Genomic DNA, 144,179 nt, shown 5'->3' on the forward strand with positions numbered 1-144,179 from the left:
GGCCGAAGCTTTCCATCAACTCAGCCAAGGGGCGAACATCGATATTAAATAAGACTGGACTTAGGGGGGAGCCTTGGGGATCCCCTGAATTAAGGGGGGACGTGAGGAGGAGGCATTTGCTGAGGAGACCTGAAAAGATTGGTAGCTCAGGAATGATGCCATCCAAGATAGGGCTAAATCCTGTATACCCAGGCAGGCCCGTCACTCCAGTAGCGTGGCATGCAACATAGTATCGCAGGCAGTGCGGAGGTCATGTAAAATCAGCGCTGCAGCCTTGCCATCATCCAGGAACCGTCTGAGATGTGGCTAGTTCTGGAGCTTGACAGTGAGGTTTGGAGCAGTTTATGGATCTCCAAAAAAGTGGCAAGTTGCCTATTGACATGCTTTTCCTGGATTTTGGATATAATGGAAAGCATGGTGATTGGTCTATAATTGGACCAATTAGACAGATCAAAATTGGGTTTCTTCATGAGGGGGAGAACCATGGCATGTTTCCATGACTGAGGTATACACCCTGCCTGTAAAGAGCAATTGAGGAGCCCCACCACCAGCCTTAAAATGTTAGGATCCAGATTATTAAGCTTTGCAGGTGGAAAGGGATCTAAGAGGGAATCTGATCTTATGGAATGAACCAATAATTTGGTTAGTGGGAGGTCCATCGCATCCCAAGCGTTAAGCTTCTGAGAAGCTGAAGTATCAGACAAAGAATAAAAGTTTATGGCTGGGAGGATGGAAACCTCCGTAGTAGGGTGGGACACATTGATGCAGGGCAGAGGTACGGCCAACTCACCTTCATTTGATGGTGAATGTCCTGCACCTTTTTTTTTTATAAAGAAGTCGGCCAGTTCTTCGCACTGGTCCTGGGACACACTGGGAAGGGGTGCAGCAGTCTCAGGGTTGGCGAGTTCTTGCACTACCCTAAAATACATTTTGGGACAGTTTTGGCAGTAGTGATTTGATTAGAATGGAAGGTGTCTCTTGCGGGTCTACAGAGGCTGTGGTAGGTTTTCCGTGCCTGCTTATATTTAAATGTAGAAGCTTACTCACACAAAGCCCTCCAGGCTCTCTGGTTTTCTCAGCACAAACTACCTCCATAAACCAAGGACCAGGAGCATAAGTCCTGACGGAGCAGGTACGTTTCTGAGGCAGGATATGATCCCAGGAGACCTGCAGCTAGGTATCAACCCTAGGCTGATCAACCTCTGCCACTTGAGCTATGTTGGGCTTTGTATTGCTCAGTTGGTGGTTAGGAGCTGAGGTATCCAGCCTTGACCAGGCCCTGATCTTGCGTGGTGGTCTGCACTTCTCACTATATTGAACCGGGTAAGTCATTACTGAGAAGGGTATAACATGGTGATCTGACCACAATAAAGGCACCGTGGGATCAACAATAGTAAGAATTTGTAGAATTGAAAAGACTGTATTAAAAAGATAGCCTGCTTCATGAGTTGGATTTGAGTTAATAAGGTTCAGGTTCAGGGCTTTGAGGTCCTCAATCAAAGTCTGACCTATGGTTTAGTGACTAGCCTCTAAATGGATGTACAAGTCTCCTAAAAGAATGAAATTAGCAGACTTGAGAAAAATAGGGACTAGTACATCTGGAAATAAGGAACACCAGTATCCAGCATACCCCGGAGGATGATAAATTAGGGCACCAGAAATAGTGAGTTTAGGGGTAAGTTCTAGTGCAAATGAGAAGGCTTCGCAAGCTGATATGGATAATTCCTGAAGTTGACAATTATGGATGTTTATAAACATGATGGCAATTCCCCCCTCCCAGTTTATTAGTCCTGTCCCTCCTCAGTATAGAGTAATCTTGAGGCAGGGCCGCTAACACATCGGGCGAGGATGCCTCATGGAGCCAAGTCTCGGTAAGAAACAGGGCATCTGTGGCATGATATGTAACAAAATCAATAAAGTGTTGCTGATGCCTGGGTAGTGATTGGACGTTAAGGCTATAAATCCTAAACTAGTAACCCCGACCCCAACCTGGATCAGGGAGCCTCACTGCTCCTAGACCGGTCTACCACAGCATCTTTAGTAACAAACATCTGATTGTCTAGAGAATGAAGAGAGAAATTGCAAAGGGCGCATGTTTGGACACTTGTATAGGGATCTAGTGAGGCTCTACAAGATTCTGAACAAATTGCCCGGAGTTCCCTCGGGTATTCTAAAGAGAAGATCCTTAAGTCTAGCCCAGAATAGGGCATAACACAGGCCCCCGCAGCCCCCGTTATGTGGGGGGCCCGAAACTCCAGGGGGGCCCCTCAGCACTGAACTCATGCCACAGAGCTCCTGATTGAGCCTGGGTCCCCTCTTTGTACCGTGCAGGGAGCCCCCCCTCAATGTTATTTACGCCAGTGGCCCAGAAGGGGCAGGGTCCCTGACCCCTAGACCAGTTTAGGCGCAGACAGGCTTGCCTTTAGGACGCCAGCAGTACATTCAATTCGCGTCCGTGCTATGGCCATGATATTGCTACAATCTTAAACCAAAAAACAATTAAAATTGCCCAACTAAGGTGAGCTACTCCACCATAACCCCCAATGCATTGCACAAAGCTTCACACGTCATTGATTACACTACCTTTGACAACATTGATGACATCCCTGATAGCACAAATTGACGTCCTTTTACTCCTGTGGTTCCTGACAGTGCATGTACAGCTGTGTTACTGTAAGAATATACGGCCAGCCATATAAAGGTGCTATCAATAAAAAATTAACAAAAACTCAAAACAAACCGAGCTGCCAAAAACAGGTCCAATTGAGACATATGAGCGTAGCCACGTTTAGACATCCTGCTTTTCTCCAGCATCAAAGGTGCATTGATATATTGAGTGTCCCATGCAAATGGGAAAAAGATTCTCTGACTCTGAAGCCCAGGAGCAGGACACTACACTACCCAATCCTGGGGCTGCTTTCACAGCATGAAAGTAGTGCCAGGATTGGATAGAGCGGCCTCTCAACACTCCTAAAAGCAATGGAGGCATGCGCTTTCTATAACCCAGCTGTCTGAGACAGCTGGGGTAGACAACTTTAAAATGTGCATGTCTGGCTGGCCAACCCAAGACGGATTTTAAATTGCATAGCTCTCTGCTGCTGCCATTCAGCAGCGTTGGCCCGCCCCATCTTGACACCTAGTTCAGGACGGGTTGCTGAAAAATAAAACAGTAATAAATAAACCTTATTACCATTTTATTTTTGAGTTCTGGGGCTTTTGTGGCTACACTCTTCTACTCAAGTGGAGGAACAGCCCCTGATTCCAAGTTGCACAGTAGTGGGGCACGGTGAATTCACATGCAAATTTACAGTTACTGCTAGGTAAATCTGCCCCAGTACCAAGCAATTGCAAGTTAAACCCCATGAAATGGGGAATTACTGTGTTGGACAGTTTTTTTTCATTTGAGAAACAATTCGGAATTCTCAGTTCAGTCGGGCTTAACGCACACATTTACCACTTCCTTTGAGTGAGGCAGGGGGTAAAGGGAGGGCGTGAGGTGTAACAGAGAGGAAGGGAAGCATTTTCTGGTAGGGGGAACTATGAATGCTGCACTCCCCAGCCCCACCCCGCCCCCATCAGACAAAGGGGCATATCTACAAGGAAGTGCTGCAGCGTGGCACCGCAAGCCCTTTGGCTGCCCCACTGGTGCACTCCAGAAAGCACAGTGATGTGACATATTTACAAGAATATGTTGCATCTCTGTGCTTCCCCCTGTGCTGGCGCACAAACTGCAGCCATGCGCTGGCGCAGGCATCCTTGCACCATGGTTCAAGGATTCCTGCGTCGTGGGGAGATTGTTTTTGTGCAGGAAGGGGCACCTGCTGCACAATAAAATCACTACAGGCATTTTCCTCTTTCCTCTGTAGAATGCAGCATGCATTGAAAGAGGTAAAAAACGAGGAGAAATAAAAACATTTCTCCTTGTTGCGCCTCGCTATGCCACCTCTAGATTTACGATTTCTCGTAAATCTGGAGATGTGTCTTGTTCCATGGGTGTTGTGTAGGAACAGCCACAGTCATGGAACGCCCCTTCAATGCAAAGTGCTACGTGTGAAGGGGCTGTATTTACAAGGAGAGGAAAAGTCACGCTGGGTAGCTTTTCCTCTCCTTGTAAATCTAGAGAAACCCCCTGCGCTACCAGTGTGTCACGAAAAGTGACGTCCTGGTGGCTTGTAAATCTGCCCCAAAATGCGCAATGAGGCCTGGCTGCTGCTGAAACCAAAGTCTTATTCAATCTTACTGTGTAAAATTACAGCACCGAAAAATCGGTTCTGGTTCTCCCATACCCAGAGAAACAGTTTTGGGAAATGTCACTCTGCCTGACGTGTAATGTGGGTTTAGGTGGGTGTAAAGAATGGATAATGCATTATTTCATCTGTTGATAATGTCAGCATCATTTGTAGATGGTATGGGATGATGTACAGTACTGCGAGAATAGCAAACTGGAAATAAATCCATCTAAGTCAGAAGCTGTGGTCTTGAAGACAAAGCTGAAAGGACACCTAACCAAGTCACTTTTCATAGGGGTTAAACCAAATTAGAAAAATATATATACCTTCAAAATCTGCGAGTAACACCCGATGCAATTTTCAGCTGGAAGCTCCACTTTGAAGTGGTGTCTTTTATAATGCAGACGGCATGGTCAAGAGTATCTTCATGACAGAGCTGTGATGAGGAGTTCCACCCATAGCAACTTAAACCATATTTTACAGGTTAAAGTAGGAAGCAATATGCTACAGAGGTGAGATGTTGGGCCGAATGCACTAACACCGCTCCAACCAGAAGATTCAAACGCCTTTTCTGGAAGAATTTCTAAACCTCCAGCAATCTACCAATGCCTGGTCGAATCAGGATTTTTTTTGTATCACCCCTCCTGTTTCCACAGAAGGGAGAAAATATAGTGAGCCAACTCACCAGAATGTAACATGGAAATAGACATTGACTCTTTTAGAGAGATCTAGGTTTATGAAAAATCTAGAAAAAGAGCAGGAGAGCTTTAAAATAAAAATGGAACTTGGCAGGTCTTTTAATCACAGCACATGCATGGTTACAATGAAACCTCTTCTAAAAACTCCTAAACGAAAGACGCATCCAAATATCCTAGGAATGATCAGGAGTCAAGAAAAGGATAACTTGGCTAGAGATACAACTTGAAATAATAATTCCACACTATATATGGAGTTAGCATTGTATGCCAATGTCTTTCTCATGCATTCCGTAATAATTTATGGGGAACTGAGATCCTAAAGGACCATGCACAGTCAGCTCCACCTAACTGTCCTTGCTGCTGTTCCAGTAGCAAATCACTGAGTCAATGATGGGACACCTTTTTGGAAGCCATGATAGCTATAAGAACATATTGCTGCCTGGGGCGTAGCTTCGTCCTTCCATGCCAAAAGGATGAAATGGGTACAAGGGACCTAATCATACAGAGGTCAACCTCCAATTAGAAGATTCACAGGGTCAATATATTATGGGTAAACGACCAAAATATAGAATCCAAAATATACAATGGACATAATATTGACTTCAAAATATAGATAGGACATAATATCGATTTACCAAAATATAGTCAGTTAGGTTATCGAATTTGGGGTAGGAAATATCGATTTCCATAATATCAATTTTTTTTGTGTTATGTATAGTAGTATATATGTTAAAATTATGTATTAATTTTGTGATGTATGTTTACTTTTTTTTAAGTAATGAATGTTATGTAATTTAATTTTTGTGTAATTTAATTCCGTAGCAGGTTGTGGGTTTATAGGAGAATATGGTGGGAAGTAATTTAATTATAGTAATTTAAATATTAATTTTTATTTTATATGTATTAATAATTAATTGATTGATAATTAATTAATTATTAATTGGTAATTACTTTGTATTAATTGGTAATTAATTTGTATTAATTGGTAATTAATTTGTATTAATTGATTAATTGATACTTATGTCAATTGTATTATTTATTATTTGGAGCGGGTTGTGGGTTTATAGGGTAATAGGGTGGGAAGTAATTTAATTGTAATGAAGTTAATATTTATATGTATTGATAATTAATTGATAATTATTAGTTGGTCATTAATTTTTATTAGTTGGTAATTCATTTGATTAATTGGTAATTCATTTTTATTCATTGGTCATTATTTTAAATTAATTTTTTATTGGTATTGATAATTAATTTAATTTAATTTTAATAATAAATCATTACTTTACCTACTATTGCACTCTCTGGAGTGGGAATAGTAATTCTTACCCCTATGCTATCCAATGTTTTCCCTACTATTGCACTCTTTGGAGTGGGAATAGTCATTTTTACCCTACCGCTATCCAACGCTTTCCCTACTGTTGCACTCTCTGGAGTGGGAATAGTAATTTTTACCCCTACGCTATCCAACGCTTTTCCTACTGTTGCACTCACTGCAGTGGGAATAGTAATTTTTACCCTCCCGCTATCCAACGCTTTCCCTACTGTTGCACTCTCTGGAGTGGGAATGGTAATTTTTACCCCACCGCTATCCAATGCTTTCCCTACCGTTGCACTCTTTGGAGTGGGAATAGTAATTTTTACCCCTACGCTATCCAATGTTTTCCCTACTATTGCACTCACTGGAGTGGGAATAGTAATTTTTACCCCTACGCTATCCAAAGCTTACCCTGCTGTTGCACTCACTGGAGGGGGAATAGCAATTTTTACCCTCCCGCTACCCAACGCTTTCTCTACTGTTGCACTCTCTGGAGTGGGAATAATAATTTTTACCCCACTGCTATCCAACGCTTTCCCTACAGTTGCACTCTTTGGAGTGGGAATAGTAATTTTTACCCCTACGCTATCCAACGCTTTCCCTACTGTGTTACTCTCTGGAGTGGGAATAGTAATTTTTACAACCCGTTATCCAACGCTTTCCCTACTGTTGCACTCTTTGGAGTGGGATTAGAAATTACCTACCCTCCAAAACTCTGTGCTGTTATGCAGGGTACAGGCCTCCAGCAACCTGTCCCACAGCTCGACCTATTAAGACTTCTTCCTTTCACAACGGGCAGCACAATATGCAGCCCAAGCCCTCCTAATTTCCTCTCCATCCGGTTGTTGTCAGTGCAATGCAGCCATAAGGAGACTATGACATTTTGTTTATTGTATTAGTGAGTTCACTAGTCACTGACAGGATTGTAATCACAACACCAGTTTATGAAATGCTTCTGTTCTTTCCGTCAGGTTTTGGCGTAAGACCTCTCTTGTCTGTCAGTGTCCTTAATCAAATGGGAGTTCCGGCTGCCACCAATGGAGTTCTCTAAGAATTTCTCCTTTCACCCCTCATGAGAAACCAAATCAGCATTGGTAAGGAGAAAACAAATACAGACTCATTTAAAACCTGTGAGTGCCTTATGGTAGATACCTTTCAGACCATGAGAGTCCTGATAAGTGTCCCTCTCGAATCCCTCTTCAGCATGTCACCCTTTTAAGAATATCTGGTAAGTGTCCCTATCAAGCCCCTCTCAAATAAACCCCTTTTCATTGTGTAAATTCAGGCAAAGCATTGCTCATATAAGGTCTTTCTTAAACAGAACCATTGTGATAAACCTTTGCCCCTTCCTAACTATGTCCCTTTTCTCTGGCTCAAATCTAAGTCCTCTCAAATAAGTACATTCAGGTAGAGAAGTAGGGAAGTGCCGCTCTAGGGTGTGCACTTTATATGCCTCCCCTGTCATTTTCCATCTGCTGGGTCTTTGTTTGGGTCCGCGGCCTACCCTCTGCCCATGGGAGAAGGAGGTGGAGCCTGTTTCCATGCGGGAGTTCGGTGGCCTGGTCCTTTGCTTCTGTCTTCTGGCAGTTTCTGTTGAGCCATCTTCATTCTGCTGGATTTTCTTCTCCAGCAGCAACTTCTGTATTAGGCGTCTTCTACCCTAGCAGTGGCCTCTATCTCCTGCAGTACCATCTACAACCAGTGAGGGCTTTGTCCACCTTGCCTAGGCAGGTGGCCTTTTTCCTGGTGCTGTTAGATCCTACTTTTCTTTTGTGGCCAACATCATCTGCTGGAGTTCGCTATGGTGTCCACCTCATAGGCCACAGTGGCCGCTCTTTCCTTGGGTAGCCACCCTTTACTTCTGGTGGCTTTGGACAGGAGGTAAGCAGCACAGGGGATGAGGTCTGAAACACTCTTCATCTCTAGCCTTACACGTTTAACCATGTTTTCTCCTCCTCCCTTTCTTCTCATCTTTCTTAAGCTTCAAAGCCTCTGCTTTTAAATATGTGAATTATATGCAGAGAGTCCTAAGGCATGGGCAAAGTGGACTCTGGCCCAGGGCCTCAGCCTTTTATGGGGCTCCCTGATAGAGCCAGCTCGGTTCTGCAGAGTTTTGCCCTGATGACCTTGAATAATTCTTAAACCGATTGCTTTCAATACCGTTTTCCTTTAATTTATTTTTAATGTGGGTGATGTATGACAGTCTATTAGAGACATTTTGCAGATAAATGTTATATTTTGTTTCATGCACCATCCATAAAAAAGCATTTGCACTGCAATTGGTCTCGCCTTAGGGACCTTATATGTATTTAGCTATGCAGCACATTAGCCTGGGTGCTGAAACAGCTACTGTTCTTTAACATGGATGGAAAGTACGCACCAAACTGCGTGACGCGCCAGGTATGGGAACACATGGAGAGAAATATTGCCTTTCAGCAGGAAATGGTATCGTCCGAAGCTCTGTTTTTGATATGAAAGTAGGGCCTTTGGTGGTCATATCACTGAAAATTCAAGATTTGAAAAATATATTATTGTCTACGGGTGCTCATGGAAGACAATTTCAATGGACTGGAATCTAGACAATGCTAAAGTGATTCTGGTATTTTACTGACCTCTGCTGGTCGTTTTCTATCAAGAAAGTTAAATAGAGGCAGTTGCCAGAAAAAAATTAAAAAAGAAAGTACCTCAGCAGAAAGCAATTCTGGTATTTTACTGACCTCTGCTGGTCATGTTCTATAAATACAGTTAAGTAGAGGCAGTTAAACAGAAAAAAAAACTCCCTAAGCTGAAGCAGATAAGTCCTAGGACTGATCTCCAGAGCCCGCAAAGTACATACACATATAAGTATGTACTAAAGTATTTATACTAAAGTATATGCAAGAGGTCTTGAATGCTCAACCTAAAAAGGATCTTTTATATCAAAACAGGGCCCCAAATTTGAGAAATGGAAGGGTGTCACAGAGATTATTTGCAGTAATATTAGTGAGTTGCTGTTGTTACAATGTTGAAAAAACAGGTCACTATCGCTCAATATTAGATGTAAACACAATTTGAATTTGTACAAGTGTGCCTGTGCACCGTCAGTGACCTGGCCAAAGAAGGTATGAAAGAGCTGAGACTGGATCATGAATGTAAAGCTAATCCGAACGCGGGGGGTGGCTGTACTGGCGAGGGGAGGTCTGTGGTAGTGGAAAGACAGAAGGCAGATGCCCATGGCCGATGGGTCATGGTGGAATGCCAGGTGCAGGGATTTAATTTCACTCTTTGTTCGGTCTATGCCCCCACAGGGGATGACCCGGAGGTTATCGATCATATCAACGCACAAATGACCAACTGGCCTATGCCAATCATTGTGTGTGGGGATCTGAATATCAATGGCTTGAATGGCCTGTGGAAAAATGACCCAACAAGGTTCTCTGGACGAAAGAAGAAAAGCCATAGGGCACTGATACAACTGATGCAAGATAATGGGCTAATTGACATATGGGAACAGCAAAACATCAGCGGAGGGGGCAGCACTATTCTGCTCCACATAAAGCCTTAGCAAGATTAGATTACTTTTTGGTTTCATCCTTGATAATATCTATTGCTAAAGTTAAAAAGCTGCCACGGTGATGTCAGATCACAACCCTCTGACCTTAGACGTATCTATTCCAAACCATCAAAGACAGATAACAAACTGGACATTTGAGAGAGCTTTGCTACAGGATGCCAAATATGTAACCCAGATGGAAGGCTGGATCAAAGAATTCTTCGAGATAAATGGAGGGACTGCCTCCCCGGCGGTAGTTTCGGATGCTATGAAGGCTGGTATAAGAGGCGAGACAATCAGTTATTCTATTAAACGGAATAAGACAGAGAAGGAGGAGATAGAGGGGAAGGTAAGGACAGTTGCTTTCATCGAAGGAGAGCTTAGTGAAGCGATTAGGGCAAAGCAAGATGTCACAGGAATAACACATAATCTAGCCATAGCCAAGGCAGCTGTAGGTGAATCACTTGCGACTAAAGCAGCAGGGAAATATTTGGCTTGGAAGAAAGATCAGTATGAGTACAGTGAGCAGATCGGCCGTATATTAGCTATCCGAACACGTCAGGCTGCTACCAAAGGGGATATATCCAAGATTAGGTCGGAAACAGGGGCCGCAGCAACAACACCAGGGGAGATATGTTTAATATTTCAGGATTTTTATCAGAAATTATACAACCCTGATGAAAGCGTGGATAGTAGCGAAATAGAGAGGTATCTAGAGAGCGCTATACTAGAGAAGCTAACAATGGAGGACAAAGTGGCTTTGGAAACCAGTTTCACTTCGGAGGAAATGCAGAGAGCAATCAAGGATCTACCTGCTGGGAAAACAGTAGGTCCAGGCCTCATCCCATTGGAATTTTATAAAAAATGTCTCCCTTGCTTAGAAGAAGGTATCTATAAACTTATGATTAGTATACAAAGTGGAGTGGCGCCACCTGAGTCTTGGGGGGAGGCCACTATGGTGGTGTTTCTTAAAAAGAATAAGCCCCCAACTGACCCTGGGCCTTATAGACCAATAAGTCTAATGAATAGTGATGTAAAAAATGTCTCTAAGATTTTGGCTAACAGGCTAAGCGCGGTAATTGGTAAGATCATCTCTCCCCGACAACATGGGTTCATTCCTGGTAGGGGCACCGCAGAGTATATAAGAAGAGTGTTTACACTATTTGATGGAACGGCAGCCTCACGAGACCCTATGGTGTTAATATTGTTAGATGCTGAGAAAGCATTTGATAGGGTCTCGTGGGGTTTCCTTTGGGCAGCATTAAAGAAAGTAAATCTAGGGGATGGTTGCATAGGAGCCTTGAATGCATTATACTGTAACCCGAGGATAAGATTAAGAATTATGGGAGAGACGAGCGGGATAATAAACATCGGACGGGGAACCAGACAAGAGTGCCCCTGTTCCCCGCTACTCTTCGCTTTTTATATAGATTCATTTATAAGTAGGATAGAGTAAAATGGAAGTATCTTGCCAGTAACCTTGAATGGATACGAAACTAAAATTCTAGGGTATGCTGATGACCTGGCCATTACGTCTATAGACCCCGTCTCAGCTTTAGTGAAAATAGAAAAGGAAGCAGCAGTCTACGGAAACCTTTCGGGGTATAAATTAAATCAGAATAAAACACAAATTATAAATAATCAAAAGATTGCGATGGTGGACCAGAGAATAACGGAGTCAGCAGTTTATCTAGGGATAACAATAACATCTGATTTATCAAAGGTAGTGGCAAAGAATATGAACCCAGTAATCAAAAAGGCTAAAAAAGACTTAGATAGATTAAATCTACATTTAACAACAATAGGCCGGTGTAACATAATAAAAATGTTATTTTTGCCAAAGATGCTATATTTATTCCGGACTATCCCCTAAAATGCAATAATAACTGGTTTAGCGAGTTAGAGGGAGTCATGAACCGATTCGTATGGGCAAAAGGCAAACAACGACGGGGGCTAAAATATTTGTCTTTAACAAGAGAACGGGGTGGTCTAGCGGCGCCTGATTTCAAAGTCTACTATTGGACTACTGTCTTACAGTACATTAGAGGGCAGCTGGGCGGGAATATCAAGGATAGGTGGAGGGGTGAAGAGGGTGTCCGGGATGTATATGAGCTACTAGTTAAAGACTCTAATAAGCGGCTGCTCTCATTTAATGAAAGAAGTTACTACAAAAAAGTAAGGTTTAAGACCCTAGGGGCAGCGATGTCAGTTTGGTCAGCGATCAGGAAGAAAATTAAATTAGGGAGGGTGAATTATTATGCCCCCCTATTTAGAAACCTGTTGCTACCCGTAGTATTTCATGACCAAGTAATGAAGGGCTGGGATCTTTTAGGGGTTAAAACCATTGGGGATCTCATAGGCTCGACAGGTCTTATAACATTCGACCAGGCACAGCAGTTATATAACTTAGAGCTTAGAGATTTTTTTAAATATTTACAGGTCAGGTCAGTTTTATTAAAAAAGCAGGGGGGTGATATTAACTTTAAAAGAGAAGAAGTCATGGAATATTTGAGAGATGAGGCAGGGTGCTCTATATCGCAATTATATGGTGAAATTAGTCAGCACAAAGAGGATGATTGTGGGAGGATGTTCGAAAAATGGAAAACTAAGCTAAATCTATCAGGGAATGAGGCTGAAAAGTCGCTCAAATTGTCAAACTCAGTGTTAAGAGTAGCAAATCTCCAAACACAACAATATAAAACCATGTTTGAGCTCTATTATACACCGCATAGAATCGCACGATGGTGCGGACCGAGTGGGGTAACCTGCCCTAGATGCCAATCTACACAAGCATACATGTTTGCTTCATGCCCCGATCTAGATGTATTTAAACGATCATTAGAGCAATTTTTCGAGAAATCACTGGGGATTTCTATTTCTCTAACAGATGAAGTTATGATTTTAGGGGTAACAAGGGATGGTATTGAAGTTCCCTATCATGAATTCATATATCTAGCAATGACATTAAGTCGGCTATGCATCGCAACGCTTTGGAAAGATCCAAACCCACCGACATTGCAACAGTGGATCTCACGATTGTTGGCTATATATATATTAGAGAAAGCACTATATCAAACAAAGGGATGGAAGACAAAGCAAGCAGGGAGAAGGCTTTGGGCCTCAGTCATAGAATGGAAACAGAGGCTGGAAGAAAGGTAAAGAGGGCAGAACGGAAAGCGGCTATGTATGGCTTCAATAAGGAATCTCATAGTCTAGAATTTATTTTTAAGCTACTATGCATCATGTATTATGGTTGTTTGCATATTGGTTGTATACCATGGGTGAACTTTCTTATCTATGTTTTTTTTTTTCTGGATAACAATGACCTATTATTTATATTTTGTGTATTAATCCCACTCTGAAATGTGTAATGAATGGTTATTATTGATGATGATGAATAAAAAAAATAAAGTTTAAAAAAAAATAGTAAAGCTAATCTGACCAGGGGCCCCCGAAATAAGTTTGGCCAAGGGCCTCCCAAATCCTTAAGATGTCCCTGATTATATGGTGTCGTGAAAAGCCTCAAGGTCAAACGTGATAGTAAATTTTGAATTTGAATTAGCTGGTTTGCTTTATCATCAGAGATGGACCACATAGAAAATCTTCTTGTAGATAATTGTATTGTCCTTTCCTCTATGAATGTATATGAAGCTTGGCTCTTGACAAGGATAAGAATTATGTAGAACTGAATCGCGACAGTTGCATGACTAGTGCTTTATGGCTGGGACCCCTTTGGAAACGTTTCCTGATTCATCTCCAAGATGGACCAAGTCCAGCTCTTTCTTCATGAGCCACGCGCTGCTCGTCAAATTCATGGCTCGGTATAAGCAAATAGTTATAACAAGACCTCTTGTAATAGGAACTGTATCATTGCGTTGCCAATGATGACTGAATGCCAACCCTGGAAGAGAAGGAGAGTTCTTGACTGAATGTCCCCAGGCATACAGTACATACCAGCACAGATGAACAGCACTGCTCTTGGCTGCCTGTTGGGAAGGCATACAGAACATAGCAACACATATAGCCTCTGATTTTGGCTGAATGCTGAGAAGGCATACACATCATAGCAACACATATAAGATCCTCTGATGTTTGCTGAATGCTATGACGGCGTACACAACATAGCAACAAATATGAGAACCTCCGATGTTGGCTGAATGCTGAGAAGGGGTGCACAACATAGCAACAAATATGAGAACCTCCGATGTTGGCTGCCAGCCGTGAGGGCGTATAGTACAGACCCTGTGAGAGGAGGTGAACCTGGCTCAACACTACCAAGGCAACCCGTGCCCTGTTAATCCTGACTTGCACCAGTGCATGCAATATATTTACCTGTGTATTATGTCATGTTGAGAACAATACTTAGAACCCTAGTGGCATCCCATTGCAACGGAACTATTAAAGAAGCACCACACAACAGTAATGTTTGGATATGTTTACTTACAGGCATAATTAAACTGTGGACATGACAATTACTGTGTGTGCTGCCACTTGCAAAGAAACACACTTTACAACCATGGACGATAAAGCGGATCCAGACTGTACTGCTGTCTGTTTTATTGCAGTTTTATATAGCGCGAACCTGACCCGAAGGTATCAGAGCACTTTACATGAGCACCATTTGCATTACAAAGGGACACAGCTGGTAAAACCGGGTCCGATGTTCCTACACCCGGGAACCAGACCCCTTATAATTTAGAGGAGAAGAATTCCACACATGAATTCTCCTCTGCAGAGGTCATAATAGGGGGATCAGTGAGGTGGTATCAAATCTTAATTACTTTCATGAAACAAGATGGGCCGCTGCACTGCAGGGCGTTTAACCCCTTCCCTGCTTATGACGGAACCACGCCGTCATGAGCCACGGGCGGCGTGGTTCCGTCATGCTGCGGTCACTCCACCCACGCAGCACTGATTCCCCGCCTGTGCGGGCGAATTAGTGAGTGGGCGTAGTTGTGACGGAACCACGCCGTCATAAGCACAGCCCGCCCGTGGCTCATGCGGGCGTGGTTCCGTCATGAGCATGGCGGTGCCGCGCTACCCTCCCTCCCCCCAGTGCTACGGCAGAATTACCGCCGCAGCCAAAGGGTTAAGACACATTTTGGATTTCTTTTGCAGAGTGAGTTAAAGTAACTAACTATAATCGCCATTTGGATTAAGTTCACACAACAGTCTTTCTGTCTGCCCAGTGATGTGTAGAAGAAATGATTTATACATCCTGGGCCTGTATTACATAAAGAGCTCCAGTGCCACTTTCTGCACTCCCTGTGACACTTTGGTATTACAGAAGGGGCCACAACGAGTTACGTGGTAAAACAGACAGTGCCAGCGCATATGTAGCACCAGCGCTATCCAGAAGTGGCTTTCCCTCATTTGCATGGTGGCAAGACCTATGCAAATGAGGCACACAGTTTGACTCTGCACCAATGGTCATAATATGGCAGAGTAGCCGTCAGGAGGTGCACTCCCTGTGCTCCACAAAGAGGTGGCACATAGTGTGCCCACCGTGAGTGCCCTCTGAAACAGGACCATCATATCCCTGCAGGCGGAGGACTCCTCTCCAAACCAATATTAGTCTAGGACCCCATTCCCCCAGGCTTTTCCTTTTTAAAAGGGGAGATGGTGCACGGCCCCCCTCCCTGAGCGGCATTCAGGTCACGAGGGCCCCATCCCCAAGGGCCTTCTTTTTTTAATAAAGGGGAGGGGAGAACGCAGCCCTCCTTTCGAGCCAGTATTGGCCCCAAGGACCCCATCCCTTGGGCCTTCATTTTTAAAAAAGGAGAGGCATGCAGACTCCCTCCCCAAGTCTCTGGTGGTCCCAGGAACTCCATCTCCAAGGCCTGATCTATTATAAGATGGGCCCTGGTGCCTACCCGGAACACATAAAAACATAATATTGGACACCACAGATGGAGCTCCAGAGCCCTGCAGTCCTAGATAGTTTCCTTCACAGTTGCCCACATTGCTCTGCCTGGTGGGAGCAACTGTTTGTGCTTGCTCTTGCCAGGTTGCTAACAGAGACAGTGGTCCCTAGACAAGAGAATTTGCGAGCAAAATAAATATAGACTAGATAGTACTATATTCCAAATGTCCAGCCGGACAGTTTAATTTCATATAATATAAGGATAAAAATAGTGCATGGTGTAATACAAGTGGGACACCAGCCGATGTCCAACTCACACACTAGGGGGACACAAACACAAGGGTTGTTATAGGCAAAAAGGGGTCATCTGAGTATCATAAATCATATACAGACAATCCATGACAAACACCTATGCATACAGAAATTCACTGTGTAACTATGCATTTAGTGCGTTAGGTCGACGACGTTTCGAACCAAACATAATCTAAGGTTCATCCTCAGGACAGTAATAATTGCCTAGAGAAACAATATAATAACTTCAGCCCACACCGAAGTCTGGACGTAAACACTATAGCTCACAGCGGTGTGTGAGCTTGGAATACCAATTGTCAGCGGAGGCAGTGTCCCATCTGACAGAGTCAAAAAGGGCTTAAAGCACAGGTCCTCGATGGGGGTTCTTGTGCCGCGCGGCTGGTACTACACGATCCGCCAGGTTGGCGCTGTCAGAGTTCTCCTGCCTGCAAGAGCGCGGACTGGTAAACAATTGCCAGGTGGGACCAGGCAAGCCCCTGCCGGAGCTCCTGTGGGTAGTGATACTGCGTCCCGGTAGTAGGCTTCTCAGGACACAATTAGTGGAGCCGATACCAGGGAGATGGGGTTCTCAGGGCATCGGTTGGCTTGGGGAGGGTGGGCCACAAGCCCCCTACCCTTAATAAATGTATTAGTCCCTGGGGAATGAGGTCTGCAATGTGCTTGGGAGGGGCGTTGTATGCCTCCCTTTAATTAACCCCTTCCGTGCTCATGACGAGCTCAGCTCGTCATGAGGCACGGTGCTCGTGTGCTCATGACGAGCTGAGCTCGTCATGACCACACCCATTTACATTAGGGCCCAGCACAACAGGATAATCTCCCTAGCAGCCATGAGGTTAAGGTACCTGGTCAGGGGATGGGGCTCTGGGCATTTAGAGGCTTGTGGTGGGAGGCCTCCTCATGCTTCCCTCCCTAAATAATTCCTTCAACTTGCAGGCAGCCAATCAGAGCACTCACTCCCACAGGAGAGGGTGTCCAGGGCGATCAAATTGACCCAAGAGAAATAAAGACCCTGGTTCAATCGGAATACTCTATTTTTTATACTTGGGTTGGAGGGATTCTTGCTAGAGTCTTTCAAACCCAACCGTCCAGATATATAAGTATTTTTGAGACTTATTATCTCAAAAACTAATGAACAGATTTACACCAAAATACTAAAAGCATGCAGTCTGGACCGAGATCTAGCTTCCTGCTTAATTTGGTGTAATTCTGTACAGCAGTTTCCACAGTAGTGCTTCTTAAATCGTCAATGGAAATAAATAAGGATTTAGCATTTTTGGGACCCCCTTTTTCTTGGCCCCCCTCTTCACAGGTCATCCCAAAACATTCCATGCACAAATTAGGCAAAATAGAGCACTTGTTTGGAAAGTGTTGGTGAGTTTTGTCAAACAGTGTCAAAGGTATTAGCAAAACAAACAGGCATTTCCTGTGGATTCTATCATATATATTCAATAGATCCTATATATTTACTGAAAAAAATAGGTTAAAGTGATGTTATAGTTAGGTGAACCTGTCAGATAAGACAAGCCAATTTAAACATGAAAGACCACTGAAATTAACCAGTTATAGTGATCTCAAGTAAGTATAACTTGTACCCTAAGTTTACTATAACTCGCACACAAGCCAAGCAGTTTTGTCATCAATTATGTAATTGCAAATGTTGCAGTAATATTATCACTGATGTCATAGGACATCATGAGTGATGTTATATGTGAGATAATTAGCAGTGCATTGTGGGGGTGTGAGTTATAGTTACCTTAGGGAATGAGTTATAGTTACTTGAGATAACTATGGGCCAGATGTATCAAAAAAGCATTTTACGATTGTCAAATAGCAATTTTTACTGATTCGCTTTTTGGTAATCGCAAAATGCAGTGTATCAAAACATTTACTAAAAGATACAGATCTGGTAAAATTTGCATTTGCAAATACAGAGTCCCAATTTGCGATTCTCAAATAGCAAATTTGCAAATTAAAGAATAGCAAAATTGCGAATCTACTAATCCGATGCATCATGATGACCTCACAACCAGGTAGTGAGGTTTCCCATGCTGTTCCTGAGTGCATGAGGCTGTATAGGAGGCTGAGAGCAGGAGAACACCACTCAGGAGACCATCCAGAGTGCAGAGGCAGGCACAAATAGCCAGCATGGCATCACAGGAGAAGGCAAAGGAGGATGTAGGATGCAAGAGAAAAATAATATTCAGTGAAAAAGAATTGGAGGTCTTAATTGAGGAAATGGTCAAGACCCGTAAACAATTATTTAGCAAAAAACCCCTCACACATTCCGAAGTCAGAGAAAAGAAAAATGTGACTGGACATACAAGCAAAACTCAACGCTGTAGGGGTCACACAGCACTGAATTGAAGATTTACACAAGTGCTGGTACGACTTGCGGCCAAGGGCAAAGGAGATGGTGGCAAGCAGGCTTGCAGATGCCAAGAAGACCGGCGGAGGACCATCTACTCAGCCTGCGCCTACGCCCCTTGAGGGCTTGGTGGAGTCGATCCAACAGCCTGAGGCTATCAGTGGTGTTACGGACATAGACAGCTCTGCCGCCCTACCACCAGCCAAGGTAGGATGCATGCTAAAATACACTTGCCCTATAACTCACAAAATGCACTCTCAGTAAGTTGAGAAACATTTTTGTAAAATCCCACTCCAGTCCACTTCTTGGCTACTACCTAGCAATGCATGATGGGAGATATAGTCAGGTACACAAGATAGAAAAAAATTAATTTGTAGCAGAATAGGCGCAGTTGAGAACCCCTGCACATGACCAATGAACACACCATATTTTGGTAGATCAAATCAATTTTCATTTAAGTTAAAAATGTCATGTAGCTGTACACACATAATACTGAAGTAGTTCTGTTACATTCACAGATACCCATGTGCCATAGGGTGACAACACAGCAACAGATGAGCCAGAGGAGACCAAAGAACAGGCAGGGGAAGAAGAGAAAGTCACCGCAATACCAACAACACCGGCACCAAGAACATACATGTACACTGTGGCTCCACTACAGGAGTTTGAGGTAGAAGTTGAAGACACCCAGGAAGAGCTGCAGTTGAGGCCAGATGAGCAGGCACATGCCCAAAGTGACAAGTTCCACTAGCAGCATCACACCAATCGCAGGAGACACGGAGCAAGAGCACATGGTGCTGCTGAGGAAGGAGAGGGGTTCTCTGTCTTTGCTGGGCTAGAGGTTACCATGGTGAAGGTGCAGCACCTGCAATTGAAAAATATGCGGTTAATATAACCCCAGCTGGTGTGTCTAAAGAACAACATGGTGGACATTAAGGACAGCATCAGGAAGTTGACCAACATATTGGCGGAGGGCATAGGGCAAATGCTGAAAGTCTCAGAGACATGTTAGAAGCCATTAGAGACCTCTGTAACACCATGCAGATGGAGCATACCTCCAAACGCAGACAAAGACACCACCTATTTTGCCATTTGGATGGTTACACCAAGACAATAAACTGTCCAAGCAATGCCACAGCTGTCCTGTCCAGACTCAATGTCGCCATGTAGGTGGAAATGACCCACTGCAGTTCTGATGTAGCCAGAGGATTGGTGCAGGTCACCACTGCTGTAGAACAGTTATAGACAGCTACTATAGCTGGGACAAGTATACTGGGTGCAGGGGACAGTGAGGAGGCCTTCAGCCTCAGCAGCATCACTGCCCCGGTGACTTAGACCAGACGGTAGAGTGCAGGGCCAGGTACATCATCCAAGGCCTCATCAAGGGAGGCCAGTGTACACAATGACCGTTCCAGTGCTGTGCATGCCCGTAAAAAGTAGTTAGTGATGTGACCAAAGTATGCCAAGGGGTGCATGTGATGATCGGAGTAGTTTTTGTCCTGTAACTCCAGTTCTGTAGTAGGGGTATCTCTGTTATAGTCATAATCTAGTGAATAGTCCCGCCCATGTGCGTGGACCCCGGAGCAATCAAAAATAATCTCTTAAGGTGTCGAAAAATGCAGAACTGCACAGACACTTAAGAGAGAATTTAAAGACAGATAATGCAGCCTATATCCACAGGCTACACTGTCCAATACTTCAACTAGAAATTCCACCAAAAATCCACAAACAGCAAAGCCTGTCCATATTTCCCTTGCTTTAACAGCAAAACCCCTCTGGAATGATAGAGAGGAAGACATGGACAGACAAGCCCTATAGGCTGCCATTATTTGGCTCAAAACAGGATACTGTGCCTTTAAGAGAACTTTCCAGAACTTCACAGTATCCCAGAATGCACTGCAGGTCCCTTTTACTTTCAGTTCTTTTTGAAGGCGTAACACGCCAGACCTGTAGCATTCCTTACATGAATATCTCTCTCCACCGGGGAGGAGGGCGGGCGCTTATGACTATAACAGAGATACCCCTACTACAGAACTGGAGTTACAGGACAGAAACTACTCCTTCTGTAGTAGGGGATCTCTGTGTATAGTCATAATCTAGTGAATAGAATGGCAAGCCCATCCTCACACCATAGCGGTGGCGGAGAACAGAGAAATAATACCACAATGTGCGAACAAATTTCGCAGCGAAGCCTGCCCAACCTGAGCGTCTGTACTGGCATCAGTGTCCAGGCAGTAATGCTTAGCAAAGGTATGAACCGACTTCCAAGTGGCCGCCTTGGAGATTTCTGCAATCGGAACATTACGGAGCAAAGCAGTCGTGGCAGCTTTGCCTCTGGTGGAATGAGCCTTAGGCTTACCCCCTAAGGTCTTATTAGCTTTTTGGTAACACAATTGTATACAGGACACAATCCCCCTAGAGATGGACTGTTTAGAGGTAGCAAGACCCGTCCTGACTGATCCATAATTAGGCTGTCCGGAATTCGGTTTAACCCAATTGTAAACGAAAATACCCTACCGACTGAAAATCAGCTGCCTCGGATTAAACCGAGTATCACTGATTTTTTACATTTGTTGTACTGCTTGGCCACATGAGGGAGCCAAAGCAGTGCAAACATACTGAAACTGTACTGAAAACTGCAATTTAGAACTTAGACGCAATGTGAGTCACCCCCATTAAATTAGGGGAGACACATTGGTTTGGCAAGGTTGGTGGGCGGGTTAGGTCCTCTTTTAATTGCTTTCCGGACTTTAGCCCCACACCACTTGCCACACTGCAGAAGACGACGATCTCCAGTGCACCAAGACACAGCAGGCAAGTTCGGCAATGGAGATGAATTCTTACACTTTGTCATCACTCTCCCTCTGCCCGCAGATCTTTAGAGCAATGCGCAGACTGCCAGATAGTGAGCTAGTTCATTCGACTCTACTTTAAGGAGGGCCTAGCATGGTCAAACGCTGAATATTTTGTGTAGTTTTATATAGCGTAATCTCGTCCCAAAGGTATATGATTTACATGTCTGCCAATTACAAAACTTAAAATCAAATGTATTGTTTATATAAAACCTTGGTGGCGAGCAGTGAAATGAATGCTCCAGGAGAGAGCAGAAATTACGGAACTAGAATACAGAGGAGACAGTAATCAGACGCACGAAAGGTATATGTAGAGAGGACTACACCTTTTAAAAAAGATGGAACATTGAATGCATGTGGAGGCAGGTGCCCGAGTTAGATACGGTCAGAGGGGGGAATGTACAGACCTTTTTAAGATTAGCAGAGGGGTAAGGCAGGGCTGCATCTTGGCCCCCCTGCTATTTAATTTAATGGAGTGGGTTCTTGCCTAACACAGCAGTACTATGATTACCCTGTAATCAAGGGCAACCCACCCCCATTTTACTTTACGCTGATGATGCGGCCATCCTCTCACAGACCAAGGTAGGACTCCAGAAAGCCGTACACACCTTCACTAATTTTATGAACGTTAGAGGGTTATGTGTAAACGTCTCGAAGACGTTTACTATGTCGTGCAGTCCAAATAAACATAGACAACCATGCCCAATTGTTTTAAATAATAGGAAGGTAGAGCTAGCCGATATCTTTTGCTATCTGGGGGTCCACTTTGATAGACAAGGCACCTGGAAGCCGGCCGTGAAAGCACGGGCTGTGGCATTCAACAGAGCAGTTGGGTCTCTCATGAATTTTGCGAAAAAAATAGGAAACAGACCAGCAATGGAGCTCCTCCGAATATTCAAATCGAAATGTGTGGCTATTGGGACCTATGGGGCCGGTATCTGGGGCTGGCAGCAAATGGAGGAGATCCACTGAATTGAGAACAGGTTCCTCCGATTTATAACTGCTACACCAAGGAGCACCCCAATATATGTATTACATGCCGAAGTTGCCCTCATTTTTATTACGGATATTATAAAACTTGCCCCAGTTTTACTTTGGCACAATGTCTGGACCAACCCTGCCACAGAATTGAATAGATCCATTATAGAGGACTGCTTGAACTGTGATGGGCTGAAAAACATCAAATGGCTTATTTACATTAAGAACTTTGTCGGTGAGATTGGTCATCCTGAATATTTTACGGACCCAGCCTCATTGGAATCTCTCTCGCGATCTTCGTTGAAAAAGATCCTGCTGGAACATTTGGAATTACAAAGGTGGAAGGGCGAAAGGTCTAAAAAATCGGTCATGAGCCACGATGAAGTGACATCCCAGAGGGGTCTCCAGTTGTATCTCGCATTAGAACACCCCCTACATCACCGTAGGCTCCTGACTTACTTTCGCCTGGAAACCTTTTATAGACTCATATCATTCTCGACCTGCAATGATTGGGCGAGGGGAAAAAGGCTGTGTCCTTGTGATCACAAATCATTTCAATCAAACATACACTGCACTCTGTTCTGCACTTTATATAGCCATTCGCGATGACAAATTTTAAAGCCTCTACTGTTAACTTGGGGCCTAAGGAATTCAAGAGACGCTTATAATAAACTTAGGTCCTTAGATGATTGCCTCACTATTAGTACAGTGAGCCTTTTTCTGAATACAATTCTAAGAGAGAGAAAGTCTATCGTCATGGGATAATAAGAGTTAGTGAAATGTTTTTTAATTATAATCTATTTTAACTGTCTGTACTGTTTTTATTCTTTTTAACCTTTTTTTAAAAAGAAGTCAAACCTTAGCAATGTTTAAATCAGAATGAAAAATATGATATTTTAAACTGTGATTTTTTATCTGTATACTTTTATGAATTGTTATTTCAATTTGAATAAAGTCTTTTTGAACTTTGAATGCATGTATCTGTTAGATGTTCGGGGATTGAAGTAAGATGCAAAGAAAAAAGGAAAACCTTAGGACCTCTGGCGGAGCCGTGACCCTAGATCTTAAATGTGCTGATAGCTATTATAAAGAAAGGTCCATCAGGTGCGCAACGCCCACTTGTGTCGAAGGGCTTCAGCCCCCCTCCTACGTGTGTGTCAGCCCGGGCTCAGACTGCTGCCGGGCACACACACAGCCGCACCGTGCATTTCACAGGTCGTTAAAAGACCATTTTCATGTTAATGAGTCTGTGTTGTTGTTTCACCCCTTCTAAGACCCCCTGCAGCACAACTGTGCCTAATGCTTTAAGATTCAGCCCCTCCCGACCCTTAATTTTTTTCTTAGCTCCCCCCCCTGAAATTCGGCCTCTACTTGCGCCTCTGAGTACTATATTAGAATGAACAATGGGGCGCAGAGGCAAGGTTTTCTGTTGGGGGTGTTGGTTACCAATCTTGTTCAATGAAACCTGGATGCCAGGTGTATCTTGTTTATAACCTGTCCGCCCTTCTAGGTAGGGGGCTCTGTCAAAGCTAACAGGGTAGGTTCAATGATGCTGCGGCACTGAACACACAACTTAACCACACCAGTAAATGTCTACCTGTGGTCCCCAACTAAAAAAGGGTTGTTACTTGTTACTAAAAGCAAGAGGAAACAGTCCTCTCCATTTTTTTCTCTAAGAAAAGTGGCGTCACAGCGAGGCCTTAGCAGAGGCGCCCCCTTCCACTTCCCCACCACAAAAAGACACTGGGGCCGAGGTGACAATACCTGGCCCCCAGCGAGGCTCATGCATATTTCTTCCTCCTCACCCTGAATGTGGTGGCCTGCCAGGGAGGCATCAGGGGGAAAATACTGCTGATGGGTCGGTGCGACACATGGGGTCCAAGGTGTGAATGGCCCAAGGGCTAGAGCAACACCTGGCCCCCACAGCCTTGTTCAGGTGGGGGGTGGTGTGAAAGCACACTTCATCTGCCCCCTCCCGCCACCCCCTAGGGACACTGCTGAACTCTCCCTGCGCCCCCACCTCCTCAGTTTGACAGCACTGTGCACAATAAAAAAGGTGATTCCTTTTAATAGCCTTAGCAGGTGGATTAACAATGGATTCAAGTGTTTTAAGAGATCCTTTATTTATTCTGAAAATTTATTTTCCATCCTTTGTGCAGTGGGAGTCTCTTTTTGTCTTAAACCACTTTAGGTGGATGTCCTGAAGATCTGACTGTGATTTAGGCCTTCTCAATCGATGGTGGACACTCCTGTTTTAGCAGATGCTGACTGTCAATCATTTTTGCATCTGGAGCATTACTGAGTCTTTGCTTCCATATTTGGTACTGGGTTGGTATTGCTGCTCACAGTGGGTGACATTTTGACCCCAGTAACTGGCCGATTATCTGTAGAAACAGTTCTGCACCCACTCTAATTTCTAAACTGGATAGTTTGCCTAACTTTGTAGCCCCAGCATCTCTGTGACTATATATATATATATATATATATATATATATATATATATATATATATACATATACACACACCTTCCATGCAGGTATATATCTGTATATATATTTCTTTACTCCTAATTCAGCCTCAAATATACTACCCTATATCGCACCCTATTCCTCTCTGATAATATACTCTACCTCCACTCTCTGACTCATCCATACCTCATTCTAGCACATGCAACTATTCCTGTCTACTGCCTTTACATTAAACACATGGATAATTTACGTTGTTTGCTGTTCTCGGACAGCAGCATAGATGGGAGGAGGGCAGACATGAGGAATATGTAGATTGTGTAATTGTAGATCATCATATAAAGTCACATTCCGTTGTGGAAATTTTATTTGGCAATGAACTAAAACAAGCTTTGGTAAAATCACGAAGACCGTGAAACTCCAGAGATGTGTGGCGACCCAGCAGTGGCAGTGCTAATCGCATTGTGCGATGCAAAAAATTGATAGTTCCGACACACCATCATGGCAGATCTAGATGTAGTGGAAGCATGCAACAGAATGTCTCTTGGAATGCTGCTGCAATAAGTTCTTACCAAGTTCAAGAAATACTGGTGTGATATTGTTTGTTTTTGCAGGGATGCGGCTACATGTATGAAAACGTTGTGTGATGACCTGTCAAATATTGATACCTGAGCTGAAGTGCTTCTCTGTAAAAGATCCTTGCCACTTGCTAGATGGTATGCTGAAAGCATTGTTGCAATCTTCAGAGTTATTGAAGAATGCTATTGACTTTGTTGTCCATTCTGGTGCACTGCTTTGTCATGCGCGGGAACTAAAATGCATATATTAATCCTTTTGTGTTTTGTGTGGCATCAAAGAAAGAGTCATCCCAACTGTGTCATTTAGCCGGTGGTTCTCAGTCCTAAAGGCCGTGAATGCTATATTATCTATGTGGCAACCGTTTACAGAAATTTTGCTTAATGATGATGCCAAAGGCAAGAAATATGAAGATCTTCCATCACATATTGATAGTGATGTGAAAAAAGTGCATTCTTCTGCATTTCTTAGATTTTTATAGGAAAACATGACTGTTGCCTAACAAGTGTTCAGAGTAATTGGTGTAGATGTGAAACATCTCCTTGAGAGTAGGCTGGGCTACACTTTTTGTGACCTTGGCACTGCAACATGTTCCATGCTAGACTGCTTGCCACTTGGTAAACAAAGAAATGCTGAGGATCAATTCAGGAAGTTTTATTTTACAATGCATGAGAAATGGCTTGCAATGATGCATAGAAATGTCCCTTTACCAACCATGGCATTTGAAGTAGATGTATCCTCAATGTGGTAGCCTGCACAAGTTCTAGATCCCTTTCTTAACAATGGAATTTTCGGGGGGAGGAGCCAAGCTCGCGTCCGAGATGGCCGCGTTTTAGCTCGGCTCCGATCACTCTCCTGTCTGCAGCAAATATCCTGTACTTTATCCTGCCCCGGGAAGTATTCCACGATGTGCAGTGGAACGACGATAACTCACAGGCACTTACCGTTTGCTCCGGTGATTCCTGGGTATCACGGATCCTGAGTTACGCCCCTGTCTGCTTCGGGGGCCTCCGGAGCGGCCGGGCCTGGCACTCCTTGGCGGCGCCCGGGCTGGACGGGGCGCGGTGGCCGGCCCTTGGTGGTGATGTGGAGTCGGTCGGAGGGGCCGCTGTGCTAGTAGACCGATTGCGGCCTCCCGGGCCTGGTCCGGCGATCCTGCGGCCTGGTGTTGGGGAGCTGACTTCCATGGACGGGGTTAACCGTACATCTCGCTCGTCTCCCCTTTGTTCTCCGGCCCGGCCATTTTGAGTTCCTCCGCCCGGACTCGGAGAACAGTGCCGGCGGCGTGTGGGGTGCCGGCGCATCGCCTTCTTCTGGTGGCTCCCCTTCCTGCCCTGGTGGCACTTCTGCTGGTGGTTGCCGGTGTCCTGTTTTGCCCCGCTGATATCCGGGCGGGGGTCGGTGTTTGCAGCGGCCCCGCCGGGCTTCTAAGATGGCGGCCGGCCCCATGATTCTTGGCCTTGGGAGGACCGGCGGTGCGGGTCCGCCGCGCGGCACGTTTGCTGAATACTGTAAAGGTGAGCCTACGCTCCGCGACATCCTCGCCGCCCTGCGCTCCTGGGGGGCACCCATGGCCGCACCAACCGCTATCCTGGAGGGGGGTCCCTTTGTTGGGCCTGCCGGACCCCCCTCGGTTTGTGCGGCTTCATCTCTGTTGTGTGCTGCTGGAACCTTCCTGGGGGTCGTGGACCTGGAGGCTGCTGTTGGTGTGGATGTACGGGTGCCCGCTGCCCTTCTTCGTCCTGTGCCTCCTTCTGCTTCGGAGGTTCCCCGGCTGGATCCCGTCTGGACCGACCTCGATGGGTCTCCTTTTCCTCTTTTGCCTCACATGGCCGTACGAAGATCCTGTGACGATGCCGCTGGACCGGCTTTCTCCGTATTTTCATCGGAACTTTGCCTGCTTTGCCTGAAGTGGTTACTGTACTTTCTGGATCATCCGGGTCACGATCGCTACAACTTGAGTGTATTTTTGATTCGACTCCCTGTTATTCACCTCCTGTTTTATGTGATCTGGTTCCTGGTACGCTGGACGATTACAGTTTGCGAAAGACGAGGACAGGGTTGAGCTGATCTTGCCTCTGTGGACTGTTATTTTGTGGTATGGTTGGGTGATCCGTTCATGATTGTATGATTATGTTTGATACGTCTTTACGTTCCTGGAGCTTATCCGTGAGTTTATTATCTTCCCGTGGGCTCTGAGTATTTTCGGGCGGGGGGGTGGGAGCTGAAGGGGTTTTGATTATGTGGCTCCTCTCCCGCTGTTTTTCCATGTTTTCCCTCCCCCCCCCCTTTTTAATCTAAGTGATTCTTCCTTTCTTATATTTCTCTATATTTCGGGTTCTAATTAGGGCGACAGGCACGCTGCTGGGGGGTAGGCCATAGCCTTCTGCAGGGGTGCAGGGTGGGCTGTGCGGGGTGGTGGGGGGGTCTGTTTATTGTATCTTTCCTTGTTCCTCTTTTTGGTTCTATGGCTCTTATGTATCCCCTAATTTCGTGGCGCGGTGTCGGCACGTAGCCCCCCGGGGTGTTTGTGCTGGCGTGGCACTTTTGTTATGTCTGCTGTCACGGTTTACTACGCATTCATTTCTCCTGTTGCCACTAGTTCCATGTGCCGAATTAGTATTGGGTGCTTTGTTAGCCGTGGGGGGCGTGCACTGACGCTGCGCCCTCACTTTCCCCCTCCCCTTTTTTGATATCCTCTTCCTCCCCTTTTTTCCCTTTCCCCACCCCCTTTTCTTTTCCTCCCTTGGGTTGTTGTAACGGAGGGCTTTTAGTTTTGTAAGCGTACTTTTCGCTGTTTTATTATTATGTGCCCTGGTAGTGGTGGGTGGGTGCTGAGCAGCGATTGTGATTGTTCTTGATGTGGGACTCAAGTTCTGCCTTTGCCAAAATGTATTGTTCTGTTAGTCTTTTCCTGTATTCGAGACTTCGGCTTGCTCACGGCCCCCCACGGCCCTCTGGACCATACAGATTGACATTATCCTGTGACACCCCCCTTTTTTCTATTATAAAATTAACCTACTTTTATCCTGTCCGTGATGGCGACTCAAAGACTTGTTGTCTTCCCCTCTCATATGAGCTATTTAGAAATCCTGTTCTCTCTCCTGTATTGCCTTGTATGTCTCTTTATTGTGGTGGCCGGCCCGGTGGGTTGTAGGCCCGTATCTGTGAGCGCCTTTTGTACAATAAAGGTTTTAAAAATTTTTTTTAAAAAAAAATGGAATTTTCTCTGGACTTTGAAAAGTACTGCCTCATTTTTTACAGCGTCGTTAACTCTGAGGGCATATGTGCCCAGTACACCGCATATGTTGCAGAACCTGTCCCAGAGAATTACAATCTTCAGTTGCACCAGTATTGGAATGGAAAGCTGTGTCAGCGGCCAGTGTTAGCAAATCGTGTATTGGCTTGTTTTGGGTTGCCTGTCTAAGTACCAATGTTGAGAGGGCTATTTCACAGTTAAAAGTTTACATGGGAAGGAAAGAGTGGGCATGCATGACCAAAGACTCACTAAAGAAGTAGTGTGTGGTGTACTACAATAAGTTAGATTTTTTTAAATGTATTTGGACTGCATGTTCACTGTACATACACTATTTATATACCATGCACTGTCAGTGCAGAGAGCAAGTCATAATAAAATGAAAACATTCCATAAACACCGGAAAGACACTGTTTCTGTTGTTCCTAATGGAGCGAAAATATGTAACCACTGATAACCACTGTTTTCTTAAAGTATTGAAGTCACTGGAAAACACTGAAAAAACCTCACCAGAATTTGCCGAAAATAGAAACTGAAAACAGGAAAGCCTATCCATAATTGATAAACAATTGGTCTGACCTACGAATATCCTTGGTTTTATCCAGATAAAATTTCAACACCCTCCTGACATCCAGGGAATGCAGGGACCTTTCCGCTGGAGAGGAAGGATTCTGAAAAAACGTAGGCAAAGTTATGGTCTGGTTAACATGAAAGTCAGATATAACTTTAGGAAGAAATTTAGGGTGAGTACGCATAACAACCTTAGCAGCATGAAATACAGTATAAGGTTCTTGGCAACACAACGCCTGCATTTCACTCACCCTGCGGGCCGATGTAATGGCCACGAGGAACGCCACCTTCCAGGACAGGTGCTGCAATGAAGCCTTATGAATAGGTTCAAAAGGCTCCTTCATCAATCTGGACAGCACCACATTCAATTCCCATGAAGGCGAAGGAAGCCGGACAGGAGGGAACACTTTCTTCAAGCCTTCCAAAAAATCTTTGATCACTGGGATCTGAAAGAAGGAAGTCTGAGAAGGACATTTCCTGTAGGCAGTCAATGCAGCCAGATGAACCTTAATGGAATGGACATTAAGGCCAGACTGCGCCAGATGTAGAAGATATGGAAGGATGACATCTTCATTACATGTCGTCGGGTCATAGTTCTTGGACTTGCACCAGATGCAAAATCTCTTCCACTTGTAAGCATAAGAAGTCCTAGTGGAAGGTCGCTTAGCCTCCTTCAGTATGTCCATGCAATCTTCAGGTAGATTCAGATGGCCATATTGCACTATCTCAGGAGCCATGCCGCCAAACTCATAGACGAGAGGTTGGGGTGCAACATCTGCCCCCCAAACTTTGTGAGAAGGTCCAGCCTGCACGGCAAACGCATGTGAGGAAGGAGAGACCGGTGAAGCAGGTCCGTGAACCACCACTGTCTGGGCCATTCCGGGGCAATCAGGATCATTCGCGCCCTGGACTGGGACAGTTTGATGAGCACCGCAGGAATCAGGGGAATGGGTGGAAAAGCGTACAGAAAGCTGTTCGACCAGTTGATCCATAACGCATTCCCCAGCGTCCCTGGCTGGTAGTACCTGGAGGCGAAGTCTCGGCATTTGCTGTTTTCGGCGGTGGTGAACAGATCTACATCTGGAGTCCCCCACCTTGTGAAGACTTCTCCTAGGACCTCGTCGTTTATGACCCATTCGTGGTTTTCCTGAATCAGTCTGCTCAGTGCGTCTGCCTGAACATTCTCCACACCTGGTAGATGAGTGGCCGTTATCGTCAGACCTCTGGCCAGAAGCCAGTGCCAGATCGCCTGCGCCTCCTGCGACAGAGTGCGCGATCTCGACCCCCCTGCTTGTTGAGGTAATACATCGTGGTCGTATTGTCCGTCTGAACAAGCAAAGAGTTGGTCCGGAAGGACGGCTGAAAGGCCTTCAGTGCCAAGTGAACAGCTCTGAGTTCCAGGAAATTGATGTGGTACGTGGACTCCGTCGGGGACCACGTCCCTTGAATCTGTAAGTCTCCGGAGTGCGCCCCCCAGCCATGGAGCGACGCATCCGTCACGATAGTCTGCGTGGGAATGTCCTTGTGGAAGGGAACCCCTCTGAGGAGATTCTCCGCCGAACACCACCACTTCAGAGACTGAAGAGCATGCAGAGACAGTCGTATCTTGTCGTCCCAAGATCCTTTCCTCTGATCCCACTGATCCTCCAGGCACTCCTGCAATGGTCTCATGTGCAGCTGTGCATGTGGCGTGAGGAAGATATAAAGAGGCCATCGACCCCAGTAGAGAAGACACAATCCTCAATGTTGTAGATGGAGCGGTCCTAAGAGCCTCAGCCTTCCGAAGGAGTGATAACCGTCTCTCCTACGAAGGAGACGCGCTTGCCGACAGTGTATTGATGGAGGCTCCCAAGTACTGTATGCACTGGACCGGAGTCGGGACAGACTTGGACATGTTGATGTGCAACCCCAGCTTGTTCAAGAGAACGCACGTCTTCCGGAAGTGCGTTTGAGCTTCCGAGAAGGAGGAGGCCTTGATCAACCAATCGTCCAGGTACGGGTAGACAAACACCTTGTTCTTCCTTAGGTGTGCAGCTACCACTGCCATGCACTTTGAGAATGTTCTGGGCGCTGACTTGAGCCCGAATGGCAGTAATGTATACTGATAATGATTGGCGCCGACTTGGAATCGCAGGAACTTCCTGTGTTTGTGTGCAATGGGCAAATGGAAGTACGCATCGTGTAGGTCTATAGCACACAGCCAGTCTCCCTGTTGCAGCGGAGGATAAATCTGATGCAACGACAGCATGCAAAACTTCTCTCTGCGAATCCACTTGTTTGCTTGCCGCAAATCCAGAATGGGCCTGAACTCGTTCTTGTCCTTCTTGCGAACCAGAAAGAACCGGGAGCACAGACCTCTTCCTCTTTGAGACAGAGGTACGACTTCTATCGCCCTTTTCCTTAACAGGATATCTGCCTCCGACTGGAGCTCGCGCAGTTGAAACTGCGAGCTGACCGGTGGAATCGATGGAGGCGGGCTGGTGAACCGAAGACTGTATCCATTGCAAACAATATTCAGCATCCACTTGTCCCGAGTAATTTTTCTCCACTCTGCCAGAAAAAATTGAACGCTTCCCCCCACCGGAGCGGGTAACGGATGTAGGGGAAGTAACTGCTCAGGGTCGAGACCCGGCAGCGCCCTTGGTCGCTGTAGAGGACTGCTGACCTCCTGTACCCTTCTGGCGCTTCTGGAAAGGCCTCCGGAACTGCTGCTGTTGTTGCTGCTGTCCTGAAGCCTGTCCTTGCCCTCTGCCCTGTGCCCCGAACCGTCTCTGGAACAGGCGGTAGGCTTTCTTTTCTTTGGGCTTCTCCAAGCCCACAGCCGTCAGAGTCTCTGCCTCCCCTTTCATGCGTGCCATCTCATCGTCCGCATGCTTGCTGAACAGGGTTTCCCCCGAGAAGGGCAGATTGGCCACTCGCTGCTGGGCCACCGGCTTGAGTGATGTGAGCCTGAGCCAAGCGTGACGTCGCTGGTTGATCCCATGACAGTACCCGTGGCCCGCCAAAAGAGAGACATCAGCGGCCGTGCTGATGACCTGGTTCAAAACCAGCATCCCTTCCTTCTGGATCTCCAGGAAATCCTCCCTCTTATCCCTTGGCAGGAGTTCCGTGAACTGCTGGAGGGATTCCCACAGGGCACGATCATACCGCCCCAGCAAAGCCGCATCGCTAGAGGCCTTCATGGCCGTAGATGCCGTCCCACAAGCCTTCCTGCCAGCTGAGCCGATCCATCGGCTCTCCTTATCTGGAGGCACTGTAGACGACGGGGAGGTAGAGTGTTGTTTTCTAGCTGCCGTCACTATAACGGAGTCCGGAACAGGGTCAATCCTCAGAAAGGCCGGGTCGGAATCCGGGGCCCTGTACTTCTTAAGAAGACGGGATGGAGCGGCTTTCGTCACTGCAGGCATGAGAAACAGCTCCTCCGCCGGCTCTACCAATCCTGGCACGAGCGGGAGTGGAGGACAAGACAAATGCTTCTTGTGAAGTGTCTCAAAAATCACGGACGTCGTAGGTGTTGGAGCCGTCACCGTGATTCCCAATTTTGCTGCACCCCTCAGGAGGACATCCTGGAACGTGCTGATGTCATCCACGGGAGACACTCTCGTCCCCGGGGAGTCTGACAAGGTCGGGGAGTAGGACCTGGTTCTGGAAGAGTCCGTGCGAGACCGTGATCCGCACCACCTGTAGCGCCGTCTTGACCTCGTAGAGGATCTGTGACGACTTCGCGACCTCCCTCTCCGTCCGGAGCGGGATCGCGACTTCCTTGGCTTTGGTCACCCTGCCGGTTCCACCGGGACGGGTGACCTTGGCTTAGTCGGGGCCCTCGGCCGAGGGGTCTCCTTAGGAGGAGTTGGAAATCGTGGCAACGAACCTGTCCTCGGAGGAATCGGAAGAGGCTTGTCAGCTGGCCACTGAGGTTGAGGTTGAGGTTGAAGCCAAGGTTGATGAGGAGGTGGAGGAGGCGGAAGTGGAGGCGGGGTGGGAGCCTGCGGAGGAAGTCCTCTCGGTAACGGAGGAGGAGGAGGAGTAGGCGTAATGGTCTTCGGCCTAGCAGGGGTATGCACAACAGAGTACACCGAGCCTGTTGACCCGCCCTCCTTACTAGGCAGGGACTTTGGAGAGCCTCCCAAAGACACTGGACACCTCTCAGATTTACTCCTGGCGTCAGAACTCCTTCCACGCCTTCTCGGCGTCGAAGAACGTCAACCGGACGGCGAGCGTCGGCCTCTCGACGTCGAGCTTAGTCTCCTAGACGTCGAGCGCCTATCCCTCGACGGCGATTGCCTTCGCCTCAACGACGACCTTCTTTGCCTCGACGGCGACCTCCTATGCCTCGACGGCGACCTTCTACGCCTCGACGGCGACCTTCTACGCCGACCTTCTACGCCTCGACGGCGACCTTCGCCTCGACGGCGATCTTCTCTTCGATGTCAAGGATCCCCTTGACGACGACCTTCTCCTCTTCGCGAACGGCGGTGTCGCCTCGACGGCGAGCACCGACACCGGGCCTCTCGACGTCGAGTACTCGACGACGACGACAAAATAGTCACCGAAGACTTCGACGGCAGTCTGTTCAGTTCCCTCGACGCAGAGCGTCGACATCGCTTCGACCCAGAGCCCTGGGGAGACGGGGAACAGACTGCAGTCATCCCTCTAGACGTCGTGGTCGGTGCAATCGACGCAGACCGAGAATGGGGATGTTTGCTGGTCTTCCTGCCCCTGGGGAGCCCCCCAGAGGCCTCAGCATGGGCAGAGGAAGCCCCTCCAGACCCACCTTTCGTCTTCAGTCTTCTGGCCTCCAGGCCTTGAAGCCTGATCTTCATCCTATCCCTCAGGGTCCTGCTAGAGAAACCATGGCAGATGTCACACTCCTCTGGGACATGAGATGAAGGAAGGCAGATGATACACACATCGTGTGGATCGGACTTGGCCTTCTTCCTGGAGCACTCAGGGCATTTGTCGAATAATGCAGGCATATTGACCCTCAAAGAGTGCACCATACGACAAACAGGAAGAAAAACCACCAAAGTACTTCAGAAAAGCACTCAAATAACTTTGAAAAAGTGTAAATATCACCAATAAACCCTTGAAAGGGAGAGCTCAATGCTCCAGGGTCCTGCTTGCAGGAGCCGGAAAAAAGAACTGAAAGTAAAAGGGACCTGCAGTGCATTTTGGGATACTGTGAAGTTCTGGAAAGTATTCTTAAAGTCACAGTATCCTGTTTTGAGCCACATAATGGCAGCCTATGGGGCTTGTCTGTCCAAGTCTTCCTCTCTATCATTCCAGAGGGGTTTTGCTGTTAAAGCAAGGGAAATATGGACAGGCTTTGCTGTTTGTGGATTTTTGGTGGAATTTCTAGGTGAAGTACTGGACAGTGTAGCCTGTGGATATAGGCTGCATTATCTGTCTTTAAATTCTCTCTTAAGTGTCTGTGCAGTTCTGCATTTTTCGACACCATAAGAGATTATTTTTGATTGCTCTGGGGTCCACGCACATGGGCGGGACTATTCACTAGATTATGACTATACACAGAGATCCCCTACTACAGAAAGTGCAGAATCTTGTGCATGTTTATTTTAATTCCTATGTTTTCCTACAAATTTACACACATGTAAGATGATGATGGCTGTGTTCATACAGTTTACCTGAGATTAAGGTGAATAAAACACAGTAGAAAATAAGTCATGAAGTGCATTGTCTCATCATTACTCACTTAAAAAAAGTTCTGTGTTATTTCCCCACGTCTCTGTCTGCCATCTTCTGCCCTTGCACCATCTGCTACTCTGCGAGGTTGACATGGTTCATCCTCAGTCTGTCAGGTCCAAAGGAATGCCATTGGTTGTCGCAAGGTTGTGCAACATGGCGCAAGTGGCCACAGTTTTACAACATATCTCCGGCCTATACTGCAGTGCACCTCTACTTTTGTGTAGGCAGTGGAACCTACTCTTCAGTATGCCGAAGGTCCGCTATATCACATTGTGTGTCGACTTATGCGCAGCATATTTCTTTTCACTTTGAGTTGCTGGATTCAGGTATGTGGTGAGTATGGAGGAGCGCACAGCATATGCGCTCTCACCTGCAGGGTAAAAGGCAAAAGATTAGTCACTGAACTGTTTCACCATATCCAGAGAGTCTACCAGACTGTGTTACATGCATTTATCTAGCAGGTATCCTTCGCCAAATTCACCCCCAAGGAGACATCTTTATATACCACTGTGTCTGAAAATGAATGAATAGTGAGTACTGCTGGGGAATGTTGCTGCTATGTCAGCTATTATGTGTGAGGCATTACAAACCTGGCTGTTCATTGAATGAAAAGATTTCCTGTTCCTGAACACGTACTCATTACATGAGGGGGGCATATGGCTACATGTGTAACATCAATGCACCCAATTACATGGGGGAATTCGGCTATCTGGCAGAAATCTAATTTGGTCTGCTGTAATTCCTGTGGTGTAGAGGGGAATCTAATGTAATTGTGTATCCTCCGGACCATTGTGTCCATGAAGGCTTTGAAAAAGCGCGAAAGCGCACTTTGGGAGACCCCTCCTCCTGCCGCTATCACCCCCTGGTAGCTCCCTGAAGCTAGTAGGTGCAGTGAACATAGGACCTGCACATGTGTGGGGAAGGCATTGGCCCTGCAAGTCTGATGTTGCAGTAGTGGATGAAGGTCATCTATCAGGCCTAGTAATGTAGCAGAGTCTAATCTATATTTGTCATGGATTTCTTCCTCGGTCTACTGAAACTCTGAAAATGAGTTTTTGTCTCTTTCTCTTTCTCTGTACTGCTGCTTGAATCCTCATCCTCCTCGCTATGATGTACATCGCTGCCATTGTGAAACATTCTGAGGCACTCTGGGCCTGTTTAAATAGTTTCCACCTGGTTACCACCTGATTGGAATTGGTGGTAATTTGCACATGCAAAATTGCAAATTTTGGATCATTTGCAATTTGCGAATGGTTCATACATTGGTCCGCGATTACCAATTTGCGAGTTCGCAATTTGAGATCTGCAAAATTGGTATTCGCAAAATAAGGATTCGCATTTTTTGCGCTTACCAATTTTGCGAATGCGAACTCTTCCATACATTGAGAAAGGCCATTTTGCATTCACAAATGGCCAATTTTTGCAATTCGCACTGTTTGCGAACCCAAAATGTTTTCATACATCTGACCCTGTAACTGGTGATGTTTAGTGGGTTTGTACGTTTAAAATGGTATGGTTCAATTATAAAGTAATATTTTTTACCATGCGTGAATCCAACCCCCACCAGGCCAGGCCCTGCATCCAACACTCATCAGCAGCCAACTCCACGCCGCATACGGCCTTCGGCTGTGGACAGCGCAGGGTTGGCCATACCCTATTATGGGGTGTTCGATGCTGGAGCAGTGAATAATAAGTGAGCAGCTTCTGACACTCATGTATTATTCACTTTGGTGTCCCTGAGCCCACCAAGGACACTTTTTTTTTCAATGATTGGGGAGGGGGCAAACAGCCCCCTTTTTAGGAGCCTTGATGGCCTTGGGGACCCCATCCCCTGGGGACTTTCTTTCTAATTAAGGGGAGGTCGGAGTGCACCCCACTTCCATAGTCACCTTGAGCCCCAGGAACCCCCTCCCCCATAGCCTTTCTCTCTAAATAAGGGTAGAGGGGCATGCAGCGCTCCTCCCAAGCCTCCTTGGGCCTCGGTGACTCCAGTGGGTGCACCAGTGGCCACTCGCGGCACCCAAAAACCACAAGTTGAGAGCCACAGGGAAGTCCTAGACCCCACACTGCCCCGTCTGCCCCCATCCTCAGTTAATCGGGAGCCGACTTGCTCCCACCCGGAAGAAGCAACTATTTGTGCTTGCTCCCTCCGGGCGGGAGCAATGTGTGTTTCCCTGCCTGCAGCAGCACGGGCAAGGAAACAGAAGTCTGCCCCCACCCATCTGTAGCACTTTCAAAGCTTCTTCTGGGGGGGGGGAGAAGACTTCTGTTTTCCTGCCTGTGCTCTTGTGGACAGGGAAACCACGTTGTCCTGGCGGTACAGTCCCTGGCTCCTTAAAAGGCTCAGAGTGGAGGAGGTCATGTGGACATTTCCCCCTTTGTGAAACATTCTGCAAAAGGGGGGTGAGGTCACTGGGGCCTATTAAGGGTTGGGGAGGGGGGCTGCACGTCCCCTGCCCCTTATTTTGCAGAATGGTAAGGGGATCGGGTCCTCAAGGTCTGCTTGAGGCATGAGAAAGGGGGATACCACTCCTTCCCCAAAAAAGAGCATTTTGCTGCACTTCCAAGCCCTGGCACACACAAGAGAAGTTTCTTAACAACATAAATTTGCAGTAAAATGAAAAAAAACATGTTTGGCTCCTGGCGGGGTCACTCTGAGACCCCGCCACCAGGCCAAAGGGGCCAGGGTATCCCTACCCCATTGTCATGGTCACACAGAACAAGGCTCAGTTTTCCTCCTGTAAACACCGGTCACTCTACTAAAGTCAAGCCTGGACCCTGGTAATGCGTGCTGTGTAAGTTGTGGGACAGAGAGGCCAGTAGAGTGTGACACTTTAGGCAGGGTGAATGGAGAAGTGTGCTTGCAGCTTCAGAGGCACAAACATGCTTCATATTTTTCAGTGCACAGTAGTAGAAGGGAGCGCACCCAGTTGAGAATGAGAAAAGTGTACTGTGCATCCTGAACATTCCTTGAAGGTCTTACGAGATTTGCTAAATCTCGGTGGCCATTTTGATTGTGAAAGGTATAGAAACCCCACCCAAGTCACCACGACCTCTGCTAGGTAATCAATGCTGGTGGAAGGGTATCCTGATAGTGTTCCCTGAAATACTTAACCTTTTTTGCTCAGCAAAACTGCAACTCCGCGTCGACTCCGACCAGCATTACCACCAACGCCTCTTGGTTCATCTCAAGGGTCTTGGAGCCTGAATCCTGCTGCGATTCCCTGAAGAAATACAGGCAAAAGAATTTCAGTAAGTGGTAGTACCTCGCAGTAGCACTTGTGCGCACTAACCCGCAATACTACCAAAGCACTTAAAAGGCACAATACATTATGCTAAAAAAAGAGACTAACCCAAACGCTTAATCTGATAAATCACTTTCTTTAAACCACAACAACGCAATACTGCTAACAGCTCTTTATGAAAAAGATACAAGGCAAGCTAATTAGTGCATCTTGAGACTATGAAACAAGAGTCCAAAAACCCCTGACTCTTTAAGAACGTCGACCTCCAGGGTATATAGAGCAGGTGCGTCTTGCCCTAATGAGTTGTGAATATTGGCTTTATACAGATGTACTAAAAGTCCGTCGATAAAAGCTAAAGACCCCAAGAAAGTGCAATGCATTGAGGCTCTTAGCTCTGGTTGGTGAATTGCCTAAACCCCTCTTGCAACCTGGCTGAGAGAACCAGGTAAATCAAAGCTCAAACTTGTGAGCGGGTGAGAGAAACGGAATGCCAGTGAAAGGTGTGAATGAGCCGTTAATTAGTAGTGAACACTAATGCGTGTTGTTATTCCCACAACACACGTGAAACATGAAACACCCAAGAATAGTTCATCATCTCCACTGAGTGTCCCAAACCAGAGTGCTAGTGTGACAAGACGTGGTCAGCGGTTGGCCAATTTTCTAACTTTATCTCAATCCCCCATTCCCTTTGGTGCTCCTTGGGGTGACCTCGTTGTTGGGTGGACTCGGGGAAAGCTGAGGGGAGTGGTAGGACATGCCTCTTACATTGCTTCCATTGGGCCGGATCTTACAGGTTAAAGGCCTACACTGTGGGGATTTAGAAATTATTGTGTGCAATTAATCACACCTATTCTGAGTTTTTGGGTAATAAAATGCAGATTCTGATGTTCTGTTATGTTAAAAATATTTAGAAACTCACATACACCAACCAGTTTCTTGGCGCCAAGTAACAGGAACATAACCTACTGGTTACCATTTCACTCAGATGCTTGTGTGAAGAGCCATGTTTTCAGGTGTTATTTGAATCTAGAGTAGCAAGAAGTCACCCTGATGTTAAGTGGAAGGAGTTCCTTAAGCAGGGCACTAATACAGAACATCTAGATACACCCAGTCTCTTCTTTTAGAATGGGATAGTGACAAGATTAAGGAAAGCAGACCTGACGTAGTGGGTGGGTGTGTACTTTTGAATACAGGAAGAGATAAACTCTGGACTGTTACCTTAAAGAAATTTAAAAATGATGCACCCAGTCTTGAACGCCATTTGCTAATTTACTGGTAGCCAGTGTAGTTTCCACATCATGGGGGAGATGTGACACTTCTTTGGTTGTTGGTAGATTAATCTGACTGACTGATTTTGTGCCAGATGTAATCTCCGGGTGAGGATTTAGAGGACACCTAGGAAGGGTGAATTTGCCTAGCCCATTAGTGAGATGACTAATGTGAGAACCACCTGGATGAGCCCTTCAAGGGCGAAGTATTTACCAATTTTTCTAATTTTCCAAAGCTGTAAAAAACAGGAACAAGTTATTTCCCCAACTTGAGGCGTAGTGGACAAGTTTTTGCCAACGAAGTTTCCAAAACTCTTAACTGAGTTGTTAGGCTGCGGGGTACCCATTCCTGTTGGCCAGAATGTGGAGTTCCACAGGTCATGCGTGCTGCTAGTTAAAACAGTCTGCCTCTTATTGGAGTTTAATTTGATTACTATTCATCCAATCGTGGATAAGCAGCATCGTGTTTTGGAATGTTATTTTGTATTCTGGTGAGTTATCGATAGCAAAAGCAGTTGCATGTTGTCTGCATAGTTGTAAATTCTCACCTTAATTTTTTTTAGGGACTACATCAGAGAATTAATATACAGCTTAAAAAGGTGAGGGGACAAAGATAACCCCTTGGGCATACCACAGGTAAGTTTGACGGTGGAAGAGTTGAAAGGGATAAGCGGACCGACTGTGAACAGTCCTTCAAAATGGAGACAATCCAATCAAGACAAGTGGCCCGTAAACCTGCAGTTCTGACAGGGTCCATCAGAAGCGCATGATCTATGCCATTGAATGCCGCATAAAGGTCAAGGTCTGAACGGGGGTGGCGAAGTGAGCTAAAGAACGATGATGGATTCAACCCAGATCAGTGACTAGGGGTGAATGTCTGAAAAGTTGCAGCGCTCCGTCCATCATCCCCTTGTGTTTGCTTTGTTCGCCCTAAGTTGGCAGGGTATGCCCAGACGTGGGTCTCTTGCTCACTTTACCACTAGATTCAAGCCAGCCTGGCTGCTGAGGGCCGAAACCGGTCCCAGGATGGTTGTTTCTGGTCCAGGGAAGACATGGCTTGGCAGTTCGGGCTGGACTGTTCCCATGAGGCACAGGGTCAAGACTGATTTGCATATAGCTGTGTCTGAATTAGGGAGGCAAAGTGAGCTAAAGAACGAAGATGGATTCAACCCAGATCTGTGACTGGGGGTGAGTGTCTGAAAAGTTTCAGAGATCCGTCCATCATCTCCTTGTGTTTGCTTTCTTCGCCCTAAGTTGGCAGGGTACGCCCACTTGCTCACTTTGCCACTGGATTCAAGCCAGCCTTGCTGATGAGGACTGTTAGCCTGAAACCGGTCCCAGGATGCTTGTTTGCGGTCCAGGGAAGACATGGCTTGGCAGTTCGGGTTAGACTGTTCCCATGAGGCACAGGGTCAAGACTGATTTGCATATAGCTGTGTCTGAACTGGGGTGGCGAAGTGAGCTAAAGAACGATGATGGATTCAACCAAGATCCGTGACTGGGGGTGAGTGAGCATAAAGGTCAAGGAGCACCAGCGCCTGAGTGGTACCCCCATCAACATCTCCCCTCATGTCATCCTCAACTGAGAGGATCACAGCTTTGGTGGAATGGGCTGGCCAAAATCCCACTTGGTGGGGATAGAAATTGGGTTTTCTCGAGAAAAGAGCATAAACTACTACCAACATATGCTTCCAAAACTTTTGCTAAATAGGGAAGCAAAGAAACATAGCAGTAGTTCTTCATAGATCATAACCAGCCTTTTTTAATAACGAAACCACTATCGCCTCCCTAATAGAGCTAGGAACCAGGCCTTGGCTTAGAAAATCCTTAAGTAGGGCTAGCGCCGGGTCGGGAAGTACGAAAAAACTTCTTTTATCACTTTCAGTGGGCAGGTGTCAGAAGGGGTGCCCAATTTCACTGTAGGAGGAATTGTTGCAGTCACTCTGTCGGGATTTGAGAATTCAGACTCGATTCCAAAGATATCCTTTAAGTTATTTGTTGAATTTATGATTTTTCCAGGGAAAAAAGCAGATTAAACTTGTATAATAGATTTTTTATATTGTCTAATCTGGGAAAGGGAGACTTCCCTTTTACCAGCTGAATAACTCTTTCACTAGTTTTGTCCGGTTCGGCGAAGTTCAAGTTTAGCAAGTTTTAAATCTTTAGAAAACCATTTTGGTGCATCATGACACCTAGCCAACCTGACTTTGCAAAGAGGGGCATATGTATTACTGACTTCAGTTAGCCAGGCTTGATATTTTACTCTTATTGATTGATATTGACTTGTTTGTTAGGTAGGGTTGTTGCCAATGATTTACAAAAGGAGTCAATGCCAGCGTGGGTCCGGTTTCTAGCAGGTGTACCTGTGCTAAGCAGGCATTTGGGAAGAGCCAAATCAGCAAGAGTTATTCGAGTAAGAAGTGATTTGACCAGACTCAAGCCATAACCATAAGGTTAGCCACCGAATGATTGGCAGTCCATACCTGATCTAATGTATGGCCCTTAAGGGTAGGAGAGGTCAGGTGCTGTTCACACTTCAGGCGGCTTAACAAGTCAGTTAATTCCAAATATTCTTGCCCACCCGTTTCCTCATTAGCCCAGTAATTGAAATCCCCAATTAACGGGAGTTTTGCATGATCAGTTACTATGGGAGAGAAGTGTTCTGCCAGAGAATGTGGAAAATGAAGCATATGACCCGGAGGTCTATATATCAACACAGAATTTAAGGAAGTGGATATAGAATCAAGTTTAATGAAGAGATTGTCAACTGCTGTAATATTGAAAGCAGCCAGAGTGGTAAACTGCAAGTTCTTATAGATTATAGTTGCTATTTGTCCTATTTTGCCTGTAGATTGATTGCCATGAAGTAGGTAATCATTTTCTGGGAGTGCAGCTGAGATGTCAGGGGATGATTAAGACGATAACCAAGTTTCAGTTACCAGTTGAATGTCTGGCTTTTCAGAGTCTAGCAATTGGAATATTTCTATTTGGTGTTTAACCATTGGTTGGCGGGGCTATCTGTTCTCATAGGGGTACTGACCAGGGGGCTGATTGGCATACTTAGGACTACTAAATAAAAACAGCTCCACCATTCAACTAAGTTAGATAGACAAGAGATATTTAAGGTTTCAATTGATATCCTGCTGAGTATAATTGTTTAAGTTCGTAGGGAGTGTAAGTATTATTTTGGGCATAATAACCACCCCCTACCCCCAGCTGGCTGAGGACGGGCGTAGGCGAGCTTGCCTTTGGCGTGCTTTTGGCGCACCTGTTGTGGGCATTCGCGCCATTGCCAGCATTTAAATGGCCGCAAGCTCGAACAGGCTCCACCCCCTTGAATATGATTGGTTCTCCCAAAGAAGTCAGTTACCCAATAGGACGTGACTAGCATCCACGAGCAGCAAAGTACTTTGCAAATGGGCAGAAAGTGCAAGTTTGTTGAAAGCTAAAATTCCCCACACATTCAAAACATAAAAAGATTAAGTGCAAGAGCAGTTCCTTTGCTTACAATGCTTAATGCACCAAATGACGTTACCAGGAAATACTATACTATTTTCTCCTGCTAAATTCCGGCAGGTTTTATTTATCGTAATTAGCAACGGGTAAGAGATATTTAACGCTTGCGTTAACAGGGGTTTGCACAGACATCAGAAAACACTGACCAACTCAGAGTCATAGTGACTTAGAAAACTTTGATTTATATAATATCTATCAAAAACCAAATAAATATATTTCCACACTTTGGACCTAACTAAAATATGAGTTTGCACAGGGATAGTTATTCCATGTAATGCAATAAACACTGCACCTGCAGCATTTTGCTCAGGAAGAATCTGGAAAAATGTATCAGGTGAAAATGTATGATGTACTCCAATACAGTCAGAAATCGATTCTGCTTGTAAAACATAATTCTCCTTTAGAAAACTTGGAATTGGATATATTTACAACAACAAGTAAATACTGCACCCCAGAGTGTCAGTGTTCCCCAGGTGCAGTAACTCCCTCACTCTTCACCAGCCAATTAATGATCAGGACTTTTGGCAATCATATAATCAATAAAATACATGCATGAGTTAAAAATTTGCAACTATCTATTAGTATATCAGTCTTTTCAGAAATTTCGAGGTACTGTTGAGAGCACTCAGATGCTACTAAAAGCTTACAATACTACATTTCTCTTGATGCTTGTGGGATATGATAGCCTATCAATGACATGTTTACCTCTGGGTTGAGAGGTTTCTAGCTGGACAGTAAGAGAGTTTATTTTTGAAAAGTTGTATAAGTAAGTTCAATTTCTCACTTTGTAACTGCAGCTGTTGAACTAACCCATGCACATTCTAAGGGGGCCTTAGGGGAGACAACAGTGGGAGGTCTCCCCGTGGGTGGTTCGGCAAGGGACCGGAAAGATAAGGGATTGGCAGGGGGTTCTTTGGGGTGGGGTTAGAGGAGGTTTAAGGCAGTGTCGCAGTCCAAGGGCCCCTCTTGGACAGGGTGCATCTCCGGGAGCTGATGGTTGGCTTAGCTTGGTGTAGTTATCTAGCCAGCTAGCTGGGGTTTTTGATTGAATTAGTGGCGAGATTTGGAAAGTGTAATGGCTAAAGGCCAGCATGGACAGTGAGCGGGTGAAAGCGATGGTTTAGGCCCTATTGCTTCTGAAGGAGGGCGAGAGGGAAGACATACTGGTGCCCATCGTCCTGGAGCAGGCTTGGGTTCCAAAGAGAAGCCACCCTGCTAGGAGGTCTGCAGAAGGGGGCCTCTGCAGCAGTGCTGGTATGCTCCCCTCTAAAACCCAATGTATAGAAAATGGTGAAGGGAGCAGAGTGGAAGGAAATTGTTTGTTGAACAATGGTCAGTGTTATGTGGGACGAAAAACCACCCCGGGAAGCGAGATTCGCAGAGAGGAAGGAAGGGCAACATTGGGGAAAGTGGCACAATTAACTGATTTGCATGATGCAGAGGAAGCCACAGTAGAGAGTTCTATTGGTTCAGCTGAGGCCACAGCCGCTGGTGATGGTGGTGGTGGCTCTGCCCCATAAGGGAGTGCGCGTGCGGGCAACCTTTGCCTCTAAGGTTCATGGGGAAGCCATGGGCACCCTGGGTGTTGCTGTGCATTATTTCACCCTCTATCGTCCTGAGCGAAACACGCTAGTGGATCGGAACAACCATGACTTAAAGCAGTCCTTAACAGCTAGGGTATTAGTTTCAGGTTTTATCCATCTTCTGTATGGGGTCCACAGACCATTAAACAATCTGGCTAGTAAATCTTTGGGTGGTTGGACTCCCTATGAAGTCATCTTTGGGGTCCAGGTGTATGTTTTGTTTCAAATCTTGATGACCCTGGCACAGTAGCAGCAGATGTGCCCTTTGTCATCAATGTTTTGTTGTCTTACAGGAATTTGAAGACTTCCGAGATAAGCGCTCAAATTTAACTTCTAAAAGTTCTGCCACTGATGAGGTGAAGGAACAACCAGTAACTTCTGGGTGGATTCCTAAAGTGGGAGATCTAGTATAGGAGACTATTTGAGAGAAGAAAGAGTTTAGCTCATCCTATCGTGCGCCAGTGCCTGTCCTGTTGTCCAAGTTATTCGAACTGATTTTTACCAATGCTTGCTGGTTGTAAACAGAAACAACACGTTTCCATTGTTTTGGTCAAGTTACTTCATGTGGCCAATTCTCCACAGTAGGCCACAAGGGTATCTGGGTAGTTCCTTGTCTCCTCTCCATATCCTGTAAGAGATCCCTCCATATTTACTAAGTAGTCCTATTTTAACTTGTACCCGGCTGGGGACTTCTGACGCTGAACTTCCACTTGTGCCTGTTACTAATGCTATTAACAGGATTCGTCTCTGATGTGAGTTTACAGTTTTATACTGCTACTCTTGGCAACAAAGCTGGTTATTATCAACCTCCTTTGGATTTGACTATCTGCTCTCCTTTGCCTAATGAGGTCCCTGTTTTTACTCAGACTGCTTCTGGTTACTTACTCAACATTGATGATGATTTTTCCTCAAGTTCTTTGCATACCTCCTTGTATGGTGCATGTGCACTGTTCTTTTGGCTGAAACAGACTTACCTGATTCTTCCATGGTCCTACCTTTGGATTTTTTAAAAATAGTTTTTTCTATTCATTTGGATTGGATTTGTTAGAAAAACAATTCCTGCTGTTGGATGTACATTCTCTTCCAGATCGCTCTTCTCCAGAACTAGTAGCTGAGGTGCTTACATCCCATTCTTCTTCACATAAGGTGCGAAGAGACTTGTCGCTTGTGAACATTATTGCATTTCCTGTCCTTGATGTATTGTTTGGGATGAGGTCTTTATGACATTTATGGTCCTACAGAGACTTTGTAAATTCCATATGTCTTTAAAATTGTTATGAATGATGTTATCACACCAGGTTCTATTTCTGATGAATCAGGTGCTGTGACTGTATCTAATATGATATCTGAATTAGAGTCTTATACAGTATTTAAAATTAGGTTTTGTATTTGAATTCTGTAAATTATGATGAAACGTTTTGCTACCATCACTATGCACCACATTATTTACACAGAGATAGTACTCCACATGCTCTTATTACTATACACAGTGGGAACAGTGCTTGACACCACCTCTGGATAGTTCCACAATATATTTAGAGAAGTTCCCTTATTTTTCTTGTCATGTCCCTATAGACCTAATTTCATTAATTTTATTATAGACTTTACTATGTCTTCTCCACCTGAGAAAAATATGCTAACCAAATGAAATTGATTTATTGAGACTACTTTACTCCCCAGCTATCCCTAAAAGGTTATGAGTATTGGAAAACGAGCATTGATCTAAAATCAGTATGGGGTATGCAACACTAGTGGGTCCAGGGAATTGATGCTTTTTTAGGGCTTGTCTGATATCTAGACAAATAATCTTTTTAAACCAAAAAGTCCAACAGACTATGTGGCATATTATCAAGAAAGGCGATAAAATTATCGCCGCTTTAGCGGCAGAAAACTGCCGCTAAAATGGCGATAATGGGCTTGATAATATGCTCTATGGAATTCCAATTTAAGCCCATGTTAGATGTGAGGGACAGCTAACATGGGCTTCAATTTATACGTGTCTTGGTCTTGCTAATGTTAAAAATGTAAACAAGCCTAGTCTTCCCACTATTGCATAGATTGACAATTGACAATGGTACATTAACTTCACTGAAGAACAGATTAATGATATGCTACATAATGGTACATACAACTCTTAACTTTCTGGTTCGGATGGGTGGTTAGTGTGGACCGTAGACACAATCAATTTGATTCTCATTTTTTAAACTCTACTACTGCGTTTAAATAGTTCAGACCAGGCCCCCGATATATTCAATCTCAACACTCAGGTGTTGTTACTACCTATAGCGCAGGAAAGTTATGCCAGCATTGGTTAGAACATTCCACCTTGTCCACAGTAAAAGGACCCCTATCTCTCCTTTCGTATCAAATGGACTTACACAATTTCAGTAAGTACTTTATTCGGTTAAGATTATTAACCATAAAAGCATACAAAATACAAAATTCATTTACAATTTCTTGTTGGGTCCCAGATCTCTTTGTTCTAAATGCTTTATATATGCCACTTACAATGAATTAAAAAAAAATTCTCAACAGGAAGCTGCTGAATGGTTTAGCCAAACTGATAAGGAGCATTTTGAGAAAGCTTTGGTTGTTATCAATATTGGCATGACTACATTATCTACTTGTATTTATTCACTGAATAATATTTTTTCATCTGCATTCGATATACAAAATTACATGTCTATACTTCAACATGGTCAGAGTGAGTTAAAATCAATTTTGCAATTGAGTTGGACAATGCAGGTTTTAAAATCAAATAGAGTGCTATGGAAATATTAGAATGCCACTAAATTGTTTTTGTCTTATAATTTTTCACGCATACAAAAATTAATAGTGAAAGAAGATGTGACCTATACCATGCTTAATATAGAAAGATTAGAAAAACTGCCATTCTCTGTAGCTGAAACACCATCTACTGTTTGGCTCATTCATGGTTTCATTTCTTTACGAATTTCTTCATTTCATTTAACTTCATATCAGAAACATTTTTAAGTAGGAAGATACGAAAGGATGGGTGAATTTTGTTTACATGAGACTTGGTTTCTTTCCATCGATTACAGGTGTATGTGTGGAGGACAAAGAGGTTTTTATTTGTGGAAATGAATGTGGAATTTCACTTGACCATTCATTAGTCTGTAAAGAGATAGCACTTCATGGAGTTGGTAATGCATCCATGACTAAGTAGAGTGTAATTTGAAGGGAGGTGTCGTAACTTTGATTGAGTCAATATTTTTGTTACTTTCTAATGGAAGATACTTGATTTTAAATGATTACGGTTGAGTGGAATAAAGCCAGGTATCCCTTATGTATTTACAGTTTCCAAGGTCGTAATTTGCTGTATGAATGTCTTATATGCACCTGCACACACAGATGGGGAAGTTACCTTGTGGCCATCAGTCCCTATTTCTAAAATTAACTCTGAAAGCCTTTTTGTTTCAAAAAGATGTGACATTAACATCTGCCATGGAAACTTTTGACATCCAAGTTGCTTGATCTTCCTCAGAAGTGCTATCACTTTTTCACACTAACTTGCCACAGTGTATCGGTAAGCTTGTACACTGTATTTTTATTGCTACTAACACCGCTACAGTGGCACACTTTTTTAAAATGATTGGGTCTGGATTTTTTTCTATATTTCAAACTGTGCTTGGAGTGATCCTGTCTTTTACACATTCCTTAATTTCAAGCGTTTTTGGAGGCATTCCACTTGTGTTATTCCTGTTGATTGTTAGTTTGGTTCTATTTTTTGTTGCTCCGCAATGTATGTTCCACACGAGGCCTAGTAGTAATGGAATTACCACATGTCTTTCTGTGTCTGGAACACAGCATACAGTACTTTTCAAATGGCTTTGTTACTGGAACTAAACAAGAACTGTTTTTTGTCCTTCCGGCCCATGTGGTTTCAGAGTGTACAGCCTGTTTTTCACTGTTTATGGTGCTCTTTCGAGTGTGCACTAGGCTTATGCATTGCTATGCAATTGTCGCAGTCTATGGATTTGAATCTGCTTGTGCGTCCTTAGCAGGTGCACTAACAGTGTTGTCCTGTAATGCTCCCTTAGCTGCAAGATGCTTATTATGAGCCGCTGGCGTCTGGCTGCTCCCTGGAGGCTGCACTCCTGGCACTGATGGCTTCAGCTTCTGCTGAATGAGCTAGTATTGACCATGTTCATTCCTTGGATCTTGCTTCCAGGTCACTGTGGTTCTGTCATTTGCTGATGTGGGTACCTTCCTGGACCCTAATGACTATAGGGACCTAGTGAACATTTCAGGTATTCTGTACTGCAATTGGGGTGCCTCCTACACTCTTTCATTTGGCTTTTTGAGGTTTTAAATGTATTTTGGTTATTTTTTATTAGTTGCATAATTTGTAATTTGGCATTTTTTTATGGCTTTCATGGTCTGCTTAGGCTATTAACCTTTTCCATGCTCATGACGCCCCCCGGCCGTAATGAGTCACAGTGGGCATGTCCTCATGACGGCCGGGAGCTGTGATGACCACGCCCGCGATCGGAATGTCCAGCACTGCAGCTGAAATTGTGCCTCAGTGAAGAGGTTAAAGTGTTATTTGGTATATTGTTAGATGTTTTATATATTTTAATGCTACTTTTTTAATAAAGTAGTCTCCTTTCCAACCAAGAGGAGTGTGTTGTGAGGTCCATGCATTGTCTCCATTTTAGAATCCATTTTTAAATTGACCTCCATTTGCAATGGTTACTTTTTTACATATTTTGACTATGTTATGTTATGTTAAAAACACTTTTATAGCGCACAGCTGCCCCAGCCAAGGGGCGTCCCGGCGCCTAAAGCGAGAATGTGCTGCATATGCATTTATTCTTGGTAAACATTGTAGCTCTGTAGTCTGCACCTTTAGTTTCAGGGTCGTACAATCAGAAATTGATGCCTTTTTGTTTAATTTCTCTGCATGCTTGTAGGAGACAACTCTTTCTCTAAATACACCAACGAGCTGTTCTGCACGTCTGCCGCAGTGAGATAAAGACAGCATTTTATTATATAAACAATGTCCAAGCTAGGCTCGGCAAGAGGAGCACTTCATTCTGAGCTCATCATGGGACCATTGTGAACTAAAGCTGAGATGCAGCCCTGCTGACTCTACCTTCATCCTGCGAAGGACCGGACACTTAGACTGGCTTCCTGACACATAATATCCATGTGCGGGGGTTAGACCATCACAATAGATCTGGCAGGGGGTCCTCCCGCTTTGTTCTCTTTAGTGGATAGGTGCAGAAAGGAGTAAGGTAACATTAGTAACAATTAACATGATTAAAGTGTTTATATTTTTAACGATTCCAACAATGCTTATTATATTGATATGTCTCCTCTACACATTTTCTACAAAAGAATGTGATTATTTCAATAAATGTTTTTAAAATGTCTTTTCGTATCTTTCTTGTTTATATCTTGTAAAGTAAGGAACAAAAGAGTTCGATCTGTTGGGAATTAGTGTAAACAGATTTCATGTTTGAGGTTACCAGTAATCATCTATTAGCCTGGTCAGGTTAGGGGTTTAGATGTGGTACTATTAGCTAGCCAAGGCAAGCCATTCACTGATGATATAAGTAGACAAAGGGCCTTATTATGAGTATGGCGGTCCCGTGGACCACCGTGAGCTCGGTGAGCTCAGCGGTCCAACTGCTGCATTATGAGTTGGGTGGATTGGCCTGCAAAAACCACAGCTGGACCACCTAGACTGCCAGCATACTGCTGGATTTATGGTCTAGGAAAGGCATAAGGTGATGCAGGGATGCTGCACCGCTGTCCGTATTACGAGTTGCCTGATACACAAGTGGACCGCGGCGGTCTAACCGCCTGCTTCAAGGTGTTGGTGACAAAGGATTTGGGGTGCATTCTCACCCCTTTCTTCTTCTTCCAGGCAGATTCCGACATGGATCCCTTTTTCCAGGTCCCGCCTTCACAGCAGGATCCTCACCACGAGGATTACAACGCTGTGTGTGGCGACAAACAGTGGGGTCTTTTTTTGTGCCAAATTCCCATTGCCAGGACTACCCACATATGAGCTGACCCTGGTAATGGGTATATGGCATTTTCCCACATATATCATGCATATGTGTTCATCTGTCACATGTGCAGTCAAAATGCACACACAGACATCAATATATTTGAGAAAAATACTCACCACCACTGCAAGATCCCTACCTCCACATTGCTGGCCCTGTGGTCAACTCATAATATTGCGGTCTTTGGACTGCCAGCACCGTGGGCTGCTGGCGGGGGCAAATGCAGTCCTACAGTGTTGGATCGCCAAACTCGTAATAATGCCCTAAGGCTTTATATTGTGAAGTTCTTGTTGACATAATGCACAGTCTTACTAAACTCGTAGGAACCATACAACAAAACACAAGTCTAAATCTCACCATTGAACTCCAAAGTTGGAAAATGGGCTACTGTTTAAGGGGGGTGAAACCCTACTCAAGCAGCAACCACAATCTCTGTCAGAGTAAAACACAAGCAAACCTGAAATTAACCTGTGCTTAACCCTCTGGTAGCTTCGTACAAAAGCAGTCAGGCTTAACTTAGAGGCAATGTGTAAAGTATTGATACATTTTAAACAGTGATAACATGACAATACAACAAAAGAAAATTCCCACACCAATTTTGAAAATAGAATAAAATGTAAAAAAAATGTTGGCCAAAACTACAAAAACCCACTTACTAGACCTGGAGATATGCAATTTTAAAGATTTAGGTAAACAGGGAGCCTAAAAGCACATAGTGCTCTCTGTGGTTACTTAGTCACACCAGACTGAGGCAAAGTCACAAGTTCCGGCCGCCCATGATGAGGTAAGGATGGAATACAAGAACCACTGAACGGAGTACCTTTAATCCTGGTTGTAGAGCGATGCATCATACAGCAGCAGTGATGCAATGCCTTGCATCGGAGATGCTTTGTGTAGCGATGAGTCCAAAGAGCTGCAATGCGGGGTCCTCCAGGGAGATGTGTCACACAGCACCAGTTTCAAGGGGCTGCGGTCTGCATTGTGAGGTTCTGCATAATGCTGCAATGGTGACAATGAGCTGTGGGGCTGCGATGCAAAGTCCTGCATCTGAGACGCATTGCACAGCGGTTCCGATGCAAAGTCTTGTGAGGCGATTCGTCACACGGCGTTAGTTGTGCTGGGACCAGAGATGGACTGACAGAGCACCTTCAGACCATCTTCCAGGGGTCCAGGACTGAGGTGGCACTACTTGAGAAGGTAGCACTCACTCCAGGTCCAGGGTTTAAGGTGGTTGGAGCCTTTTCTGTCCCTGATGCTCTGATCAAGAGGCCTACCAATGAGCTCTTAGAGCCACTCGGGTGGTCCTGGGTAGAAGATGCAGGTACAGTCCTCCACTCAGGAAGCATGGCAGCAGACAGCAGGGCAGCAGGGCAACAGAATAGCAGTCCTTTTTGCAGCAGCACAGCAGTCCTTCTAAGTCTTCTACAGGTCCAGATGTGAAGACATGTAACTTCTGTGTTAGCATGAGCGGCAGCCATTTTGACTGTTGCATCCATTTAGTTTCTGTAGTATTCATTTTGTTCTCTGTTGTGCACCTTTTCACCCAGCCTGTGTCCTCAACCTTAGCTGACCTTTTTGACATGGTCAATCTGATGTACTTGCTGAGGGGCTGCAGCTGCCGGTGCACCTGGTCTCAGATGTTATCAAATGATTGTTTATTGCCTCCCTAAAAATTCTTGCTCCCCCTCCTCATCTGCTGACCACCTGGTCACCTATCTGCCCTTGTTTGCCTATAGCTATTTCCAAGCTTAAACTTGTTTCTTCCAGTTTTACTTCCCATGCGATTACAATGAAACAACAGTATATAAGGATAATGGTTTTTGTGTTCAAGGTACTTCCTCCCACAACACTCTAGGGTGTTGCTCAGACGCGTTCCCACTCATTAGTGATTAATAAACTTGGTTTGTTTTACTTCACTCCAGTGCCGATCTCTCCTTTGTTAGTCTTCGGACCCGTGGACGAGAGGGTGACCCTGCACCAGTGTTCCCTCATGGGGGTACATTTCCACACAGAGGTATACTGAAAAGTTGAGTCTGAGTGAACAATAAGTATATGTGGTCCCCATTTAGAAGTAGAAGAAGGTTGAAGAAAATTCCCTTTGAAGTCCCTTGAGGATTCCTGCCTCACATATCCTGGCTCCAGGCTGTCTACAGGAACTATGCAGTTTAAACAAGTCCTTTGTGTGAAGGCAGGGCACACCCTACTCAATTGCAATTGAAGCTGTGCCCAACTCTGTCCCCTCCATCATCCTGCCAGTTTATGGCCCATCTAGGCACACCTAATTCCTCTATTGTGTGGCTGTCTGGGAGGAATAAACAAAGTCCAACTGAGAACTACACCCAGTCATGTGACCCAGAAACAGGCTGCAGGCACCAAATGGTTATGGCAGGAAAAAAACAGCATTTTAAAAGTGCCTTTTTCAAAGTTTAAACTTAAAACCCGACTTGACCATTAAAGAGGATTTTTAATTACAATTCCTCAGACCCCATCATGAAAGGTTTTCCTGTTTCAAGTCAAAAGTTAACATTTATTAAATGTTACAAGTCACCCCAATGTTATCCTATGGGAGAGGTAGGCTTTCCAGTAATGAAAAATGAATTTAGGAGTTTTTCACTACTAAAAGTACAACTTCTTAAATAAACTGTACCATGCATTCTGGATTGTATAAGGCCAACCCTAGGGGTGAATTATATATTTTAAAAGGAAGGTTTAGGCCTGGCAAAAGGTTTGTTTTGCCAGGTCGAAATGGCAGTCTAAAACTGCACACACAGGCTGCACTGGCAGGCCTGAGACATGTTTAAAAGGGCTACTTAAGTAAGTGGCACAATAAATACTTAAGGCACTGTTGTAGCTTTTAATTTACAGTCCCTGGATACAGGTAGCACCACCTCACCAGGGACTAACAGGTAAATTAAATGTGGCCATTGGGTGTAAACCAATTTTACCATGTTTAGATGAGAGGGCACACACACTTTAGCACTATGTAGCAGTGATAAAGTGTGCAGAGTCTTAAGGCCAAAAAAAGCAAGATCAGCAAAAATGGAGGAGGAAGGTAAAAGGTTAGGGGAAGACCACCTTAAAGCTGACAGGTCAAACAAGATACAATTCTAATTTCATTGAGGGGTCACTTGTGTGGTTCTTTCAAGGTTCTCTCAAATTTAACTAAAAACATAATGAAAATGAGTAGGAAAAAATAGCATTGGAGACAAAGTTTTCATCTGTAATTGTTTTTCTCAAAAGGTGCTGTTTCACAAAATCAATATACAGGATTTCCGATAGACCTTTGGTGGTTGAGGGGTATACAGGGTTTGAGGTTCTCCAAAAACAATACCATGCCAACAACTGAGCAGCAGCTTATAATGATTTTTCATTATGTACCAACCATATAGCAATTTATATGGTAAAATATAATGAATGAAAAATGAGTGTGAAGTAGACCTGTGTATTTCTGAAATGAGCACATGATATTGAGTGCAGGAACAGTGGTTATTTGTACTCCTCTGAATTTGGAGTGACACACGCTATCATGTGATTCAGACAGCGTTTTGCAAAATGTTTTCTTTCTTGTACACTGGTTTATATTTGGAAGCCAAACATTTATTGAAATCAAATTAGCAATAACAAATGTTATACTATTCTGTGTTTCCACGCATCTCCTGATAAAAATGGTACCCAATTGTGTGGCTGGGTCTAGAGTCCACTACACACTCAAAACACGATCTGAAAACATTTCATTTCAACCAGCAAAATGAATGCTTTTATAAATGTGAGTAACTGCAGACTTTGGGCACCAGTTTCTCCACCACCCTGGAAGCCTACCAAATCCAGAAATGTAATAAAACTAGACACCCTGAGACGTCTAGGACAGTGTGACTCGTCTGGACATTCCTTACCTCGAAGGCCTTGCAAACCTCAAACCTTGGTTAAAACACCTATGTCCTCACATTTCTATGACTGAAAGTTACGGAAGCTGCAGAGATCCACAAATTCCATCCATTGAGAGCTCCAACACACCTCCTGATAAAATGATACCACACTTGTAGGCTTGAGCTTAGTGCCCATGACACTACAACTTTCCAAAATGCAATGTGGAGACATCAAAAAATTAGAGAGCAAAATGACCTGGTTTGGAGATATGGGTAACTGGGGATTTTGATCCCTGGCTCGCCCTACCAAACCTAGAAATTTCTGTAAACTAGACACCCTGGTGGTATGACTGTCTACAGTCAGGACATAAGAGACGGTACTTTAAGTCCCAGAATTCCACCCAAAGAAGATGAGTCAACATGGGTGGTCAGTGTAACCCTAGGGGGAGGTTATCCATAGAATGAGAGGATGCAACATGCCCTATTATCCCTTAATTGGAAGGTGGATCCAGAAGGTAAACGTGTGATCCAGGAAGGAAGTAGCCATCACTTTCAGGAGGTCACAGTGAATGAGTGCCTGCACCCTAGTCTATAGGATTTCTGTACAATGATGGTAGCACAGCTGGTTTATGCAGAACAGTATCTGGACAGGTCTAAAGGGTAACCCAGGTCCGCGGGCAGGACGTTTTGCACCCTTTTACCATGGTATCCTTAGACTGAAAGGGGTACTTGCCCAGAGGAGGGTCACTGCCAGTGCCCAGATGTCCATTGGCTACATTATTGGCAATGCGCTCCCAGAAGCAAGAACACTGCCCGGAGTTGTGGCTTCCCAGGGAATCTCAAATAAAGATTCCTGGTGTAGTGTTCCTATATGGAGGGTGTGATGGCCCAGACACTGGACAGGGTTAGTGGCTAGGGAAGATGGTGGCAGAGGGGTATCAGTAGGTTCAGACCGGTATAGAAAGAGACAAGTGCCACTGTAAAGGCACCAAATTGTCCACGTTCTAATGCCTGAGCAGGGATGCTCATCACAGCATTGATTTGTCAACACTAGCTCTTGGTTGGGGGTGGCCTACATAAGCAATCCACCTTTACTGTGTAGCTACCTCATATTTTTGCCTTTTGCTGGACCTACATTTTTGCTGGTGACCTCTGTGCACTTTCACTCTGCTACCCAGTGGTAAAGTGATTGTGTGTGGCTTTTAAGGTTGAATTGGTCTATTACTTATTGGTATATTTAATTTACATAAGTCCCCAGTTTATGGTACAAACTTTACAGATGTCCAGTAAGTTAAATGTCACTAGTGGTCTTCAGCACCTATTGTGCCATGCATTAGAGTATATTGCTCTCCAATATCACGTTCGATCCCTTCAGATGACCTTTACATTAGATTGTAGTGTAGGTTGTAGGTGGATAGGTTATTTGCTACCCAAGCACCAGTTGTGATATGAAAATTGTAGTCACTCACAGTGTAAGAGAATCAATGACTGTATGGGGCTAACCCATTGCCCCTGTTGTATGAGTGCTGGGAGAATCAAAATGTGATAGTGGAACAGACCAATTGCAGAAGAGGTCTGACCCAAAGCCTCTCAATGCATTCTTTATTGTTATTCATTAATTCTAGTCCAGACCTAGAAACAGCTTTAACTGCCTAGCAAGCCTAACAAATGTAAATACATATATAAATACTTACAGGGGCTATCAGTCAGCCCTCTTCAGCCATTGGGTCTGCCAATGTCTCATTCACATTTTGCTTGAGCCCACCACATCATACAACTGGTGCAAAGGATCAGTTCAGTTTAGCCACTGGCTCTCGTCACTTGAGTGACAGCATTCTGTTTTTGCAATCATCTGCATACCGCCTTTTGTCTGCAGTATTTTTTGCTTTTGATTACATTCCAACCTATACTGCATTTTGCATGATTGCAAATGCCGATTTTTATTTGTATTCCATGAGACTAACAAGCAATCCAAAGCGGTTTCTGGGTCAGAGCTAAAAACGAAGAAAGCATTGTCTCTGGTGGACTGTAGATTCTGTGATTAAAGGGTCTCTCCTAGAAATATGCATGTGTCAGGGTGCATCAAAGATCCGGGCCACAAAAGCAGCAGAATCCTTTCTTGACAAAATATAGCTCTTGCTGCTGCTCGCTTCCCACATTCGACTGTCGGATCAGCTGTGGGACAAACGTCCGGCGCCGAAGCCATGTTTTTCTATCTAACAATAACAGCGATTCTGCTTAAACATGCAAGAATTTGGTACAGGCTGGACGTAACCAGATCTGCGCTGGAAGCCTTCCATCCTACGGACATATGAGAATCCCCCACGCGCACCCGTTCATTTCAGGAAATCAATGGCATTCCTGGCGGCTGGAGATGGAACAATGTGTTCATCTCTGTCCACGACTCTCCTGGGAAGTCTCACGCGCCTAGTGCACTTACACACTCCGCCGAATCCATCACAAGAGTGTTGCTGAAGGATTATTTTATATGTCTCAGTTCTTTATCACGATTAGCTTTTCTGTTTCCTATCAAAAGTGTGAACATTGTAAATTAATTCATTGTCGTGTGTGCCACGGTCAGCCATTCCTGGCTTTTTATTCAACATGTTGCATTCTGTGACTTTTAGCCCTTGGGTTCTATCAGTAAAAGAAAATCTACAAGAGAATGGAATGTGCTTTTGGTGAAAAACTCAGTTCTGGATGAAGGTGTCCTATGTGGAATTAGAAAACTGGAATGTGAAGAACTTCACAGAAGGCAATAGAGTGGCTGAGGGCCAATAATGGCTGATGTAGACTTTCTGCACCAACCTTCAAATGTTTGTCTGTCTCCCTTCTTAATATAGAATATTCCACCCTCAATGGGTGGAACGCTCTAATAGCATTATAGACCTTTCTGGCTCGGACTATACAGTTGCTAAAGGCCTTATTTCTAATTATAGACCCTCACCTATGGCCCAGGCCTATAACTTGCCTTGTGGCCTTTAACAACTGATATTGACCCATGCAGCAGGCTATAATTCTATATTAAATCATTGACAGATGAGGATAGGATGGTTTGGGTTATCTAAAGGTTAGTAATCGAGGGGTGTAAGGCAGGAATGTGAGGCAAAATGACGGGCCCCCTTGTAAAATATTTTGTCTGTCCCCTGCCTTTCTCACCATGCGTGGTCCTGCAGGCTCCAATTAGGACCAAAAGAAAAGTCCACATACTGGCCCTTTCAAGTTTGCCCATTTGGCAATGCTAGAAAGTCAGAGTGCAAGACTGCCGAATAGGCCAGTCCAATACTTTGAGAAAATTGCTCAACAGAATTTGGCAACACTTCGAACCGGTATCAGAACATTGGAATGTTGAGAGCTCCATTGAGGACAATGGAGCAGCAGTGGCCTATATGCACTGGTATAGGCCTGCTGCTCTCAACCTTTTACTGTCGTAATGCAGAGCCTCTGCCTTTCTCTTTCCACTGCCTCTCGAAAATATATTAATTAGGCAGAGGAAAGAGAAAGGCAGAGGCCATGCAGGAGGATACACGCAACCTTCACTGTTCCCTCCTCCGGTTGCTTGGTGTCACTAGGGCTTCAGAAGGAGTGAGGGGTGAATGCTGCTCAGCTCCTGGGTCTCCCTGGCTTGGCGGAACAAAAAAAAATAGTTCAGCCAAGTCGGGAAAAATCAGGGGCTGACTTAAGCTCCCCTTCACAGCTTTTGCTGTGAATGTTCAAAATCTAACAGCTGTGACCCTGCGCGTGGCTGTTAACTGTTGAACTTTCACAGCAACAGCTGTGTGAACAAAGACAGCGGAGCAGAGGGGGATTTCAACCCCTCCGTCTCCGATCCCTTTGTTTTTCTAATTAGAACTTTCTGCCCTCATGGGGTGGAATATTCCAATAGCTGTATAGCCTGCCATAGCTGGGCTATACTGGCCATTAGAGGCCATCTCCCTTGTTAAAGATTGTTGCCTTTGACTCGAGCCTTTAACACTTGAGCAGACCTTTTTGCTTCTTGTTTAACATTTTTTATTAGAATTAAAGCACAGATTTATCAATACAATAGCATATTCAAGGGTGATTTACGTATATCATAGTGCCACTTTATACATTACTCACAATTATTCGAGAAGTTGGAGGTTCTACGGTCACAATGGTCACTCATTACCATACCTTTTGCGAGAAAGGTTTAGAACTTCCCACAGGTGCTATTCAATATTCATAAATGACATACAGTTAAAATAATTCTACAAATCTCTATTTCGAGTGTTCCTCATCGCCATGTCTTCTGATGGAGAGGTACGGATTTCCCCTCTGTAAGTGTTCCACCTACCCCATTCCCTATCCCACTTTTTGGAGCAGCCCCCTCTGTTTGTGGACCTCTTTTTCTGCAATCATGCAACACCCCATTTCTGCCACCCACCCCACCGTTAGTGGCTGTGTGATGGATCCCCCAGTTCATTGGGATAGCTCGCTTCACCAGTAGGTATCTCAGTGCCACCCATTGTTGCTCTAGATCTGTCAGTTCAGTGGCCTCCCATATATTCAGAATCCCCATTTGTGGCGACAGCTGAAGAGGTTTACTCAGAGTGTCTCATTTTATTAGGGGCGTATGATGGGACAGTCCCAAAGGATGTGATAAAAGGTACTGTCTTGGCCGCATCCTGTAAGGCATAGAGCATCTTTTCGGTTTCCTATTTTGGCCAGGAGTACCCCGGAAAGATAGGATCTGTGAAGTATTTTCAATTGTACAAGGCAAAAGTGATGATTTATTGCAGTTTCCCTTGGGGACATTAATGCAGTTTGCCACTCTTCGTCATCTAGGGGCCCTAAGTCTGATTGCCAGCGCTCTGAGAGCTTGGAAAGAGTCAGGCAAATTATTACAGAGTTTTCAATAGGTACAGGAAACAGCCCCCTTTAAGAGCGGTTCCGAGAGCAGGCAGTCCTCCAAGGGGGAGGATTCCAGCAAGGAAGACAGGTCCGGAACGCAAATGAGAAGGGCGTGTCTGATCTGCAGATATCGGAAGACCTCACCTGGCGCTAGGTCATATATAGTCTGTAGGTCTTTAAATGTGAGGAGCTTTCCCTCACTGATCAAGTCCCCTATGCTAGCTATGCCAATGGTGTCCCATTTATCAATCCCTGTATAAATACACAGCGATCCTAACCGTTGAGAAGACCATAGCGGCGTAGCTTTTGTGAACTTATTCACCCATCCCAGTCGCCTAGTACCCTTATGCCAAATGGCAACCGTTTGTGACATGCGTCCCAAATAGCGATCTCTTCGGATCGTACTGTATAAAGCACCCAAATTACCCTTCTGCCCTGTTTGGTATTGCAGGGTTCAACAGAGACCCATTAATCCAGTGGTTAACAGCCACTGGTTGCGAGGCCCAAAAGTAGAGGTGTAGGTTTGGTAGGGTAACCCCTCCGTCATACCACCCCTTTGTTAACTTCCAGAGGGCGATATGAAACGCTTTTCCGTCCCATCGTAATGTACGGAGTTCTCCTTCAATAGTGGTAAAATACGTATCAGCGATGGGAAATGGGCAGTTTTGAAGTATTTTCAAGAATCTGGGAAGTGCTAACATTGTAAATTAGGCTGCTCTGCCCAAAAGAGTAAGGGGCAACGACCTCCAGTGTTTAACATCGTCTTGCAAGCCTTTGAGGGGGCCTTGTAGATTATGATCGTAGAACTTTTTGGAATCTGGTGTAATATAAATGCCCAGGTACTTAAAACCATCGGTGGCCAATGCTATGGTATAGTCGCGAGGTAGTCGATGCGGGGGGGTCATGTAAAATATATAATACAGATTTGGACCAATTGATGGTATATCCTGCATATTTGCCAAAATTGGTAATAACGTTAAACTGTTAATCGAGGCTCGAGGAGAAGCTAAATATATCCCGATATCGTCAGTGTGTAACAATATTTTGTCCTCTTTATCATCGCTCCATCACAGTCCCCTTATTGAGACATCCTGCCTTATCCAGTGTGCCTGGGGCTCCAAGGTTAGTGCAAAGAGAAGGGGGGATAAGGGGCATCCCTGCCTGTTCCCCCCCTCTGTAAGGCAAATATACGTGATGTTTGATTGTTAACATGGACTTGGCCCAGTAGCTCGGTGTAGAGCAATGCCACCCATTGTTGGAATCGTGGACCGAAACGGAATCTTGTCAATACTTCAAACAGGTAAGACCATTCTGTTGAATCGAACTCATTGCGGCTTCTAATGATAGTATAACCGCGTATTCTTGTATGTATGGCTGTCTGCCCAGGACGTTGTGAACCCGTCGAATTCGTGGACTAGGGATGGATAGAATGGCTGACATAACCTGCTGCGGCAGGCTATAAAACTATATTGGAAATGCCAACAGGTCTGGCTTTAAAGGAATGCTGTATGGTAATGTGAAGCATTGCAAGTAGATAGCATGGTAAAATATATGCATTTGTGTGGAAGCAAAGAACTATAGAATAATATTGATGTAGGTTAAAAGGTCTGGGGACAGTTGCACTATAAAAGCCAAACCTAAAAATCGATGTAGGTTAATAACTGCCCTCCTCCCATCTGTATTGCTGCCAGAGCAAAACAACATAAATGATCTAGTTATCTAAGCTACTTTAATAGTGTTGCAATGTTGTGTGCTCCTGAAAGTTCAAGCTCGGACATCTGGATAAATAAACAAAACGATCACAGCTGTGTGGAAGGCAAGTACTTTTCTATCGCAGCACACTGTTCTGCCCAATCAAAATATGTAATTCTGGCTCCCAACAAGTGGCCGTAGTCAAAGAACGTCTCCTGGTGATTCTCACGTAATTGCTTGCCAAAAACTGAATGTCAAGCCATACCATAAAAAACACACATGTTTTATGATTTTGGTAGCAGCTTACTGCCAGTGTCTAGGGATTTCATGTTTTATTATGTGGGCTCTGGATCTGATTTGCAGTCACCTCTGGTGCCTGGGAGCGACTGCCATATATGGCCCCTGAAGGCGGAGGCCCTATTGCTCCCCAGGGGCTGTAAGGGAGAAAGTGATTTCCTGACCACAAGTCAAATCAACACATTCCAATGGATCAGCTCAGGTAAGCATTTGATGTGTGGAAGTGGACATTTACTGAACATTTGATTGAAGGGCAGATATTCATAATGGAATCCCAATGTTAAAGATACAGGCATATCCTCTAGAAATACACTGAAAACACCTGTGGCGAAGAGAAATAAGATGCTCGTCAAACTGTGTGAGAGGCTGGTAACAGTGGCAAATAAATATTAGAAGTGCCCAGTAAATACTTTGAACTTATTAAAAGACATGCCCCTTTTGATGAAGCTACCTCAAAATCATTGTTTTACATTCCTTAACCTGCAAATATCAACTTAAAAATAGAAATATACTTTTGGAGCTGAAAACATGAACGTGCTAATCCATTAAGCGAAAACCACTTGTTGACACTTCCTGCTAGATTCATGATACACAGTTACGTTTAAAGTCCTGGTTTTCTCATGCTAACATTTTTAACCAATCGCACACCCCTCAATATATAATTAAGGCTCCCTGTTTTCCGTATTTGCGGATTTTGACATATAAATACAGACAGAAAACAATGTATTTTCTGACTACATTTATCTTTAATAGTGGATAAATACATACATTTGTGCTGCTTTCATGCATTATAGCCCAACAGCTGAGCAAGGGAAATTTAAAAACAGGAGGAAATTTCTTATAATAATGGCATGTGTCAATATGTATTTGTGGTATAATGCTAGTATTTACAGTGGATGTATTGTTATGTGATATTTGGCACAGCTTAACTAGCTAAAACATGACAGACATCAAAGTAGGAGTGCGAGTCTGTCAGTTAAATGAATATGGAAAAGTATAGTTTTACACCTTCATTTATAGGCAAAACCCCAAATAAATATGGATAAATACAGATAAAATGGCCAAAAAATAAATATGGATGAATACAGACGGAAATGTTCCAAAAATAAATACCATAAAACCGGGAGCCCTATATATAACTGAATAAGTCCAATCAGCTGTTAGGGAGCAGGAGAAGTGGGTTGAAATAGAAGGACTAGGCCACCATTCCTAATCATCCTGCTGGAGCGTCACTGCTGTGGGGCTTATTACGATGTTGGTCGGAGTTGCCTCCGACCGACACTGTCTTGGATTCGGGACCGACCGACCTAAGGTCGTTGGTTCCGACTGCTCCATTACGATGAGACTGAACACTGTTCAGTCGAAACCCCACTGTTCTCTATGGGAGCTTGTGTTACGGCCGTAACCAGCCGTAATACAGGCTCCTATAGAGAACTGGGTGTGTGTGTAAAACCATGCACCCTGTGGCAGGCACACCCAATCCTGACGGAAACTCTGTCCATAGGGAATTGCGGTCCTGTATCGGCCAACAGGAGTATTCTGAGAGCCGGTCAGAAACTGAGTCTGAATGACCAGACGGTTTACATTCCGACCGCCGACATCGTAATTGGTCGGAAAGCCTCCGATGAGATCGAAAGAATCCTACTAGCGGTCTGAGGCTTTCTGACTGCCATCGTAATCAGCCAAAATGTGTATTACATTTTCTTTGCAATTGCAATGTGATAGATAATGTGAACATGGAGGTTGATATATGAAAAGTATGTATGGATTCGGTTTTTGAAGAGCTTGAATGATGAAGCATTTCATATGGCAGACCATGGTATGCCTCTAGTTATGCTCATTATGTAATGTTTATTTACAGCCATCTGGGGGCAGTATAGGACAAAAAAAGTGGAACGAGTTAACAACATGTTTAAGTGGAAAGAGCCAAGAGAGAGAGGCCTAGCCTTGGTATCTCTTTACCAAGATTGTATCCTCATGAGGAACAGAGATTGTACAGCCAGCCCCTGGATAAGGGGCAGATCTTCTGTTTGGCAGAGCGCCTCTTTTTATGTCCCTGCATTACGTAAATTCAATTAATTTAACTCAATATTTCTCAGAGTTCGAGCTTCATTTTCACAAAACTGAAAGTTTTTCTTTTTCCTTCTGGTATGTTCTGTTACAAATAATGCACTAACTTTGAGAAATATTGGGTTAAATGAATTAACTTTACGCACTGAAGGCACATAAAAATGTGCACTATGCTCTGTGATGAGCCAGTGAAGACCATAATAATGTGACCAATGGGGCTGATTCTGTAAAGTGGGTAAGGGTTGTGGCACATGACAAGGCTTAGTAGCTGGGGCACGTCTGACAACAAGCGCCACATATCATGCTCCGTCCAGAGTGATGACACTTGCTCCATCCAGTCCCCTCTATTCCCTCTCTTGTTGGCGTGTCCAGTCCTCAAGAGCCCTAAGAAGCTTTTTATCAAGCACACAAAAGGTGATGAGAGGATTACTTACAATAAGCCTAACCAATGGCAATCGATCAGGATAGTATTCCAATGCATCAGTCTTTTGCCCACCTTGTCACCTCAGTTTGAACGCAGCCATATTCAAATTTGACTTGACCCTGCTCCAGTAGGAACAGTCCAGCCGAACTCTCAGGCCAGGTTCTTCCATGAACTGGAACCCAGCCAAACCAAGACTTATTTCACCCTGATTGGGGATCTTCAGTTGGATGTAACTTGATTCCAGTGACATAGTAGGCAAGGGACCTATGCCTGGGCATTTCCTTGGCCACTTCGGGCATTACATCAAACACAAAGGTGATAGGAGGAATGCTTGCAAAAAGTCTAACCACTGTCAATCACTCAGGGTAGTATTCCAGCCCATTGTTTTGCCAACCATACCACCTCTGTTTGAACCTAGCCATATGCAAATCCTTCGTAATCCTGCTCCAATAGGATCAGTCCAGTCCGAACTGCCAAGCCAGGTCCTCCCAGAGCAGGAACCTGAGCAACAAAAGATCATTTTCACCCTGATTGGGGCTCTTCAGTCAGGTGTAGCTTGGTTCCAGTGGCACAGTGTACATGGGCTTACATCATTTGATCTAATGATGGGTGAGGCAACTCCTGCTAGTTCTGCCAAGACTAGCTGAAGATTTTGGATTGTATATCCAGGTAGGAGTGTCTGTTGCAGGGCAGCAACAGTACCTAACTAGCCCCTGCACTCTTTCTGAGGGGGCAGAAATAGATATTGTAGAAACCCGTCAAACTCACAGTTAAGTATATTTATTGACACAAGGGAAAACCAATGACAGAAAACAGACTTTAAGGAATACAACGATACAAGAGTTTGAGTAGAAAAGCACAATCATGATCTATCCAACTCATATGGCCTTCCCACACAAAAACAATCCTGCATGCAACACAGGGACCCTGGCACCACAGGGCAAGGGTGCTTAAGTTGGCGCTAGGCCGCCAAAACATCACCAGCGCAGGGACAAGGACAGGAATGCACTGCATTCTTTTAAATATGGTGCATTCCTGCCCTTTCCCTGTGATGCAGCACAGCAAGGTGACGATGCGCCGCGCCAGATCCTCATAAATATGCCCCGAAGCATCAATGACTTCAGGGAGAGACCAAAGACCCTTTTCTACACCCATTATCCACAAACAGAGTTGTGACATGTTACTTTAGAGCAGTGTTGTCTCACTGGATAGACACCCCAGCACCCCCTTTTTCACCCAAGGCACTAGTGGTGTACTGGCCTGCCCTATAGACATGGCTCCTACCTTATGAATAGGCACTTCCAAAGGATTCTGCCTCTTCCATCAAAGGGTGTTACACCAACATCTGGAGTATGATAAACCTAAACACATGCAAAGGGCGCCAAAGAATTATATGGAATCTAATTGTTTTGATATGAAAGCGATGAAGAAATAAATTGAGCGTCTGATGCTCTGAGGGGATTTATTGATGGCTGTGAGCCCGTTATCGGGGAATTGTTCCAAGGTTGGGCTACGGGCGGTCCTAAGTTTCACTGCCAGGGGCAGATCTCCTTATGGGCAGAATGGTAGTAGGCCACGGGACCGATCTGGAAAGGGGTCACAGTCTGGTTCAGGCTTGGCATTTGAGGGCGGTTATTCCAGCCAGAGAACGCTTCCTTGTTGCACACACGGGACAAGGCCTGGGATAATGAAACACGAGCCTCTGGCAGCTGTTCGTGGGGCACTGTGTGAGACGTCACTGGAGATGCAGTTCATGGCACGGGGCGGTGGTGGGGGGGGGCATTGAGTAGCCTGGGGTGTATCGCCCTGCAGTGGAGAAGGGACAGGTGGCTGCAATAGAAAACAAGCATTTGCAATGCAATGGTCTCGGCATCATTAAAGGTAGAGCTATTGGCATTGCTCATGACATTTCTTTTTTTTTCTTTAAATCATAAATAAATGGCATTGTCATTTACATTGCCAATACACAGCACTCTGCACTCAACAGCACACACCACTCTGCACCTGCACTCACTACTCTGCACTCACTACTCTGCACTCACTACTCTGCACTCACTACTCTGCACGCACTACTCTGCACGCACTACTCTGCATTCTGCACACTCACTCTGCGCGCACTACTCTGCATTCTGCACACTCACTCTGCGCGCACTACTCTGCATTCTGCACACTCACTCTGCACGCACTACTCTGCATTCTGCACACTCACTCTGCACGCACTACTCTGCATTCTGCACACTCACTCTGCACGCACTACTCTGCATTCTGCACGCACTACTCTGCATTCTGCACTCACTACTCTGCATTCTGCACTCACTACTCTGCATTCTGCACTCACTACTCTGCATTCTGCACTCACTACTCTGCACTCACTACTCTGCACTCACTACTCTGCATTCACTACTCTGCACTCACTACTCTGCACTCACTACTCTGCACTCACTACTCACTACTCTGCACTCACTACTCTGCACTCACTACTCACTACTCTGCACTCACTACTCTGCACTCACCACTCTGCACTCACCACTCTGCACTCTCACCACTCTGCACTCTCACCACTCTGCACTCTCACCACTCTGCACTCTCACCACTCTGCACTCTCACCACTCTGCACTCTCACCACTCTGCACTCTCACCACTCTGCACTCTCACCACTCTGCCCACTCACCACTCTGCACTCACCACTCTGCACTCACCACTCTGCACTCACTACTCTGCACTCACTACTCTGCACTCACTACTCACTACTCTGCACTCACTACTCACTACTCTGCACTCACTACTCACTACTCTGCATTCTGCACACTCACTCTGCACTCACTACTCTGCACTCACTACCCTGCACTCACTACTCTGCACTCACTACTCTGCACTCACTACTCTGCACTCTGCACTCACTACTCTGCACTCACTACTCACTACTCTGCACTCACTACTCACTACTCTGCACTCACTACTCACTACTCTGCACTCACTACTCACTACTCTGCATTCTGCACACTCACTCTGCACTCACTACTCTGCACTCACTACTCTGCACTCACTACTCTGCACTCACTACTCTGCACTCACTACTCTGCACTCACTACTCTGCACTCACTACTCTGCACTCACTACTCTGCACTCACTACTCTGCACTCACTACTCTGCACGCACTACTCTGCATCTAGCCGAGACCTAAAAACTCCACACATATTGCTTAACAAGATCCCTGCACTCCAGGCTTAACCCATTATTGATGGTACCTCCACTCAGTAAGGCTCCAACTCGGGGGAACTCCTTTCTGTCTAAGAAGCTAAAGTGTGGAATTCAATTCACTGCTCGAATAAGAAGATTGACAACCACCCCCAATTTCGAAAAGCACTTCGGACTTGCTTCTCCCCACCTCTGATAACACAAGCTACTGACCCGATACTCAAACAAACGGCAAGCGTAAATGCATGGCTGCATCTCCTCTCACACACACCGCAACCTTCCACATGTATGCGCCATGAGATAAGCCGAACCCTATTTGGAGCATGATTTCGAAACTCATGCACCTCAACCAATCTCTCCCACATAGGACTGTACCTAGGGTAGAACCAGATGTAAATGTATGTATAGGCATTTATATAGCGCACTACTTACCCGTAGGGTCCCAAGGCGCTTCGACCGCTGCGAAACCCTTCCTGGCTTCCCTGAGAGATGGTCCCTTATTGGGTATCTCCAGGGTGAGACCAGGCATCCCCGGCGGTCTGGTGGGGCCGTTAGTGAAGATGAGGCAAGCTAATGCCCAGAGTTGCCGAGTGTGATCGCTGATCAGAGTGGGCACCGAGGCGAGAGAATTATCGAGTCCGCTGACCCTGGTCCAGAAACCTGCCGCGCCGGGAATCGAACCCTGGTCCCGGGCCGTCCGAGCAGTGTACTTTGATATTCAATACACTGACTGACTCCGCTAGCCCCTCATATGTCAGGAGCCTGGTCCATAACTTTACCGATCTCACTGCACTAAATCCTTACTTAATGACGTTATTCATCCTCCAGTCCAGGCGATGAGCATTGTTCTGTAAATGAGCAGGTTCTCTGTTACATCTCAGATGTCCAATTTACATAATTCTAAAATCAGTCAGCCACCTCCTGTCAGTAGCAACAAGTACAACCACCACACACAGCGCTTCTGCACATTCTAAAGCATTTGGCGACCTTCAAATAGTGTATTTAAAGAAAATGATAAGTTCCTCTTTGGAGACTCACGGAGCTGCAGATAAAATTATTTGAGAATCCTGTTGCTGGCAATGCACCGTAAAACCCCAGTTCGCAACTATGTGTCAGGAAAAAAAACTTGAGAGACCTTACCTAATAAATATTTCACCACCAACCACGAACAAATGCAATGCAAAGCCTAGTTTTACACAGTTGCACTGGTTCAAAGTGATATGAAATGCCAGCACCTTTCGTAAACATCCTCTCTCTGGGAGAATAAACCCCAAACCACCTCCATAAATTGTCTTTAACATCTATGCATTGTTAACCGCGGCTACTTGCCGGCCCAGGCTATTGCGCTTGAATGGTCCATTAGCCACTAATATACTCAGCACAATGCCTACCTGCCTACGCACCTGTGCCTGGGGCACTGGGCAGGCGGGGGCACTGTACCCGGAAAAAGAACCCCCACCCCTATCAACTGCTACAGGACTTTTGGGGAGAGGGGAGCCGGACAGAAGGACAGCGACGCGCACCGTACCTGGGGTATGGCCGGCGGTGGTCTCAGGAGGCAGCCGCTAGCCGCTTCGAAATCCTCCGCGGTCCCCCTCACCCAAAGTCGCCCTTCAAATGTAAGGAGGCGGAGGACCCGTGCAGGACAGCACCTACTTCCGGTTTGGCCGGCAATGCTTCCGGGTCGCCGCAGGCAGCGCGGCGGCCCGCCCTGCACGGGGAAGGGAGGCAGCTTTCGAGGAGGACAGCACCTGGCTGCGAGCGCGTTCTCGTGCGCGTGGCCTTAACAAATCGGCGCGCGCGGCCAGTGCTGTCCTCCTGGGAAGCTGAGCCGTTAACAATAAGGTCTCTGGCGAGAGCGAGCTTCGCTCGCTTCTAGCCGAGACCTAAAAAACTGTCCTCCCCCATATACAAACAAGCATTTCCAAAGCAATAGGTCTCACATTTGTGAGTGTTTAAGTTATTGGCATTGAAAATGACAATGCCTTTTATTTATGTGTTTTTAAAAGGAACAAATATCTAAAAGGTTTGTTGTTTTTAATGCCAAGAGCTCAAACTCTCACAAATATGAGACCACTATAATGGTGTCCACGCTTTTTTTTTTTAGACGCTGCTTGCATATTCAGGTTAACGTGAGCAGCATCTAAACAAAGGAGCGCAGCCAACATTAAAGTGAAAGTGCGTATGGCGCTTTCACCCAAAGTAGAAAAAAATAAAATTTAAAAGGTTCTGTAGCATGACCGCTAAAGTGAAAGCGGCCCGCTGGTAATTAAATAATGAAATAAGCGGGCTGTGCTGGTTAATATTAAATCATTAAATAGGCGCAGAAGCTAAATTGAAAGCAGACCGCACCGTGTATTAAATCATTAAATAAGCACGCGACAATAAAGTGGACCGCGCTGTAATTTGAATAAAAATACATTACTATTAAACTAAAAGCAGGCAGGTGCTGCAATGTCGTGGGTGGAATTTGGGAAAAGCATTAAAGAAAATAGTGCTCACCAACTTATAAAGCAAACCGTGTAACAACCGAAGTAAAAGGGCCAGTCCTCATGGGAAGTTACAAATGAAGACAAGGCGATACTAAGGAGGGACTAACAAGCCTATGTACGAATCAGAAGCCAGCATTTATGAAGGGCAATCACATAAGCCAATGACAAATATGGGCGGAGAGTGGGCGGGGCTTAATTGCATAGTCCAATACAGCATTTCGCAGAGCAGCGCATGCACTGCCCAGGCTCGACCTAAAAACTGCCCATGGGGAATATTACACATTGTGTGTATATTCTAAACAGAATTGTTATCTCAGAATCGGATACTGATTGCTTCTTTGCCACTTCTGTGAAGTAGTATCTTCATGGAAACATTCTCTCCCTAACCTGCATGTTGGTTTGCTCTCAACTATGTGGGAGAAGCCAGTAAGTACAGCAGTTCTCTTTCATGGTAAACAGTGACCTGTGGCTTTGGGGTTCCTTCAGATTACTTTGTGTGGTAATTTTGTTTCCTCATTTCATTAGGGATTCCCTTCACTGTGAGCTTGGCTACAAGCTAATTTTATCATATTTTCAATCAATCAGGTAATTATAAGCGCACTACTCACCCGTGAGGGTCTCAAGGCGCTGAGGGGGGATGGGGGCGGGGAGGGGTCCGCAGATCTGTTTAGCCAAAGAGTCAGGCCTTCAGGGTCTTCCTGAAGGTGTTCAGGGAGGGGGCGCGTCGGATGTCTGCCGGTAGCTCGTTCCAGGTCTTGGCTGCAATGTGAGAGAAGGTTCTTCCGCCTGCTCTGGCTCTGTGGATGCGGGAGGTTTCGGCCAGTGCGAAGTTTTAAGCTTTTAATTTTTTTGTGACCTTTAGTTTTCTTTTTGTCCAGAGGATGTCTCTTTTTCTCTGGAGCCTTGAATGGCTTCTAGACTAGAGTGACCTTCTCAGCTTTCTGATACTAAACAAATGGAGCAGGGCCGGCTCTAGGCTCACGGAGGCCCTGAGCAGGGAGTAGGGGGCCCGAGGCCGCCAAATCCCTGCCAGGGGCCGCCACGCAAATATGTATCTAAGGATATATATTGGCGTGGCGGCCCCTGGGGTTTGGCGGCCCTGTGCAGGTGCACAGCTTGCACATGCCTTAGGCCGGCCCTGAATGGAGGGTACTCGGTGCTTTATTTCTAAAAGAATACGTGTCGGTGCCCCAAGTTGAGTGCGTTAGCTCACAGTGGGTGCTACTGAATGTAAGAGGGCTTTACACCAAGGCTGCGTAGTTTGAATTCCACCTCATGCCTCTTTCATCAACCACAAGGTACCTCCTGTCCTGTTCTTTTTATCCATGCTGTCTTTCTTGTCACTGTTTTCCCGTCTTTCTCTTTGTTCTTCTTTCCCCTTTTGTATTCTGTCTCTTGTACTGCGTTAAAATATGATGAGGAAATGTAAGTGGCGATCCCCATAAATGACTGCGGTGGTGCCCTGCCTACAACTATTGGCTCAAATTAGGCACTGGGTACACTGCTTCCTTAAACAACTAATCTGAAAGTGACAACATTAGTTAATTTTTGGGTAGAATTGTTACAAGACCAGCTCTTAGTCAGCTACAGTAGGAGTTTTCAGGTGTCCACCTATTTCAAAAGATGTAGTGAGCACTCTGACCCCGGTAGATAAGTGTGGCTCAATGGTTAGAGCGGCAGACCCTGATGCAGTAGTCTGGCTGGGACCAGGGTTCAATTCCCGCCTCGGCGGGTCTCGGGCTCAATTTCCTCAGACCTGATAATTCTCGCCTCGGTGCCTATTCTAATCATAAATCCCACGCTGCACCTCTGGGCAATAGCTTGCTTAATCTCTACAACGGCCCCAACAACGCTGAGGATGCCTGACTTCACCTTGGGGGTGCCCAGGAGTGGGCTCCTCACAGGGAAAAGCCAGGAAGGGTTCCTCGGTGGTATTTGTACAAGCGCCGAGATGCCTACGAGTAGTCGTGCGATATACAAGTGCGTAATCATCATCATCATCATTTCAATACTTTTACAGCAGCCAATACAGTAATACTTTTGTTATCGCAATTTGTAATGTTATGCCCACCGCCCACCTCTCTGTCCACCACTTCGTTTCAGTAAAAGATCTGCAAATGTCCCTCAGGCAGCTCACAACGGGTGCTAAGTTAACCAGGTGAATGCCTCTTGTCCATGTTATGGTATGTTACGTTATGTTATGTAATTGATATTGGCTTAAGATTTTACGGATGGTAATCTAGACAAAAACACACATGTTATGGACTTAAACTATATATATAGGGAAGCTTGTAAAGCGCTTGGTTACGCAGAAGCGTGTCCCCGCGCTGCAACTAAGGAGGAACTCAGACGTAGAAGCAGGAAGAAAGCATGATTATTTTGAGAATAGGTATGTTCTTCCGAAAGCTGGATTCGGAAGAATCCAGGCGGAGATTGGGAGGCAGGGCATTCCAGCTCTTTGCTGCCAAGTGGCGAAAAGAGCGTCCTCCCATTCGAGCCCTTTTAACCCTAGGGACTTTTAGTAGGCCTCTGTGAGAAGAGCGCAGAGCGCGTGATGGTACATACTTAGAGATTAGGTTCTGAAGTGGTATTGGTGCTTTCTTGGCGAGGATGCGGTGACAAGTACAGAGGGCTTTAAATTCCACTCTGCTTCTCACTGGCAACCAATGGAGGGTCTGGAGGGCAGCTTTGGAATCCGATCTTTTGGGGATTTTTAAGACAAGGCGGGCTGCCGCGTTCTGTAATACTTGGAGGCGGTTTATTGCCTTAGCGGTCGCTCCAAGGTACAGTAGGTTGCCGTAGTCTAGGCGCGATGTAACGAGGGCATGAACCAGCGTTCTCCGGGCGGACATGGGAAGGAGGGCAAGAACCTTCCGTAAGGTTTTTAGAACGCTGAAACAGACACCCGCCACCCGATCTATTTGGGGTCCAAAAGACAGGTCAGCATCGAGCCAGACACCTAGGTTTTTGACTTCCTGACGTGGCACGGGAGCCTCCCCTAGGCATGGGGGCCACCACGCCGACGACCAGACAGATGGGCTCCTCCCCACCACGAGCACCTCGGTCTTATTGCCATTTGACTTAAGGCAATTGATGGACATCCAGGTTGCAAGGTCTTGCATGCACGCCCTGAAGCTGTCCATGGCAAGTCCGGGTGCACGTGAGAGGGAGATAACCAGCTGCGTGTCATCGGCGTATGACACTATGTTCAGTCCATGGCCCATAGCAATAGGGGCCACTGGAGAGACATAAAGATTGAATAGAGTTGGGCTCAGGGACGATCCCTGGGGAACGCCCTGGCCCAATTCTATTCTAAACTAAACAGTTATCAGAGTTTCAGACGAGGGGTGGTTAACAGAACAGGTGGAATACCATAATGGCAAAATCTTTGTATGGGCTACAACTCGAAAGGGCAAGACTCGGAACACTCAATTTTAGACAGGAGGGAACAATTAAAAATTGAGCTTCGATAAAGCGTAAAGAGCGAAACATGTATTACCCTCACCATGGTGAATATGATGGGCTTCATCAGTATACATACAGCCAATAAGGGCAGTGCCCTCACTTTTTGTATGTTCAGCATCAGTATCTACACAACCAATCATGACAGCGTACTTTGTCTTCTAGTTTTGTCATTAGTGCATATGCAACCAATCAGGACAGTGCTCTCATTCCTCTTCTGTCACCATCAGTATATATAAACAACGAATCAGGGCAAGGTTTTCAGTTTTCTTGCTTCATCAACTTTATACATGTACAACCAATCATCGCAGTACCCCGGGCCTTCTAGGGTCAATTCCAGGTTGTGGCTACACTAATCTTTAGGAATGTAAAAGTATATTGCTGGTGCACATAGCATCTGGCATTGTGTTCCTGCATGAATGAAAGGCCAACGTATACGTACCACTTTATCGGTACGGTTTGCAGCGATACCTACACCTAAAAGTGAAAACTCATTATTTTGTCAATCTCAGATGTATCCTTTATATCTATTGAATGCATGTTACAACATGCAATTTTTTACGGGTGCTAAAGCTTTCCCTTGTGAGATCCTTCAGTATTACCACTAAATAGTGCAAATAAACTCAGTTCTGGGGCCATATCATGATGGGCTGCACTAGCTCAGAGCAGAACCAAGCACATGTTTTTATGCACCTGTGTATTCATTTAACCCAATAGTTTTCCTAGTTAATGCTTTATTTTAGAGAGCACAGCTCAGAACCAGAATGAATGAGGCAACCCCTGGGGCACTGTTTCCGAGCTGTGCTGTCTGAAATTAAGCCCTAATTTGGAGAAATATCTAGTTATATGAGTTTATTTATTTATTTATTTATTTAGTGTTTTCTATAGCGCGAACATGACCCTGCACAGGGTATCAGAGCGCTTTACAGGAGCATTTCAACACACCGACCCTTACATATTACAAGACATTACGGATTTGCGACAATTACACTTCTGGAGTGTATAAAAACATATATAGTGTTCAACAGATAGATTACCATAATGTCTGTAGAACTATACAACACAATAAGACAAAAACTAATATACAAGTCCAAAGTTGTACAGTGAGCTGGTTACGTGCACATTCGAACAGCATGACAGAATGAAATACAGATTTTTCAGCTGTAAGGTATTAGGGGAGAAAGTTCCTCATATAAAACAATTTTGCTTCCTTTTCGAATGTTGCGATGGATGGATTTCTCCTCATGTAGGGGGGGGGGTGTTCCAAATTCTCGGTGCTGCCGCTGAGAATGCTTGGTCATAAGTTTTTTTCTTACAAAAACGAGCCGGTTTCAGTAGTAGATCCGCTTTGCTCCTGGAGGACCGTGTCCCTCCCGAAAGCGTGAGTTTCTGGGTGAGGTAGATTGGAGTTTTGTTGTGTATTGCTTTATGAGTGATGCATGCCAGCTTGAAATGAATTTGTGCTTTGAAGGGTAGCCAGTTGGGAGCTTTCAAGTGAGGGGAGATATGGTCGAATTTTTGGGATCCCGCTATAAGTCTTGTGGCTGCATTAAGACATGCTTTCAATGGGGCTGTTGAGATCTTAGGGAGCCCGGCTACGGTTGTGCAACCATATTCGAATGTACAAATAAGGGAGCAGAAGCGATGAGAAAAATTATAGTCACTAACGTTATATTAAATTCTAATAGCAATATTATTGTACAATTTATACACACAATTATCAAGCATATATACTTTATCTCAAAACATTATTTACACTGAAGTGGCATTGAAATACTTTATAACTGATACTATTGTTGTGGAGAGGTAGGGAAACCGCTCCAGGTAAGCGCTGGCAACGCCAATTAGTTTAATTTACACACTGAACAGGGCCGGCTCTAGGCTCACGGTGGCCCTGGGCAGGGAGCGTAGGTAGGGGGCAACGGAAGAGGGGGTTCGGGCGGGGCGGAGCACGGAGGCCAGTGAAGAGGGGGGGTCAGGGTGCTTGGAAGTGGAACAGAGCCGGAGGCCGTCAAATCCCTGCCAGGGGCCGCCAAGCAAATATGTATCCATCCTCAGAGGATTATTATATTAAGGATATATATTGGCGTGGTGGCCCCTGGGGTTTGGTGGCACAGCTTGCACATGCCTAAGGCCGCCCCTGCACTGAAGACGCATAAAAATAGGCGCCCGTCTCTGCGCTGGACCCACCTTAGTGCAGACTATGATAACTCTTTCACTTCTAGGCTATTTGCTGGTGTCCTCCCCTATGCAGACCCCACTCGCTGAATGGAATTCTTGCTTTGCTTGAGCGAAGGTATAGAAACCACTGTGGGAAGGCAGACCTCTAAATTATGCCATTTGTCATATAAAACAGGCCCTAACCCTCTAATATCCAGCATCTGTTCTGCTCCCATTGGTAAAGAAGAGCCCCTGTGCACCCTTCCCCCTGCAAACCTTCTCTGCTAACTTTAACCTTGGCAAGAATCACACCTCCGCAGGCCAAGAATCCAGCCAAGCTTGTGCAAAGGGATATTTTCAGACCTATCCAACATGTCGGATCACAGCCACTCATTATTGAAGAAGTAAAAGAAACAAAGGGGCAGATGTACAAGCCCCTTGCACCACTTTTGCGTCACTTTTAACATTGGAAAAGGGACGCAAAAGTGGTGTAAGGGGCTTTGTAAATCTGCCCCAAAGTAGCCACAGTAAAAAAAAAAGAAAAAACCTAACCAAGCGCCAGTTTGGCACAGGTGTTGCCTTTGTTTGGCAGACGACTCGGGCCTATTTTAAAGGAAGATCAAATACATACTTCGGGAAGGATAATAATACCACCTTCTTTGAGACACCCCGATGCATTTTTGGGGGAGTATCAGATGCTCGTTTTGGCAGCTAAAATATCCATTGTCATTTAAGGTGGACAGCTGTTGCTCTCGCATTTGCGTGCTTCCTCTTTTAGAGCACATGCTTGGTATTATGATAGTGTTTCCTCAGTGTAGAGATTTGTTTTTTGTGGAGTGCGGAACTGGGTTTTAGTCGGATTTCTTCTTTGTCGTATGTTTTATTCTAGCCCTTAACTTGGAATAAATGGGGACAAAGACGTAGGGCCCGATTCACAAAGGTAAACTTACACTTTTGTATATGTTTACTACTTTTTGGTATTCACAAAGGTAAACTTAGACCAAAGGTCTAACTTTACTACTTTTCGGTATTCACAAAAGGTAAGTTACTACTAATAAAGTTAGACTTTTGATCTAAGTTTACCTTTGTGAATATCAAAAAGTAGTAAACTTACACAAACGTGCAAATTTACCTTTGCGAATTTGGCCTGTAGATTTTTAGTTTTGTATTAGTTCAGCAGCAGACATAGGCGCTGGAAGAAGAAGTGCTGGGAGTGCTGCAGCACCTCCAGAAAAAGCTATGCTGGAGTTCGGAGGGTTAATGAGTAATACGGATGCCTTTACATATTGTATTTATTTTGTCTCATTTGCTTCAAAGTCACAGATCAAACATCGGGCTATGTCTTCTGACAAGTTTCTGCTTATTTGGAAACTGGAATGTACTTTTATTTCTATGACTGCAAAATGAGAGGATTTTGTAAAAGTCGCCTTGTTGACAGTCCTGCTGGAGTACATGAAAAGAATCTAAAGTTTGAAGCTTGTTGTTTTTTTCTCACATACAGCAACATATAAATAGTGGGAAATTAACTATACACATATTTCAAATGATATCAGCAATTGGGAAAGCACAAATGAAGCAATTGTTTGCAATTCTGAAGTGTGATGGAAACAAGATTTTAATAGGATCAAAACAATTCAAGACACTGTACTTGGTGATGCACAAATGATAAATATTCAATGAAACCCCATTTCCACACATTATCGTTTTGGTGTCATACAGTTTTAGCAGTAAAACTATACGTCTCTGCAAATCTAGTGGCCATTTCAACACAAAATGTGCTATAAATGACAGTGCCCTACATCACAATTGCTTCAAAATGCACGACCAGCTATGCACCACACCCTTACTACTCTCCTCCTGAATGGATGTGGCACATTTGCTACTGGTTACTGGATTTTTCAAAGTCTCTATGACGTTAGGTATATAATATTAATGGCAGCACCCCACTCTAAAAATTGTTCCAGGACAACTGGCGGGAGAATGACAATGTAGATTAGGCTTATTTTGAAAAGTATTGCCCTTAAACTGTTTTTTTTTAGTTACCCCCAATTATACCGAATTTAGGCATTTTATTGGGCGGATTCCCAGCAAATAATGTGGTTTTTCTCAGTCGCAAAACATGTGGAAGTTGAGACAGTGTGGGTAAATTGGCACACTGACTCACAGGACTCAAGCTATACCTTGCGGATAAACCCAATCTGCAGTTGCTTGTGCTCCCCTTCAATTGGGTCCTGCCTTGGTAGTTTGGGCTGGGCTAGGTTAATTTGCAAATTGCTGTCTCTTCCTGGAGTGATATAGTGGATGAAAAACAAAACAAAGGACTGGGGTGCAAAATCCAAGCAATTGCCACTTGCTGAGATGAGACTATTTGCAAGCACTCCATCCAACACTGTTGTGTTTTGCTCACATAGCTGCCATTCTCTTCTCACAGCAGCTTGTCCACAATTAGCTAATATGCTAAGGTGGGATCCTGGATTATTCGCTGGAAGGACAGCAATTTATGAACTTCTACAAAGATAATAAACCAGAACTTTGTTGGTTAATGTATTTCAATCAGTAAGCCTAGGTAGCTATTAGAAATTGGGTTTCTGGTTGGCAGAGGTATGCACCCTTTCCTAGCAGGAACCACAATCCTAGTCATGTGTAGGTGTAGTTCACACTAAAAGTTTACCTGTGCTCACCTGCTGGTAACTAGGCACAGAGCAGTCAGGCAAGTTAAAGAGGCAATGTGTAAAGTATTTGTGTACACGTACACATTAACACAATGAAAACACCATTGAAGCATTCCACAGCAGTTTAGAAAAACAACCAATATTCTTCTGAATAAAACAAGACCAAAACGACAAACATCCAACTTACACAAGTAAAGATATGAATTTTGCAAGATTGTTAGCAGTCATGCAGATCAGCTGACAGTAACTTGGATGCGTCGGAGCTGGGACATGATGCTTTGAACAAAGGGGGGCATGTGTCAATGTCAAGAGCACTGTGCGTTGTGCCAAGGTGTCTAGGTCGAACTGCTGGGCTGTAAGCGATGCATTGGCATGAAGCTATGCAGTGCAGGCAATTCGTTGGGGATGCTGCACTGCAGATGTCGGTGATGTTGTGTCTGAGACTCATGCAGCAGCAATGATTTGGAGGCACTGCGTCGGCAAAGTCAGGGTTGCATTGTAAGTCGAGGTTGTTGCATCACGCAGTCAGCGAGCGGTATCCAGGGCTTCGGTGCAGGCAGCAGAGATGCGTCGATATTGCAGAGAATGTGGCGGTTCTGTTAGACGCTTTGGTATCCATGGATTGGTATCTTGGGTTGCAGCACCAAACACTCACTTCCAAGGGTCCAGGACTGGATTTGGCACCAATTCGCAGAGAAGGACTCGCAGCAGAGGAGCCCATGTGCTGGTAGCAAGATACAGGTGAAGTCTTTGATATCCCTGAGACTCAGAAACAAGCGACAAGCCCAACAAGCCCTCTAGAACCTTTAGAGATGCGGGATGTAGTGAGTCAAGTCTAGTCATCTCACTCCCAGGCAAGAAGCAGCAGCCAGCGGGCACACAAAGCAAGCAAGCAGCAAAGCGTCTGTCCCTCCTGGCAGCCCAGTAGCCCCTCTTCCTCGTAGAATGTCCTCAGTTCTAGAAGTGTTCTGAGTATATGGTGTCAGAGCTCCAGTACTTACACCCATGTTAGCCTTTGAAGTATGAAGCCTTCAAAGAAAGGTTTTTGTAGTGCAAAAGACCCTGCTTTTGCCTGCCCTGACTCCACACCCACTAGAAGGGTGTATGCAACTCTTTGTGTGGGAACAGCCACATCCCTATTCAGGTGCAATTGTCAGCTCCTCCCTCTCACTCCAGCTCAGGAAGAACAACCAACCTTGTGATGGGCCATGAGGATATGCAGGGCACACCTCAGCTCCCTTTGTGTGTGACGGTCTAGAGGGAATGCACAAAACCCAGCTGTCACCCAACCTGGACGTGTATACCAGAGACGGGCAGAGGTACAGATTGGTTAAAGTACAAAAATGCTAACTTTCTAAAAGTGGTCAACATGCAGCAAATGATAGAATGCACTCCAATTCTTCGATTGAAATTTCTTTTGACTCCCTCATTATGCTATGGCGTGCGATCTGAAGGTGGTCTGTCCAAAGAAATGAAATATTTATAAAGCGCACGGATACTCACCAAGAGTGTCCCGGAGCTAGTCTCCAAACGGAAGCTTCCTGAAGAATTGCCCCACCAGTAGTTATTATTGGAACAGCCACGTTTTCAGTTGTTTTCTAAACAGCAAGTCCTGAGCCTGTCTAAGATGAAAAGGTAATTCATTCCACAAACGCGTCGCTTGAACCTGGAATGACCTTCCTCCTATCTGAGATTTCGTAAACTTAGGAGTCACCAGGAGTGATTGCTTGGAGGATCTAAGGACCTGTTGAGGCTGGTAACATTGGATCCTATTCCTCAGATATACTGCACCTGTATCATGGAAGGCACGATAAGCAAGCACTAAGGCCTTAAACTGAACCCTCTTCCTCACCGGGAGCCAGTGTAGGGCCTTCAAGTGGGGTGACATACGTGTTCTGGTGTTTACCATAAGTATAGCTCTGGGAGCAGCGTTCTGTACAACCTGCAGCCGGTTGAGCAAATACTCAGGCAACCCCAGGTACAGGATGTTCACGTAGTCAAGCCTAGATGTGATTAAGGCTTGCACAACAATTTTATGGGATTCCATCGGGAGGAGAGGAAGAAAATTCTTTACCATTTTTATCAAAGCCAAAACAAGTGCCAGCGACCGCTTGAATTTGGGCCTTCATTGCCAGGCTGGAGTCCAACTTGACTCCTGGATTTTTCACTGAGCTAACTGGGGCTGAAGGAGGGGACATATCACTGGGCCACCATGCATTCCATTACCCATAAGGGGTGCAACCCAAAAAAATAATTTCGGATTTTTCTGAATTGCACTTCAGCTGATTAAGTTGAAACCAAGCAAAGACCTCAGTTAAACAATTCTTTATCTCCCCACCACGAAAACTCGCTACTTTATCACAATTGAACAGGAGTTGCGTATCGTCGGCGTAAGAGATAATCTTTGCTCCATACCGCTCTGCCAAATGAGGAAGAGGGGCCATATATATATTAAAGAGAGTGGGGCTCAGAATAGAGCCCTGTGGGACCCCTACCTGCATTGGGGTAATAGTGGCTGAAAAAGGCGGAGACCAGATATCTTGCTGTCGCTCCGAAAGAAAGGAAGCAACCGTGCCCCCGACATCACACTATGCAAAAGCCGATCATGGGGCATGGTGTCAAAGGCCGGAGAGAGATCCAGCAATATTAGAACAGCAGTACCCCCTTTATCCATTTGAACTTTAATAGTTTCAGAGACTTCCAGTAAGGCTGTTAGGCAACAGGGCTGGAGTTAGATGCGATCATAGGATCGGCTGTGGTTTTTTCAGGAGGGGGATAATTTTGGCCCTCTTCCAACAACTCGATACTGATCCATGTTCAAGTGATGAATTAAGAACTACATTGACTACAGAATTTAGAGGTTCCACAATCTTCTTCAGAATGCTAGCTGGGCAGGGGTCGGACTGAGATCCCGACTTCAAGGAGGTCATGATGTCCAAGGATTTTTCTAAAGAGATGGGCGGGAATTGGTAGAGTGCACAGCTCAATCCCGGTAGCCAGTCACCCGATATTATATCTATTCCGGGTGTGCCAGTAAGGGCAAATGATTGTTGGATCCGGTGAATTTTGTCGTGGAAAAAACAAGCCATCTGATGGGCCCAACTAGAGGTGGGAATAAAAACCTTACTAACAACACTGGGAGATGTATAGTCTTTAACAATTTTAAAGATTTCTTTACTTTTATTCGCAACCCCTTTTACTTTTGAGGTGACTTTTTTTTTTAACAAGACCACTTGTTATAGAATATAAAGCGAGTAATGTGGCACTAACACTTGTGCCACTCAGTCGCACTGCCTATGATTAGCAGACGTGATTTTGAATGTGAAGAAGTAATGGCGGACAGTACGATTGTTGATACTACCGATTATGGGGCGAAGCAGTTGATAGAAGGCATGAATTGTGAGGGGGTAGAAAGAAGGGAGGTTGTTGATGTCGATATCATTTGTGAGTTTGATCGTTTCCGTATTTGCGCAGGGTGGTGGGGTTTAGGCCTCATACTGTTTAGTCATAATCGGTTAAAGGTCTCTGTCACAATTGATTATTAGTTTTGTAAACAAGTGGTATTATCAAACAGAGTGTTAATTTGTTTGTCAATGGCATGTTTTTGTTTTATGAGTTTCACTACCGGAGACACAGGACAGTTGAATATCTCTGTTTTATTTATGTTTCCATCTACAACCGACGAAGGGGATATGCCCAAATGTATTGGGTTCAAATGGATGGGCGCACCCTGAACGAACATTCAATTCTCATGTGCTGCTAATAAGGCCTGGATGGGTACGTTTGTGGCAGTTGAAAATAATGTGAATTAATGCTACCTCTGAAGTGAATGAATATTTAAAGCTTGCAATCATGGTTGAATAAATTTGGTTTCATATAAGGAGCTTGGATGAACTTTGGATTATTGTGAAAAAACAGAGTTCTTTTTCTAGGCAGTGCGACTGAGTGGCACGAGTGTTAGTGCCACATTACTCGCTTTATAACTTTCTAAAAGTGGCATTTTCAGACCTGCAATTTTAAAACCAACTTCACTAAAAGATGTGTTTTAAATTGTGAGTCCAGAAACATCAAACTTATTCTTCCTAGTTTTCCCAATTGGAAATTACACTTGTAAAGTGTTACAAGGCAGCTGCAATGCTAACCTATGGAAGAGATCGGCCTTTCTGTAGTGAAAAACGAATTTAGCAGTTTGTCACTACCAGGACATGTAAAACTACGCACATGTCCTACCTTTTAAATACAGTGCACCCTGCCCAGGGGCTACCAAGGGCCTACCTTAAGGGTGACTTATTTGTAATAAAAGAGAAAGTTTGGGCCAGACAAGTTGGTGAACTTGCCAGGTCGCTATGGCAGTTTTAAACTGCACATAGAGGCTCTGCAGTGGCAAGCCTGAGACATGTTTGAAGGGCTACTCCTGTTGGTGGCACGGTCAGTGCTGCAGGCCACAAGTATAGTTTGATATTAAGGCCCTAGGCACATGTAGTGCACTGTACTAGGAGCTTATCAGTAAATCAAATATCATGGAGAAACCTAAAGCCATTACCTTTTAGACACAGACCACATGCACCTTAGCACTGGTCAGCAGTGAAAAAGTGCACAGAGTCCTACAGCAAACAAAAACGAAGATCAGAACACAGTCAAAACAGGAGGTCAGAAGGCAAAAAGTCATGGGAAACCATGCCAAAATGTGCCAAGTCTAACAGTAACTATGTCTCAGAAAAATGTGAGCAACGCATTTGAGGACCATCTAAAAACTCAAGAAACCACTCTGTGAAATTCCCAAACCAATTCCGTAAAAAGAAAAAAATGAATTTTAAAGTTTAAATGTCAAAAAGTGGCAAGAAACATTTAAGTGCCAATGCGAGATCAATGGGCACGAGTGAGTAGGAACTAGGGTCAATGATGATGGAGCGCAAACTGGATGCTAACCTGTGGTTCACCCTGGTCAGTCAGTTTTACCTACTCACTAAAAAGAAATTATGGAAGTCAAAATCCTCCAAGCGTTGCATTGCAGGACGCTGTGACTTGATCATGACTACTTGAGACCAGATACAGTGAGTTTGGGGTGCCGCTAGAGCTCTGAATTTTGGCACCAAAATCTCAGATTACTTGAAAATGTACTAAAGCAATAATGGTAACAGTTAATACGAAGCGCACGGCGTGTATAAGCAGGTAAACACAGTTTCAAGTCCAATTGGTGCTCTAAGTGGAAAGAGTAGGTTACCACTACCCAATAAATGTCACGAATGACTAAACATAGGCAATAATCCACCAAGCACTCGTCTTCAAATATAGTCTGTATGATCCAAGTGTTCAAATTCGTTTATTCCATCAATTCTTCATCAGATTTCTTCATCCAATAACTGACACAATAATAGCCAACACGTGTTTCGTCTGATCAGTATATGATATAGACTTCTTCAGGGCTGTAATTAATATAGTAACCAAAATTACACCAAATAGTATTGGACTCAATATTCACAATAGAATACACCAAATCCGTGTAATAAAGAAAGGTAAATCAAAGAAGTACCCGTCACCAAGAGTAAAGCTTGAAAACCCAAAGTGTGTCAATTCATATCTAGTACCCGAGTCTGAGTACCTTACAACAGAAAGTTTAAATCGTATAATTATAGGTAACATGAAATACCAGATAGGACCCAATCACCAATCACAACAGCAGATCGGTCAACATGCTGGGTTTATTACATCCTCAGTAACTCACCATAGCTCCTAATGCAAATAATTATATTTCGTGATCCTCACAGTAAATCAAATACTTCAGTCCAAACCAATCGTGGTAATAATCTGTAAGTAAAGCTAGCACCTATTAGTATACACTATATTTGTATTATAACAGTCATACGCCAAACTGTAACTGAGCACACTCTACAATCTTCCTGCCCAATTACTATATACTCCGAATTGGCCAGCATATCGCATAGGTATTGGCTACTGATAAGTATACCCTTCTCTCTCAATACATTTTCTGCTCACAAAAAGTATACAAGCTGTAGTTAACTAATATACAGTTGTATTAGTATCCTGTAAATACCTTAATGTATGAATAGAATCGCCTTCCAATAGTTTACTTCGTCTCAAAATTACACACTCCGCATGGTACAAGGTCAGACCCTCGTAGGTATTCCACAGTATCTCGCTGTCTTTATATCTAAAGACTGAAATCAATATAGCAAGTGCATTAGCATGCGTCCTTATCACTATAGCGTCACATACAATGAGTATTCCAATCTCTAAATATCTGTATCAATAATAGTAACCAATAAGTACCTCAGTCTTTAAATAAATTCTCCATCCAATGAAGGGTTTCCCCGTGTACTCCGTTTCCAATAAGCTGTAAGTAACTCTCAAAACTATTCCGTAGATTCTCGCTATCCTCATAACAGTGGGCTGTGAACAAATTAATGCAGTATATTAGCGAGCGCCCCTCTATTAAATAGGCAACTCACGCCTAGCACTAGTTATAACTATCAACTCACCGCTTATCTGCACCTCGCTCATCCATAGTCGGTCGCGTTCGGCAAATGCGCCATCTTGGAGTGGCAATAAGTAGTCTAAACTACGGGCGCCATCTTTGAGTGGCATGTCACCATATATGTGCACAATCCAACAAAATATTCCTAACTTTGACTATAATGCGCAGCACATCTGTATACCTTTAATTACCCAACATTAAATCTGTTAGTATTCGCCGCGTCTTTATTTATAAATCCTCCTGAGGCTGTCGCGTTCAACACGCGCGCCCTAACTAGATAGTAATATCTGTTCACGAATACAGGCGCCATCTTGTAGTAGCAAATTACGAGTACGTTATCAGATTATTTAAGAATATGATAAATTCTAAGATCGGGTTGCTGTTGAATCACTTAGTCAGTAAGTAACTTAAACTCATAAATAGTTACCATCCATCATTCCGCTGCGGCGTAAGTAGCGAAAATTAAATGTTATGCAAGCGCAACCCCCTGCGCTGTTTGCAATCATTAATGTTTGCACCCCACTGTCATGGGTGTCACAGATCGTGTGTATATGTGTATTAGTAAAGTCCACGCATATTACCCACATCTGACATTGTGTTGGTTTAAAAGGGTCCAAGTGGTATTTTCATTATGCTCCAATTTAGCAGAATTCTCACATATATCCAGGAGTCAGGAAGATTATGAGAGGAGGACAGGATAAGAATTACAGTATCAAACATAGTACATTCTATTCCTCAATACATTATTTAAGCTTTAAGAGTACAGTAGCAAACATAGTACGTTCAATTCATCTGAACATCATTTAAGCTCTATCAGAGTTAGGCCCTATACTTGGCACAAATTCCATGAGTCATTCTTGACCTAAATAGTATTCAAATTCGTGGTCAATGTTCAGACCACGTTCAACTGCCTTAAGCTTTAATAGCCACATGACTTCTCTGCGTCTAAGCTGTAATTGCCTATTCCCACCTCTAACATCAGGTTTAATGTGATCAATACCATGGTATTTAAAAACATGTTTCTCTTTTTCATCAAAATTCCTAACGATGTGGGAGGCTATGGGATAACGAGTATCCCCTGTTTTCAGCGCTCGAAAATGTTCAACCATTCTATCTTTCAATTTTCTGATGGTGCTACCAACATAAATCTGTTTACAAGAACAAACTATAACATAAACAACAAAAGTAGTATCACAGTTTATAAACATGTTAATCTGATATTCACCTGTATTGTTATAGTTAAACGTTCTGATCTTGTTTACCGCCCACCTACAGGAGCTACACCTTCCACATTTGTGGAAGCCTGTAGATCTCCCTGTGAGCCAGTCAGGAACTGTTTTCTTCAAAGGGTAGCTAGGACTGACAAAATTAGATAGAGTGCGACCCCTTCTAAAAGTAAGTCCAGGTTTATCTCCAATAAAAGGTTTTAGGTCTGTATCCATCTGTAAAAGATGCCAGTGTTTATTCAGGATTTTATACAGTTGGGCACTATCAGTACCATAATTTGTAATTAGACGGATCTTTTCATCTTTATGTACACTAGACTTGTCTTTGAGGGTTGTTGTCCTCTTCAGTTTCTTGGCTCTAGTCACTGCCTCCTCAACCACTTTACTCTGATAGCCACGTTTCAGGAATCTTTTAGTAAGGTCTTTAAGATTATGCTCAAAGTCGTTATCCATCGAACAGTTTCGTCTCGCCCTTACCATCTCACCATATGGTATCGCATTTACTTGGCTAGCTGGATGACAACTTTGAGCATGCAGAACTGCATTGCAGCTAGTAGGTTTACGGAACATGCGACTGCAAATTTTCCCATCTTTAATAAACAATTCAATATCTAAGAAATTGATGCTACTTCTATCATAGTGGGTAGTAAATGATAGATTCAGTGCGTTATCATTTATGTAATCAAAAATCTGGGAGCACAATTGAAGCCTTCTCCAAAGCGGTGAACCAAGACATAGACAGAATTACTGATGCTAAACTTTCAGCTAAGACTAAGAAGTACATAGACAATTTATCGCCTGGGGAGAGGGTGGCACTGAAAGAACTTAAGAATAACCCTGACATCACCATACGTAGAGCGGATAAAGGTGGGAATATAGTAATTTTGAATACTATAGATTACAAAGAAGAAGTATATTCTCAACTAAATGATACTGTGTACTATGAAAAACTGTCCAGTAATCCACTGATTAGCCTGTCGAAGGTTATTAATGATCATCTGAAAATATGGTATGATGAAACTCTTATTGATCGTGATGAATTTTTGTATTTGCAAGTTAATACACCGCGGGCACCATGCATGTACACACTGCCAAAAATTCATAAATCCATGGTTAAACCACCAGGCAGGCCAATTATTTCTGGCATAGGGGGACCGACAGAACGTCTTTCCCAGTATATTGACACCTTTTTACAATTATATGTCAGGAACTTACCCTCATTTATTGAGGATTCTAAACATGTACTTAATTTGATGAACGATCTGGTATGGGATGACAGAATGACACTAGTTACCCTCGATGTGGTATCTTTGTATACCAACATCGATCACGAATTAGGTATTAACGCAATTGACTTCTTTTTGAGTAAAAGAAGTGCGGAATACTATGATCATAATCAGATGATTTTGAAGATGACCAGATTAGTGCTTCAAAATAATGTTTTTCTCTTCGATGGAAATTGGTACAGACAGCGCCTTGGTACCGCGATGGGTTCTAGATTTGCTCCGTCCTTTGCGAACCTCTTCATGGGGTTCTTTGAGGCGGAGAGAATCTGGGGCCCATCCGGTGACAAATGGATACAATATATCTACTATTGGGGGCGATACATAGACGACTGCCTCCTAATTTGGACAGGTTCAGTTGATGAACTTAAGGGTTTTTTTGATTACATAAATGATAACGCACTGAATCTATCATTTACTACCCACTATGATAGAAGTAGCATCAATTTCTTAGATATTGAATTGTTTATTAAAGATGGGAAAATTTGCAGTCGCATGTTCCGTAAACCTACTAGCTGCAATGCAGTTCTGCATGCTCAAAGTTGTCATCCAGCTAGCCAAGTAAATGCGATACCATATGGTGAGATGGTAAGGGCGAGACGAAACTGTTCGATGGATAACGACTTTGAGCATAATCTTAAAGACCTTACTAAAAGATTCCTGAAACGTGGCTATCAGAGTAAAGTGGTTGAGGAGGCAGTGACTAGAGCCAAGAAACTGAAGAGGACAACAACCCTCAAAGACAAGTCTAGTGTACATAAAGATGAAAAGATCCGTCTAATTACAAATTATGGTACTGATAGTGCCCAACTGTATAAAATCCTGAATAAACACTGGCATCTTTTACAGATGGATACAGACCTAAAACCTTTTATTGGAGATAAACCTGGACTTACTTTTAGAAGGGGTCGCACTCTATCTAATTTTGTCAGTCCTAGCTACCCTTTGAAGAAAACAGTTCCTGACTGGCTCACAGGGAGATCTACAGGCTTCCACAAATGTGGAAGGTGTAGCTCCTGTAGGTGGGCGGTAAACAAGATCAGAACGTTTAACTATAACAATACAGGTGAATATCAGATTAACATGTTTATAAACTGTGATACTACTTTTGTTGTTTATGTTATAGTTTGTTCTTGTAAACAGATTTATGTTGGTAGCACCATCAGAAAATTGAAAGATAGAATGGTTGAACATTTTCGAGCGCTGAAAACAGGGGATACTCGTTATCCCATAGCCTCCCACATCGTTAGGAATTTTGATGAAAAAGAGAAACATGTTTTTAAATACCATGGTATTGATCACATTAAACCTGATGTTAGAGGTGGGAATAGGCAATTACAGCTTAGACGCAGAGAAGTCATGTGGCTATTAAAGCTTAAGGCAGTTGAACGTGGTCTGAACATTGACCACGAATTTGAATACTATTTAGGTCAAGAATGACTCATGGAATTTGTGCCAAGTATAGGGCCTAACTCTGATAGAGCTTAAATGATGTTCAGATGAATTGAACGTACTATGTTTGCTACTGTACTCTTAAAGCTTAAATAATGTATTGAGGAATAGAATGTACTATGTTTGATACTGTAATTCTTATCCTGTCCTCCTCTCATAATCTTCCTGACTCCTGGATATATGTGAGAATTCTGCTAAATTGGAGCATAATGAAAATACCACTTGGACCCTTTTAAACCAACACAATGTCAGATGTGGGTAATATGCGTGGACTTTACTAATACACATATACACACGATCTGTGACACCCATGACAGTGGGGTGCAAACATTAATGATTGCAAACAGCGCAGGGGGTTGCGCTTGCATAACATTTAATTTTCGCTACTTACGCCGCAGCGGAATGATGGATGGTAACTATTTATGAGTTTAAGTTACTTACTGACTAAGTGATTCAACAGCAACCCGATCTTAGAATTTATCATATTCTTAAATAATCTGATAACGTACTCGTAATTTGCTACTACAAGATGGCGCCTGTATTCGTGAACAGATATTACTATCTAGTTAGGGCGCGCGTGTTGAACGCGACAGCCTCAGGAGGATTTATAAATAAAGACGCGGCGAATACTAACAGATTTAATGTTGGGTAATTAAAGGTATACAGATGTGCTGCGCATTATAGTCAAAGTTAGGAATATTTTGTTGGATTGTGCACATATATGGTGACATGCCACTCAAAGATGGCGCCCGTAGTTTAGACTACTTATTGCCACTCCAAGATGGCGCATTTGCCGAACGCGACCGACTATGGATGAGCGAGGTGCAGATAAGCGGTGAGTTGATAGTTATAACTAGTGCTAGGCGTGAGTTGCCTATTTAATAGAGGGGCGCTCGCTAATATACTGCATTAATTTGTTCACAGCCCACTGTTATGAGGATAGCGAGAATCTACGGAATAGTTTTGAGAGTTACTTACAGCTTATTGGAAACGGAGTACACGGGGAAACCCTTCATTGGATGGAGAATTTATTTAAAGACTGAGGTACTTATTGGTTACTATTATTGATACAGATATTTAGAGATTGGAATACTCATTGTATGTGACGCTATAGTGATAAGGACGCATGCTAATGCACTTGCTATATTGATTTCAGTCTTTAGATATAAAGACAGCGAGATACTGTGGAATACCTACGAGGGTCTGACCTTGTACCATGCGGAGTGTGTAATTTTGAGACGAAGTAAACTATTGGAAGGCGATTCTATTCATACATTAAGGTATTTACAGGATACTAATACAACTGTATATTAGTTAACTACAGCTTGTATACTTTTTGTGAGCAGAAAATGTATTGAGAGAGAAGGGTATACTTATCAGTAGCCAATACCTATGCGATATGCTGGCCAATTCGGAGTATATAGTAATTGGGCAGGAAGATTGTAGAGTGTGCTCAGTTACAGTTTGGCGTATGACTGTTATAATACAAATATAGTGTATACTAATAGGTGCTAGCTTTACTTACAGATTATTACCACGATTGGTTTGGACTGAAGTATTTGATTTACTGTGAGGATCACGAAATATAATTATTTGCATTAGGAGCTATGGTGAGTTACTGAGGATGTAATAAACCCAGCATGTTGACCGATCTGCTGTTGTGATTGGTGATTGGGTCCTATCTGGTATTTCATGTTACCTATAATTATACGATTTAAACTTTCTGTTGTAAGGTACTCAGACTCGGGTACTAGATATGAATTGACACACTTTGGGTTTTCAAGCTTTACTCTTGGTGACGGGTACTTCTTTGATTTACCTTTCTTTATTACACGGATTTGGTGTATTCTATTGTGAATATTGAGTCCAATACTATTTGGTGTAATTTTGGTTACTATATTAATTACAGCCCTGAAGAAGTCTATATCATATACTGATCAGACGAAACACGTGTTGGCTATGATCAGACGAAACACGTGTTGGCTATTATTGTGTCAGTTATTGGATGAAGAAATCTGATGAAGAATTGATGGAATAAACGAATTTGAACACTTGGATCATACAGACTATATTTGAAGACGAGTGCTTGGTGGATTATTGCCTATGTTTAGTCATTCGTGACATTTATTGGGTAGTGGTAACCTACTCTTTCCACTTAGAGCACCAATTGGACTTGAAACTGTGTTTACCTGCTTATACACGCCGTGCGCTTCGTATTAACTGTTACCATTATTGCTTTAGTACTTTATGGTTTAGGAGCAGCCGCATAAGCAAAGATGAATAGAGACAAAGAAGCTGAGCAATTATTTGATAAACTAGTGGCAGGAGGTACAATAGGAGCTGCCATGGGACCACCTAAAGAGACGAAAAAAGAAGGCTTGAGAGCCAAGTTTGTGAAACTAGAATCCCTTAAACGCACGGAATTAAATAAATGGTGGGATGCCGCCACTTTAAAACAATACCTGAAGCTCAATCGAATTCCACGTGGTCTTAGGTCCCAGATCATACCCACTTACGAGGATCTGGAACCTGATCTTTATGTTACATGGGAAAAGGAACTTAATACTAGCTCCAGAAACTTAATTAATATCCTCATTGAAAACGCTGAGAGAAAAATAGCGAAATTACTTGTAGAAATACAAAAGGTAGAGGATGAAATTAAAGAAATGAATCTCCCCGAAGCAACAATCAAAAACTATACTGTTTTGGATGAGAAATTAAATGACCTACAAAATGATATTAAGCAAAGGAAAGCAAGAAAGATAAAACGCGACGAAAAGGACTATCGGTCAGGTCGTGTGTATACCTTTGCAAGGAAATTTGATTATCTAATTACTAAATCTAATACAGAGAAACAAAAGGGCGGCACCCCATCACCTTGTGACAGTGACCCTGGCTCAAGTAGTATCTCTAGTAGTGAATCTGAGGATAACTCTGAGACCGCTCCCATTCAATCCCTTGAAAATAATTTTTTAGTAGAGGTGCACAGGCTGCGCCGTGGAAACAGGGACTCAGAGAGGAATCGAGTGGCAACTGTAAAAAAACCAGGAGAGGGGGCAGAGGCGGCAGGAGGTCAGGGAGGAAGGGTAGGCATGCGAACAAGATCTTGGAAACCATAATTGAAGATGATGCTAATGATGTAAATAGTATTGAAATTGTAAATCTGTCATCAACTGAGTTATCTGAGAATATGATCAGTTTACTTACTAAAGGAATGGGCTTTTGCCCTATGACTATGTCTGACTGGTATTCAATTAAAATAGATGTGTTCAAATTTGTTAGAAGGTTGAAACTGAAAAAACACTTTGCTAATGTACCAAATAAACCCAGATATGCAAAAATAAAACCTGTAAGTGAAATCACAATCCAAGAACTTAAAGAAACGCAACTTTTGTTGTCTCTTACTGAGAGAGAGGAAGATCCAGTGACATTACTTAAGTTACTGGATGATTTGGGGATAGACAGGTTCTTGAGTGAAGACAGTGGGTTGAAGGAACGATCCAAATGGACACCTCAGGTGGCATCTGGGAGCACAATTGAAGCCTTCTCCAAAGCGGTGAACCAAGACATAGACAGAATTACTGATGCTAAACTTTCAGCTAAGACTAAGAAGTACATAGACAATTTATCGCCTGGGGAGAGGGTGGCACTGAAAGTACTTAAGAATAACCCTGACATCACCATACGTAGAGCGGATAAAGGTGGGAATATAGTAATTTTGAATACTATAGATTACAAAGAAGAAGTATATTCTCAACTAAATGATACTGTGTACTATGAAAAACTGTCCAGTAATCCACTGATTAGCCTGTCGAAGGTTATTAATGATCATCTGAAAATATGGTATGATGAAACTCTTATTGATCGTGATGAATTTTTGTATTTGCAAGTTAATACACCGCGGGCACCATGCATGTACACACTGCCAAAAATTCATAAATCCATGGTTAAACCACCAGGCAGGCCAATTATTTCTGGCATAGGGGGACCGACAGAACGTCTTTCCCAGTATATTGACACCTTTTTACAATTATATGTCAGGAACTTACCCTCATTTATTGAGGATTCTAAACATGTACTTAATTTGATGAACGATCTGGTATGGGATGACAGAATGACACTAGTTACCCTCGATGTGGTATCTTTGTATACCAACATCGATCACGAATTAGGTATTAACGCAATTGACTTCTTTTTGAGTAAAAGAAGTGCGGAATACTATGATCATAATCAGATGATTTTGAAGATGACCAGATTAGTGCTTCAAAATAATGTTTTTCTCTTCGATGGAAATTGGTACAGACAGCGCCTTGGTACCGCGATGGGTTCTAGATTTGCTCCGTCCTTTGCGAACCTCTTCATGGGGTTCTTTGAGGCGGAGAGAATCTGGGGCCCATCCGGTGACAAATGGATACAATATATCTACTATTGGGGGCGATACATAGACGACTGCCTCCTAATTTGGACAGGTTCAGTTGATGAACTTAAGGGTTTTTTTGATTACATAAATGATAACGCACTGAATCTATCATTTACTACCCACTATGATAGAAGTAGCATCAATTTCTTAGATATTGAATTGTTTATTAAAGATGGGAAAATTTGCAGTCGCATGTTCCGTAAACCTACTAGCTGCAATGCAGTTCTGCATGCTCAAAGTTGTCATCCAGCTAGCCAAGTAAATGCGATACCATATGGTGAGATGGTAAGGGCGAGACGAAACTGTTCGATGGATAACGACTTTGAGCATAATCTTAAAGACCTTACTAAAAGATTCCTGAAACGTGGCTATCAGAGTAAAGTGGTTGAGGAGGCAGTGACTAGAGCCAAGAAACTGAAGAGGACAACAACCCTCAAAGACAAGTCTAGTGTACATAAAGATGAAAAGATCCGTCTAATTACAAATTATGGTACTGATAGTGCCCAACTGTATAAAATCCTGAATAAACACTGGCATCTTTTACAGATGGATACAGACCTAAAACCTTTTATTGGAGATAAACCTGGACTTACTTTTAGAAGGGGTCGCACTCTATCTAATTTTGTCAGTCCTAGCTACCCTTTGAAGAAAACAGTTCCTGACTGGCTCACAGGGAGATCTACAGGCTTCCACAAATGTGGAAGGTGTAGCTCCTGTAGGTGGGCGGTAAACAAGATCAGAACGTTTAACTATAACAATACAGGTGAATATCAGATTAACATGTTTATAAACTGTGATACTACTTTTGTTGTTTATGTTATAGTTTGTTCTTGTAAACAGATTTATGTTGGTAGCACCATCAGAAAATTGAAAGATAGAATGGTTGAACATTTTCGAGCGCTGAAAACAGGGGATACTCGTTATCCCATAGCCTCCCACATCGTTAGGAATTTTGATGAAAAAGAGAAACATGTTTTTAAATACCATGGTATTGATCACATTAAACCTGATGTTAGAGGTGGGAATAGGCAATTACAGCTTAGACGCAGAGAAGTCATGTGGCTATTAAAGCTTAAGGCAGTTGAACGTGGTCTGAACATTGACCACGAATTTGAATACTATTTAGGTCAAGAATGACTCATGGAATTTGTGCCAAGTATAGGGCCTAACTCTGATAGAGCTTAAATGATGTTCAGATGAATTGAACGTACTATGTTTGCTACTGTACTCTTAAAGCTTAAATAATGTATTGAGGAATAGAATGTACTATGTTTGATACTGTAATTCTTATCCTGTCCTCCTCTCATAATCTTCCTGACTCCTGGATATATGTGAGAATTCTGCTAAATTGGAGCCTAATGAAAATACCACTTGGACCCTTTTAAACCAACACAATGTCAGATGTGGGTAATATGCGTGGACTTTACTAATACACATATACACACGATCTGTGACACCCATGACAGTGGGGTGCAAACATTAATGATTGCAAACAGCGCAGGGGGTTGCGCTTGCATAACATTTAATTTTCGCTACTTACGCCGCAGCGGAATGATGGATGGTAACTATTTATGAGTTTAAGTTACTTACTGACTAAGTGATTCAACAGCAACCCGATCTTAGAATTTATCATATTCTTAAATAATCTGATAACGTACTCGTAATTTGCTACTACAAGATGGCGCCTGTATTCGTGAACAGATATTACTATCTAGTTAGGGCGCGCGTGTTGAACGCGACAGCCTCAGGAGGATTTATAAATAAAGACGCGGCGAATACTAACAGATTTAATGTTGGGTAATTAAAGGTATACAGATGTGCTGCGCATTATAGTCAAAGTTAGGAATATTTTGTTGGATTGTGCACATATATGGTGACATGCCACTCAAAGATGGCGCCCGTAGTTTAGACTACTTATTGCCACTCCAAGATGGCGCATTTGCCGAACGCGACCGACTATGGATGAGCGAGGTGCAGATAAGCGGTGAGTTGATAGTTATAACTAGTGCTAGGCGTGAGTTGCCTATTTAATAGAGGGGCGCTCGCTAATATACTGCATTAATTTGTTCACAGCCCACTGTTATGAGGATAGCGAGAATCTACGGAATAGTTTTGAGAGTTACTTACAGCTTATTGGAAACGGAGTACACGGGGAAACCCTTCATTGGATGGAGAATTTATTTAAAGACTGAGGTACTTATTGGTTACTATTATTGATACAGATATTTAGAGATTGGAATACTCATTGTATGTGACGCTATAGTGATAAGGACGCATGCTAATGCACTTGCTATATTGATTTCAGTCTTTAGATATAAAGACAGCGAGATACTGTGGAATACCTACGAGGGTCTGACCTTGTACCATGCGGAGTGTGTAATTTTGAGACGAAGTAAACTATTGGAAGGCAATTCTATTCATACATTAAGGTATTTACAGGATACTAATACAACTGTATATTAGTTAACTACAGCTTGTATACTTTTTGTGAGCAGAAAATGTATTGAGAGAGAAGGGTATACTTATCAGTAGCCAATACCTATGCGATATGCTGGCCAATTCGGAGTATATAGTAATTGGGCAGGAAGATTGTAGAGTGTGCTCAGTTACAGTTTGGCGTATGACTGTTATAATACAAATATAGTGTATACTAATAGGTGCTAGCTTTACTTACAGATTATTACCACGATTGGTTTGGACTGAAGTATTTGATTTACTGTGAGGATCACGAAATATAATTATTTGCATTAGGAGCTATGGTGAGTTACTGAGGATGTAATAAACCCAGCATTTTGACCGATCTGCTGTTGTGATTGGTGATTGGGTCCTATCTGGTATTTCATGTTACCTATAATTATACGATGTAAACTTTCTGTTGTAAGGTACTCAGACTCGGGTACTAGATATGAATTGACACACTTTGGGTTTTCAAGCTTTACTCTTGGTGACGGGTACTTCTTTGATTTACCTTTCTTTATTACACGGATTTGGTGTATTCTATTGTGAATATTGAGTCCAATACTATTTGGTGTAATTTTGGTTACTATATTAATTACAGCCCTGAAGAAGTCTATATCATATACTGATCAGACGAAACACGTGTTGGCTATTATTGTGTCAGTTATTGGATGAAGAAATCTGATGAAGAATTGATGGAATAAACGAATTTGAACACTTGGATCATACAGACTATATTTGAAGACGAGTGCTTGGTGGATTATTGCCTATGTTTAGTCATTCGTGACATTTATTGGGTAGTGGTAACCTACTCTTTCCACTTAGAGCACCAATTGGACTTGAAACTGTGTTTACCTGCTTATACACGCCGTGCGCTTCGTATTAACTGTTACCATTATTGCTTTAGTACTTTATGGTTTAGGAGCAGCCGCATAAGCAAAGATGAATAGAGACAAAGAAGCTGAGCAATTATTTGATAAACTAGTGGCAGGAGGTACAATAGGAGCTGCCATGGGACCACCTAAAGAGACGAAAAAAGAAGGCTTGAGAGCCAAGTTTGTGAAACTAGAATCCCTTAAACGCACGGAATTAAATAAATGGTGGGATGCCGCCACTTTAAAACAATACCTGAAGCTCAATCGAATTCCACGTGGTCTTAGGTCCCAGATCATACCCACTTACGAGGATCTGGAACCTGATCTTTATGTTACATGGGAAAAGGAACTTAATACTAGCTCCAGAAACTTAATTAATATCCTCATTGAAAACGCTGAGAGAAAAATAGCGAAATTACTTGTAGAAATACAAAAGGTAGAGGATGAAATTAAAGAAATGAATCTCCCCGAAGCAACAATCAAAAACTATACTGTTTTGGATGAGAAATTAAATGACCTACAAAATGATATTAAGCAAAGGAAAGCAAGAAAGATAAAACGCGACGAAAAGGACTATCGGTCAGGTCGTGTGTATACCTTTGCAAGGAAATTTGATTATCTAATTACTAAATCTAATACAGAGAAACAAAAGGGCGGCACCCCATCACCTTGTGACAGTGACCCTGGCTCAAGTAGTATCTCTAGTAGTGAATCTGAGGATAACTCTGAGACCGCTCCCATTCAATCCCTTGAAAATAATTTTTTAGTAGAGGTGCACAGGCTGCGCCGTGGAAACAGGGACTCAGAGAGGAATCGAGTGGCAACTGTAAAAAAACCAGGAGAGGGGGCAGAGGCGGCAGGAGGTCAGGGAGGAAGGGTAGGCATGCGAACAAGATCTTGGAAACCATAATTGAAGATGATGCTAATGATGTAAATAGTATTGAAATTGTAAATCTGTCATCAACTGAGTTATCTGAGAATATGATCAGTTTACTTACTAAAGGAATGGGCTTTTGCCCTATGACTATGTCTGACTGGTATTCAATTAAAATAGATGTGTTCAAATTTGTTAGAAGGTTGAAACTGAAAAAACACTTTGCTAATGTACCAAATAAACCCAGATATGCAAAAATAAAACCTGTAAGTGAAATCACAATCCAAGAACTTAAAGAAACGCAACTTTTGTTGTCTCTTACTGAGAGAGAGGAAGATCCAGTGACATTACTTAAGTTACTGGATGATTTGGGGATAGACAGGTTCTTGAGTGAAGACAGTGGGTTGAAGGAACGATCCAAATGGACACCTCAGGTGGCATCTGGGAGCACAATTGAAGCCTTCTCCAAAGCGGTGAACCAAGACATAGACAGAATTACTGATGCTAAACTTTCAGCTAAGACTAAGAAGTACATAGACAATTTATCGCCTGGGGAGAGGGTGGCACTGAAAGTACTTAAGAATAACCCTGACATCACCATACGTAGAGCGGATAAAGGTGGGAATATAGTAATTTTGAATACTATAGATTACAAAGAAGAAGTATATTCTCAACTAAATGATACTGTGTACTATGAAAAACTGTCCAGTAATCCACTGATTAGCCTGTCGAAGGTTATTAATGATCATCTGAAAATATGGTATGATGAAACTCTTATTGATCGTGATGAATTTTTGTATTTGCAAGTTAATACACCGCGGGCACCATGCATGTACACACTGCCAAAAATTCATAAATCCATGGTTAAACCACCAGGCAGGCCAATTATTTCTGGCATAGGGGGACCGACAGAACGTCTTTCCCAGTATATTGACACCTTTTTACAATTATATGTCAGGAACTTACCCTCATTTATTGAGGATTCTAAACATGTACTTAATTTGATGAACGATCTGGTATGGGATGACAGAATGACACTAGTTACCCTCGATGTGGTATCTTTGTATACCAACATCGATCACGAATTAGGTATTAACGCAATTGACTTCTTTTTGAGTAAAAGAAGTGCGGAATACTATGATCATAATCAGATGATTTTGAAGATGACCAGATTAGTGCTTCAAAATAATGTTTTTCTCTTCGATGGAAATTGGTACAGACAGCGCCTTGGTACCGCGATGGGTTCTAGATTTGCTCCGTCCTTTGCGAACCTCTTCATGGGGTTCTTTGAGGCGGAGAGAATCTGGGGCCCATCCGGTGACAAATGGATACAATATATCTACTATTGGGGGCGATACATAGACGACTGCCTCCTAATTTGGACAGGTTCAGTTGATGAACTTAAGGGTTTTTTTGATTACATAAATGATAACGCACTGAATCTATCATTTACTACCCACTATGATAGAAGTAGCATCAATTTCTTAGATATTGAATTGTTTATTAAAGATGGGAAAATTTGCAGTCGCATGTTCCGTAAACCTACTAGCTGCAATGCAGTTCTGCATGCTCAAAGTTGTCATCCAGCTAGCCAAGTAAATGCGATACCATATGGTGAGATGGTAAGGGCGAGACGAAACTGTTCGATGGATAACGACTTTGAGCATAATCTTAAAGACCTTACTAAAAGATTCCTGAAACGTGGCTATCAGAGTAAAGTGGTTGAGGAGGCAGTGACTAGAGCCAAGAAACTGAAGAGGACAACAACCCTCAAAGACAAGTCTAGTGTACATAAAGATGAAAAGATCCGTCTAATTACAAATTATGGTACTGATAGTGCCCAACTGTATAAAATCCTGAATAAACACTGGCATCTTTTACAGATGGATACAGACCTAAAACCTTTTATTGGAGATAAACCTGGACTTACTTTTAGAAGGGGTCGCACTCTATCTAATTTTGTCAGTCCTAGCTACCCTTTGAAGAAAACAGTTCCTGACTGGCTCACAGGGAGATCTACAGGCTTCCACAAATGTGGAAGGTGTAGCTCCTGTAGGTGGGCGGTAAACAAGATCAGAACGTTTAACTATAACAATACAGGTGAATATCAGATTAACATGTTTATAAACTGTGATACTACTTTTGTTGTTTATGTTATAGTTTGTTCTTGTAAACAGATTTATGTTGGTAGCACCATCAGAAAATTGAAAGATAGAATGGTTGAACATTTTCGAGCGCTGAAAACAGGGGATACTCGTTATCCCATAGCCTCCCACATCGTTAGGAATTTTGATGAAAAAGAGAAACATGTTTTTAAATACCATGGTATTGATCACATTAAACCTGATGTTAGAGGTGGGAATAGGCAATTACAGCTTAGACGCAGAGAAGTCATGTGGCTATTAAAGCTTAAGGCAGTTGAACGTGGTCTGAACATTGACCACGAATTTGAATACTATTTAGGTCAAGAATGACTCATGGAATTTGTGCCAAGTATAGGGCCTAACTCTGATAGAGCTTAAATGATGTTCAGATGAATTGAACGTACTATGTTTGCTACTGTACTCTTAAAGCTTAAATAATGTATTGAGGAATAGAATGTACTATGTTTGATACTGTAATTCTTATCCTGTCCTCCTCTCATAATCTTCCTGACTCCTGGATATATGTGAGAATTCTGCTAAATTGGAGCCTAATGAAAATACCACTTGGACCCTTTTAAACCAACACAATGTCAGATGTGGGTAATATGCGTGGACTTTACTAATACACATATACACACGATCTGTGACACCCATGACAGTGGGGTGCAAACATTAATGATTGCAAACAGCGCAGGGGGTTGCGCTTGCATAACATTTAATTTTCGCTACTTACGCCGCAGCGGAATGATGGATGGTAACTATTTATGAGTTTAAGTTACTTACTGACTAAGTGATTCAACAGCAACCCGATCTTAGAATTTATCATATTCTTAAATAATCTGATAACGTACTCGTAATTTGCTACTACAAGATGGCGCCTGTATTCGTGAACAGATATTACTATCTAGTTAGGGCGCGCGTGTTGAACGCGACAGCCTCAGGAGGATTTATAAATAAAGACGCGGCGAATACTAACAGATTTAATGTTGGGTAATTAAAGGTATACAGATGTGCTGCGCATTATAGTCAAAGTTAGGAATATTTTGTTGGATTGTGCACATATATGGTGACATGCCACTCAAAGATGGCGCCCGTAGTTTAGACTACTTATTGCCACTCCAAGATGGCGCATTTGCCGAACGCGACCGACTATGGATGAGCGAGGTGCAGATAAGCGGTGAGTTGATAGTTATAACTAGTGCTAGGCGTGAGTTGCCTATTTAATAGAGGGGCGCTCGCTAATATACTGCATTAATTTGTTCACAGCCCACTGTTATGAGGATAGCGAGAATCTACGGAATAGTTTTGAGAGTTACTTACAGCTTATTGGAAACGGAGTACACGGGGAAACCCTTCATTGGATGGAGAATTTATTTAAAGACTGAGGTACTTATTGGTTACTATTATTGATACAGATATTTAGAGATTGGAATACTCATTGTATGTGACGCTATAGTGATAAGGACGCATGCTAATGCACTTGCTATATTGATTTCAGTCTTTAGATATAAAGACAGCGAGATACTGTGGAATACCTACGAGGGTCTGACCTTGTACCATGCGGAGTGTGTAATTTTGAGACGAAGTAAACTATTGGAAGGCAATTCTATTCATACATTAAGGTATTTACAGGATACTAATACAACTGTATATTAGTTAACTACAGCTTGTATACTTTTTGTGAGCAGAAAATGTATTGAGAGAGAAGGGTATACTTATCAGTAGCCAATACCTATGCGATATGCTGGCCAATTCGGAGTATATAGTAATTGGGCAGGAAGATTGTAGAGTGTGCTCAGTTACAGTTTGGCGTATGACTGTTATAATACAAATATAGTGTATACTAATAGGTGCTAGCTTTACTTACAGATTATTACCACGATTGGTTTGGACTGAAGTATTTGATTTACTGTGAGGATCACGAAATATAATTATTTGCATTAGGAGCTATGGTGAGTTACTGAGGATGTAATAAACCCAGCATGTTGACCGATCTGCTGTTGTGATTGGTGATTGGGTCCTATCTGGTATTTCATGTTACCTATAATTATACGATTTAAACTTTCTGTTGTAAGGTACTCAGACTCGGGTACTAGATATGAATTGACACACTTTGGGTTTTCAAGCTTTACTCTTGGTGACGGGTACTTCTTTGATTTACCTTTCTTTATTACACGGATTTGGTGTATTCTATTGTGAATATTGAGTCCAATACTATTTGGTGTAATTTTGGTTACTATATTAATTACAGCCCTGAAGAAGTCTATATCATATACTGATCAGACGAAACACGTGTTGGCTATTATTGTGTCAGTTATTGGATGAAGAAATCTGATGAAGAATTGATGGAATAAACGAATTTGAACACTTGGATCATACAGACTATATTTGAAGACGAGTGCTTGGTGGATTATTGCCTATGTTTAGTCATTCGTGACATTTATTGGGTAGTGGTAACCTACTCTTTCCACTTAGAGCACCAATTGGACTTGAAACTGTGTTTACCTGCTTATACACGCCGTGCGCTTCGTATTAACTGTTACCATTATTGCTTTAGTACTTTATGGTTTAGGAGCAGCCGCATAAGCAAAGATGAATAGAGACAAAGAAGCTGAGCAATTATTTGATAAACTAGTGGCAGGAGGTACAATAGGAGCTGCCATGGGACCACCTAAAGAGACGAAAAAAGAAGGCTTGAGAGCCAAGTTTGTGAAACTAGAATCCCTTAAACGCACGGAATTAAATAAATGGTGGGATGCCGCCACTTTAAAACAATACCTGAAGCTCAATCGAATTCCACGTGGTCTTAGGTCCCAGATCATACCCACTTACGAGGATCTGGAACCTGATCTTTATGTTACATGGGAAAAGGAACTTAATACTAGCTCCAGAAACTTAATTAATATCCTCATTGAAAACGCTGAGAGAAAAATAGCGAAATTACTTGTAGAAATACAAAAGGTAGAGGATGAAATTAAAGAAATGAATCTCCCCGAAGCAACAATCAAAAACTATACTGTTTTGGATGAGAAATTAAATGACCTACAAAATGATATTAAGCAAAGGAAAGCAAGAAAGATAAAACGCGACGAAAAGGACTATCGGTCAGGTCGTGTGTATACCTTTGCAAGGAAATTTGATTATCTAATTACTAAATCTAATACAGAGAAACAAAAGGGCGGCACCCCATCACCTTGTGACAGTGACCCTGGCTCAAGTAGTATCTCTAGTAGTGAATCTGAGGATAACTCTGAGACCGCTCCCATTCAATCCCTTGAAAATAATTTTTTAGTAGAGGTGCACAGGCTGCGCCGTGGAAACAGGGACTCAGAGAGGAATCGAGTGGCAACTGTAAAAAAACCAGGAGAGGGGGCAGAGGCGGCAGGAGGTCAGGGAGGAAGGGTAGGCATGCGAACAAGATCTTGGAAACCATAATTGAAGATGATGCTAATGATGTAAATAGTATTGAAATTGTAAATCTGTCATCAACTGAGTTATCTGAGAATATGATCAGTTTACTTACTAAAGGAATGGGCTTTTGCCCTATGACTATGTCTGACTGGTATTCAATTAAAATAGATGTGTTCAAATTTGTTAGAAGGTTGAAACTGAAAAAACACTTTGCTAATGTACCAAATAAACCCAGATATGCAAAAATAAAACCTGTAAGTGAAATCACAATCCAAGAACTTAAAGAAACGCAACTTTTGTTGTCTCTTACTGAGAGAGAGGAAGATCCAGTGACATTACTTAAGTTACTGGATGATTTGGGGATAGACAGGTTCTTGAGTGAAGACAGTGGGTTGAAGGAACGATCCAAATGGACACCTCAGGTGGCATCTGGGAGCACAATTGAAGCCTTCTCCAAAGCGGTGAACCAAGACATAGACAGAATTACTGATGCTAAACTTTCAGCTAAGACTAAGAAGTACATAGACAATTTATCGCCTGGGGAGAGGGTGGCACTGAAAGAACTTAAGAATAACCCTGACATCACCATACGTAGAGCGGATAAAGGTGGGAATATAGTAATTTTGAATACTATAGATTACAAAGAAGAAGTATATTCTCAACTAAATGATACTGTGTACTATGAAAAACTGTCCAGTAATCCACTGATTAGCCTGTCGAAGGTTATTAATGATCATCTGAAAATATGGTATGATGAAACTCTTATTGATCGTGATGAATTTTTGTATTTGCAAGTTAATACACCGCGGGCACCATGCATGTACACACTGCCAAAAATTCATAAATCCATGGTTAAACCACCAGGCAGGCCAATTATTTCTGGCATAGGGGGACCGACAGAACGTCTTTCCCAGTATATTGACACCTTTTTACAATTATATGTCAGGAACTTACCCTCATTTATTGAGGATTCTAAACATGTACTTAATTTGATGAACGATCTGGTATGGGATGACAGAATGACACTAGTTACCCTCGATGTGGTATCTTTGTATACCAACATCGATCACGAATTAGGTATTAACGCAATTGACTTCTTTTTGAGTAAAAGAAGTGCGGAATACTATGATCATAATCAGATGATTTTGAAGATGACCAGATTAGTGCTTCAAAATAATGTTTTTCTCTTCGATGGAAATTGGTACAGACAGCGCCTTGGTACCGCGATGGGTTCTAGATTTGCTCCGTCCTTTGCGAACCTCTTCATGGGGTTCTTTGAGGCGGAGAGAATCTGGGGCCCATCCGGTGACAAATGGATACAATATATCTACTATTGGGGGCGATACATAGACGACTGCCTCCTAATTTGGACAGGTTCAGTTGATGAACTTAAGGGTTTTTTTGATTACATAAATGATAACGCACTGAATCTATCATTTACTACCCACTATGATAGAAGTAGCATCAATTTCTTAGATATTGAATTGTTTATTAAAGATGGGAAAATTTGCAGTCGCATGTTCCGTAAACCTACTAGCTGCAATGCAGTTCTGCATGCTCAAAGTTGTCATCCAGCTAGCCAAGTAAATGCGATACCATATGGTGAGATGGTAAGGGCGAGACGAAACTGTTCGATGGATAACGACTTTGAGCATAATCTTAAAGACCTTACTAAAAGATTCCTGAAACGTGGCTATCAGAGTAAAGTGGTTGAGGAGGCAGTGACTAGAGCCAAGAAACTGAAGAGGACAACAACCCTCAAAGACAAGTCTAGTGTACATAAAGATGAAAAGATCCGTCTAATTACAAATTATGGTACTGATAGTGCCCAACTGTATAAAATCCTGAATAAACACTGGCATCTTTTACAGATGGATACAGACCTAAAACCTTTTATTGGAGATAAACCTGGACTTACTTTTAGAAGGGGTCGCACTCTATCTAATTTTGTCAGTCCTAGCTACCCTTTGAAGAAAACAGTTCCTGACTGGCTCACAGGGAGATCTACAGGCTTCCACAAATGTGGAAGGTGTAGCTCCTGTAGGTGGGCGGTAAACAAGATCAGAACGTTTAACTATAACAATACAGGTGAATATCAGATTAACATGTTTATAAACTGTGATACTACTTTTGTTGTTTATGTTATAGTTTGTTCTTGTAAACAGATTTATGTTGGTAGCACCATCAGAAAATTGAAAGATAGAATGGTTGAACATTTTCGAGCGCTGAAAACAGGGGATACTCGTTATCCCATAGCCTCCCACATCGTTAGGAATTTTGATGAAAAAGAGAAACATGTTTTTAAATACCATGGTATTGATCACATTAAACCTGATGTTAGAGGTGGGAATAGGCAATTACAGCTTAGACGCAGAGAAGTCATGTGGCTATTAAAGCTTAAGGCAGTTGAACGTGGTCTGAACATTGACCACGAATTTGAATACTATTTAGGTCAAGAATAACTCATGGAATTTGTGCCAAGTATAGGGCCTAACTCTGATAGAGCTTAAATGATGTTCAGATGAATTGAACGTACTATGTTTGCTACTGTACTCTTAAAGCTTAAATAATGTATTGAGGAATAGAATGTACTATGTTTGATACTGTAATTCTTATCCTGTCCTCCTCTCATAATCTTCCTGACTCCTGGATATATGTGAGAATTCTGCTAAATTGGAGCATAATGAAAATACCACTTGGACCCTTTTAAACCAACACAATGTCAGATGTGGGTAATATGCGTGGACTTTACTAATACACATATACACACGATCTGTGACACCCATGACAGTGGGGTGCAAACATTAATGATTGCAAACAGCGCAGGGGGTTGCGCTTGCATAACATTTAATTTTCGCTACTTACGCCGCAGCGGAATGATGGATGGTAACTATTTATGAGTTTAAGTTACTTACTGACTAAGTGATTCAACAGCAACCCGATCTTAGAATTTATCATATTCTTAAATAATCTGATAACGTACTCGTAATTTGCTACTACAAGATGGCGCCTGTATTCGTGAACAGATATTACTATCTAGTTAGGGCGCGCGTGTTGAACGCGACAGCCTCAGGAGGATTTATAAATAAAGACGCGGCGAATACTAACAGATTTAATGTTGGGTAATTAAAGGTATACATATGTGCTGCGCATTATAGTCAAAGTTAGGAATATTTTGTTGGATTGTGCACATATATGGTGACATGCCACTCAAAGATGGCGCCCGTAGTTTAGACTACTTATTGCCACTCCAAGATGGCGCATTTGCCGAACGCGACCGACTATGGATGAGCGAGGTGCAGATAAGCGGTGAGTTGATAGTTATAACTAGTGCTAGGCGTGAGTTGCCTATTTAATAGAGGGGCGCTCGCTAATATACTGCATTAATTTGTTCACAGCCCACTGTTATGAGGATAGCGAGAATCTACGGAATAGTTTTGAGAGTTACTTACAGCTTATTGGAAACGGAGTACACGGGGAAACCCTTCATTGGATGGAGAATTTATTTAAAGACTGAGGTACTTATTGGTTACTATTATTGATACAGATATTTAGAGATTGGAATACTCATTGTATGTGACGCTATAGTGATAAGGACGCATGCTAATGCACTTGCTATATTGATTTCAGTCTTTAGATATAAAGACAGCGAGATACTGTGGAATACCTACGAGGGTCTGACCTTGTACCATGCGGAGTGTGTAATTTTGAGACGAAGTAAACTATTGGAAGGCGATTCTATTCATACATTAAGGTATTTACAGGATACTAATACAACTGTATATTAGTTAACTACAGCTTGTATACTTTTTGTGAGCAGAAAATGTATTGAGAGAGAAGGGTATACTTATCAGTAGCCAATACCTATGCGATATGCTGGCCAATTCGGAGTATATAGTAATTGGGCAGGAAGATTGTAGAGTGTGCTCAGTTACAGTTTGGCGTATGACTGTTATAATACAAATATAGTGTATACTAATAGGTGCTAGCTTTACTTACAGATTATTACCACGATTGGTTTGGACTGAAGTATTTGATTTACTGTGAGGATCACGAAATATAATTATTTGCATTAGGAGCTATGGTGAGTTACTGAGGATGTAATAAACCCAGCATGTTGACCGATCTGCTGTTGTGATTGGTGATTGGGTCCTATCTGGTATTTCATGTTACCTATAATTATACGATTTAAACTTTCTGTTGTAAGGTACTCAGACTCGGGTACTAGATATGAATTGACACACTTTGGGTTTTCAAGCTTTACTCTTGGTGACGGGTACTTCTTTGATTTACCTTTCTTTATTACACGGATTTGGTGTATTCTATTGTGAATATTGAGTCCAATACTATTTGGTGTAATTTTGGTTACTATATTAATTACAGCCCTGAAGAAGTCTATATCATATACTGATCAGACGAAACACGTGTTGGCTATTATTGTGTCAGTTATTGGATGAAGAAATCTGATGAAGAATTGATGGAATAAACGAATTTGAACACTTGGATCATACAGACTATATTTGAAGACGAGTGCTTGGTGGATTATTGCCTATACTTGAAAATGTAGCCACTGCTGTCACTTTACCATGAGAATCACTCTCCTGCTTTGTCCCACTCACAGATAGTTCTTTTGTATTTAGGAGAAATTATGAAATTCAAATTCTTCCAGTGGGCCATGTTTGAGAGCTGTAGCTGGGCTGGCTGGATACCTTCTGTTTAAGGTCCTGCATACGATTCTTTTCTCTTGACAGAAAAGCTCTGAATTAGACAAACAAGGAAATACGACAGCTGAGGTTGCACCTTTCTCATTTAGCCTTGTCATTTTGACCCCCAGATCATTTGAAGGTTGACTTTTTTCCTGAGTACTAACTTTTCTAAGACACTCAACTTCTTTCTCCTGGTCACTCACCAGTTCAAGTGTAAGGCCAAAAATAACATTGAGAGTCAGATGTCAAGGTCACTAGCCTGTAACTCCTGGCTTGTTGCAGTAATTGCATAGAACCTCCAATCCCCTGCCTCATGGGGACCACTGTGCAACCCGTGTTCAGTGAATGTGAAGCATAGTGACAAGGGGAGGAGGGGAAATGGATTGGAGAAGCCAGAGTTATCCTCACAGGATCTGCTCATCTCTCGCTCTATTGACTCTCTCTTCTCCATAGATTACCTTGGCTGCAAGTGCCAGAATGGTCCCTGTGGAAACATACAAAAGCAAATAGGAGACGTGAATAGCAAACTGTCTATAGACAACCTTCCTCTTCTGTGCCATTTTAGGTCACTGACCACCATTTCGGTGGCAGTGACACAGCAGCCGGTTAGGGGGCTTGTTGTAAATTAATCTAGGACCCTAGTGTAAATGTTCCCGATTCATGCCCTTATATAGGTACGGATTATCCTATCCTTATATAGGCATAGAAATCATTACCATATTTAGACTGAGCCTATGCAGCCCAAATACGGCATGGCTACTTCCACTATGTTCCAAGAATCAGCAACGATTTCTTAGAAAAACCCGCCTTCAGCAGCTAGGGACATCCCCTTGCCTGAATACTAATTTATCTAGGAAATCATGGAGTTTTCGAACAACTGAGTCTTCTATGACGTTATTAAGTCCAATCACACGTTAAACTCGGCACCTTCATAGTATAAATATGCCTAGATTTGGTTTGGAGCAGATCGACTAACTACTTGCCCGACGCCCTGCAGCAGCATGTGCCGAAGGAAGCCGACCCTCCAGCTGACGCACTGAGAGACTCTGTCTTTCCTCCTGCAGAGAAATCCAGCTCCAGTGTTTCCAGGCTACCCTTGCGGGTTACTGGGAAATTGAGTCCTGAGAGAGAGATACAAGACCTCCTTCATTCTAAACCAAGGTACGGAAATGATTAGACCCTTAGAGAATTCTTGATTAGATTCTTGGCAGAAAATACTAAACTTAAACTACTCCTCACTTACTTCTTCCCTTGTGCTAGGCTTAGGTCAGGTACACCGGGGTAGGCGTATTTTAGAAGCACCAGTTGAGTACTTTTAGCCATCATTTTATCACTGTATGTATTTTATCAGTTTTAAGGCAATTTATGGCTTAGAAACCATATCATGCTTTTACAGTACTACTTTATAATACTGTTCGTATTATATACTCTGTACTTTATTACCAGTATTACGATTGTAGCAGTACATTTCTTATGCTTGAGAAAGAAGACTGTTCAATAAATACTTTTGATTGAAAACGCCCGTCTCTCTTATTTCTCAGCACCTCTGGTGAAACGAAGCATGCACGATTGACTGAGTAAAATAGCTATCTATTGTTTACGCGACTCTAGAGATTGATTTCTTGTTCTTGGGAAACAAAGTTGTCATGTTTATGCGGTTGTCAGAAACTAATCCCTTCTTGTGAATTCGAGAAAGTTTCTAGTGACCTCTGAGCTAGCTGGCACTCACAATTAAGTCTAATATATACGATAGAGACCTAGTCGACCTCAGTCCTACGTCTAAACTATAGTATATGTTATTCCAATGCCCAGAGCCTATTGGGAATATAGGAACTACACGGCGCCCAACGTTTGGTAAGGCGATAATTTAACGCTAGATACTAGAGTAACTCAGTCGTGCTTTTCACACAGACCCCTTTCTCCCGTAAAAACTCCAATAGACGTCTGGAGTGGGTGGAAGGCTAAATATCTGCCAAAACTGAGTAGGACGAAAAATCCTATGTATTAGTTTTTTGGTTTGTTCAAAGTTGAAGGATACAGTGTTCCAAAATATTGTGCACCTAATCTTTGTTTCCTTGAAACTTGTTCTGCAAACTCTTCAATCAGTAAGAATAATGGTTACTGATGAAGAATTAGCTACGGCAGCAGCACAAGCAGATTTAGATGACAGAAATAGGCTACAGAATGACCCGGATGCTATAATCATTCCGGTAAATGTAAGAAAAACTATAACTTACAAACTCATAAACAATGGAGTATCATCAAGAGGTGGTAAAGTAATATTTGTTATAGAGGCACATGAATATCGGCAGACAGAGGTATTCTATTCATGGATTCACTTTCCTCCAGCAGATGGTGGAACACACGTGTTTTACTACTACAAAGTAGAGGAACCTACAGAGGAACACGTTCCTTACGAGGACGTTGAAATTCCATTAACTTACCAAGAGCATCAGCTCTGGTTTAAAGGCACCCTAAAACATGAAAATCAAATTACCAGGCTCGGTCCACTAGGTAGACCAGGAGCTACATGGCCGGTACTAGCCAGCTATACACCACATCCTGACATAGAAAGTACGACAGGTAGAGAACTGCTAGCACAGCTGAAACAGTTAATTAAAATACATAGACAATTGCTTCAATATGTTATGCGGACCTTAACAGTACAACCGACTGTAAGGATTCCACAGCACACCCCTCACCAGGGGAACACAAACAAAATCACACCACAGACTATACAATCAGTCATTGGTAAAATGCCTGCCAAAAGGGAACAAATTCCATTTTGGTTAGCACAAAAAATTACTCAAATTGAGGCAGTATTCCCTGATAGTACACCTCATGAGAAACACAGAATTCTGACAATCTGTTTACCAATGGGGATAGAACCACATGTTTTCAACATCATCAAGAACCAAACCTCCATTCCGGTAACAAGAGACATGGTGGCGTCCAAATCCCAATGTGACGACTTTGCCAGCTTCTTCAACGAAAAAAATCGCGAAAATTGACCGATCTCTCGGCACGTTGCCCGCAGACCACCTCACTACAACTTCCCATTTAAGACCAACAATCACATCCACTCGCTGGTCCTCCTTCCAACCTATCCAGGTTGAATTGATAAGTAATCTCATAGCCACCGCCAAACCCTCAACCCACTCCCTTGATCAGCTTCTCCCGAGAGTGACCAAAGACTTGAAGCTCACTCTAGCCCCTATCTGGGCCAAGATCATCAACAGCTCTCTGAGCGAGGGCTCCATCCCGGACTGCCTTAAAATAGGTCAAGTCACGCCTCTACTAAAAAAAACGGGCCTTGACCTACAGGATATGAATAACTTCAGACCAGTCTCGAACCTTCCACTATTATCCAAAATCTTGGAAAGATGTGTGCTGTCGCAACTTTCCCAGCACTTAGAGAACACAAAGCTTCTCGACCCACATCAATCAGGGTTCAGAAAAGGCTGCAGTACTGAAACCGCAATACTTAACGTCCTGGACGATCTTCACATGTCGCTCGACTCCAACCAATGCAGCCTTCTCATCCTCTTAGAACTATCGGCTGCATTTGACACAGTCGATCATGCCCTACTAATCAATGTCCTAAAGGAGAGAGCAGGCCTCGAAAAGACTGTCCTAAAATGGTTCTCATCCTTTCTCATCAACCGCACACAAAGAATAAAAATTAATAGCTGCGAATCAGACATTCTTCCCATCAGCAGAGGAGTTCCTCAAGGGTCTGTACTCTCTCCTCAACTCTTCAACATCTACATGGAGCCCCTCACCTCAATTCTAAGGAAAGCTAACATCCCCTTCCACCTTTATGCGGACGACACGCAACTCTATCTGGAAACTACATCGATCTCGGACATCCACAGACTGAACCACACACTTACCGAAGTTCAGCTCTGGCTCTCTTCCAACCACCTTAAACTCAATGAGGAAAAAACTGAAGTGCTCCTCATCTCTAACAAAGAAGAAAACCCCCAAATTCTTGAATGGCTCAAAGCCTTAAACGCCCTGAATGTGCCGCTTGTTCCATCGAACTCCATAAAATCCCTAGGGATCACCCTTGACCCCAAACTGGATATGAAAGAACACATCTCAAAAACTGCCAAAAGTGTAAATGTAAATGTAAATGTATAGGCATTTATATAGCGCACTACTTACCCGTAGGGTCCCAAGGCGCTTCGACCGCTGCGAAACCCTTCCTGGCTTCCCTGAGAGATGGTCCCTTAATGGGTATCTCCAGGGTGAGACCAGGCATCCCCGGCGGTCTGGTGGGGCCGTTAGTGAAGATGAGGCAAGCTAATGCCCAGAGTTGCCGAGTGTGAACGCTGATCAGAGTGGGCACCGAGGCGAGAGAATTATCGAGTCCGCTGACCCTGGTCCAGAAACCTGCCGCGCCGGGAATCGAACCCTGGTCCCGGGCCGTCCTCTGCTCTCGGGTCTGCCGCCTCTAACCAGTGAGCCTTCCTGAACCTGAAATTGCTCTACAAACTAAAACCATTTCTCCCCACAAAAGACTTGAAACAGGCCACGCAGGCTCTGGTTCTCTCCAGAATTGACTACGGCATTGCCACTCTGACTGGAACAGCCAAATCTCACCTGCGTCCTCTGACCTCTACCCTAAATGCCGCTGCAAGAATGATCACGGGAACAAAGAAATATGATCACATCACCCCAGCTCTGAAGGATCTGAAGTGGCTCCAACGAGCTAGCTTCCGCACAGCTTGCCTCCTTCATAAAGCCCTGCATACGGGCAAACCGGAATACCTGGCCAACAAGCTCAAGCAGTCTAGAAACCTCAGAAGCTCCAACACGCTCCTACTCATTCCTCTGAAATCCCAGAAACTCTCTACATCTAGCAAATCCTTTGCGGGCAATGCTCCTAAGATATGGAACTCCATCCCCCCACACATCAGAATGACCGCATCCTTCCCGAAATTCAAGAAGCTACTCAAAGTCCTCTTCCTTGAGCGCTCCGGAAACAACTAGATCTCAACCTAGACTTTATAGTTCATGTTCTCGTTCACCCCAGAGCTGATTGACTTGCCTACGACTCTCCGCCCTGTTTCACGCCTGGCTGCTATTGTATAGACTGTACTCACTCCTGTGCTCATTGCCTTGCTTTTTGTCTGCATTATCTGTCTAAACGCCTTTATTCTTGCTGTGAAGCGCTCTGATACCCTTGGGTCCAGCCAGAGCTATACAAAACTTTAATAAATAAAATGTGGAGGACTGTGACACTTGGGGTATAGTCTTTGCTTCAATCTACACAAAAACACATGATGTACCGCCCCTGGCGGTAATACCAGACGTTCTGAGACCGATTCAAAATTGAATACGGTCCAGAACTAGGCCTTAAATCTGGGTATGAAATTACTGAAAGATTTCAAACAGCTCTCGGCTATACTATTAGCCAACATCAAAGGTGAAGCAGCATCCGTGGCAATCAGCCAGAAGTTAAAAGAAACATATATAACAGACCAACCATATGAGCTTGCAAGAATTATTGAAAAATCATATGAAGAACTAGGCAGAGATAGTTTGGGAGGGAAACCATTAAAACCCCAGCTAACTGAAAATCCCGAAAAGGTATTTATTACAAATAATCTCACTACTCCTAAAAAGAAGTGGGAAAATACTAAACAGACATTTCCTAGAGAGAAACATTCTCAGTCCAGAGGAAGACCTCCGCAAAAGGGAGATAGGTCTCCTCAACGGGAACCCTCTGAAAGAAGGTATAACCTTAGAAATAGGGATACTTTAAGAAAGCCTGATAGATATCAAGATACTGATACTCGTTCCTCTCGTACCTTTCAGACTTCTACGCAGAAATCCTAGAGGAGAGGACGATCAGAACAGAAAGAGGAACGCGTGAAGTCCAAAGAAGAACAGCACGTTGCAAAAAACAAGAAAACTCAATTCACAAAAAAGATGGTAGCAAGCATAAAGATCAGTCATGCCGAGGATCTTGAGGACACAACTCAAGAACGGGGAGTGGGCCCAGAAAATGCTAGACAGCGCAGCAGAAGTCACAATAGTTTTCAGGATCCTGATGGATCATCTGGAGACAGTGGACTTGAATGAATGCATTCAGGTTGAAACTGCAGATTCCAGGGTTAGTGTACCTCACAAGTTATATGAAGTAACACTCCAGATGGAGGGGGACATAACTAGAAAAATAAGAGCACTCTTTTGGGAGAAGCTCTCTAAGGGCTATGACATACTTCTAGCTGAAAAAGACTGGCCACCTGAATTTGTTAGGGAGTGCCCACATGGCGAGGAAGTAATTATGCCAGCCTTCTCAAATCACATTCCTATTCATAAAAAATACACATGCCAGAAAATGGGCTGTGGCCCAAGCTCCAGCATTATATAAAAACCATACAGGATGGGATGAGGATTCCCCTCACCATAAAATCCAGTAAAAAAAAATCAACCTACTGCACAAAGGCAGTATCCAGTTAAGCAAGAAGCTAAAAAAACAAGTCAGGGAGATTTTAAATCAACTTGAATACCAAGGGGTGATTGAAACATGCACCTCGTCAATGAACAATCCTTTGTTTCCTGTCTCCAAACCAGACAATTCATATTGTCTAGTTTTGGATTACAGACCCTTAAACTCCTGTTGCAAAACATTTGCAGTACAAAATGCACATAGTGCAGCACTGATGAATAACATTGTGCAGAAAAAATATAAAACCACAGACATTTCAAATGTGTTTTTCTGTCAAAATATTGCACCTGAAATTATGGGGACACAGTGACAATTTTGCCATCTCCCCCAGGGATTCAAGAATAGTCCAGGGTTATTTTCAGTCAGAGTAACAGAGTTACTACAAATGTACGATGATGAGGCATTATCTTATGTCGATGACATCTATCTTACAGATGACGACTTGGACGTGAACTTTAAAAAAGAGTGAACACCATAATACTTGGGTTCGCATCTGAAGGGTACAAATTCAATTTTAAGAAATGACGAATTGCTCACCTCAACGTCATATTCTTAGAGTATGAGTTATCAAGTGAAGGCAAAAGCCTGGCAGCCAACTTTCTAGAGAAATGTGCGCTGCTCCAACCTCCAAACACGCTGAAAAACTCAGTCAATTCTAGCTTTCCTGAATTTTGGAAGAACTTATGTTCTAAATTACGCAGAAAGGGTTAAACCTCTGTACGAACTAATCAAACCTGATTTCAAACCAACTAATTGGACTCAAACACACAGAAATGTTGTGTTCAGTACAAACAGACATGTTATCAAAAACACAATTACAGACCTACGATAACGTGCGCAATCTTGTGATCCGAATCATCCCAGGGAGAAGCGGATTCACATACCTGACCTTTAATGAAGGTGAAAAGGTACCAATAGCTTTCAAATCACACTTGTACACACAAGCTGAAATGAAATTCACTTCTACAGAAAAATTTCTGACAGCGGATCAAACTGCAGTAGCAAAAGAGAGCTCTCGCGCAGGGTAAACACATAATGATCGTTACACCTGTACCTGCCTTAGAGGCAGTGACAAAAGCGAGCATTCCAAATGCAAAAGCTTTACATCCGAAATGGATACAATGGGGGGTTGACTCTCTTGCTGCAACAGACGTTGAATACGTGTTTGACCCCTACTTAAAAACACAAGAATTCCTACAATACGAATACGAATGTCCCATGCCGACCGAGATTCTGCCTCTAGAACAGTACGGATGTATAATCTATACAGACGGATCAGCACAGCCCGCAGTTGGGGGTAAACAAGCCTATAGTGCTGCGTGCGCGATCGTTAAAGGTCGTTGGCGCGAAGGTAAATTCAGACCTATGGTCACTAAAACTCAATCACTCGGAGACTGTACAGCTCAGCGAGCTGAACTACAGGCTTTCAAGATGGCGCTTGAAAATACGGATCGTGAATTCCCCACACTAATAGTGTGCGATTCGTATTTCTGCATTGAATCTTACAATGAACACTTGCAGAACTGGGTTTGAAACGGGTTCAAAAATTCAAAAGATGGCACAATTAAGCATAAAACGCTTTGCGAACGAGTAGTTCTTTTGCAGGAACAACTACAAAAGACTCATGTGATTCATACACTGAGTCATCAGCGTGATGGCGTTCACGTTGCAGGGAATTCATTGGCTAATGAAGCCGCAAAGGTAGCTGTGCAAACGGCTTCCGTAGCTACAATCACTCGTTCGAAAAGAGTAATAGACGGTGAAACGTTACTAGCAGTAAAAGCCTCAATGGAAGGCAGCTATGCAGCGTTACCTCTAAACTATCCACTCACAAATACATACATAATTGATGCAAACTCTGTTCCTTTTGCTCAAATCCCTGTAGTGGGGGACAGAGTAATTCCAAACAGGAATCGGAGAGCTGCTTTGGTACACGAAACACATATGGGAGAGGGTCCGAGACATCAAGGGATCTTAAAATCTCTAATAGAATTAGAAAAGATGTACTGGTGGCCGGGACTGCGAGTTGATGTGTACAATTTCGCAATTTATTGCCCTAACTGCAACAGAAATCGCAGCAGCGAAAGCCACCAGATACCTCACTACAGAGTAGCCAGCCCAGTTCAGATACCATTGCTAGACAACATTAGACTATCTACACACAAACGTTATATTGAACGGATGCGGTCCCACAACTACTAGGACAAGATTTATTTGGATGTGGCCCCAGCGCTCAGCTGACGCCAGAACAGTTATAAAGGATTTGCGAGTCTTTATCGGCACATACGAATAGGCTCGCTACATTCTGACCAGGGTCCTGCGTTTAGCTCTCGAGCTTACAAGGAGGCCATGGCTAGTTTGGCCGTTGCATTGCGGTATTCTAGTCCCTTCCATCCTGAGGGTATTGCGGTAGTGGAAAGAAAAAAACGTGACATAATGCAATCCACAACAGCTAAGGTATTAGGTTTGGGTGATGGGTGTGTCAAACATCTAATAAGTGTCCAGCGTAGTCTTAACAATCTGCCAAGAAATTCTCTGGGTGGAATCACTCCGTATGAATTACTGTTTGGTACTAGAATGTTAATCGAAGACCTCCATTGTCAAACTTCAGTGATGGAACAAAAACCCTTGATGTCAAAGATCGTTTGGCTGTTTTACAGGACTTAAATGAAAAGAGAAGAAGTCTAAGTAACACATCACAAAAGCCAACATCCACTGAAGAAAAACCACCTGTCCCAGCAAGACCTGTCTGGATTCCAAAGATTGGGGATCTAGTCAGAGAAAAGATCGCGGTGAAAAGGAATTTGGGCCTTGTTACAGAAGAGCAGTACCTGTCTTGGCGATCCAAGGAACAAGATCAGTACTACTACCGCCCCTTGCTGGTAAAAGGGAGAACAGAGTTGTGTCCATCGACCTGGTCAAACCACAATCATGTGGCCAATAATAAGTAGTAGGCCCAGTGGACTCCCAAGAAGTAGCAGAAGACCAAATCCCGCTACTGTTCAAGAGGTTCAAACTGAATGACTTATCACCTTTGATAAACCTGCAGTGAGAAAAGAAGGACTATGCAACAAAACCATGGAACTCGTGCCTCTTGAGACCAAATAACAGTTCATCAAGAAACACCTGCCTACAATGATGTAGCCTCTGACTATACAAATATGACAAGGGAAGAAGCAGCTCCAAAGATTATTAACAATCCTGATGCAATTCCAACAATTGACAGAACTGCCTCTGGCTATTTTATCAACTTTGATATATTTTCTGAGGATCCCAGTGAACCCGAAGATGAGCCAGCAAGTAAAACTTTCAAAGTAAAAAAAAAAAGAACTCTTTCATAAACTTGAGAACGTATATCTGGTTTCACCATGGTTTGAATATTGGATTGTGTTAGGAGTACTTTTCCTCCTCCTCTGGCTCATTCTGGTTTTGAGATTGGGAAGAATGATAGATGGAAAATATGATACAATGGACACAGCAAGTCAGGAAATCAACTTGGTCCTGAAACCTCATAAATCTTCCCATCGTGAAAGAAGAGATCTGTCATCAGTGAACATCACAGCCGTTCCTATACCTGGTGGTATAGCATGGGACAAAACTGAGTATGACATCTATGGCCTTGTAGAGCTTCTGAAGATTCCACACCAGTTAAAGATCTCTGCGTAGCCCTGCGTAGCTTGGTTAATCTGGTGTAACATAAGGCAGTGCAAGTTGCTGCCTTGCATTACACTGCATGGTGGGGGCGTTACAAGGGTAGAGTACAGGTGTTCTTATGCATCCACTCATGTATTCCGACGCATTACAAGATTTACCAACACTGGTAGACCTGGGAATGCATCAGAATCGTACACCCTCCCACCAGATGTGCAACAAGGTTAAGCATCTTTATTTCTCCTCATTGGTTCCTCTTTCTAAGTGTGATGAATTCTGCTGCACACTTAGAAAGAGGAAAATGCCTCTGAGGATTGTTTTTGTGCAGGAAGGTGACCCTTCATATAAAAAACAATCCTACTTAGAAAGCAAGCAGCCTTGCATACCCTCCCTATGTACCATTGCAAGTGTACATAAGGAGAGGACAGGAATGCACCACACAATGATAAATATGGTGCATTAACGCCCTCTCCTTTTCAAGCATAGCAGCGCAACAAGGTGTATTGCTGCACTGCGTTGTGTGAAACCTTGATAAATAATCCCCTTAGTAGTGCTTAATTTGAGTTGGTGGTTTACGGTGCTCGGTTTAGGCACTTAATTGTCAGCACCGGATCTAGTGTTAGTCCGGTCCATGGTGGCGCTGTCTGTCTAATCTTCAGATGAGCACAACAACAGTGTTTAATAAGTCAATATACATTAAAAAGGATAACACCTGCTGCTCATCCCATTCTTATAGCTTTGGGTGGCCTGGAATAGTCTGAATTGTCACACTTGCAGGAGTGTGATGGTTAGTACTTGTGTTGGTACTGTCATTTGAGGCATTGGCAGGAGCAATGGCTGGTGCAGGCTGCAGTGGCCGCCTGAGAAAGACCCTGGTACTTACTTTTTTCTTTTTTTTACAAATTAAGCACTGCTTTAGTGAGGTGGCGCAAGGCGGCAACGCGGTTGGAAGAAAGCAGGTGTAGAACTGGCCCCAGCAGGCCCAAGATTATCAAATGAAAATTCCTTTCACCTTTGCTGCCATTGTATATCCCATCTGTTATACATTTATTCCAAATCCATTTTTTTCACAGGACTTGCAGCCTGAAACAATGCTGTCTTACTAAGCATGACGATTTTTCACTGAAAGGAGCGAGGATGCACGCAAGTCCATTGAGCAGAAAGGAAGCATTTTATTTGTGAAGGAAAAAATAATTTGGGGCCTGCTCCACACACAAAGGGTTTACCCATTCTGTGTCCATGTGGAAGCGTGTTGATGCATAGCTCCTTGAGCAGTTCAGATTTCTATTAAAGCTCAGGTTTGCCATCTGCTGGAGATGTTATGAAGGACGCTGCAAGTAAAAAAGTCCATGTGGGATAATTTGCGCTCAAAATAGTTTCTACTTAAAAGAGAAAGAACTATTATTTTCGGAAGAAAAGAGTGCATTTTTTTTTAATGATAAGCTTATGTTTGGGAACACTCAGAACAGTCCCTTTACTTAAAACCAAAAGCTGGTGCAGCCAAGTACTTCTACATTGAATGAGTGTTTAGACCTTTGTTTTTCAGTCTGATCCTCAAGCTGTTTATTATTTTTTCTTTCTTTTCTTACATTTTTTCTTAGCGAACAGGGTCTGGCAGTATATATCCAGGAACTTGCCTGTTATTCCCTTGTATGGTGCACCCCCTGATGAAGGCACACGTGGGATATCTTTGGCAGAGGGACGACTTCTCCTGACACACTTGTTATCGTGGAAAACAAAGCTTTGTTGAAAACAAGCAGAGGTCACATTTGTTAATCGCCTTCAATTTAGCCACATATTCTAAACACCTTTACCTTTGCTTTCACATTAACTTCTAAACATCGACCCACCCCTAATTATTACACACCACTTGTGGTCTCCCACCCCTTTAATAGCCTGTGAAAACATAAACGCAATTTAACTAGAGAAAAACGTGTTCACTTTGCCTTATTGAGTCACCACCTCCTCTTCTACCACCTACCCCCAAAAGGCCGAGAGGCAAGGCCGGAATGGTTGTAGGGGCATTGGGATTTTCCTGGGAGGCTCGAGGGTTGGGGGGCCAGCTTTGTAACCCATACTGCTAAATTATGGATTTCCCTCCCTTTTGAACTGAAAAACTCCCAGACCCTTTTACATTCCAGGAAAGCATTGAAAACGTGACTCTTAACTCAGATGCCACATTGTAACTAGCATGTTTCACTGACCGCTCTCACGCGTTGCAGCGCCAAGGACACCGTTGGATACACGAGCGCTATATAAAACTTTATAACATAATATATAACATAACACGTTCTACACACTTCGGGGGATATTCTCAAGAACGTGTAATAATCACTGCCAAATTAGCTTAATGCAGCTCTTCACATCCCAGTCAAATACGGGAAAATAACGCTGTGTTAACATAGTATTCGCACCACGGCGGTACCATGCGATAGGCCCACGATAACGCGTCAAATGTTAGCGATAAAGTCAACGTGATGCCGCAAAAATGCAACACACCAACGCCAAAAAAGTTGCGATGAGGCCAATTGTGATACAAGAATCAGTGTAAATCAGTGTCAGGCCTGCAATTCACACACGTCAGGCAGGAAAAATCACCATAAAAGTATAAAAACCATACGACAACAGCGAAGCACAATGGAGGTTGCCAGAGCCAGTACAGAGGACAACCAGAACCCCACATGCCCTCCCGAAGGACCAGCCTGCGAACTCGGGGTCAGGGAAGGGCAAGGAGAAGAAGAGTAGGAAGAAGCGGTTCAGCCCGCAGGAAAACAGGATCCTGATAACGGAGGTGGTAGAAGGCGATCGACCTCGGACCTGGGGATCTGGGCTCGAGTCTCGGTAACGACGCCAAAACCTCCTGTGATTCTGTGCAAATCACTTAATCTCCCCGTGCCTAAAAATGAAAGTGTGTGTCCTCATGTAAAACGTAACTTGTGCTATGTAAAGCGCTCTGATACCCGATTCGATTCGGGTCTAGTTCGCGCTATATAAAACTCTACAACAAAAAAAATACATGAATAACTGTTCGTCACCTCCACTGTGTCATTGGCAACAAAAAATGGAATTGTGGACAAGGTGAATGCAGTCGGAGTGCTGAAGAGGACCATGGAAGAGGTCAAGAGGCACTGGAATTATGTCAAGCGCAACACCAAGCAGGAACTCGCCAACAACCGGAAGGTAGCAATGCAGACTGGAGGAGGGAGTCCTGATCCCACAGGTGGAGCTGGACAAGATGGAGGAAATGGTGTCCAAAGTCATCAGTAGGGAGATGTGGCAGGAGATGGGGGACTGGACACTGTTCAACATGACCTGACACAACAGCACCAGGGTGAGTAACAACCTGGGACTGGGGGGACGGGGAAGATCGGCACAATGGCACACATGCACAATTAAGTACAGCATATCTGCAGACAAACCATGCCCCAGATCCCCAACTCCCACCAAGAGACCAATGTACCCAAGTATGCAACATCACAGCACCGTATAAGCACAGAAGTCAAAGGCACACCACATGTAAGGGAGAAGAGGCAGCAAAATCAGAGCTGCAGGGGCGACTACCCCAAAATGCAGCACAAACAGTTAATATGCAGAGCACATCAACACTGACAGTGATGTGGTACAAACCGCAACACGTCCACAACAGAACACAGGACACAACTGGTGCTGCATGTGTGTAGAAACTGGCCAATCACATTTGGCATTGCAGGGAAATGTGAATTGATAATGTACAAGTGCTAACACACATCCATGATGTTGTTGAAATGTCCACAGTCCCGCATCAAATAGGCAGCTCCCCCCAAACAGTCACAATGTACACTGTCATGCAGTCTGAATGTAAACATGTACAATGAGTCAACATACATGTGAACACAATGTTAAACTGCATCTCCCCTTTACATTGCAGAGGGAAATCCAACATCTCCTGCAGAGCAGCCAGAACCTCTCTTCTCTCATAACGAAGAGGACCACCACAGCTTAGACTCTGACGCCATCCAACAGCTCGTGTATTATTATTATTATTATTATTATTAAGTGTTCTTATATAGCGCTCGATTACCCGTAGGCATCTCGGCGCTTGCCTTGGGAACCCGTCCTGGCTTTTCCCTGTGAGATACCCATACTGGGCATCCCCAAGGTGAAAGCCAGGCATCCCGCCGCAGGGGGGCCGTAGTGGAGATTAAGCAAGCTAATGCCCAGAGTTGCAGAGTGTGAACCCGTGACTCGAGTAGGCACCGAAACGAGAATTATCAAGTCCGTGGATATTTGGGCTCAAGACCCTGCCGCGTCGGGAATTGAACCCTGGTCCCGGGTCTGACCTCTGCTTCAGGGTCTGCCTCCTCTAACCAGTGAGCCACACTTCTCCGTGTAGAGCCTCCGCACCCCACCTCTAGGAGCAGGGAAGCCCAGCTGCCACGAGGAGACCCCCACCCCTTGCACAGACCATGTAGCAGGCAGCATCCACCACCACAGCTGCTTCACAGGACCCACAAAGAACACATGGCCTTCCAACGCCGTGTGCTGGGGTGCCAGGAGAATCGGGCTGAACATGTGCGGGTGAGGTTCGACCGCATGGCATCCAAACTAGATGCCATACATGGGTGTCTAAGTCCCATCAGGGACCACTCACAGACCCTGACAGACACCCACAGTCTGCTCCATGCTCTCCAATGAACCATGGCTGACAATCTCTGGAGCCCTGACTCAGAGACTAGAACAACTGTCCAGTCAGAGTGGCTCTAGAGATGTCACACAGTAGTTGGGACACATGCAGAGGTTAATGGAGGCTATGGAGCGGGCGCATGCGGAAAGAGTGGCTGCCATGGCTGCACACCAGCGAGAGGTAGCTGGGTTCCTCAATGACCTCAAGACCATCTTCATGGCATTGCTGCAACAAGACCTGGCGCTGATGCATGCTGCTGCTACCACTACATCCACATCTCTGCCCCCTGAAGTGTCAGTGACACACATTGCGGCAGACATTCCACCTCCGGCCACTGATGTGTCACTGCCACACAGTGCTGGAGACAGAACACCACCACCCACACGTGAAGCACATGAAATAGCTGAGGACGAAGATGCAGATGAATCTGGCTTTGTGGTAAGAAGGACGCAGTAGCATTCATCTCCGCCACAGGGCCTGTTTCTGCTTAGTTCTGCCCTCTGCATCATCACCTTCCACTGTCCCCCGATACACTCTGACACTCACCTTGGACCTCAACATGGACTGCCATATTCTGTTTGATCGCCAATGACACAGCAATTAGACTGCGGACTGAACTCTTCTTCATCTTTGAACTTTTCATTCCCTGAAGGATTCTTGCTGGCCCTCCACGGGCCAACATTGTAAAGTGGGGTTAGCATGGCCCTGTACTGCTCCAGCTGCATTACTCCACTGAATGTGCATTAAACATTCATAATCACACAGATGCGTCATGTCTATGATCAAGTGTGGAAGTATGGATGAATGTAGGGTCATTGATTCCCCTTTCCGTCCATGTTGCTCATGACGTTGGACTTGGGTCACAGGGTGACACATAGCAGATTGTGGTCTGGGTGGCGCCTAACCGTACAACAGGGACAGACGCATTAGTTACTTCCTTGTCCAGCCCAGTATGGAACCACGCCAGAGCACCGGGGTCATTGTTCAAACCCTTACGCTGGGCTGGCGTACATGCCAGGCCAGCCCACTCCACTTACACACATGGGGGGGGGACAACGCTGGGGCGTGGCTTGGATGCCGAGAAGACAGGCGGCGTGAGCCCGGAGCTCCGCGCCCGATCCCCGCTGAAATCCTGATAAACGGCACGTAAACCGGCGGACAAGAAGCCTCCTGTCGGCAATGTACATCGGTGGGGCGACGTAACCCCAGGGTTGGAGCTGATAGCCGCTCTGAAGTCTAGAAACCCACACGACGGACCGATCGAGGGAAGAGGAGCTGCGACCCAAAATGGCGGACGGTGATTGGGGCTGGTGCAGCTAAACGCCGAAAGAGAGTAGCACGCGTATCGCCGGAGACACCGAGGCAGTGGGGGACACCACCGGAGACACTCCTGCGTGACCACAACAGCAGAGGTCACAGTTGGGACCCCTTGAGAACAAAGCGGAGGCACCGGGTGCAGGCAGTGGGGCTCCCCCGCAACTGTGAGTAAAATGGCGGCGGCCTCGGAAGTCAACAGCTGCAGCGATTGCGATTGCGATGCAGGAGGGTCAGGGCGATAACCCGCAGCGACCGCGCTACACGGGGGCCGCTGGTGGAGATAGCGCTCTGACTGCGCACTAGGAGGTTCAACCTACCCGGAGCCTCGTAGCGGGAGAGCCAACCGACGGCGGGAAACAGACCTCCTTTGCTAGTTGCCCGGAGCCAGGGGGAGCGGAGTTGGGTGCTCCTGACGCTGTGAGACCGGCTGAGCACTGGGAGTGGCGGGCGCATTACTGAGGCAGATGGTGCATGGAGCCCTCTGGCAGGGGCGGCATAGTGGCGGACTTAACAGCGCTCCGCGGACACAGCAGAAGACGGTGGCAGAGCCCGGGTGGGCTATGAGTGGAGAGGCGCACCGGTAGATACCTCCACTGCCTGAGAGGACAGCAAGGCAAGGCTAAGGACGGCGGAGGGCAAGACTGGCACTGAAGGGAGGACTGTTACCCTTTGATGGCCTGGGTCGGCCCGATAGGCGCTGGATGGAAGGCTGCTATGAGGGACCCCCCCCAAAATGGGATTATAGCCGTGGAGCTGTCCGGTGGTTGCATACCTGAAAGTGGATCGGACAGAGCGGGATAAAGCCTGTGGTGCCCTTGGAACGACCCACGGAGGTACTGCTGAGACTGCATCCCCAAGCATAAAAACGGTGAGAGCGCCCCCCCCTCCCAGCCTTGAACCTCCGGGGAAAGGAGACGCTGACAGGCGACTGAATCGAGATGGGGAAGCCGAATAGAAGAGTGGAAGGAACTGCTACCTCTGAGACGGCAGACGGCACGGAGCAGGGCCCCACAGAATTGCAACAAATGCAGGATCGAATATTGGAGGCGATCACGGCCATGAAGGAAGCTCGACGACAAGATATAGCTCAAGTTGCGACAGGGCTGGGGCTCCTGAGAGCAGACCACGATAAATTGAAGGATCGGGTCAAGAGCACGGAGGTCACTCTTCATGAGATGGTACCGGAGCAAAAATCTTTGGAAGGAAGGTTGGGCAACGCTTTAGACCGGATACTAGCGCTGGAACGGCGGGCGGAGGATGCTGAACATCGCAGTAGTCGCAATAATATACGCTTGGTTGGCCTGCCGGAGAAAAAAGAAGGTAACGACATGGTGGGGTTTCTGGATAACTGGTTGAGAACAGAAGTGGCGCCAGAAGGGCTTTCACCTTTCTTCACGTTGGAACGAGCACACCGGGTCCCGGCTAGACCACCGAAACCGGGTCTTCCACCCCGCCCAGTGGTGATAAAACTGTTGCACTATAAGGACAGGGACTGGTTGCTGCAACGGGCCAGGGAAGCGGGCCCATTCCAAGTAGATAATAACAACGTGACCTTGTTTCCGGACTTTACATTCGAAACACAGAAACTGCGAGCCTCCTTCTTGTCACTCAAGCGGGAACTGCGGGTGGAGGGAATAAAGTACTCGCTTCTATTTCCGGCCAAGCTTAGAGTTGTGGTGGGGACAAAGTACTCTTCTTTCCCACATCAGCAGATGCCTGGACGTGGTGGGATACTTACAAGGCCGGGACAGACGGTGCACGGATTAGAACTGAGGAGGAGAAGCGTGAACAGCCGACCCGAAAATCGCAGAGACTCCGGAGGCATCGAGAGAGAACTAAGAAGCCGACAGCAACGCAAACGGAGATGGAGAGAAAAGCGGCTCTGCAAGCGGTGGTGGACTTATCGGGGACAATGAGCAATCGGTCGGGTAAGGCCTCGGATTCTGAGGACAAGGGTACGGGTTCAGAAACAGACCATTCGGTCCTTGATGGAGCCAAGGGCCCGGTAGGGACACCGCAAACATCAGGGGAAATTATAGACGGTGAGAGGGAAAGCGACCAGAACTGACTTTACGGAGGACCTGGGGGACCAACACCCTCCGATGCCAATGACTATGATGAATCAGATCGGAACTCGTGAGTGATTATGGGGGATTGTGGGGCAGGGGGAGGGGATTGTGGCTGCCGTCCTTGGAATCACGTCATGCCCATTGGCCCATAAGGCCACCGTAGTGGAGACTGCGGATTGCAAGGGGTAGAGGTTGCGATAGCTGGCCTTGTTGAAGTTTGGATGGGAGCTGATTTTGTACAGTTAGGTCCTGTTCTGGGGGGGAGGTTGCCTAGAGTAGTTGGGGGGCTCGAGGCGAGGAATGGGAGGGATGGGGGACTGTTGGAGGGGGGGGAGGGTTGGGTTGGGGGGAAGCCTGCATAAGCGCCTGGGAGTGGCCTGTTGTCACTGGGAGTTGGTTGATATGGGACAATGGCTAATTTAGGAGCATTGAAGTGTGTGACCTGGAACGTGCGAGGTCTGCACACTATGGCGAGAAGACACAAGGTGCATGCTTATCTAGTGCGTAGAGGAGTTCAGATTGCGCTGTTACAGGAAACGCACCTGATAAAACAGGAAGGAATAGCACTTCAGAGAAGGTGGAGAGGGCAACTGTTCAACACCACATACTCGGCATTTGCAAGGGGGGCACTGATTTGGATTAGGGCCGGGGTTCCTTTCCAAGCGACTAGACAAGTAATTTTCCCGGAGGGCAGGTTTGTGGCCGTGGAGGGGAAGCTTAGGGGACGAGACATAGTATTATGCAGTGTGTACGCACCCAACATTGATCAACCAGCCTTTCTAACAAAACTTTCAGGCACACTAGCGAGTTACTTGGCAGGCCCTATAGTCATGGGGGAGATTTTAACTCCGTAGCAGACGCCATATTGGACAGATCCCACCCACCACTGGGAGCCTCGCCAGTGCGCCGACTGGCGAAGCGCAGGCTTGACTGGCAGGAGAGATGGGAGTTGGTGGATGCTTGGAGAACACTGCACCCGACGTTGAGAGACTACTCATATTACTCCGGTCTGCATGATCTTCAGGTCCGTCTGGACGTGTTTCTATGCTCCCGGTCTCTACTGTGACACATGCTGAATATTTGACTCGCACGTTGTCTGACCACAATCCCCTCTTATTGCAGTTAAACTGGATGACCGAGACCTCACGGGTCCCAACATGGCAGTTACGGCCGGACACCCTGGACGACCTACCGTTAAGGGAAGCGCTTGGGGAGAGAATCACTCATTACTTTGAGGAGAATGATGGCACCACGTCCTCCAGAGCGATGGAGTGGAACGCCTTCAAGGTTGTCATCAGAGGTGATTGTATTGGTAACTATGCGGGAGTCTGAAAGACGCACTTAGATGACTTGGATAAGGCCGAAGGTGCGCTGCGGAAAGTCGAGTTAGCTCGTCCTAACCATCCCGAGCTGTAGGAAACAGGCCAAGGAAGCGGTAGTGGTAGAAATGGAACGGCTCCGGAGTTTTGATCATAAGACCTATCTCACGAGGGCGCTGGCCGAGGGGGACAAGGCAGGAACGATGCTGGCCTGGTTAGCCAACCCACATAGGCGTAATCACCCGATCTTGGCCATAGAAGAAGAAGGGGGAGGTGTCTGCTCTACCCAAGCAGAGATTTTGGACAGTTTTCGGTTATACTATGAAAGACTATACGAGAGCGGACTAGAGAGTCAGGGGGCTGAGATTGACACCTTTTTGGAGGGACTGTAATTGCCACAGCTGGATCAAGAACAATCAGACGACCTGGGCGGAGATATTACTCTGGGAGAAATAGGGAGGGCGGTGAAGCAGATGGCTCGAAATAAGACGCCGAGACTGGATGGCTTACCCATAGAGTTTTACAGCAAATACCTGGAGCAATTGGCTCCGCGGCTGCAAGCAGTATATAAGGAAGCTAGGTCGAGAGGGAGGTTGCCTCAGTCCATGTGCGAAGCATTAATGATCCCACTGCTGAAGCCAGGGAGGGAGAGTAGATACCTGGCATCTTATCGGCCGCTGTCCATGTTGACGACGGACTATAAAATCCTGAGCAAAACACTAGCCGATAGACTGCTGAGCCACATGACAAAGTTGATACACAGTGATCAATCCGGCTTTATTCCCACGCGAAACACCACCATTAATATTCGACGGTTGATACGACTAATGGGCGACCAGATGTCAGAGACGAGCAAGCCTTTAGTGATGTCCGTTGATATTGAAAAGGCGTTCGACAGTTTGGAATGGGAGTATCTTTACAGGGTCATGAAGCGATTCGGCCTGGGAGATGGATATATAGGTTGGACCAAAGTGTTATACACATCGGCGACAGCGCGGGTCAAAATAGGCTCCCTAATCTCGAACCAGTATCAAGTGGGTCGTGGTACCAGACAGGGCTGCTCGTTGTCTCCTCTGCTATTTGCATTGGCAATGGAACCATTTGCGGCGGAAGCACGGTCGGGACGATACTATCAGGGACTAGTTCACAGGGGACGCCCGCAGGCTATATCGCTGTATGCGGACGACCTTTTATTATTCCTGGAGGATGCGGGTGAGGCGCTGGCGGGAGCTGAAAGGCTTCTTGACCTTTTTGGTGGGCTATCAGGATTAAAGGTTAACTGGACCAAATCCTGTTTATTCCCACTCCGACAAGGAGAGAAACGGCCTACTAATCGCCCCCTACTCAAATGGAAGCCTACCTGTTTGAAATACCTGGGAGTATATGTGTACCATTCGGCGGCAGATATGCTAGAGGGCAATGTGGGCCGCTGTGTCCGGGCGTTGAGAGGAAATATGACCTTCTGGGCCACTCTTCCGCTCTCGGTGACGGGCCGTATCGCTTTACTGAAAATGGTGGCTCTACCGCGTCTCCTCTACTACTTCCGTACATTACCGGTGTGGATACCGGGCTCTGTTTTTCGGCAGTTGAGGTCGTTGCTGATATCGTTTCTATGGGGCACGGGCAGACGCAGAATAGCGTTGGATACGTTGATTAGACCAAAAGATGAGGGGGGCATGGCAGTGCCAGATTTTGAGTTTTATTATCTGGCGGCCCAACTGCAGGTCTTTACGCAGGAGGTGGCGAGGGTGTACCGAGGCCCGGAACGAGAGAGAGACGGAGGGGTCCCACGGCATGTGCTTGCATACATAACTCTACAGCAGAGACTCCTCATTAGAGATCTCCCCCTAGAGGAGCAGACGTTCAGGCTCTGTTGGAATCGAGCGCGGCGTAGAGCGGGGTTAAGACATATGTATGCTCCTGAGATACCGTTGGGAATGGTGACTGCACTGCCCCACGGCGGCGACTGGTCGCGGCTGCAGGGGTGGGAAGATGCAGGGCTGCAGATGCTGGGAGACCTATACGAGGACGGGGTATTGCTGCCCTATCAGACCTTGCAGGACCGATTCGACCTACCTAGAGGAGATTATCTGTTGCACGCTGCTGTGACCAGGGCCATGCAGGCGCACTGGGGGGTAGGCCTACAGGAACCTACCACGTCCATGGCCTGCCAATACACTATGATGGCGGCTGGCACTTATAAGGCAGTGACCTGCCTCTACTCTCGAATGCTGCGAGAAACGTTACAACCGCTGACTACACTGAAGGCCAAATGGGAAACAGATCTCCAGCTGGAGATCCCTGACACAACTTGGGTGCAGCTGTTGAGGCGAGCAAGGAAGAGTACGGGGAATGCCCGCTTTCAATTGATACATTTTTATATCCTCCACAGGGCCTACCTCACACCGGGGAAAATTTGGAAATATTTTGGAGTGGAAAGTGCAGCCTGCCCCAGATGTAACACAGCGGGGGCGGACCTGGGCCATATGCTATGGGACTGCCCGCAATTACAAGATTATTGGCGGGAGATTGGGGAGACATTAAATACGGCAACAGACAGGGAGTTGCAATACACTAAAGCGATAGGGGTGTTGCATTGGTTTCCGCATACACCCAGGAACAAGGTCACTAGTCAGTTTATAGATATGGGGTCATTATTGGCCAAGAGGGAAATAACTAGGAATTGGAAATCAAAGAAGGGACCCACATATAATCATTGGTTTAATGAATGTCTTAAATGGGCGGTGAGCGAGAGCACGTTAAGATATCAACTGGCCCACCGCACAGCTGACGAGAAGGCGCTGGAAAGGGCAGCAGCATGGGAGGCGCTAGTGCAGGCGCTTAGAGATAGTACTGTGGAGGAGGACGAAGAGCACACTAACTCAGGACCTGAAGATCCTGCAGTCGCACCAGGGGCACACTCTTTGTGAATAACACGTCCCTCCTGGTAAAGACCACACGAATCTGATAACAGCGCATCCGGGCATAGGCGCAGGCGGGGGGAGTTGGGGAGTCGGGGAGTTGGGAAGTTGGGGGGGGAGGAGAGGTTAGGGGAGGGGGAGAGGGTAAAATGGAAAAGCAGATGGTAGACATTCTAGCAAGAGGAAACACAGAACTCAGGGGTTGTTGGGAGACGTATATTGATGTTTGATGCCGCCCGACCTCCGGGGTGTGGGCCATTTGGCTGTGTAGTTGAACCGCCCGAACGAACAATACGCGAGAGTGATAGATATGGAAAGTACTCAGCAATGTATGGCATGTGTAAGATTTGGATCTGCAATAAAAACGATGTTAAAAAAAAAATGGGGGGGACAACGCTACATGTCCCAGGTCTACCCTGTATTGATCTGCAGATCACAGGTCGAGTTGTCAGCATGCCACAGCCACTCCCTCACGGACGGTTTACACCCACACCACACCCATCCAGCACACGCGTCACAGGACATGTGACCCTGCCAATAGAAAGGGCCGGGTGCACGTGCTCAATGCCATTTCAACATCACATACCCCAGGGCCGGAGTTGACATGATGGCGTCTGCACCACAATACCCAATCATCGAGGGTCCATGGCTTGCGGGGCACAGATTTGGTGGCACGGGATACACTGTGGCCAGCACAGGCACACTGCCACAGGACGGTGACTCGGTGCACTGAGGTAGGAGCACCTTATGTGCGGAGCAGATGTGCACCCTGCGATGATGCCCCGTCCTGCCGGTCCGGACTGGTGTCGTTTGTTATGAGCCCTGCTGGACCGCAGTGTAGGCCTGAGCCAGCAAGCAGCACGGGCCTACCACCACGTGGCGTTGCCTCGCGGGTCACAGAGTTAGTGGCACCTCAAGGGCTGAGGGGTGTGCAGCCTGCGATGATGCCATGTGCACTGGTATGTCCTCTGCCATACTGAAATCAAGACCCAGAATCAAGTGTGTGACCTGGTAGCCCACGGAACTGGCTGCATGATGTGGAGGGTGCCATGTTTGAGGGTCCCGGGCTTGGGACTTGCACCAGGATGTGGTGGGCCCTCTTGCAGACACCAGTGGCGGAAGGTGAGCAGTGCGTCCTGGGTACGCAGGGCTGGGCGTGCACTGCTGGGCAGTTGGAGGGGCTGGGGTGCAGCTGCCTGGGTGTACAGGGGCTGGCAAGCACCGCTGGGCGGCAGGAGGGGCTGAGGAGCAGCTGCCTGGGTGCACCGGGACGGACAGGTGATGATTGTGTGTGCAATTGTATGCCATTAATGTATCTGGACTGTTTCAGATGAGGGATCTGTTTCAGATGAGGAACCTGGTGAAATGCAGTGCATACCAGCACGTGGTTGGAGACACACCAGTGCCAGCAGGTGAACAGTAAGGCCTAGGTGCGCAGTGTCGGCACGCTCTCTCGCTATCCTTCTCTTCTTTTCACTGTGTCTCTCTCTCCCTCTCTTTCTGTCTTTCTCTCTCTCTCTCTCCCTCTCTTTCCGTCTCTCTCTCTCCCTCCCTCTCTTTCTGTCTCTCTCCCTCTCTTTCTCTCTCTCTCTCTCTGAGCTTCTGTGAAGCGGTCGCTCCCCTCGCTGCTCCCTGCACATTAACCTGGTATCGTTGCGATCGGATTTCCACGCTCTGCACGCATTGCTCGCACTGCTAGAAGCTGCTAGTCATCGTACCGCTTATTGCCAGACTCGCTCGCACTGCAGATTCATAAGTCATTGTAGCGCTGTACTATTCAGACCGTGCATTGATATTTACTGTACCATTATTATTGACAGTGTCACCCACTTTGCCTGCTTTATTAATTGTTGCCTGACTGTGCTGACCAGTTTCTTAGCGCTTCATTAAGGTCGTACCCCAATCTCGTCCTGTGTCGCTGTTGGCTTGCTGCCATTTTGTTGTTTGTTGTTCTGCCTCCCGGTCCGGCTCTCTGCCCCGCGCCCGCCTCCCAGCTGCTCCTCCCTCGCCCCACCCCCCCTCCACTATCCACTTATGACAGATGCTTTAGCGCGCAGCGTTCACGCGCAGCAGACGCGCCCCATGCGTGCCGAAGGTGTGCCAAAGGTAAGCCCGTCTACGCCCGTCCGCGCCTGGACCGCGCCCAGCGCCAGACCCCCTGGCCCCCGCAAAATCCACTCCGCCCGCATAAAGTACGACGCCACAACCCTTTCAGCCCTTAACCCCCGCCGACTAGCAAACTGCCACCAAGCCTCCCCAGGCCACACCCATGGACCCTTCACCTGCAAGTTCAACTGCATCAGGACCCACACCAAATCCACAAACTCCAAACAGAGCTCCGACTCTAACTACCTAAAGTGCATCCTACTCAACACCCGCTCGGTCCACAGACACGCCATAGAACTTTGGAACCTACTCGACACCACATCGCCGGACGTCGCCTTTCTTACAGAAACCTGGATGAACGCCTCATCAGCGCCGGACATCGCCATAGCCATCCCGGACGGCTACAAAATCATCCGAAAGGACCGCATCAAACAAACAGGAGGAGTAATCGCCATCGTTCATAAGAACACCATCCGCATCACGACCAGTTCCGATGACTACCTCACAACCGCCGAACACCTTCACTTCCAGATTCACACCGACCCTAAGACCACACTCAGAGGCACCCTCATCTATAGACCACCCGGACCCCGCACACAATTCAGCGATGATATCACAGACTTCATCAGCCCTCACGCCCTCCCCTCCGAGAACTACATTCTACTGGGAGACCTCAACTTCCACCTGGAAAAGAACAACGACAACAACACCACCACCCTTTTGGACAACCTCGCCAATCTCGGGCTCAAACAACTTGTTGATACCCCCACCCACTGTGCCGGACACACGCTCGACCCAATCTTCACCTCCAGCAAGCACATCTCCTTTAATCACACCACAGCTCTCCATTGGACGGACCACAGCTGCGTACACTTCAACTACAAAAAGACCACGACCCACAACCACCCACAACCAATTCCCCGAAGAAACTGGAATAAAATTACCACCGACCAGCTCATCACATCGCTTCACCAAAACCCTCCTGCCAAATCATCGGACCCAAACCAAGCTGCCACCAACCTCACACAATGGATCACCCACAGCACTGACAAATTAGCACCCTTGAAAAACCATCAAATCAAGCAAGGTAGCAAAAAAGCCCCCTGGTTCAATGATGACCTTAAGAAATCCAAGAAGACCTGTCGCACCCTCGAGAAAGCCTGGCGAAAAAATCCTACCACTGACAACCTGGCCACCTTCAAGAACGCCACCCGCAAACACCACCAACTGATCCGATCCACCAAGAAATCAGCATTCAAGGATCGACTCGACAACAACGCACACAACAGCAAAGAACTATTCAACATCGTCAAAGAGTTTACCAACCCCACCGCCGGCACCAACGACATCACTCCCTCCCAAGACCTCTGCGACTCTCTAGCCTCGTTCTTCCATAACAAAATCGCTGACATTCATAACAGCTTTGGAGACCAGCCCAACCCATCTACCTCCGAACTAAAACCTCCCTCCAACAACCTTTGCGCCTGGAACCCAATCACCACTGAAGACACCATCCAACTAATGAACACCATCCACTCAGGATCACCAACCGACCCTTGTCCCCACCACATTTTCAACAAAGCAGACTCCATTATCGCACCCCTTCTCCGAGACGTCATCAACTGCTCCCTCAACTCCGCCACCTTCCCGGAAAGCTGGAAACATGCCAAACTCAGCGCCCTCCTGATGAAACCCACAGCAGACCCCACTAAACTCAAGAAATACCGCCCCATCTCGCTCCTCCCATTCCCTGCCAAAGCCATTGAGAAAGCCGTCAACAGTCAACTCGCCGCCTTCCTCGAATCCAACAAATCCCTCGACCCTTCACAATCCGGCTTCCGAGCCAAACACAGCACCGAGACCGCCCTCATCGCAGCAACAGACGACATTCGAACTCTACTAGACAACGGAGAAACTGCTGCCCTCATCCTACTTGACCTCTCCGCAGCCTTCGACACAGTCTGTCATAGCACCCTTATACAACGCCTCAGCAACGTCGGAATACAAGGAAAAGCCTTGGACTGGATAATTTCGTTCCTCGCCGGAAGAACCCAGAGAGTCCACCTCCCCCCTTTTAGTTCAGAGGCCACCGAGGTCATCTGCGGCGTGCCCCAGGGATCTTCACTCAGTCCCACCCTATTCAACGTATACATGAGTCCTCTCGCATCCATTGCGCGCCAACACAACCTCAACATTATCTCCTACGCAGACGACACTCAGCTGATCCTATCCCTCACCAAAGACCCAAACACCGCCAAAACCAACCTACACGAAGGAATGAAAGAAGTAGCCGAGTGGATGAAGAACAGCCGTTTAAAACTAAACTCGGACAAAACGGAAGTCCTCATCTTAGGATCATCCCCCTCCGCCTGGGACGACTCATGGTGGCCACCGGCCCTGGGAACCGCACCTATACCAACGAACCACGCACGTAACCTGGGCTTCATCCTGGACTCCTCCCTATCAATGACCAGACAAGTCAACGCCGTCTCATCATCATGCTTCAACATCCTACGTATGCTCAAAAAAATCTTCCGCTGGATCCCCACCGAACGAAACAAGAAAAACGGTCATCCATGCACTGGTCACAAGCCGACTGGATTACGGAAACACCCTTTACGCCGGCACCACAGCCAAACTACAAAAAAAACTCCAACACATCCAAAACGCCTCAGCCAGACTCATCCTAGACATCCCCCGTCAAGCTCACATTTCCGGTCACCTGAAAGACCTCCACTGGCTCCCCGTCAACAAGAGAATAACATTCCGCCTCCTCACCCACGCACACAAAGCCCTCTACGACCTAGGACCCGAATACCTCAACTCGCGCCTGTCCTTCTACACCCGCACCCGCCAACTTCGTTCGTCCAATCAAGCCCTCGCCGCAATTCCACACATCCAAAGATCCACCATGGGAGGAAGATCCTTCTCCTACTTAGCGGCCAAGACCTGGAATTCCCTCCCCACCCACCTCCGCCTCACACAGAACCACCTCTCCTTCAGAAAACAACTAAAAACTTGGATATTTGATAAGTAAAGCTCCCCCCCCTCCCTCAAGCGCCTTGAGACCCTCTGGGTGAGTAGTGCGCTATACAAATCTTAACTTGACTTGACTTGACTTGACACTCTCTCTCCCTCTCTTTCCATCTCTCTCTCTCTCTCTTTCGCTCTCTCTCTGTCCTTTAATGTGCACCTGACACACCTTCTTATCTGGAATTTTGTTTTGCAGTCAGTGGCCTACAGATTGTCCCGAGAAGACCCACCATGAGTCTTCAGAATTGTTGTTTTGAGTTTTTTTTAATAAAATGTTTCCTTTGATAATTCAAAGGTGAATGTGTGATGCAAATGTTTGTGACAACACATGCATGTTGCCTGTTGTGATTGTGCGACAGGCAAATTATTTTGTATTTGATTTCGTGAAGGTGATGTCACGTCTTTGCTGGGAGGGGGAGGTACCCGAGGGGGGGGGGGGGGTCCTGGGGGTGGTGGCAGTGGGAGTTGTGGCCCTGTTGGGTCTCCCAGCTGCATGATCAGTGGCTCCATGGCATCTGTTGCCCGTCAGGTGTGGCTCTGGCCTGGGCTCCCTTTTGTGGTGCAGGCTGTCGTCCCCCTTTACACCAGGTCAGAGCAGGTGTTAATTTTCTGCTGCTAATGCGCCTTATCGCCTGTTTTGGGTTCACATCGCCGATCTGGCTGGTCGTTGGGAATGTTGCGGAGTGGTGTCGCGGCTTTTTCTACAGGAACGCCTACTCTGCATCTCATTAGCGATAGTTGCAGGGGTCTTCTGTGGTGATGTTTTTTGCGGCTGCTATCGTAGGTAAACTGGTGATATGGGATGTTAGCACAAGTTTGTGAATTGGGAGCTAAATTATTCGCGACTTTGGCTACGATCAAGTGCCGATAACTTGGTGATAGTTCCTTGTGAATATGCCCCTTCATGTTTTTACTCCCATGATAGTGTGTCTCACCGGGGAGGAGTTAGTCAGAAATCGTGCCCTACTCTGGAGGGCATATGGCAGCAGGCTGAGGCCCAAGCAGCTGGTGACAGCTCTGGTGATCACTTGATTTACTGGGTGTATGGTAACTTGTACAGCAAGTCTAAGGTTCCAGAGCCTGGTGCAACCCATGTGGTCACTGCAGGGCCTTCTTACTAGAGTTAGTCCATGATGTCACCCTGGAAGGTGATCTTTGGCAGGTGTGTCACTCACTTTTATTAGCCCTATATAAGGATGGCCTCAGATGTGTTCTGCAAGTCATGTCTTAAGTGCCAGGCCAATAGGCAATCAGGAGGGAAGAGCAAGAGTGCCCTGGCTCCCCTTCTATTCATTGGCATCCCCTGTGAAATGGTGGGCATCAACTCTGTTGGGCTTCTGGATTCCAAGACAATCCTGGACAACAGTTATATCCTAGTCTTGGTGGCCTATGCCACCTAACACCCGGAGGCTATATCTCTGAGGACAATTACTGCGCCGGCAGTGGCCAGAGCACAGATGGGATATTGACCCATGTGGGGTTTCCCAAGAATGTACTATCTGGCCATGGTACCAACATCACGTCGGTGTGCATGAAGTCCATGTGAGACGAGTGTTGGGTAACCTACAAGTTCTCCACAACCTATCATCCCCAAACTAATGGGCTTGTGGAGAGCATCAAATAGATCCTTAAAGGCATGATCATGGGCCTGTCAGAGCCCTTGAGGCAGAAGTGGAACATTATCTTGCTATTCCTGTTGTTTGCATACAGTGGGGAGGCACTGCAGAAGGGGGTTGGATTCAGCCCCTTTGAACTTCTGTATGGCCACCCTGTCAGAGGGCCTTTCAGCCTAGTGAAGGAGTTTGGGAACAGGTTCCCAAGAAAGCCCCTGTGGAAAGCAACATGCTGGCCCTACCTGCCCAGATGAAGCACTTCCGGAAGAATGCAGAAGAGAACCTAGAAGCCAGACAGGAGGTTAGAAACAATGGTATGAGCAGAAGGCCTCTCTGGTCGAGTTTCAACCTGGCAAAAGAGTGTGAGTGATGGATCCTGTGGAGTTCAGGGCCCTACTAGACCGATGGTCTGGGCCCTATCAGGTGAAACAGCTCAAGGGGGAGGTCACCTACCTGGTAGACCTCAAGACCCCCAGGAACTCTTTACAGGTCCTGCATGTCAATCACCTCGAACCCCACTCTGAGAGTTCTGAGGTTACCATGCTCCTAGTCACAGATGATGGAGTGGAGGTGGAAAGTGAAACTCTCCCTGAGCTCCTTCCTTCTACGAAGCAGGATGGGCCAGTGCAGTGTGTCAACCCCTCCCTTACCCTGACCCTAGAGCAACAGAGGGACTGTCGCCAAGTTTTGGTCCAGTTCGCCTCTCTCGTCTCCCTATGCCCAGGGCTTACTACATGGTGTACCCATAATATGGACACTGGGGACAGTATGCCTGTGAAGAATAAGATCTACAGGCTATCTGATAATGTAAGCACCAGCATAAAGGAGGAAGTCTCCAAAATGCTGGTACTATGGGTAACTAAGACCTCAAGCAGCCTTGGTCCAGCCCAGTGGTGCTGGTATCCAAGGCTCCCCCTCCAGGTACCACCCCGAACTCAGGTTCTATGCGGACTACTGGGGGCTCAATGCAGTATTGACGGACACATCTCCAGAGATGATGGTTGATAATTTAGGGGTTGCTAAGTTCCTCAGCACGTTTCACCTGAAAACTGGTTACTGGCAGATCAGCCTAATTGAGGGGGCGAAAGAGGTCTGCATTTACTATCCCAGAAGGCAACTTCCAGTTTCGGGTGATGCCTTTTAGGTTGCAGAATGCCTTACTACATTCCAGAGTTTGGTCAATAAGGTCCTGTCTGGGTTGGAGCACTTTAGTGCAGCCTACCTAGACACCATTGAGGTCTTCAGTTCCGCTGGGAGGACCATCTGTGCCACCTCAGAGAGGTGTTTTAGACTCTGCAGAGACAAGGCCGGACTGGTCATACTAGGCATTGGTAGTTCCCCCGGGAGGCTGGAAGGGTGAGGTGCCACTTTTGTTGCTGTCGGACAGTTTTGTAGCACTGCAGCGATTTTGAAAGCACTGCAGAGTTCCTAGTAAATCTAACAGTTGTTAGGCAACAATAAAAGTGCCAAGATAACTCTTGGGGATTATTGTATCTACTGGAGAGAGATCAGAGTTTTGTCTAATGGCAGTTTTTATTCCTCTAAGGTAGCGCAAAGGGTTCATATGCTAGCAGCAAAGAGCGTGTACTAAGCAGATCACAGAATATTATTTTATGTGCATATCTCAGTGGGTTACTGCTTTTGTCACAAAGGTCCTTTTGTTACTGTACAGTTCATAAATTACAATCGTAATCTAGGTCACAAAGTTATGTTTTTTTGTCCAAATCTTTCATTATTCTAATTTTTCTATAAAGGGTTTGTTTGGATATAAATACATTCTAATTAGTAAAGTCAACCATAACCACTGTGTAATATACGGAATCCTGAGTTTGTGCTTACCCAGACCAAGCACTCTTGAAAAATGTATAATAGGATGGATGACGTGAATACTGCACATTGTATTTCCCCATTGTCTTATGTAACATTTTCTATACACTGATTTACATACATATGATTCATTGTCTCTGTATGTGTTTGTGATGTAAAATGCTCCCACACCCTACACTTGTATGAAAGTGTCTATAAAATAAATGAAATACGTATGAGGTAGGGGCTATTGAGAAATGAGAGGCTCTGCTGGAGGGTGATAGTGAGGGAATCGTTGAAGAGCCCCAATAAAGATTGACATATCAATCAGTCAATCAAAGCATTTGTAAAGCGCAATACATACCCGTGAGGGTCTCAAGGCACTAGGGGGGGGGGGTACGCTGCTACTGTTCGAAGAGCCAGGTCTTGAGGAGTCTCCTGAAGTTTAGGAGGTCTTCGGTCTGCCGTAGGTGGATGGGGAGGATGTTCCACGTCTTGGCGGTAAGATGGGAGAATGATCTGACACCGGCGGTCACTCTTCTGATGCGGGGGACGGTGGCGAGGGTGTGCTCTGTGGAGCGGAGCTGGCGGGCGGGGGTATAAAGGCTGAGTCGGCTGTTGAGGTACGCTGGTCCGGTGTCATGGAGTGCCTTGTGTGCGTGGGTGAGGAGCTTGAAGGTTATCCTCTTGTTGATGGGGAGCCAGTGCAGGTCTCTCAGGTGGGGTGTGATGTGGCTGCGGCGGGGGATGTCGAGGATTAGGCGTGCAGAGGCTTTCTGGATGCGTTGGAGCAGTTTCAGGAGTTTGGCCGGGGCTCCTGCGTAGAGTGCGTTGCCATAGTCCAGTCTACTGCTGACAAGGGCCTGGGTGACCGTCCTTCTACTTTCGGTGGGGATCCGCTTGAAGATTCTGCGAAGCATGCGGAGGGTGTTGAAGCAGGAGGAGGAGACGGCGTTGACCCTCTTTGACATGGACAGTGTGGAGTCGAGGATGACCCATAGGTAACGTGCATGGTCGGTGGGTGTAGGGGGTGCTCCTAGTGCTGAAGGCCACCAGGAGTCGTCCCAGGCCGAGGGGGTGGAGCCGAGGATGAGGATCTCCGTCTTGTCAGAGTTCAGCTTCAGCCAGCTGTTCCTCATCCAGTCGGCGACGGCCTTCATTCCTTCGTGGAGGTTCCTTGCCGAGGGGGAGGATCAGCTGGGTGTCGTCGGCGTAGGAGATGATGCTGAGGTCGTGCCGTCGGGCGACGTGGGCGAGTGGTGCCATGTAGACGTTGAACAACGTTGGACTGAGGGATGAGCCTTAGGGTATGCCGCAGATTATCTGGGTGGCTTCGGAGCGGAAGGGGGGGAGGCGGATGCTCTGGGTTCTCCCGGAGAGGAAGGAGGTGGTCCAGTCCAGGGCCTTCTCTTGGATTCCGGCGTTGTGGAGGCATGCTTTTATTGTGCAGTCATTGAAAAACAATGAGGTAGACCCAATAAGTCAACAGGACCTGGGTAATTGTATGTATATAGAAAAAGTGGTCCTAGACACAGTTTTTTAAAACAGAAACAATTAATGTAAGTGTTAATTATTCACACTAGACAGGTAGTCAGATGTAATCTGAACGACAAAAGGAGATGTATTATTAGCTAATACTGCTATCAATGCAATGACCAGCTTCCTCGAAGAGAACAACATCCTGGACCCGTCCCAGTCTGGGTTCCGAAGCAACCACAGCACCGAAACTGCCCTCATCGCTGCCACTGACCACATCAGGATCCTGCTCGACAACGGAGAAACCGCGGCCCTCATCCTCATGGACCTGTCAGCTGCTTTCGACACAGTCTGCCACTGCACAATAAAACAGAAACAATTAATGTAAGTGTTAATTATTCACACTAGACAGGTAGTCAGATGTAATCAGTACCAAGACAAATTATACTGCAGTTTATTTACATATTTATAAAAATGGACAATAAGAAAAATAGAAAAGATTGGTGCTCAAGTGATGAAAAAGGAAAAGCTTAAGGCACAGGATTTAGAATAATTCAGTGCAAGAAAGAAAATATTTTACATTGCACATATATAGAGCCTACCCATACAAAGTATATACAAACTATTATACAGGGGCAATGGTATAGGCTTTAAGAGTTTAAAAGGGGCATAATCGTCGACGTTTCGACCCTGGCGCAATACGGGGAAATTGCGACCTCTGCTGCGGGTCTTCTTCAGGACAATTGGGGGGCGGGGAAAGGGGAGCACCTGTAAGGTAAGTATAAATATATTATATTTACTTCTAGAAGGGTTTCAGTGTTACCGAAATTAATAGAGGGGGGGGTGTTGGGTACTTTACCACGTAAAAGACTGTGGCGGTGTAACAAGGCCAGATCAGTTGGGCGGTACACCTGCAAAAAAGTAAGCACAAGGGGGGAAGAGACTGTTAGCCCATCTCCAAAGGCGCAGTCATCCCACTGTAAACACACCAAACACCAAGTGTTTAGCCCAATTCAGACTCACCTCTGACTAGTATATTCAGTGGAAAGTCAATTGGTGAATTTGTAGTGAAACAAGCAGGCGATATCAATCGTGCTGAATGAGGGAAAGAAGATCTAATCAGTCCCCGGACACAATGCGAAAGCAAGCAGTCAGGTCTAGTAAATAGAACTAAGGGCAACTCACCCTAGTCTGGTCAACCAGTTGAATTATGACCGGTTAGCTGAGAGCGAGGAAAAACGTAGCTCTAGTTCAGTTGAAAGTCAATTGGTGAATTTGTAGTGAAACAAGCAGGCGATATCAATCGTGCTGAATGAGGGAAAGAAGATCTAATCAGTCCCCGGACACAATGCGAAAGCAAGCAGTCAGGTCTAGTAAATAGAACTAAGGGCAACTCACCCTAGTCTGGTCAACCAGTTGAATTATGACCGGTTAGCTGAGAGCGAGGAAAAACGTAGCTCTAGTTCGGGAGGACCTGTGTTGGAATAAACAAACCGAGTTTGAGTCCAACAATGCAAAAACGCCGCTACTAATGAAGTCTAGGCGTCATTGTAGTTACAGGCACTAGCAGTAATTGACGCCACTATAGTTTATTTAAAAACGTACAACAACGGACCCGACCAGAAGGACAATAGTAAATTTACCTTCTATTAATTCAAGGGTCCCTGTGTGTTATCGCCTGCTTGTTTCACTACAAATTCACCAATTGACTTTCAACTGAATATACTAGTCAGAGGTGAGTCTGAATTGGGCTAAACACTTGGTGTTTGGCGTGTTTACAGTGGGATGACTGCGCCTTTGGAGATGGGCTAACAGTCTCTTCCCCCCTTGTGCTTACTTTTTTGCAGGTGTACCGCCCAACTGATCTGGCCTTGTTACACCGCCACAGTCTTTTCCGTGGTAAAGTACCCAACACCCCCCCTCTATTAATTTCGGTAACACTGAAACCCTTCTAGAAGTAAATATAATATATTTATACTTACCTTACAGGTGCTCCCCTTTCCCCGCCCCCCAATTGTCCTGAAGAAGACCCGCAGCAGAGGTCGCGATTTCCCCGTATTGCGCCAGGGTCGAAACGTCGACGATTATGCCCCTTTTAAACTCTTAAAGCCTATACCATTGCCCCTGTCCCCCTGTATAATAGTTTGTATATACTTTGTATGGGTAGGCTCTATATATGTGCAATGTAAAATATTTTCTTTCTTGCACTGAATTATTCTAAATCCTGTGCCTTAAGCTTTTCCTTTTTCATCACTTGAGCACCAATCTTTTCTATTTTTCTTATTGTCCATTTTTATAAATATGTAAATAAACTGCAGTATAATTTGTCTTGGTACTGATTACATCTGACTACCTGTCTAGTGTGAATAATTAACACTTACATTAATTGTTTCTGTTTTATTGTGCAGTGGCAGACTGTGTCGAAAGCAGCTGACAGGTCCATGAGGATGAGGGCCGCGGTTTCTCCGTTGTCGAGCAGGATCCTGATGTGGTCAGTGGCAGCGATGAGGGCAGTTTCGGTGCTGTGGTTGCTTCGGAACCCAGACTGGGACGGGTCCAGGATGTTGTTCTCTTCGAGGAAGCTGGTCATTGCATTGATAGCAGTATTAGCTAATAATACATCTCCTTTTGTCGTTCAGATTACATCTGACTACCTGTCTAGTGTGAATAATTAACACTTACATTAATTGTTTCGGTTTTAAAAAACTGTGTCAGTGGTTTGTTGACGGCCCTTTCGATTACCTTTGCCGGAAACGGGAGCAGGGAGATGGGTTGGAACTTCTTGAGGTCCGCCTTGGGTTTCTTTAGTAGGCGTTGATCTCTGCGTGCTTCCAGCTTTCCTGGAACATCGCGGTTTCGAAGGAGATATTGATGGTTTTCCGGAGGTGGGATGCGATGATGCTGCTGGCTTTGTTGAAGATGTGGAGTGGGCAGGGGTCTTCCGGGGATCCGGAGTGGACAGTGTTTATGATCTTGATGGTGTCTGTCGTTTATGTGGGTCCAGGCGAGCAGGCGGTTGGTGCAGGTGGTGGTTGTGGGAGCGGGGGTGTCAGTGGTTTGCGGGGTGGTGACGGCGTCAAAGCTGTCGTGGATGTCTGCGATCTTGCGATGGAAGAAGGTGGTCAGCAAGTTGGACAGGTCTTGTGACGATGGGATGTCGTTAGTGTTGGAGCTGGGGTTGGAGAGTTCCTTCACGATGATGAAGAACTCTTTGCTGTTGTGTGCGTTGTTGTCTATGAGGTCTCTGACGGCGGTCCTTTAGGTGGATCTGATGAGTTGGTGGTGTCGGCGGGTGGCATTCCTGTAGGCTGTGTAGCGTTCCCGTGTTCTTTCGCGGGTCCAGTTTTTTTTCTAGCTTTTGGCAGGTTCGCTTGGAGGCCTGGAGGTCTTCGGTGAACCAGCTGGATCTCTTGCTGGTGTGGGTGTTGGGGGGCTTCTTGAGCGGGGCAATGGTGTTTGCACAGTCGTTGATCCATTGTTTGAGGCTGCGGCGTCGGTCGGGTCTGCGGGTGGGCTCTGGGCGAGGGCGGTGGGTAGCTGGTCCTCGGTGATCTTGCCCCAGCTGCGGCGAGGCCTCTGCTGGGTGCGGTGGTGTGTGGTGGATTTCCGGAAGGTGAAGTGGATGCACCGGTGGATGCAGCGGTGGTCGGTCCAGTGGAGTTCGGTGGTGAGGTCGAAGAAGACGTGGGTGCTTGCTGAGAAGATGGGGTCGAGCGTGTGGCCGGCGTAGTGAGTGGGTGTTGTGATGAATTGTCGGAGTCCGAGGTTGGTGAGTTTGTCGATCAGGGTGGTGGAGTTGGAGTCGTTGTTGTTCTCGAGGAGGAAGTTGAGGTCCCCAAGGAGGATGTCGTCCGTGGAGACAAGGGCTTGTGTGCTGATGAAGTCGGCGATGCGGTCAGGGTCCGGGGGTCTGTAGATGAGGGTGGTGTTGGAGTCGGTGTGGATCTGGAAGTGCAGGTGTTCTGCGGTGCTGAGGGTGTCGTCGGCATCTGTCAAGATTTTGAGAGTGTTTCTGTGGACAATGGCAATTCCTCCTCCTATTCCGTTGGTGCGGTCCTTGCGGGTGATCTTGTAGCCTTCCGGGATGGCTATGGCGATGTCGGGTGCCGATGAGGGGTTCAGCCAGTTCTCCGTCAGGAAGGCTACGTCTGGGGCGTTGGTGTCGAGTAGGTCCCAGAGTTCGATGGCGTGTTTGCGGGCGGAGCGGGTGTTGAGCAGGATGCATCAGAGGAGGTTGGGTTCTTTGGTAGGTGGGTTGGCGGGCCGGATGCTGGTGAAGCTACAGTTCCAGCAGGAAAAGGGTCCTTGTTTGTGATTCGGGGCGGCCAGGTAGCAGGTGCTTGATCGTCTGGCGTCGAGTGCTTGGAGGGTGCTGGGGTCATGGCAGAGGCGGGAGTTGCAGCTTTCGTGGGGCCAGGGGTCCTGGCGCTGGGCGTGGTCCAGGCGCGGTCCAGGCACGGACAGGCGCAGACGGGTTTGCCTTAGGTGCTCCTATGGCGCTCCAGGGGCGTGGCCGATGCGCGGCCTCTATATAAGGGGATTAGGGAGGGAGGAGCAGCTTGGAGGCGGGAGTTGCAGTGTTCGCGGGGCCATGGGTCCTGCCGCTGGGCGCGGTCCAGGCTTGGACGGGCGCAGACTGGCTTGCCTTGCCGCGCATCGGCTGCGCGGCTGCTGCACGGCCCCAATATAAGGGGGTTAGGGAGAGAGGAGCAGCTGGGAGGTGGGAGCGGGGCAGCGAACGGGAGCTAAGGGGGCAGGCCGCAGGGGAGACAGCAGCGGGAAAATGCTGCGGGAGTGGGCACAGCAGGAAAGGGAGATGAAAAATGGAG

General features: G+C 45.0%; 1 long non-coding RNA gene across 1 annotated transcript; it reads right to left on the minus strand.

Moving 5' to 3' along the window:
* Positions 1–14,194: 14,194 nt before the first annotated feature.
* Positions 14,195–75,063, minus strand: LOC144824781 (uncharacterized). Its single transcript, XR_013609112.1, has 4 exons — positions 74,931–75,063; positions 37,833–37,941; positions 34,725–35,087; positions 14,195–19,179 (listed from the first exon to the last, which is right to left on the minus strand). It is a non-coding gene; the product is annotated as an uncharacterized LOC144824781 (long non-coding RNA).
* Positions 75,064–144,179: the final 69,116 nt, after the last annotated feature.

Source organism: Lissotriton helveticus, chromosome 3_1, assembly GCF_964261635.1.
Source record: "Lissotriton helveticus chromosome 3_1, aLisHel1.1, whole genome shotgun sequence".
NCBI lineage: Eukaryota > Metazoa > Chordata > Amphibia > Caudata > Salamandridae > Lissotriton > Lissotriton helveticus.